The following is a 119029-nucleotide window of genomic DNA, read 5'->3' as shown; positions in this document are numbered from 1 at the left end:
CCCATTTCCACCTGTAATGCTGCTATAGGAGATGTTTTAAAGGCACCTGTACATATTCTTAAAGCCTGATATTGAATTGTAGATTTGTATCTGCAGCTGAATTATACACTATGCACCCATAATCCAACACTGACCTAATTAAACCTGTATAAATAGCTTTCAATGACCTTCTATCAGCCCCCCACTCAGTACCAACTAAACATCTCATTATATTCAAAACCTTCCTACATTTATCTATTATTTTCTTAATGTGTATACCCCAAGTCATTCTTTCATCCAACCATAACCCAAGAAATTTAAATTGCTTAACTCTTTCCAATTCCTGACCATATATTTTCAACTTAATTTCTCCATCCACTCTTTTCCTTGTAAAAAACATTATTTTAGTTTTTTCCACTGAAAACCTAAATCCCCATTTATATGACCAATTTTCCACCATTGAAATTGCTTCCTGTAGCTTCTTTACAATAAATTTTAAATTCCTTCCTCTTTTCCACATTGCTCCATCATCAGCAAAAAGTGAACAACCCATTCCACCTTCTGTTTCCTTAAACATATCATTGACTATCACAAAAAAATAATAATGGACTTACTATGCGTCCTTGTGGTGTCCCATTTTCTATGTTAAAATTTTCAGAATATTCCTTCCCTATTCTCACTTGTATTTTTCTTCCTTCTTAAAATGTTTTAATCCATTTAAACATGCAACCATTTATACCCATTCTTCTAATTTTAACTAATAACCCTTCCCTCCACATCATATCATACGCTCTTTCAATATAAAAAAATACTGCTACAACACTCTCTTTATTTACTTGAGCCTTCCTAATTTCATGCTTTAGACATATTACTGGATCCATTGTACTCCTCCCTTTTCTAAATCCACTTTGAAATTTTGAGTCCTTTACTTTCTATATAATATAACAATCTTTCATTTATCATTCTCTCCATTATTTTACATATATTGGATGTTAAAGCTATTGGTCTATAATTTTCTGGTTTTGATCCATCTTTCCCTGGCTTTCTAATTGGTATAATCACAGCTTCTTTCCAACTTTTTGGTAATTCTCCCTCCTCCCAAATTCGATTATACATCCATCCATCCATCCATCCATCCATCCATCCATCCATTATCTATACCGCTGAATCCGTCGATCGGGTCGCGGGTGGGCTGGAGCCTATCCCAGCAGTCAATGGGCGAGAGGCGGGGTACACCCTGAACAGGCCGCCAGTCCATCGCAGGGCCACATAGAGACAAACGGGACAAACAACCATGCACGCTCACACTCACTCCTAAGGACAATTTAGAGATGCCAATCAACCTAACATGCATGATTTTTGGACAGTGGGAGGAAGCCGGAGTACCCGGAGAGATTCGATTATACAATTCCAATAAAATGTTTTTAGAAAATTCACTTAAATTACTTACCATTACATAACAAATCTGATCTTTCCCTGGTGCTGATAATCTATATTTTTTAAGTGCCATATTTAATTCCATTATTGTAAATGACATATTCAATACATCATCCGATTCAACCATTGTTTCCAATAGCTCCTTATTTTCCAGAATTGTTTTTTCTCGCCCTTTTTTCCCTTCTACACTGATATTTTCAGAACTATGAATTTTAACAAACACTTTTGCTAACATCTCTGCCTTATCTTTATCTGTCACTGCTGCTACTTCTCCATTATTTAATACTGGATATCCATTCACTCTTTTAATCCCTTTCATTCTTTTGATCATTGTCCATACCTTAGATATTTCTGTCTCCCTCCCTATTGAGTTACAAAAACTCCTCCAATAATCTCTTTTTACATTTTTAACAGTTCTTCTTACCATCGCCTGTAATTTCTTGTATTCATTCAAATTCTGAGGGTTGTGATTTTTTTTTAATACTTTAAACGCTTTATTTCATTTCTTAATAGCTGCAGTACATTCTATTCTCCCCCATGGTACCAACTTCCTTTCCTTTTTCCCGCCTTTTATCCTTATAGTTTGATGAGACGCTTCTACTATAGCATTACATATATAAAGATCCAAATCCTCAATACTACTATTTAAATCCACTTTTCATATTTTTAATTCACTATTATTCCTAAAAATTTTCCAATCTGCAGATCTAAAACACCATTTTTCCATCTCATTTATATAATATTTCTCTATATGCATTTTAACTTCTATCATAATAGGGTAGTGTTCACTTCCTATAGTTGTTTTATTAAGTACTTTCCATAAACTATTACCTGCTAAAGAATTTGAAACTACTGTTAAATCAATGGCTGACTCTGTATTATCTCTAAAATTAATTCTTGTTCCACTCCCATCATTTAATACTACCAAATTTTTAACATTCATTATTTCTTCAATTACTTCCCCATTATGATCATTATGACTGCCCCATAATGAGTTATGCCCATTAAAGTGCATAACTTCCCAAAATCCTCCATTAACTCTAAAGATAGTTTTTTACATGGATTATAAAAATTTATTATTTTAATGTTCCCATTTATTGTCCAAATTTCAATAATAATACATTCTAATTCTTTTCCTTTAGCTATTACTCTAAATTGAACTCCCTTTTTTATAAATATTATACATCCTCCTCCAGACCCTCCCTCTCTATCTCTTCTAACACTTTCATATCCTTTAATGACTAAATCTAAACTAGGTTTAAGCCAAGTTTCCTGAATACATATAATATCCAAGTCTTTTTTAAATTCTTTAATAAATCCTTTAAACTCCTGTCCATTTGCAATTAAACTCCTGGCATTCCACTGCAGGATGATCATTATGTTCTGTCTTCCTGTCTTCCCTTCTCCCCCCAACTTTTTATTTATGTGCTCCCAAGATATGTCCTTTATCCCAAAGAATTTCTCTGCTCCTTTCACTATTATTTTGATTTTTTCTGTTTTATATTTTACTTGCTCTGTACAGTTAATGACATATGCAATGAACAACATAATCTTCTCAGCTGTCAACACTGTATCTGTTCTTATCTGTCTTTGTTCTGATGTTGTATTTATTTGAGTTTCCCCTGACACATCTCTTGGCTTCTTCATTCTCTTTGCCGCTTCTGCATAGCTTATATTTTGAGTAACTTTAACTTGTTCTATTTCCACTGCTTTTCTTCTAACTTCGCATCCTCCATAAGTCACCCTGTGTTGCCCTCCACAGTTACAGCAAATATCCTTTTCATTTTTACACTCTTCATATCCATGCTCCCCTCCACACTTTGGACATCTTTGTTTCCCCTTGCATGCTGCTGCTATATGTCCATATCTCTGACATTTATAACATCTTAGCGGAGGAGAATTGTATGGCCTAACAGGAAAGACCATACATCCAACTCTTATCTTTTCCGGAAGAACTTCTCCTTGAAATTCCAATTTCACTGAAAGGCTTTCCACTCTCTTTCCTTCCAGTGTTCTCATTAATTTTTTAATTTTGCCTACCTCATTTCCACTAATACTACGTCTGAACTTTTCTAGATCTTCTTCCACCGGTATTCTATAAATTACTCCTCTAGCTATTTTAGCTTCTCCCAAAATCTTTGTCTCATTCACCCTTTTTTTGCAAATGTTCTGAATATTCAACACTTTGTTTTTCTGCTCTTCACTCCCAACTATAATCAAAAGATTCCCATCTATCAGAATCTTAGCCAGAATCAACTCTCCAAACTTCTTTTTTAGTTCCCTCGATAAAACTAATGGACTTAGTTGAATACCCTCATCTTCTTTCCTGAATTTTATAATTATTTTGGTTTCCTCCCTGACAACCTTCTTACACACTATATTATTTTCGTCTGAGCTATTTCCTTCTAGACTTCGCTTACTACTTTGCGTTCCCCTCATATATCTTCCTTTGTCCTTCTTTCTTTTCCTGACCTACCACTACCACATACATGATTCCAATCTCCATTATCCATTTCATCATCTCCCTCATCTTCACCCTGAGACGCCATACAACCCAGTCACAAACCAGTTTATGCCAACCGCCCTAACGCCACGTCACTCCAACCTCCAACTCCTCCGAACTACGATTTCAAATCCACTCCACATCACGTTCGTCGACACACCCTCTCGCTAGCTAGCATCAAAACCCACACCAGTCTGCGAGATAGCTAACCGAGGCCCCGCTCCCAGTTGAGACGCTACCCTGTCACCAATCCGTCTTCTTCCTAGCCATGCCTCAGTTTCCCTGCACTCTGTTTATTAGTTCACTCACTTCACCTGTGTTTTTTCCCTCAGCTGCACTCACTCCCCAATCACTCTCACTCCCTATTTAGTCTCCAGTCTCCCCTCTCTGTTTGCTGGATCTTTATTTGCTCTCCATACCAAGAAACCTTGTTTGTTCCATGTTCCTCGTCCCTTCCCAAGATAAGTATTTATTTATTGCTATACCAAGAGTTTTTGTTTGCTTTTTCCACAGTCAAGTTTTTGAATCCAGCTCTGCCGCGCCTTTTGTTTGTACTTTGTTTTTGTGAATAAACCTCGTTTTCTATTTTGAAGTCCGCATCCGTGTCCTTCCCTTCACACCACCCTGACACCACCTTTATCTAAATGACACCTTGGAGCAGATTCAGCACAATAAACCATCCTGACCCAACTATTTTTCTTTAACTCATTCATTAACAAAGAGGCAACACTTTTTGCATGTATTTGTCCATTACCTGTTATGTTAAACTCTTGACTTGTGGCTACAGGTTTTCCCATTTTGTCAACACAGCATGAGTTCACTTTTCTGTCCGAGGCTCAGAGATGGTCGGCTGTGATAAGTTGTCCCGACTCTTCACAGAATTTGTTGTGAGGCAGATTTCTGCAGCTAACCTCTTACATAACTATGACTATATAATTGTGCTTGTTCAAAACGTTTTATTACGCAACATTATTTTAGATATTGGTGTTCTCAGGGGAGAGAGCTGGAAGGGAAAATTAATCCTTATATTGTATAGAGTGTATAACCTCCTGCAAAGACACCAACCCGTTTTTCTCTCTTCCCTTCATGAGGGCATTGTGTGCTCATGATATGATAAAAACAACTTTAAGGAGGACAGTACGGAAGATGGAACGGTGTCAAGGTAGCCTTGGCTGTAGGTAGGGAGGGAAAGTAGATAAAAACACTCAACTATAATCTTTCAGTGGTCAGAGCAGCTCTGTATTTCGTACTGTGCTGTTCTCTCTTGCGAGACATTATCAGAGGCATCTTATCTCCTCAGTATATAACTGACTCCGTGCCTTACTAAAATTTCCACCACAGAGCGTACCTGTTTAAACTGGCAAGGCATTCTTGCCGGAGGACTGTGTGCGGTGGCGTGTATCTGCCTGCGCCCGATCACCTGATAAAGTGCTCTGTTTCCTAACTGTCCAACGGTGTCATTTCTTAATCTGTGTGGAGGAAAACATGTGTCTCATCTTTTTCACACAGCAGTGGTGGAAGAAGCACGCAGATAGTTTCCTTTATAATTGCTTTGACTTATAATGCAGAAATACAGATGTTTTCAGACGTTTACCAAAAGTGATTAAACTGATTATGCAGTATGTCTAGTTTAAAAACATTCTTTTAAAAACACTTTTTTTTTTTTTCCAAGTCTCGGTTGGGATTTTGGTGTGGCTCATGTCATCAGTTCCCACCACAGATTCTGGATAGGATTAAAGTCTGGACTCTGGCCTGCTCTGAAATGTTAATGTTGTTGTCGGAGGGTCTGATGCTTCCTGGTGGCTTGTTTTTCTGCAGGTTGATCTTTGATCACCAATTTGGTCCTGGTATGTCTGAGTCGTTTGGAAGCTCTGTGGTCTGATGAGATGAAAATGGACCTGTTCGGACTCTGGGATGTGGCTAGATTCAGAGAATATAAAGCCAGCAGAGCTCTTAGATCCAAGGACGCAGGTCAGCTGGTCCAGTCCAGAGTCCAGACTAAACATGGAGAAGCAGCATTTAGCTGTTATGCTGCAAACAAGTGGAACAAACTGCCAGTGGAGATTAAACTTTCACCAAATGTAGACATCTTTAAATCCAGGTTAAAAATATTTCTTTTCTCATGTGTCTATGCATGAAATCTGCACGATATCTTTGAACTTATCTGGACTGTTGCTTGTTTTTAAATTCATTTAAATTATTTTATTTGTATATTCTTTTATGTATTTTTAATGTTTCTTCCACTCCCTGCTGCAGTGCTTTTATTTTATGTGAAGCACTTTGAATTGTTTTGTACATGAAATGTGCTTTACAAATAAATTTGATTTGATTTGATATTGTTTGATAAAAGACAGGATTCCATTGCACATAGGTCAATAAAAGGTGATGGGAATTCAATTCTTTGGTCTTTTTTTCTATTCTATTCAGTCATACAACCATGAAAAAAGGTTTTTCAGTCATTTCAGATAAATTCAATGTGACGCTGTTCTAAAAAATAAATGAATTAACTGTGCAGCACCACTTGTCGGTGAAATAAAACAATTTTATGCCTCTCAAATTGTGTTTTTCAGAGATGCAACTAAAAACATGGGTAAGAACTGTGTGTCTTTGCAACAGGCCGCGAGCAACAAAGTGCAAAAATTGGTTCTCTGCCAAGTTTTTCTGTAACGTCTAGACAACACTGATTCATTGCTTGAATAAGGTTTTTTTTTGAATGCTTGAATGACTCACAAACAAACAAAATAAAATGAAAACACACGGTCTGGTGCGTCCACTCGACTGGCAGCGAGTGAAAAAGCAGCCAAAGTCCACAGAAAAGATGTGAAAGACCCCCAGAAAAAGCCTGGAGAACAATCGCTCAAGGCCATCTTAAAAGATGAAAACAACTGCTTCGTCTCAATATTTAAGAACCTAACACTCGTGTGATATTCTATTTATTCTGTATTCCTAGAAATAGCAATGCTCTTCTTGAAATCCCCATAACTGCCCACACTCCCCCTGCAGCGATCACAGCTGACTCAGCCTTTTTTCTACCTGTGAGCTGTTACTTGTTTTTACTTGCCCTCATAAGCAATGCAAGTTTGGTGTTACAGCCAAGCACCTAAAGCCCTCCTAAAAGTTCCCAGAGCAACATGTTTTTGTAATCGTTTGTTTTGGCTTTGAATTACTGATCGCATGTCTCTCCTCTCAATGTGCTCAGTGGATTTCTTACATCATCATTCAGGTGTGGAAGGAATAGTGTGAAAGGCACACTGGAAAAAATGCCCCTCCAAAAATAAGTAAGAAAAACAACAAATAAAAGACGTTTTTGCTTGAAACAAGCAAAAAAAATCAGCTAGTGGAACTAGTGAAAATCGTCAAGATTTCTTGAAATAAGATGTGATATTTAGGACTTTTGAGATAAAAGTGATCTTGAAATTAGCTTAAAAACCTCTTCAAATGTCAAAAAAAGCCTGCTTCAAATTAAATCCGACTCAAAACAATTTGTTTTCAAGACTTTTTCATTTAACAAGATATTCCAGATGTATTGTCTTCAAACAAGTTTGACTAGAAATGAGACAAATATACTTGGTAAGCCTTTGATTTTTTTCCAGTGCATTCAAAGGGGGCTTTGCTCCCAATTTAGAAAGCCATCTGTCCACCTGAATCCAGGATATGGAGAAACAGTCTGGTGAGCTGAAGTGGTCGTGTTGGCCACAGAGCAGCAGGCCTGAGTGAAAGTCATACTGAGTCTACTGAGCTAAGTCCCACTGCATGGTCTTCATCTGCAAAGACTTCATCCTGGACCTGTTTTCTGGTGCTTTTAATCATCTGAAGATGAAGTAAACACACTCCTCAGCTGCACTCTTCCAGTTTGCAGCACTGATCAACTACTGCTGTGACATTGTGGTCGATCAGCTACAGAAATAGCCAGTTATTGAGAGCAAAATGACAAAAACTGACGCAAAGGACACTGTAAGCTGCTGAAAAGTTGCTTTTTGAACTCATGTCGGTGAGTATAAAGTCAATTTGAGCCATTTGAAGAGAGTTTTTACAGAATTAAAGCAGGAAAAAAGCGGTTCACCTCAGCACACAATGAAGCATCATTAGGAACCCGATCTGCAAGTACATTTGTGTTGTCTCTGTGTTTTACTGTCACAACTGCTGACGGACAGATTTGATTCTGTGGTCTCTGCCACAGAAAGCACTGGAGGGCAGCCACTGCCTTGTTTATCACTTTGGGTTGGACTGAATTGTGCCCTGGCAAGGCCAAAGAGGCTGTGGAGCTGTACATGTGTTCGCCTGCAGCTTCACGTGTTTGAACCCAGCCCAGCTCCGTGGGTTTGTGAGGGCGGGGGGGAGGTTTACTCCCACTCTCTGCTGTATAAAAGGGCCATGGGGCAGAAGATCCGACAACAGGCATCCAGATCATCACCAACGCTCCCATCACCGACTCAGGCTGACTCAGCTCTTCTGTAGCTATGACTTCGCTGCTCACCCTGCTGGGAGCTGTGCTCTGCTCCCTGACAGTTTCCTCTGAAGTCCTACCTCAGGCAGACTTCAACCTGCAGCTGGTAAGAAACACGAGTGGGGGAAGTGTCACCTATCATTTTCTTTACCTCTCATGCCTGCTGTTATTTTATCTAGTTTCTTAGATCAGGTGCAGCTTGACCGTCTGGTTTAAGGAGGAGACATGAGATTATTTCAGTTGTCTGATGGTGTAAATGAGTGCATTTTGTCTTATGAGAACGTGCATAGAATTTTAAAAAAATGCATCTGGTATTGGTGTTTTTACCTCTTATAGTTCATCATGAGCCCTCAGATGTAAAATTCTAAACCTAAGACATTAGATGGTAAAAAGAAACACGTGAGAATACGTGTATTCCAGCAATAATCTGGCACGGAGAGAAGCTCCAATAGCTTTGTCTCAGTATTAATCATTCCCATTCATGGCCACACTGAAATAACCTTTTTCACAAAGAGTTCATTTAATATCCTTGGAAGTTCAATCATTGCAAACTACGGTCATTTCGTGTCATTTTAGAGCCGAATTACCATTGTAAAACAACATAATTATATCATCAAACAGCAAAATGAACGATATAACTGTATTAGTTAACAAACGATTAACTTTACTACAGCACTGAACTGATTTAGTGTTTGTGCCTCATTTCCGTTGTGTTTTCCCCGTTGTTTTCACCACAGATGGCAGGGAAGTGGTACCTGACTGGATTTGCCACTAATGCCGAGTGGTTCGTCCGCCGCAAAGGCTCCATGAAGACTGGCACCGGCATGTTCAAACCAACTGCAGATGGGGACCTGGACATGTCATACGCCAGTCTCAAGTGAGTGTGAGGACAGACAGGAAGACTGGATATTTAAAAAGACAAAAAAAAAATAGACACCACCCATGAAATGTCCATGTTTTTGTTTTTTTTCGTTTAGCTCGGATGGATCTTGCTGGAGAATGAACAATCTGGCCAAAAAGAGCGACATGCCAGGGAAGTTCACCTACACCAGTCAGCGTAAGTACACGCACACACATCGAACACGGCACACAAACGGACACAGACCCATCCATTTTGCTCTCCTCCCTTTGTCAGGTTGGGGGAACGTGAACGACATGCGTGTGATCGAGGTGAAGTACGACGAGTACGCCCTGATTTACACCGTCAAAACAAAGGGGCAGGAAGCCTCCGTCGTCACCAAACTATACGGTAAAGCCATCACGAGTTAAGAATTTACACCCACCCTGGAGCTGGGTGCAGCTGCTCACTGTGGTACGTTTATATGTGGCTTCACAGGACGTGCAGAGGACCTCGGTGCTGATGTGATGGAGAAGTTCAAGCAGGTGTCGTTGGATGCAGGGATCCTGCCTGAAAACATCGTTTTCCTCCCCAAGAATGGTAGTTTAATGTTTTAAGAGTTGACATAAGCCTCAGTTAATAGTGATAAAAAAGCACTAATGATCCGAGTTTGTCTTGCTTTCCTCAGACGAGTGCCCACCTGCTTAATTTTCTGTCCCATCAACACATCAGTGATGCAGGCAGAGAACAACCTCGCCACCTATCAAGGCCTCTGCCACCAACTGGGACATCCTCCAGCTCACTTCCCAGCCTGGTTTAAATAAACTCCTTTTTTGCTTTCATCTGCCCAAGAACCGTCTCTGCAGACCTGCCGGCAAATAAAAAATGACAAACATCTAAAATACTTTGCTTTATTATCATTTTTTAACAAATACGCTGACATACATCCATAACAACACAGTCCAGGATTTCCTTTTTATCAAGTGTTTACATCTACACGCTTTGTACAGATCTGTATACAAAACAATAATTTACGTCCCATAGAAGTCTAGTTACACTTAACTATACAACAAGTTGTAAATGAAATAAATATAAAAACAGAAATGATCACATGTCAAAAAAAAAAAAAAAAAAAAAAAAGGAGGAAATGAGAAGTAAAAAGCCTAAATACACGTACACCACCAGTTTTCTGAAGTTGCATCTAAAAAGATATACATTTTCCCTTTCTACTGGCAAAAGTACATCTGTGATGGTGACCACCAAGTTCAGTCCACGGTTTCACACCCGCAGCACCACACATATACTGTATGATTCCCATTTAAACCAAACATTTATATATCGGGACGCTGATGAGAACTGTTGTTTCAACCCAGCCTAATATTGGTAAACTGATGCCTGTGGTTCATGCTTCAGCCGGGAGTTACCAGGTATGGTTGAAAAGAGAAAAATTAATGGGATCTCACTCCCCAGTTGGCATTAATGGATTAAAAAAAAAAAAAAAAAACACAACAGTCATTCGGGCTTCGTCTCCACTGCTTTGGGTACTCGCTCCAAACAACTTGCATTTACTGACGTGTTTGTGAGTGCAGCACGATTCGTGCGCACGTGGGAGCTTTTATTCACTGCCGTTTTTCAGTGTATTCTGTTTAAATTCATTATCACAGACAAAAGAAGCTCAGAATGATTGCTTCTTTTTCTCTGCGCACACCCAGCCTTGTTTTTGTCAACACAACAAAACGCGTTATGTTGCGGGGTGACGGGGGTCGGAGCACCAGGAAGCAAAACAAAGGCGTTTTCTTTGTCCCTCTCACACTCTCTTTCTCTCCCTCACGCACGCACACACAATCAAACAATTTACAAGTGCTACTGGAAACAGGTTGCTAATACATACCTCTGCATTAAGTACATTTGGACAAACATTTTAAAAGTTACACTTCAGTTTTCAGACAAATAATCAGGACTATTGTGATTGAAAACTGATTGCTACCTGCAAAATCAAAAGTGTGTATCTACAAAAAGGGACACTTGCACAATCTGCCATGCACACTGTCACCAGCAAGGGACATGCAGTAAAGAGTGCAAGTCTATGAAGGGGGGGCTCGGTTGCTAACTCTGACAGAGCGTTAACTTTATGTACATGTGTTTACATTTGTGAACAAACATTAGGCTGAGGATCAAAAAAGAGCGAAAACAACAGAGTGGACTTAAGTGCAGCACACACACGCAGTTTCAGCCCGACCGGTGTTGCGCTGAGGGTGCAGTGATTAGGGTGTGATGGATGCTTCATTGTCCTTGATGTGGCACAGTATTCGACCCGACTGGAGTCCCTAGGCCTGCACCACGTCCTTGTGGTGGCGCATGATATGCTGGTTCTTCTCCGAGGGCCGTCGGAAGCCTTTTGAACAGATCTCGCAGCGGTGTGGATAGTCTTTCGTGTGAATGGAAATCACGTGTCTCTTGAAACCCGAAGCGTCCCCGGTGCTATAGTCGCAGTACTGGCACTGGTAAATTCTCCTCTCTTTCTGTCCTTTGTCGATAACTACAGTCACACTGCTGGCTAAGCTGGCTGCGCTGACTCGAGCGGGTGGGCCGGCAGCGCTCGACCCGCTCGGCGCGGACTTTTTGGCCGTCGCGACGGGAGTGTGTGTTTCTGTCCTTTTGGCCTCACTCTTTTCAGGTGAGGCCTGCTGCTCTTTCGTGTGGACAGACAAGATGTGGCGACTGAGAACAAAGGGGTCTGCAATTTTGAAGTTGCAGTGCCGGCACTGGTGGAGTTTCTTGGTACGGTGGGATACCGAGTGCTTCTTCAGTTCAGACGGCCGGTGAAAGCCTTTCCCACACACGGCACATTTGTGTGGGTAGTCCTTGGTATGAACAGATATGATATGGCGTTTCAGGTCACTGGAGTTGGAACTTTTGTGATCACAGTGGGCACAATGGTGGGTCTTATTCTCCTCGTGAGTTAGTCCGTGCTGGATTAACTCCTCCTCCTCGGCAAAGGTCTGGAAACAGCGCTCACATTTGTACGGCATCTCCTTGCTATGCTTCGTCTTGATGTGCGTTTTCAGATTAGAGGAATCGGCAGACTTGTAGTCGCAGTACGGGCAGGAATAAGGCTTCTCGCCAGTGTGCGTGCGCATGTGTTTCTTCAACTCCGAAGGATGTCGAAAACCCTTCCCACACTCCACACAAATGTGGGGGAAACTTTTGCTGTGAACGGCCAACAAGTGTCGATTGAGCAGGCCTTGCTCGGCAGTTTCATAGTCACAGAACTTGCATTTGTGCATTTTCGTGGGCGTAGGAGGCGGCTGGCTTTTGGGCTCCCGGTGGTGGTGCTGCAGTCTGTGGGAGAACAGCGCCCCCTGCTGGTGGAACTCTTTGCCGCACATTTCACACTCGAAGGGGGCTTTGCTGCTCAGAGCGTGGACCTCCATGTGGTTGTGGAGGCTGGCTTTCTTGTTGGTGGTGAAGTCACAGTCTGTGCATTGATACTTTTTCCTGGTCAGAACGTCCTGGTGATGATTCTTTGTGTGTCGTTTCAGGAAACCTCGCGACTTGAACTTTTTGCCACAAAGCATACAGGGGTAAACCGTCAGCGGCTGACCATATGGACCGATGATGATGGCTGCAGAGAAGCAGGGCGAGAAGGAGAAGAAAATGAGCACATGACATCTCTAACATCTCAGGTTAACATCTTCTGAAATAACAGTTTACCTAAAAGGGTATAAAGTAAATTACATTGAATTTATAAGCGTACAGATTAATACCATCTCAAATCGGTAAATACAATCATAAAACACAATTACAAGCACGTTTACTGAGAGTACAGTAGCACAGGACTGTGAAATATGGAGCTCCACAATCATGGAAGCAGAGCAAATGTCTTTTACTACACAACGAGCCCCACAGCTGACAAAAAAAACACCATCTCTGAGGTACAAGACCATCGCTATTGAAGAGACCTGCTTCCCGATTGGTCAGAACAACCGCACTGATGCGCTTCCTTATGATGACGACAGCTGATTGCTAACTTTCATCTAGGTGATTGGGGTTCAAATCCTGACCCCAACGCACGACAGGTAATACCTCCAGCAGGGTCCTTAAGGAAGAAGAGCCCTTTACGCTGCCTGCCTACCTGGGATATGAGTGTAAGTCGCTTTGATAAAAGCTTCAGCCAAATCCATAAACATAAACAAATTATGAAGCCTAAAAAGACTAAAGCTTCTACTTATAATGTGATGCTAGATTGCACATTATTGCTAACAGGGTGGTCCACAGATCCTGGACTAAAACAATGCAAACCCAGCAAAATAACAGCATCAAGCTCAGCATCTGTGGTGCATTATATTCAGAGTCATATAGACATTTATACTAAGTGGTTACCGCTTAAAACAAAAGATGTCAGTTCATGTGAAAAGCTAAGTGCAGTGAGCGATAGAGTCCAGTCAAAACAGGCGTTAGGTTGGCACATTACGCAGCTGAATGTGCAATAATCCAACAGAATTATGCCTGAATCAGAACCAGGAGAGCTGCGACTGGATGTGACACACACGGCTCATCGATAAAGTTTCATCTCATTCGTGTTGCTCTTGCCTGTCTGTACTTGTCGAGGCTCCGATCGTCTCCTGCTCTTGTTGCGCTGTCTGTTGATTTCGTCGACCCCATCCGACTCGTCGATGTGCAGCAGCGCGCTGGCCGCGCCGTTCCGGTTCTCGCAGCTCTCGCTGTCTTCTGCACCTGCGTGGGAACAGAAGCACGCGTTCAGCACGAAAACACACACGACCAGCAGGTGTACAGCTCAAACCAAGACACTGAGACGTGGCTGAGGCACAGGCTTCCTGTGTTGTTTTATGAGCGATTTAATAGACAAGGGTGCTGACCATAAGCAGCTGCCCAGGCCACAGGCATGAAGTCCTTGCTTAGAGACACGCTGTCATACGAGCGGTCGTGAGTTACTGGCTCTTCGCCTCCTACCACCACCTCCATATAAACCTCATCAGTCACCTTGGACCCACCTGTAGATGAGCCCAACATGTACAAATCCAAAAACTAATCATCAGTTTCATGACAGCTGTCCCCGCTCTTTGGAGGCCAAAGACTCACCGTGGTTTCCCTGATTGCGGTGAGAATCCCCAACAGACTTGTAAACCATCTTCTCTCGGAGCGTCTGCCCTGAAGACTCCGTCAGCACCATGCTCTCCGTGTCTCCGTCACTGATGTCAACAGATTCTCCTGAAGAGACAAAATGGAGACCAAACACCTTCAACTCTCTTCCCTGCAGGGTTTGAAAGGTTCAACTCAATGAGGTCCATGGAGGTAAATAACTGCCTCTCACCCATGTCATCCTCTCCAGAGTCAGCCTTGATGATGTACACTTTTATCACCTCCTGACCATCTTCATCCTTTTCCACTTCCTGGTCCTCCACAGCTCCTTCGACGGTGACCTCCGTTCCATCCTCAGACACCATTTTACCGGCTTCGTCCACTAACGAGGGACGCACAGAACATTTGATCAAAGACGGCGTAAATTCTGTCACGCAATAAAACGCCTCAGTTGGTTCTCCTTTTTATTCCCCAGAAGCTTTTCTTAACGTTAAAATTTCAGCCCGTTAATTCCTAACACAGGTTAGATCTTTATATAGTCCATCTTCCTTTTTTTTCTTTTCTTCAAACTTTCTTTTTCTAGCTTCAGTGACCAAAAACAACCTGTAAGCGCCCAAATGTGCACCCATCTGCACAACCGCTTGATTCAGAAAAGCAATGTCCAACTTTGTGTCTCTAAGACGGAGATGCTGCACTTGCTTGTACTAAATAAGTAATGTTTGCAACGGACGACTGCAGCCCAGCAGACGTACTGTGTCAGTGTCTGGAGGAAGTAAACACCTGGATGAGAGAGAATTTTCTACAATTAAATGAAGACAAAACTGAGATCATTCTGTTTGGTAGCAAAGAGAAGAGGGTCAGCGTTGGGAAATATGTTGAGACTCGGGACCTTACAATCACTGACCAAGTTGGTAACCTCGGAGTGTTGATAGACTCAGATCTGACTTTCAGCAGCCACATCAAAGCTGTCACCAAGGCAGCTTTTTACCACCTCAGAAACATCAACAGAATTAAAGGTTTCCTCTCCCAGAAAGACCAGGAGAAACTCATCCATGCATTCATCTCCAGCAGACTCCATCACTGTAATGCTCTTTTAACTGGACTTCCCAAAAAGAGCATTAAACATCTGCAGCTCATCCAGAACGCTGCTGCTGGAGTTTTAACCCGGACTAAGAGATCTGAACACATCACACCAGTTTTAAAATCTTTACTCTGGCTTCCAGTCAGTCACAGAATAGATTTTAAAAGCCTGCTGATGGTTTACAATCTGTGATCTGTTCAGAGAATATAAACTCCAGGTTAAAAACATTTCTTTTCTCATGTGTCTATGCATGAAATCTGCACGATTTTTTTAAATTCATCTAGACTGTTGCTTGTTTATAAATTCATTGATATTATTTTATTTGTTTCTCTTTATATTCTTTTATGTATTTTTAATGCTTCTTCCACTCCCTGCTGCAATGCTTTTATTTTATGTGAAGCACTTTGAATTGTTTTGTACATGAAATGTGCTATACAAATAAATTTGATTTGATTTTGATTTGATTTTTAGAACTCAACAGCAGCCTCTTTTTGTGTGAAACAGCTTAAAAGTGTGCAGCAGCACAGAAGCACCTGCAGCAGCCTAAGGATGGAACCTGGACAGAAGTGGAACCTCTCACTGAAAAAGTTTTAACCAACAGATTTCAGTTGTCCAAGATGCTGACTAATCAGGGCAGATGGCGACGCGCTCTTCGGTGTTGTGCCCGAACATATGATGAAAAATGTTCATTTTGAAGACTAGGTGCAGTTCTTTTTCTCAGAGCTTTATTGTGCTGGTGCGATGCCAGATCTGTCCCTGCTGGTTCTCGGTGTTTGGCGTTTTCATTTAGCGCAGGTTTTAGGTGTTTCCCTGCTTCAACCTGATTCAGATCAATGCATCATTAGCAGGCTTGAGAACATTTATATATTTTTCAGGTTAGTTTCTGTAAGAAAACCATCAAGAGCCAAAGGTTTATCCCCCCCCCTCTCCCAATGTTTTATATTTTATAGAGTTTCTTTGTGGGGGATTTAACTTCAGAACCACTAATATAAACTTCACTTTTATCCACATTTAATGCATAAAGTGCCTCATCTGGATCAAATCCAAGATAAATAATCTGAAAGCCATTCAGAGGAAGTAAGTACTGAAACACAAGAAGAGTAATTTATAAAGAAATCAATCAAATCTTGAAAGATTCTGAATTGATTCACAAGGAAGCTTAAAAGAAGCCCCCAGGCAGTCTACAGCATGAACAAGATGGCACTCAGATATTCCCGTGCTGAAAAACCAGCTGCGGAAGAATAAAAAAAAAAAAAACGTGTTTTTGGGTGTAGTCGCTGCCAACCAGAGGACGTCAACAGCAAGTGGTGTCAACAATTCATCCAACTCAGAAAGAGCGAAGCAAACTACAAACTCCATCCATACTTTTCCTGCCAGTGATGCACATCTGGCTGGAGCCTTAAGGCTCTAGCATGGTTGCTGCGTCCGCTCGCGCGAGCGGTGTTGATGACGTCACGAGTTCGTGCCCGCCATAGGACCCTATATAGTGGCGCAAGTCGTTGCGCGCCAGTAGTTGCAATTTTCTCCGTCACAGAGGTGGCGCTGCTACGTGAAGGTTACCTCTACACTCCAACCACGAAAGTGGAGAAGAAAACAATGCTGCTGTCAAGAGCAAGAATACTGTAATTAATGATACTGCTGCAGTTTTCGGATCATTTTAATTTTTTAATTCAGTTAAAAGAGGTGAAGGTTTGAAGCCCCCGGCATCAACAGAGTCTCTGCCCTCTTCTTTGCCTTCACATATCTGTCCCGTAGCTTCTTCCACACATTCTTACAGAACTCTCCCTCTTTCCCCAAAGTTCTGCCCATCTCTGTGCACCAGTTTTGGGAGTTTACGTGCTCCCTGTGCTGTTTCACTGCAGTTTCGTACAGCTGCCTGTACAAACGCACCTCCTCACTGAGCCTGCTCTCACATCGGTCCATCTGGTTCGTTGTGGTCGGCGCCGCCAAGTTACAAAAATCGACTGGTGCACGACAACGCGCTGCGCCGTCTTTTCAAGGGAAGCGCCAGGCCTGAAACGTCATTTTGACGTCACGGTCCACCACCGCCGTGACAGACGCGGCAACCATGCTACCGTCTTTAGAAGTAGGGCTGTCACATGACATTTATCTTGTAGCTATATGGACCACGATGCCCTCTACAACAGACTGAGACCTCAGTCAAAGACATTTTAAAAAGGCTAACATGTAACGCACGCCATAATGTGGCCATAACAGGACGTGATCCAGAGGATGCTGACATCTGGATTACAGCATTCAGTGCTGCGAAACAGGTTGGAAATGTATCCTTCCAGTTAACTGGCCTCATGTATTCTATTCATTTCATCCATTAAAAAATATTGGAAGTTAAATATCTATCAAACCATCTGGTTTAACCACATCTCGCCTCAACTATGCACCAACTTTGCACAGCGGTAAACTTACAGGATATCATCAGATAATCTCCACAGCCATCTTGGTCGTCATCTTGCTGCTCTGAGTCCATCCCATCTTCCGTGATGTCTCCCATGGCAACACCTTCCTCCTCGCCTTCCAGAGCCATCACGCAGGTTTCTACAGCAACATCTTCGTCTTCGTCGCAGTGCACATATTCAGAAACCACATCTTCAACAGCGTCCTGGATGACCAGCTCGTCTGGGGCGAACCTGTGGACTGCCATGCTTTCGCCCTCTCCTTCCGACACCAACACGGTCTCTTGAAGCTCCACGACAAACTCCTGCCCGCCGGCACCACCGTCATCTGGAAGAAGTAGGATCACGAGTCAACCAGGTAATTCTCACGAGCAATGATGTTTATAATATAAAATTAACTTTGCAACTGTGGAATCAAGTTGTCACAGAGCATAATCCTGCTTATTTAGCAAAACCTTTCACATATAATTATACTTTGTGTAATAAGAAAACCAATCATTATAAGCATGGCTTATTACCCGATCCGTGTAGTATTATTTTGGGCTCTTCAGAATGTATTGCAAGCCTGGTGACATCCTCATCCATTGTCCTTGCACTGCATTTGTTACTGGAGAGCTGAAACCAAATCATAAAGAGCTTAGAGCAAAGACGATGGAAGACAAGAATAATGCATGTCCCTAAATAACTGATTAGTAATAATCCATCATGTTGTTATACCCCAAATGTGCCCCTCACTACATCCTCATAAAGCTGGATTTACAATTGACGCGTCGCTCACGGCGCAGCCGACCCGTGACGTCAAAATGATCGTCAGGCCTGGCGCTCGCCTTGAAAAGACGGCGCAGCGCCGAGAACGACAAACCGGATGGACTGATGTGAGACCAGGCTCAGTCAGGAGGTGCGTTTGTACAGGCACCTGTCCGAAACTGCTTTGAGAAAAAAAAAAACATAATTTTTTTCTTTAAGACTAATTATGAGCTTAATAACCACAGAAGTGCTTTATTGGTAGTCGCAGTGACAGACCTTTCTAATTCATGTCAGACTAATTTTGTGGCTGTATTAGAAAACAACCAATGTACCATAATCCATGTGTCACTAATGATCATCTTCACACGGACTGCACAGGCTGTGCATCCATCTCTAGCAGATAAAACAGGAGTTTTCAGTCCTCCGCAGCAATCCTGATGCCATGTTTGAGCTGATGTGTGTATTTTGTTCCTTTCCAACTCTGCAGGGTGCTTGCTCTGACCTAATAGAGCCGATTGCTTTTTTACGTTTCTTTCTTTTTTTAGCTGTTTTTGTTCTGCTCATAACAAGAAGTGAAATTTCTAAATAAAACCGATTTCCTTTTTCCTTCATCTTAACTGAGAAGTGTCTCAGTTTCGTGTTTGGGAAACCTTTGCTTCTCCTGTAGCTTTGTTTCACTGTCACGCCTCTTATTGTACAAATTAGGGGAGCGTCTGCGTCCCTAAATAAAAGGGGAGTAAAAATCAAGTTTTACAATGAGAGACATTTATAAAACAGGACGAATCATTGATACAGCTTTTTTAAATCTGGCTAAAATAATGTGTGCGCACATATAGTAAAAGTCATGAATCTAGTTTTATGCATCTGACCCTTGGTTGTAGTTGCTGTAGACCACTGAGCAAGCAACTCTGAAACTATCACAGCTTTAAATGTCAAGAATTAACTTGTGGGCAATTTGGAGAGCAACACAGCGAGAGATACGTTTAAGATTCGTTTTAAGGAGCGATGCCCATATTCAACAAAAGCTCATTATTTAAGAAATAATCATGTGACGAGTGCCACATTACCACAGAATTTTATGTCACCGCAAAGCAATGAATGAGTAACTTTATTGCTCGTTGTACATAACAGGACAACGTTGGTTAGAACTGTTACTGACTGAGAAGATGCTGACGTCTGCATCAGTTTGCAACAATTATGCTTCTCCAGGCTCTTTGGGCCGGCTCAGTGGTTAGAGTGGGTGGTCCAACAATCAGAAGGTTGGGGGTTTGATTCCCACTCTCGCCACTCAGAAAAAGATTGAAACCGACAGCTGAGGTGTCACGGCTGAGGTGGCCTTGAGCAAGGCACTGTACCGGCGCTGTGAATGGCTGGCCACCACATCTATGAGTCAGTCAGTGGGGTCACATGGCACTGATATATCAGATAATTGGCTAAATTACAATAAGAATGAGTTGAGCAAGGGTAGTTATCCTTGGATATATGGCGGTGAATGAATCGAATCAAACTCAGGCATTGGAGAAAGATGGAGAACGAAGAGCAAGATTAAGCTACGTCGCTCTACATTTGGTCTGTGATGAGCTGCTTGTTGCACAAACGTGATGCACAACGGAGCATTCTCCATCGCGTTGTTTGCTTCTTTCTGACAGTGGCGACAACAGTAACATCGTCTCTTCCGACTTCCGGTTCACTGCCCCGGGAAAAAATCTCGAGCATGCGCAGAACACAAAGTCTAATTCACCACGTGCTTCACCGTCTGCAAAAAGGTTTAGAGTGACTTTCAACCGAGTTATCTCGGGGTCTTAATCCAATCCGACCCAATTTCTTGTCAGAATAAGGTGTCTACAAGAAGACTACTCAGTCTTATTGTAATTTAGCAAATAATCCGATCCTTTCAGTACCACCGAGTGTGTGACCCTGTGCATGTCAACAGGTGCCAACCTGGATGGGTTAAAAGCGGAGGACAATGACCAATAAATCTTTTTCTGCAGGTTATTTTTCAATATGTTCGCAAATGTAACCTTAAAGTGAACCTGCCACATCTCTATAATCTGTATTATTAACAAAAATAACAGAAGAAAATGAATTATGAACTGTAACAAATACTTTCATAGAAACAAGTAGAAACTAGAGGTGCACCGAAATGAAAATTTGTGGCCGAAACCGAATAATAATTAATCACTTGGCCGAATACCGAAACCGAAACCGAATATTACAGTTCAGTTAAGTTATCAAAAGTTAGATTTTTCACCATTTTTAAATATTGCTTAAATCTACGCCTTACAATAAATGTTTAGACATGTTTTTCAAAGAAAATAAATGTTTATTTGAAATCTTCAAAAGTTATTACAAATAACTATAACTAATAACTAGAGATAAGTTTCATTAATTCCCATTTTCAATTCATTCTGGGTTTTTTTTCATTCATTTCATACAACAAAAAATACAACATATTATAAAAGCGTTCCAACACAAAAATGTAAAAACATGCAATATAACAAATTATCTGAGTGTCCTTTTTGGCATAGAGTCTAGGTAGCCTGCTCCTTCAGGAACAGTGGCAGCATTTTTTGTAGTTTGTGTGTTTTGCCTTTAAGTGATATTTTAGACTGAAACTACTACGCTGAGAAGACAATTCAACTTGGCTGTAAATGCAGGAGTTTTAATTTATTTTGAAATACATGCTTTTACGTGGAAACAAGTAAAACAGGAAGTAGCGTCGGTTAGCTCCGTTAGCTTCACACAGAGACCGAGGAGCACCTGTAGCGTGATGTTACCTGCTAGTTTATTTTTATTTTATTCCTCCATGCTTCGTGGTGTTTGCTGTAACTGTGTGAATGTGATGCATAGGAGAAGTGAAAGTTAAAGAATCCTAGTTCTGACCGTGAAGATTGCCCCTGGGGAATGACTCTGCCGTTGGTTGAGAAGCAGCTAAAGTGGCCAGTATTACTTTGATTATTTATTGGTACCAGCGACAATGCTAAGAATGCTATTTCTTTAATGATTACAACAACTAATGTTGTATTTTATTTTGTTTACTTGAACATTTAGTTATACGGTGTTGATGTGGCGTTAATAAACATCTGTGAAAAGAACCGGAGTCTCGCATTGAATCAATGGGCGGCATATTGGCAGAGTTTACAGATGACTTTGGTTCTGTCGACTCCGCCGTCTGGAAGTGGATAATTTTGCGTCACCACTATTCGGCCTCCGATTCGGCCACTCATTTGGCTTTCGGCCGAAAGCCGAATGTGTTTTTTTTGCGTTTTCGGCCGAATATTTTCGGTTGCCGAATATTCGGTGCACCTCTAGTAGAAACACACTGAGAAAAAAACAAAAAAAGTCCTTTATAGCAGGGGTCTTCAACATTTTTCAGGCCAGGGACCCCAAACTGATGGAGAGTGGAGCAGGGACCTACTATTTATATGGCATACAATTGTGTTTTATATTTAACGGGGCCTAGTGCCGTGTATAAACATAGCTACTCTGTTATTGTACATTCAATACTAAGCTATTCAAATACTACACAGGTTAATATATTCATGTTTTTATTTTAAACATGTGCAAGGTACAGGGTGGTCGTATCACTGCCATTTATAAACAAACATCTTGCATACAACACTGAGCTATTCAAATAATCCACAGATTTTAACTTTAAACATGCATGTAGATGGGACAATGAATCCTCAAACCATCTGTGGATGGCACACGTTTGCACACAATTTGTGAGAAAAAACTGCTCGAAAAAAAAAAAAAAGTTAAAAATCGTCTAATCAACCAGAGATTTCGCGACCCCCCTGCAGTAGCTCCGCGGACCCCCTGTTGAAGACCTCTGCTTTATAGAATTAAAGATAGAAGAAGATACATAATACACAATAACGACAAGTGTAATAGTTGGCAACTCTCCTTAGTTAAATTACTCCACATATTTTTTTTTCTATCTGTTTGAGAAGCAGAAATTCTCATAAACGCTGAAACAATCATACAAGGACAGTAGAGGCCAATTTTAAATGGGTCCACGTTAAAATACAAGAGAAGAACACTGAGCGTTGCTAGTGATTCATTCTTGCAATGGTAAGACCAAAAGACAAATGAGTGTGTGTGGACAGAGAAAGAAGAGTTGTTGTTCGACATGATGTTGCAGTAAAAGACTATGAAAACCCAGGAAATAATCGGCTACACCGATATATAGGTGCCATTTTTGTTATGGCTTCCAGTATATGCGTATGTGGGGAGAAGGCTGAGATGCCCAAAAAAACTCACGTACACACAGATACACTGAAAACTAAGTTTTAAAGAAATATTCGTTATGGAAAGTGTTATTAAGACGTGCAAAAAGGAAAAGGTTTGTTTGCTGTGAGAGTGGACAAGAGCAAAAGCAACTCAACATGCATTCAAGCTAAAATCAAACACGTAAACAGCTGTGATGCCACATAATACAGATGTGATCAGGACGGTTGAAGCATTTTTCTTTCATAATGTAGGCTAACGTGGGAATGAGTTTATCAGAAACTTGTGCGAGATGTCAATCTAACAGCATCATGTTAGACCCCAGGTAAGGCATTTCACAACTACATATCAGCCTGTATTAACCCTGTAGGGATAAATGTTGCAGTTCAAACTACAAGTACAAGCAGGCCTTTCATAATTCAGGATGGCCACCTGATCACAGATGCTTTAACAAAACTAAATTAATCCTCTCTAAAAATATGGTATCATTTAAAGTGAATTCCACAACAGTTTAAACTCCTTTAAGGACTGGGGGGAAAAAATGCAATCACTATAATTGCATATATTGCATTTTAACAATCAATCACAATTCAAAATATGTGATCTCCTTATTGTAAATTACTGTTTATTTACACACTCAATAAAGTGTCATCTTCATCTCAAGTTCAGTGGAAATTGTAAAACACAAGTCCAATGCAAAATGGAAAGTAGTCACATCACAATAGAGAACTAGTTTTTTTTATGATTGACAGCTTCTGTGTGCTGCAAAGGACAGCTTGGGAAGTGACCAGTGGTTTCACAGCCATGTCTGCATACTAAAATTAAACCCATATTAACTCAATATATTCCCTCATAGCCCAACTAGTAATGCTTTCACCATGGGGATAAAGTGGGGAGTGAGATCATGTGCGCCAAAAATAAATGAATGAAAACCTCCCTGTCACAAAAGCAGGGAGTGCAGAGATGTAAACACAAAACGATGCAGCCGAGGTGCCATTTACTAGATGTACCATCCCCCACCTCCAGGTGAAAAAAAAGAGAGATAACGGTGTGTGGAGAAGTGGTGAACAACAGTGTACCTGTGTGTTCAAAGACGACAACTATTCGATAAAACATATTCGACTGATTTAACGAGGTTTGCTAGTTCTACGTTCGCGTCTACATAACACAAACCCGATTAGATGATTAACGGTAATGTCTCCGCCTGACCACTGGAGTAACGTTGGTACTGATTTAACATGCAAAGTCAAAACTGTCACAGAAAGAAAAAAAAAATCTTATTTAGGAAAAGCTGGTTATACTGATAGATGAGCAATATGACAAAACAGCAAAGAAAAAGCGAGGTTATATCTGGTGTGTACAGATGTAGCTATGTTGTGGAAGCTAGCAGGAGGAGGGCTAAACACACACCTTTTATACGGACCAATTTTCATCACACCAGCGTCCGCCATTTTGTTAGCTTCGTGCCTAGAAGAATGCTAATTTTAGCGTTAATTAAAAACGCTCTTTGGCGATGTGGGAATATTGATTATGATTCAATTCAAGTCTATACTGCACATTAGCAGTTGTAATCTATAAAAAACAATGATAACTGACTAGAAATTGCGATTACACACACGCGTTACTCTCGGCAGGCTGGCTAGCTAGCCATACAGGCCTAACGTACCGATCACGGCCTCATAGAGGCCGGGGCCTGAGAAGAAAAGGCCCAACCCTATGCGGCCTTTCTTTGACAATAAAGAATTAAATTAAAATACCATATGCATGCACAATAAAACAGCCACGGGCACAAACACATGCAAACACAGTTGTAACAACGAGTGCTCCAAGAGCGCAGATAACCCGCGTACCAGATTTAGGCTGCAGGGATGGCCTCTGTCCGCTCCACGGCTTCCCAGGCCGCCTGGTTCCCCCAGACTCGGGCAGGATTCAGTCGGGAATTTTGTGTTATTTGGGCGGGCCGGAGAGGAGTAGAGAAGGAGGGGTTAGGGGGTTGTTTTTGGAGCACCGCTGTAAACGAAGCAGGACGTCTGGAGCCAGATCTTGTCATGCTACAGCCCCCTGCTTCTCCAGCTCCGAGGCCGCCGTCAGCACGACACGTCACAGCCCTAGAGCGGCAGGAAAATGCGGAAGAGTTGCGGTGGAAATCACCCGAAAGGCACCAAACAGGCCATAATCTGAAGACTCCTGCTCAATCGGGTTATGTCGAAACGTGTATTGTAGAATTGATTTTTAATACGCTCGAACTCAGAAAGCATGTGTAACTAGTTGATAGCTACCCCAGTTCCTCAAAAACAGCCGACTGGCGAACAAAGGCACGAGTTCCAAAGAGAAAACATTCATTTTAACAAAGAGTGACAGCTTTTAATCGTAGTGCACCCCCCGCACTGTAGCAGGTTCATTCTACGGGTATGCAGCTATGTCCCCACAAGTCTGTAGTTTAGGTTCTCTTCATGCCTTCTTGTAAAAAAAATAAAACACCTAACTAAACATGAGGTGGAGATAAAGGCAGTGAGGTAGTAGTAGATATATCAAACACTGTATGTTTGTATAACTCCAGAGTCAATTATAATGAATTATTTAGATATAACAACACAAGTGGCATTCTGCTGCATAATACACTAATGTCATTGAGGTCTTGAAATAATTTTGCCCATTATATTTTATTAACATTTTCAATAAAAGGTTATATACATTTTTTTCTATATCATATTGTGGTCCATGTATGTTTATACCATTAAGGGGTTTGAAAACTTACACTAATTACTTCAAAAGTAACTTAAGCATAGTGATTAACTATGCCATAGTTACTACATTACTACATACTATACCATGTAACTTGGTAAGACTTCAGTCAAGGGTTCATGTATGCTTAAGCTTTTAGTCCGAGGTGATTAATAAATGTAACGATTTATTGAATGTCATTTAAAAATATGAAACCACAAATGCAAAAAACACAAACCTATCTTCTGCAAACAGTCGTTCAGCTAGGAAATCAATACCCAACCAATACTTTTTACATTACAAAAAGGAAAAAAAATGATGATAAATCCTAGATTATAATAATTATTTGAGATTAAACGTGTTTTTTTCTCATCACAGTCCTTTAAAATATCTCAGAAAGAAACCATATCTGACATAATTACAGCCATTATTCTGATTTCTCAAAGCAGACAAACTATTTGGCGCCAAAGCACCAAACTATTTGGCGGTCATCTTCAGCAGCCCCTCTTTTTCAATCTCAAAAAGACGCCAGCCCTCCTCCGAGGAGAGATCAGCTGCACCTCTTCTCTTATAGAACTCAATAGACTCCGTGTTGCTTTCTGCCACGATGAAATGTATACCGCTGCAGCGAGTCTTCACTGCCGTCTAGGATAAAGAGCAAGAAAAAGAAGATAAGACACGAGGAAATATGTAGAAAACACCTGAATTAAGGTGACTCTGTCACCAGAAAAGCTTTGTTTGCACACATGCAGCCATACCTCACTCAGCATCTTCAGAATCTGTGAACCGATTCCAAGACCTGGTGAAAGATTAAACATTAAACAGGAAATTAGGTCTGTTCATGTCAATGTTGCAAAACCTTTGCTAATCATTAACGTTTAACACCACAATTTAACTTGCATTCAGCCTTACCTCGAAACTCCTGCATGACGAAGAAGTCTTCAAGGTAGAGAAGCTTTCCAATCCAAGGATCATAAGTGAAGTAGTACATCGCAAAGCCAATCACTGTGTAACCTTGAAGACAACACAGAGACGTAGAAGTTTGATGCATTAAATATGTAAAAGTTGTTTTTTGTGGGAGGCAGGTTTTTACCTTCCGGGCTCTGCTCCTTGGGGACTTCAGCAACCAAACAGTGGTAGAATGGATGATCACCAAAACCGTCCTCAAGCAGATCTAAATTAAAGTGAACACTAACTTTAAAAAGACTCTGTAAAGGTCTAAAACATCATTTTTTAAAGGAGGTAAACAACGTAGCTCAGCGTAAAGGAGCTCCACTACTGCACCTTTCTCAGTGAGTATCACCTTCTCCTCCATCTCCTCAAATTTAGCAAGTTCCTAAAAGGCAAAAAGTAAGAAACTCCATGAGTTGTGTTTCTAACTGGAAGCACAACAGCGGTAAAAGATTTGTTGAATGAGCGAGTGATGTGCTCGCTGTTAAATATCAGACTTTACCTTTATGAGTCGCAGGATGTCGGGCACATCTTTTGGTTCAGCTGGCCGTAATATAAACTTGGCCATTTTCTCTTTTTCCCCTTTTTCCCTTTGCTAACTAGTCCTCTGAAAGTAAACAAAAGCAAAAATTGTTTCTTCATCCGCTCTTTAGGAGTTGACCCCCCGACAAAGAATTAAGAAAACCAGCATAAACAGAGCTGCATCAACCCGTCACAAAGTGGTGCCGTGGCTTCGGAGAGCTTGCTTTTATGTGTCCCCACCACAGACACACCTGTTCTCAAATCCATATATAGACATCCATCCTGCTTCTGTTTCGTTCTTTGGATGCTTATCTTTGTGCTCAACGCACGATCAACGCACGTAATGTTAATGTTGATTAGAAGGACAAAGGTTCATATAGGGGGAGGCTGAGTGGAGAGTAACCCACATTTGGATATGAGTGTGAATCATTGACTTTTTGTGCAAACATACCCTTCAACAATATGTTGATTGTTTCTCAAGTTGTGTCTCTGCTCTGCACAAATTTAAAGAGGCAGTGATTTGTTTATTTATTGATTGCTCCTTTAATATGGGAACAAACTGAAATATCAAAGGTTATCAATAGCTGTGAATGAGCAGTTGATAGATTGATTACCTGGTGTCATATCTTGGTTTATGGATTTGAGTTTGATATGTTCAAAAGCTACATTTTCTGCAGCCAGAATCGAAACCACAAACCGCCCTTAGATACGACATCCCTGCTTTTGCATGGATTTGACTGCCATTTGCAAGACTCAGTAAAGCAAGGCTGTGCTGCACGAGGTAGATGGAACTGAAAGAAAAACTCTGTTTAGAAAGAAAAGGTCTCACAGAAAGACGCTTCTGCCATTCAGTTTGCAAGCTGTTCAGAAAATCTGTGCACTTAATCAAAGTGCCGTGTTTCCTTCTGCAAACTACTCGTTGCACGGGTCTCTTGTCTGATGTATTCACCTCACTTAAGTTTTTAAACTGCACATTTGTTTTCCTGACTGAAATAACCAAGGCGATGTGATGCATCATTTTACCACAATTAGTCTGAACTCAGTGTTACCTCTTTTCAATCTTTGGCTGTTACCCGACACGATGTGCAAAGCCTGTAGCTCGTTTTGCTCATAAAATGTATAACATTTTCTGTGCTCATCATTTATGTTCTAGCAAATTGAAAGGAGACACGAGGAAGAGAACAGCGTCACATATCCAAGGTAATTACACATCACATATCTTTCTTGATCTTTGGAATCTGTTGCTGCTGAAGAGCATCACACCGTCACTGGGTGAGTTCACGTTAATGACAGCGGTTTGTTTTCGGGCTGATGCAACGTCTGCGTTTAAGAAAACAAGCAGATCTGCCATTTAGTGATGCTGTCAAACAGATTTAAAAGACCAGGCGGGACACAGTTTAGGAAAAACATTTTATTTGAGCTGGCTGGAATTCACAGACTGGGGAAAACGGTTCAGTTCAGTTTATCAAAATACTTCAGCTTGCCTGAAGGGTCGGGGATGATCTGTGGGGAAGAATGGAGGAAGTTAGCGGAAACACACAAGATGGCGAACCTCCAGAGTGCTGAAGCTGAACCATTTTTAAACACTTCAGGTAAGTCCAGTAACTAATTTTTCTCATCCATTTCTTTCCGTCAGAGACAGATGGACTGATATGCAAATGGTAAAAGTAAGTGGATCCGAGATCTACTACCAGTTAATGACCACTTACCGTGTCGCTGCCTGGTTTCCATCCTGCTGGACACACTGTGTGAAAAAAGAAGGAGATTAAATTCAAGTCAAGACTATAAGAAGAGCAGCTCAGAATGTATTGAACCAACTATCCATTCCTGTGCTGTAAACAAGGCAAAAAAAAAGAAGCTGTGATAATAATAAAAAAAGAAAACCTTCTCCATGTTTGTCTGTGTACTGGAAGGCCTGGACCAGCCGCAGAGTCTCGTCCACTGATCTGCCCACGGGGAGATCATTCATGGTGATCTGCCTCAGGATGCCTTTGTTATCGATAATGAAGAGACCCCTAACAGAGACGGGACATAAATGACTGTTTTTTTTCCTGTTAAGATTGGCCTGGTTGTTAAAATAAAGAGTTGGGTAGAACTCATAGAATCGTTAATTACATTTGTCAACACCGTAGAAGTATAAAATTGTAAAATTATAAAATTTGTGCAACTACACACCCTGAACTGCACTTTAAATTGGTTCGTTTAGTCCTACAGCAAAGTCCCAACAGAGTGTTACATAACAAGACATCTTCCTTGAATATGAGATCCCCATAAAAGCTAAATGATGGTCATAAATGTAAAGGTGAAAGCTCACCTCAGAGTGTGTCCCTGGTCCTCCAGGTAGACTCCGTAGTCTTTTGAAATCTGGTGGGTGAGGTCAGACAGCAGAGGGATTTTCATTTGTCCAAGTCCACCTTGCTTCCTGGGGGTATTGATCCTGTTAAAAAGAGAAAATGTGAGTAAAACAACTCGTTTGGAACTCATTTAGCCACTCAGAAGTTCAAGTAAAGCTGTGGAGAACAAAGTATTAAAACAGAAAGCTCTGGATGTCATTTATTTGTGTTGTGGTACTCATACCATGCCAAGTGGGTGAACTGAGAGTCCACCGAGCAGGCGACCACCTCTGTGTTGATGGCCTGAAACTCGTGTACGCGGTCGCTGAATGCAATGATCTCAGTGGGGCAGACGAATGTGCTGCGAAGAGAAGCAACAAACAAGACAATAACAGAAATATACTCTGCTGTCAAATCAACACATACAAAGTGGCTCTGTAACGTGAGCCTCGGGTGGTACTTACAAGTCCAAGGGATAGAAGAAAAAGACAAGGTATTTGCCTTTGTAGTCCGATAGCTTCATCTCTTTGAATTCCCCATTGATGACAGCTGTTCCCTCCCAGTGTGGTGCAGGCTTTGAAACTAAAGTGAGAAATACATGCACAGATGAAACAACTTTTTTTTCTTTTTGGAAGCATATATATACTACTCTGTTTTGCAGAGGGAAGGTGCCTATTTTTGTTTAAGGATCAAGCCGTAGTGGTCTGCTAGTCCTTAACTGGGGCTTTATGGTCCATGTGAAAGGCGAGACCTTGATCCCTAAAAGAAAATGTGCATCTTAACTCTGCAAATGTTGGTTTATAAAACTTCAAATGGTTTGGGGCCGCAGTACATCCCAGATCTTCTGGTACTTTTGAAGCTTTTGGGACATCTTAGATCACTGGGGACGGGATTGCTCTCAGTCTCCAGAGTTAGAAGCTGCTTTCAGTTTTTATGCACCATCACTGTGGAACAAACTCCCAGATAACTGCAGGCCTGCGTCAAGTGGGAATGTGACAGATGTGAAAGAATGTTACATTTAGGTTGCTATGCCCTTCTGTTGGTGCTTATTGGGCTTGGGTTTACCCTATTCAACGCTAAAGAATGCTCTGGACAGTATTAGTGAGTGATCGTTGCAAAAATAAATGTAACGTGCTTTTGCATGCAGCAAGCAGATTTGTCTGCTCATATGTTGAGGAGTATGAAAAACTATCCCTTTAAGGTGCATTTAAAAGTGTGATTACTTTGCGATTAATCTCGAGTTAACTGTGGACAAACGTGCGATTAATTGCACAAGAAACAATTATTTTAACATCTCAATATACTCGTTGTAGAGCAATGAATGCGTTTTTATAAGTGACACGTCCCACAATCAATGTATCACAGTGTCAGTAGGACTGGGAACATTCAGTCTGTAATTACAAGAGTCAGTGTCACAGCAACTTTACAGATACTGCAGCATGGGTTAAAGTCTGAAATCTCATCCTGCCATATGGCAGACAAACAACTGCATTCTGGGATTAGAGGCCACACTGTCACCGCCACAAAGGCTGCATCCTCAACAACTTCATGCAGGACCATGTGAGTTTAACTGTTGCACATATTTGTTTTGAAGTGCCTCATTTTGTTAAGAAAAAGAAGTGTGTGCGCGGGTTTGTATTAACTGTTGGAGTCATGTGTCTGAGGGGCGGAGAGAGACGCACTTTCCGATGCATTTCAAAGAGTGACGTGTCCTACAAAAAACCACATCAAATTCAAAGTTAGGCCCGACATGTAAGTGGAAATAACCTTTTTAAACTGAATGTAAATTAAATTAAAGTGGCACAATCCTAATCTTTAGGCGTTATCTTTCACTGTTCTTTTATTGTTTTTACTTATTCTTCTCATTATTTATTACCTGCTGTAAAGCACTTTGGTACATCGTAATGTTTGTTTGTAAAGGGCTGTATAAATAAAATACATTTACATTTATCAGTGCGCATCTGTTGTCCTGACAGCCGCAGCTGCGGCAGCGCGCACCGGGAACACGGACCACCGAACTAAAACCACTCAGCACTTATATGCACAATATGCAAATATTAATTTGCAATCTGTGATGTGAAGCGCGGCGGGGACTCACTCTTGGCTTTGCTGAGGTGCAGGGAATGGTCAGAGACGGGAACGCGGAAAGCCTCCCCGGGATAGACGTGTCCTCCCGCGTAGTTGTGACACTGGGAGTTCTTCCCCTGCGCGCCCTCCTCTGCAGATGTGCTGCAGAGGAGCAGAGCGGCGCAAAGAGCGCAGAAAAGCTCCTTCTTTGCACTGCTGTGGAAACTGGACTCCATTGTGCCGTCACACTGAGAGCACGTAGCAACTGACTGGAAATGCAGACTTTTGGCAGGAATGAAGCCTGCTTCCTTATCTTCTTCTTCTTCTTCATTCGGATGCCCAGCAGCAGGCATCCCTATTTCTGCAGCACTGCCATCTCCTGGAGTTAATTAGCTTGCGGACGTTTCTCCAGATTTTCTCATTAGTTTTGTCTCAAATCTTCACTTGTTCTTCTTTTATTTTGTTTCTGGTTCTGTAAAAGTGTCTCAGACTATTTCCTAGGGCTGCCCTCTTTTGGCTGCGGAGAAGTTAAACAAAACTCCACAAGTCAGATGTTTGTTTCCTCGATTTAAAGTTTCTTGTCATCCATACAAATAAGGAATGAAAACATTCTCTATTACAGAAAAACAAATTGTAATGGCAGGATTAACAACATGGATTTAGCAAACTACCCGTTAAACCAATCAGAGAGCAGGACAGTGCTAATTGGTTCTAATTAAGTCTACCAAGTTAAAATGTTGTCATACAGTTTAGATATATGCAATACTGCATAAAACACATACATATAACTAACATTTGTGCTTTTTGTACATGGTTCTAACACATTCTTTCATTGCTTGAGGCACCACGTGCAAAATGATCCACTGAATTATCAGAATTCCACAAATTTATTCTGGAGTTTTTGTGATTTTATTTAGTAAAAAATGCTAAATAAATAATGAAAACCTATTAAGATTTGGTTTCTGTATCAGAACAGGCCCCTTTTTGTAAAATAAGTTACAATTTAAAGGCATCTGATCAGTTTCCTTCTTGCATTATTGAATTACTTTTAACAACCCACTACGATTTATCTCATAAAAGCATCCAAACTTAAGCTTAAAGGGTGCAGCCTTGAATACTATAAGATGTGAAGTTTAAAGGCAAGCAGGTTGCATTTCACTGGGAAAGTTCTCCACTTTAACTCAACATCTATTTATACAGACAAATTACACAAACACATTAAAGTCTTGACTTTTTTATTGCAGGTACTTGCAAATAAATCCATTTTTTTTTCCTTTGAGCAGAGCCTTCCTGAAAGTAACAGTTTGCCAATACCAGTATATACCCTGCAGCTACTCCAAGCTGCAGTAAGACATGTATAATAATAATAATTTGTAGTTATTTATTCGGTACAACACAATTTACAAAGAGAGAGAGAGGGGGGTGGGGGTTGTTTCCTGTTATCCTCTAAAAGTGTTGCTTTCTGGAAGCAATGCATGCCAATATGCCGCCTGTTGGCACATTATTCCCAACACAAAGTAAAATGGTCGTGTATGAGCCACTTAAGGGCTTTAAATAAACCTTCTCAGTGTAGCATATAAGTCACACAATGCTGCTCAACTAATAATACTAAACCCAACATATCTCTCAGTTTTATAGAGAACCTTTGCATATGAATGTACTTAAAGTACAATTAATATTTACGTTCCCCGCTGTTATATTTACTGAACTTTCGAGTGTGACTTTCAGGGCTATAAATATCCTACATCAAAGACTGAAGAAGCTTTTCCACATTACCGAAAAAGAGATCTAAGTATCTGCAAAAATATAAACAGAAATGGAAACACCCTGGAGTGTGACAAAGATGATAAACAACACGAGATCTGTCAGGCACATGTTTGGTTTGGCATTCAGATTTAGATATTTCGAAGCTCTTCCCTCTTTGCTCTCTCCTGATCGTACAGTATTTTTCTGTCTATCTGTTTGTAACAGGGAGGTAAAACTGGAAAAAAACAAAAAAAACAGAAGGACTGGTTAACTCGAATGGAATTATTTATCATGTACACTTATTTATAAAGAGTACAAAGTCATGTTTACAAGTCAGTCTGTTTTTTAGATGGAGAGCGGCAGACATTTTGTTTTATTGCACCTCAAAAATGGATCGAGCTCAACATCAGACAAGCAAATAAAGGATCTACTACACGTTCTCCAAAGGGCCAGATTTAGAAAAAAAACTCTTTATGTTGAAGAACGTTAAGTGCTTCATGTTAGAAAAGTGAAATAAACTTTAAATACAGAAGTTTATGAAGACTGTTGAGCTTCACAGGATATTTACGGTCAACTGTGTCTCTGCTGCAGAGTAAATACAGACAGAGGTCGAAAACATTTAGTGTTTTTGTCAATGTTTGTTTTAACTGGAACATTTTTACAAATATGGCCCCTGCTGCTGGAGAGTAAATCACTTGCTGATGGTTACAGCTCTGGGTGCACGTGTGAGGGACAGGGAGGGGGAACATGTCACTGGGCTGATGGAGCCACCGAAGGAAGCGTTGGAGCATCTTCAGCTGAGAGACTTCAGCTTGACCCACGGGTTTGTGCCGCGCACCTCCAGCGGTTCGCTGTTGCAATAGATGTGACTGCACAAGTCTTCCAGAGGTGGTTCAGGATCTGTGGTGGCAAACTGAGCAGCTTCTTCGATTTCCTTCCTCACCGCCACGTCGATCTCCTGCGGACGCAGCACGGGTGAGATGAAAATGATGTTTAGTTGATGTCCAGCATGAGCAGAGTATCTGCACACCCCAGAAAACAGTGGAGTGTCCTACCCTGTGCTCAATAAAACAATATTTCTAACATTAAAGAGGACCTACGGTAGAATTAGAAAACGATACAGGCTTCACTATTTGAAGGGAAAGACAACGGCTGCCATTCAACTGAACATGTAAAACAAATGCATTTCTAGGAGCTGTAAACAACCATCTTTCCACTTTCCTCTTACCCAAAGGATGCAGTTCACTTGCTCACATTATGTTTTTATTCTCTAGAATAATGCCTAACAGGTAGATGTTGTAGCCATGACAACCTTTCTGTAAAATGTTTTTCTTTAATTATTCAAAATTAAAAGATCCACCTGATCCTGCAGAGCCTCTTGGGTAAAAAAAAAAAAAAAAACGGTTTAGAAAAGTACATTAAAATCATTGTTTTAAGTGGGCTACTTCCCCCTTTACAGGCTGGAAGTATTTGCTACCTTGAGCTCCTCCACGCTGGCCATGTTGTTGCTGAGAAGGCGGTCCTTCAGCATGGAGATGGGGTCACTCTTACTGCGGACCTCCTGGATCTCCTCACGTGTGCGGTAGCTGAAAGAGCACAGATTGGTGCAGGGATGTTGTAGGGATGCACTAAGATAATCATCTGAAAATCACGATTCCCAGCACTGCGTTCCTTTCAGCTTCATCATATTAGTGAAATGATTTGGGCTCATTGTGCAATAATCACAGTGCTGTTAGAGTGACCTGAAATAATTAAATTGAATCTGCTTTGCAGATCCACATTTCTTCCATCATTAAACACAGGCGTTAATGTACTACAGCCAATACCAATATTAATGGTGTGCTCAGTTCAACCAGAGCCTGTGGTTGCCAGGAGGGAAGGAAAGTGCCTAAAGACTACAGCAGTGGCAGAAGCAGGGGGCAGCAGCACAGAGAGGATAGCATTCATATGTTATGTTTTATTCACACATGTGTCAACAAACTCACTGAGCAGGTACTGTGATCGTTTACCTGACACCAGGATCACTCATGCTGTGTCCGTGATAGCGGTAGGTTTGGAGTTCCATGAGAATAGGACCCTGACGGACGGTTGGAAAAAAAAAAAGCAGTTTAAAAGAAAGAAACGATGACCGTTGTTCCTGCTTTGTGTGATTCTGTCTTTGAACTCACCTTCCCAGAGCGGCAGTGATCAGCTGCAAATCTGGTTGCTTCCCGAACACACAGAATATCCATTCCATCCACCTGGGGAAGCACAAAAAGATTCATACGGGCGGCCACACCTCCTCACAGTGTCATGTAGCAACAAGCAGTCAGTGGTGGAAGAAGTGAAGGAATGACTCACTCCTAAGTTTAAAGCTGAATAATATAGCAATAACTGCACTTTCTACAGATCTTTGGATGGTATGAGGTACATATTATGTAATAATAATACATCCGTCAATTAACTCCTCTCCAGCTAAAGATAAGACGTTCATGTGCACTTTGATTAAATGTGTTCAATTTCATTATTTCTAGTAACTCAACTTTGCCCATTTTTTGTTTATGTATAGGAATTTATCTTTAATTTGTGTTTTTAGCTATTTGATCACATTGTTCCTCTTATTTAGTCCAAATGTTTTCTTTTGGATTAAGACCAAACATCCAAACTTTTAGCATGCCTTATTGTGACCGCTTTGATGTGTGTTTAGGATCATTCTCCTAGTCAAAGACTCATCGTGTCCAAGCTGAACCCTAAAACACGACACTGCCTCCCTTGTACTGAACAAGTGGGATGTTGTTATGAATTATAAGACCCAACCTTCTTCCCCCATGACATTAATCATGATTTTTGGGTTCTGGTTGTGAAGGAGTAGATTTCTGTTTGGGGGAACAGCCTTTTTGAACTGGCCAACTCCAAAATCTTTACCAGTTTATTGACTTTTATCCCAAAATATTTTCTTTTCTGGGAGTCAGCACATCTCCCTTCTCTTACAATTTGACGGATGTGTGATGGAACGTGGATCTTCTACTTTTTCTCCTAAAGAGAAACTGGACTTGTGGAAGTCTGATCTTTTACAGCCGACTCCCCGTATCTGATCTATCCATCTTAAGTATTCGCATCAAGTTCAAGAGGCTTCTAAACCTTTTAAAGAGAGAAGTATTTAACTTTCAACAGTCTGATAATTTGATCAAATGATTAAAGCTGTGATGCAGAAACAAAGCTACTAACATTCTGACATTTTACATAATAATTAGATTTGTAAGAAACTAACTGAACCTTTGATGTGTGTAGCCAGAGTTCCTACAAACATTCAACTTTAAGTGTGATGAAAATCACAAATATCTTATTAAATGAATCCCTATGACTCCTGCCTGAAAAAAGGTGGAAAGATTGAAGTCGGAACTGTACCCTGAGACCAGGAACGAACTCTCCCCTCTTGAAGTAGTCTGTGCTGGCTGCAGCTCGCTCCACCGACGTGCCCATACCGTATCTGTTGTTCTCACAGATGAAGATTATGGGCAACTTCCAAAGGGCTGCCATGTTGTAGGTTTCAAAAATCTGACCCTGGAAAATACACAATGGGTTTCAATACAATAAAAAAGAACCGAGCACACTTATCACTTTTTTTTCTCTCATGTGTCTACGCATGAAATATCTTTTAACTTTCTAGACTGTTGCTTGTTTTTAAATTCATTTAAATTATTTTATTTGTTTCTATTTATATTATTTGATGCATTTTTAATGCTTCTTCCACTCCCTGCACGCTTAATGCACCCTCAGCATTCCTGGAGAAAAATAAGCTCAGCTCATTCTGCAGGGATTTCTCTTACCTGGTTAGCAGCACCGTCACCATAAAGACAGACGCACAGCTGATTGTTGCCCTGATATTTGCAGGCCAGTGCCACTCCAGCACCCAGTGGAACCTGTGGAGAATAATAGAATCACCACATCAAACCTTTTCAGTAGGTTCATTAGCCCAGAGAATGCAAACATTCCTTAAAGTCCAAGAATGCCTGATGTGGAGTGTGTCACATCACAGTAAAATGTTTTATTAGCTTCTCAAACAAATTTGGATGAAAATTAAGTTTAAAAATCATACGATAATGAGCAGTGCTCCCAGATCTCACATCAGCTGAAATAAACGAATGGGATAAATGGAGCTTGGTTGAGAGCCCGAGATGTCAGAACAAGCTGGAGGGAGTTTGAGCGAATCAGTCGGACTCTGATAATCTGTGGCAGTTAATTCCAGCTGTTTCCAGTGAGAATTTATAAAACGAACAGGAGACAAATGAGGTATTTCAGTTATCCTCAGCTCTCAAACTCGGTTGCTTTCCATGAAATTAAAACCCCGAGCGTCCACAAACCTCCACGTGTACATCCAGCCCTACAAAACCCACAGTACAAATATAAATGTGTCCTTCACTGCAGCAAGATTAGATAAGAATTACTGAGCTGGTTGCAACCCCGCCAACATCTGAGGTGCCACGCTTCATTCTTCACCAAATTATTCCAGCTCTACTCAACTCTGGATTTTAGTATGCAGCTCAGTTCAGATGCACTTCTCTGATGAAGGCAGAACAGTTAGCTAGACTGTTGTCATGTACACAGCTGGCTCACCTGAGTACACTGTAGGATACCAATTTATTTATTATTAGGTCTGGGCGAGTTAACTCGTTATTATCGTGTTAACTCGTTAACACATTGACTCCCAAGTCACGTAAAACTACGTTTTTACTGCCCATGCGTTGGCTCCCAAATGGTAAAAATACGTTTTTACGGTTTTTTTATGGATTCTGAATCTATACATTCTAATGCACATTCTGTGTGATTTTTGTAATTATGTGATGAACAGAACTGACATAGATGGCAGTCAAAAACTGGTGTCATCATCTGGACATTTTGATAATTACGCCAATGGCTTTGCGTCAACTCAAGAACAATTTTGATAACGCTGCATTGATTGTTGTGCATTTCCGCATTTTGTCCAATCGCACGTGTCGGTTTCCAGAGGGTGACGGTAAAGTAACATAAACAAACAACAAGAAGGAGAAGAAGACACGCGACAAGTCTAAGGAGGCGGTCTTATGAACAGGTTAGCTTTGCAACATGCGACACGACGCAAATCCTCTGACCCGGATATGTATCTAAAGTGCGACAGGCTGAAAGAGCGCACGTTTCACAAAAGCCCCGATATCTCAGTTTGTTGTTGATTTTGGTGGATACCCGCCTTGGTTTAGCTAAGGATAGCTCGCTAATGGCGGCACCTAGAGACACGCAGTTTTGACCCACAAAGAGTTTAAAGTCTCAGCTTTCAAACGAGCCATAACATGCTTCAGTGGCCCTATCACATAATATGCTGTGACTGTACAAAAAACGTCAAAAAAATGGTTTAGAACGCTGGGAGTCTACGACATAATTCCGGAAATACCGCCGGTATTCAATGTGTTAATTATTTAACGTCGATAAATATTTTATTGCAAATATGAATGTTTTATTATTTTTTTTAAGGGATAGGAAAGTTCAGAGAGACAGGAAGCAGGGGGCAGAGAGAGAAGGAACAACACGCAGCACAGGGCCGTCCGATATGGGACTCGAACCGGGGCCAGCTGCAGCGAGGACTATAGCCTCTTGTACATGGGGCGCCTGCTCAACCCACTACACCACGGACCACCCCTGTTTTATTATTCATTTTATTATTGTAAAAGTCTGTTGCTCACAGGCTTTTATTTTGTAAAAGTCTGTTGCTGTCTGCTGCGGAACCGGAAAAGAAAGTAATCGGCGGATCCACCAAACATGGAGAAGGGTACGGAACTTTTACTCGGCCATTTTCATTTGAAAGTTCTTCCAGACGGCGGAGTCGACAGAACCAAAGTCATCTGCAAACACTGCCAAGTTGAATTGTCTTCTCACTGTAGTAGTTCTAAAATATCACTTAAAGGCAAAACACACAACTGATAGCAGCAAGTCATTCAAGGAAACAGACAGTGGAGCGAGGCTTCTACATAAAAACTACAGAAAGATGCTGATGTTAAAAGTGTGTTTGCACAACAAATGTTATGGCACTTTCATTCATATGGCAGCACATTTAAAATAAAACTAAATGCTAAAAGCTATACACTACTTTTGAATTCATTTTTGGATTTTGCGTACAAATGCGATTAATCGTGATTAATCAGGGAAATCATGTGATTAATTAGATTAAACATTTTAATCGTTGCCCAGCCCTATTTATTATTCATGGTGCTAAGGAGTCCCCATTTAAGACTTGCCTCCTGCATTCAGCGCTTGCAACACTTATAATAACACCACACTGGCAACATGCTGTCAGTATAACCCGTTGGTGGATTTATGTTGTGCTAACTGATTAATCATTAATACCATGTAAATCTGGTCTTTTCATGCCAATTATAACCGACCTATGAAATGGCTTAACAAGATAAAATAATCACAAATTTAGAGAGCACAAGGAGCCATAAAAAGCATTCAGAACAGGCTCCAAACACCTCGTTAGCACACTTTGTGACGTACCTGAGCGCCAACAATTCCATTTCCTCCATAGAAGTTTTTACAGTACATGTGCATGGAGCCTCCTTTGCCCTTTGCAATACCTCCTCTTCTGCCTGCACAACAACAACAAATAAAACATGTGGTAATCAGCTGATATGAAAGATAGACGAGGAACTTTTGGCCTCTCAAAATCAAGCTTAGTCACTCACAGCATTCTCTTTTAAATAAAAATGGAAGGTCAAACCAGGACAACATGCATTTTCACATCCAAACAGTGTAGCTCTCCGACACAGTCTGTGTTTTTTCCTGTGCTTTGTGCATGTATTTCAGTATCTGAGTAACTCACAACTAAAAGAAAAAAAAAGTTTGGTGCCACATATCTGAAAAATATGTCATTCAGTGAGAGACTGGACGTGGAAGCTTATGTCATTTTGAATGTTCCACACCTACATAGTGTCTTTTTAACCTTCTACAAACCCTTCAGTGTATATGTATGAATGTACTTCTCAATAATCACACACTGATTAACTAATTGTGGACATGTGGACACGGTGGGGATCGGACCTTGTGGGTAAAAGACAACCATCGCTTCATTAGCTGCACCCTGGAAGTTGGTAGTTTAAACCCATTTGTTCTTGCTTTCTGCTCTGCTGTTAAACGGTTCACTTACCACCAGAAATAAATGAGCTAATAATGTTCTATCAGTACTTTAATGTTTTTGGTTTTTTTATCCCGACAAGGAAATCTGATTTCATATTGTTATTTTAACCAGTCAGAGGTTAAATGCTCCATCAGGACAGCACCAGTAATGGCCTTTAAAGAAAATACAGGAAACAGATCTTCACGTTAGCCGCAAAACACAAAAATGCTCAGTAGCATAACAGATGTTCGTTTTTCAACTACAGACAGGGTAAATGGAAATATTTTAGAATAAAATTGCCAGTGAAGTTTATACTTTTATACTGTTATAACAAGCTCTAAAGATGATTGAGTACGACAGATTTTAGACCCAGAGGAAGAGACGAACTGCAGGTAAGCGAGTCTGTACACCCTAAAATAAAAACTGTAAATGTGTAAATAAGAGGGAAAAAAGGAGCCCATGTAGTGTCTCTGTGTTACTTTGATCAAAGCTTGTCACAGACTTTTAATTTTGACTTAAAAAAAAAGAAAAAACAGAGCATGAAATGTCTTCTTTCAGCTCTGACTAGTTTTGTAGACTCATCCTGCATGTCTGTCTAATGTGATTAATGCTCCGCCTCTGTTGCAGTTTGCTCTGTCAGACCCTTATTTTGCCAATTCATGTTTTCAGTTGTGCCGGACGCGGGTTAAGTTACCGCTATCAGCTGCTCTGCTTTGTAAAGCTCCTATTTTCAAACTATAATGCGTTTTTCAAAGTAAACACAGCCGCACCAGAGGCTCAGATACGCTACTTTACCTTCAATGTGGTGCAGTAGAGAAACACTTGTAGAACCCCCCCCCCAACAAGTGTCTTTGGACAGCAGACTCACCAGCAATGTTCCCTCTAAGCTGCTCGCACATTCTCAGCGCACAAGTAAATATATGCAGCGCATAAAATAAAATTCACCATAAACGTATTAATTAATATCTAATATTAGGTCTAATCTAATTAATTCGACCAATAATGTGTTTTTCTGTACCATTTTTCAATGTAACGCAGTGAGTGACAGGTGTTCAGCCAATGATACGATACGGTTTACTTACGCAATGCAGCCAATCATAGCATTGATAGTGCTTACATATGTGCCCTGCCCATACGCGCCGTGCAGGTTAGCTAGCTAACAACAGTGGAGTTAAGAGATGCTTATCATGGCGAAACGAACGGGCAGCGCCAGCGACACAAGCCAAAGTAAAAAAGAAATGCGGTTCTTTTATGATGTCTGTCTGAGTATGTGCAAATAGAAGAACAAGCGGTGAAACTGAGTGAGATTGTACAACCATTAGAGAAGTGAGAAGGACAAACGTAAAAAATAAGGTAAAATTAAAGTCACATTTGTGCATATTCTAGTGACATTTATTAATATTTTTTTATTTATGGATATTAATCATTAAATGCTGTTACTACTAGATATTTTATGGATAGTAGAAATGCTAATAAAAAAAACTGTGTAATTAGGTATTTTACAGACAAAGAGTTACAGGAGTTTACACTGTATCACAAGCTACAGCACCATGTCATTGAGCAAAATGTGAATGTTTTAATGTGAACAAAATGTTATGTCTGAAAGGTGTATATGTCTCATTTCTTCCAGAACAGGACCCTCAGCCAGGCCACAACTGGACCACACCCAAGACCAAAGCATGACTCTCACATATAACATACTACACATCTCATGAACAACAAGATTTTTGTCTGTTTCATTTTAAGTGGACCAAATCACTTATATTAAAAATAAACTAATGAAAATTGCTGCTGTGATTTGATTATTTGAATAAGCCATGCAACTTGCTATGATCCAAGGTTTTGAACAGGTGTGATACTGGTGTGTGGCCACAGCGTGCACATCTGATGTTGCTCACAGTGGTCCTCAGTGTGCTCAGGGAGCTTGTGTGTATGTCCAGACACATGAAAAATTAGAGGGAACATTGCTCACCAGTGAGTTCAGCCATGATCTGCTTCACAGTCCCTCCCCTGGTCAGAGTGTAGCCATGGGCGCGGTAGGCAGTGATCAGGTGGTCATTCAGATTTATGCCTCCTTCAATACCAACAGCACAAGCTTCCTATGAGGAGGAAAAAAGATGTGCCGATATATACTTAATATATAGGTTTCAGACACTCTTTTCTTGTTGGAATCTCAACATTTTAATGTAGCAAACAGACCAAATAAACTAAACAATTAGTCGATTGTGGATAAAAACACGAGGATAAAAACTCTCGAGAGGTTTACATTATGTAGATAGGAGACAAATAGAATTAGTTAACCTGGCCATCATATAAGTGGCAGAACCCTCTGATGATCTTCTGTTTATACAGCTGATCTGCCTTCAGCTCCATACGCCTCATGGTCTGCATGGTGAGGTAGTACTGCAGACCTTCATCACGAGTCATAACCACCTGGGTGGCAGGGCCCTCATCCAGCCTGTGGAGATCGCATTTCTTGAGGGAAGAAAACACCCTTAGTAACTCCCGAACAAATACTCAACAGATGAAGACATAACACAGGGAAATGTTTGAATTTCACCTTTATTTCAAAGGTAGCGCTGGTTGTGAAGTCAGCGTAAGTGCGAGCTGACACAACGGCGGCTGCCTGTCGCGGGAGAGAAGGACACAATGAAAATATAAAAATATATTTTCAAAATATACTCAAAATATACGTTTTAGTATTTAGCATCAATACCAAGATGTTACTTTGTTTTACTACAAAATTCTATATATTCAAATTAAAAAATGGATCATATATGACATGTTTGTAAACACAAGATATATTGTGCCATAAAATGTGGCTAAATTAAACAAAAGTATTTTTGAAAATCAGGAATCCTCTTAGAATTAATACTGTAAATAATTCAGAGTGTAAGACCCCAAACTTCGTGACATATCAGGAGTTTATGGAAACATTCTCGTTGTATTTAACATATCAACTGAGCATAATGGTCTTCTGTGGTATAAATGGTTATTCTGTCTTATAACTCCGTTATATGCCATTTTCTTTTCTTTCTTTTTTTTTCACTCCTAGACAGGATGAACGAACATTGTTTTGAAACAAGTCAGGCGAGCTGTCAGTTTTCATAACACCTCAGCCACAGTTTAACAGCCTCTAACGAGTGGAACACAAAGCGTTAAACCATGGAAACTCAAACAAATTAGTCTTTATTCACCTAAAACACTGACTCAAACTGAAAAAAGTAGTTTTATGTGAAAATATTAGCTCAGTTAGCCAAACCTGCTATCATCCGGCCTTACAAGGTCAGAATAGCGAAAACAGTCTTGTTTGAAGTAAATCCCGGATGTTTTCATATGGGCTGTAATACGGTACGTAGCTAAGGAAGTCTATGGTGTAAAATGTATATGTACTTACATTTCTCTGAGCGCAAGCTCTCAGCACATTGGAGATATTGGTCAGCATGTTTCCCACCGCAGTTCCTACACGGCACAGATCCGTCCTTCTGCAAAGCTCTGTCCTTCCGGCTCCGCTTGCTCCGCCTCTTCTTCTTCTTCTTTGTCTTCAATAACGGCAGCAAATGCACCGCTACCACCCCTTCTTCTACGGTCTTTGTGTAAGTAGGCCCCTATACAATAATAATCACTTTTTAAAATCAAATACATACTGTCAAACAACTACAATAATATAATATAATATAATATAATATAATATAATATAATATAATATAATATAATATAATATAATATAATATAATATAATTTTTATACTTTGTTTATACCCAGTAAGCTAATAAAAGACTTCACTTTATTACATTATTAACCATATTATTATAAACAATATTAATGTTAATGTTTTTTTTGTCTCTATATGGTACCTTCCTCCTTTTTTCTTGTACGAATGGGTATCAGATGTCGGTTCCCACATATAATTGCAGTATGAAGTGATTTCAGAGGTTTGAGAATTGGTCTGGATTGCAATTAGATTAATGGTTATGTTTAGGGTAAGGGAGAGGCTTTGGCATTTAGCTGTGATGAACAGTGTTAGGTTAAGGGACAAGGGAATTAATCAATGCAGAATCCCCACTTTGAATATAAAAACAAATGCATGTATGTGTGTTTAGTGGTGGCAAACATGAGGTGGCTTGGTCATCTGAGGGTCTAAAAATCACGGGCATCTGATATTGATCTTTTTTGGACTAGTCCTGTGTGAACAAGGATGTCTCCAGATTCTTTTGATCACATTATGTACCTTATGAAATACTCAGGACCATAAACCTATCTTTAATCTTGAGAGATTATCTCTCAAAGGTGTTCTTATATTCTCAATCATGTTACTGAACTGTGGTAAATTAACCTTGTTAGTTGAAACATGTTCCCTCCCTCTGTTTTTAGTACTTCCCCGCCTTTTGTTGACCCTGTTCGAACTTTTTTTGTGATGTGTTGCTGCCACCAAGCTGAGGACGAGCAAACATTTTTTTGTTAAATATGAAAACGTCTCACTTTCAACATTTAATATGTTTTCTACTGTGAGATGTGTAAATCAATACATTCATTTTCTATTGACCTTTTACACAGCGTCCCAACATTTTTGGAATCGTGGTTGTAAATGTTGATCTTTGAAGGGGATATTTGTGGATAACTTATATAGTGTCATGATTCCCAAACATTGAAAACAGCCACATTTTTGGTTCGGACCCCTTTTATGATCCGTGTGCTGTGAGGAAATCTCCATCTGTGTGTGTGAACAGCCCGTTATCGAGGCGCGCTCACGCTGCCACGCACGGTTCGGTAGTCGGATGTTGACTCGCGCTCCGTCATCTGCGCCTCAGTCGTAGCAGCATCGATCTCCTCCATCCACATCGTCAGCACAGCCATTATCATGACCCTCAGCCTCCGTCGCTGAATGATATCCGGTTGTTTTGTCCGCCGTGGCTGCCGCTGCTCTGCTGAGGAGGAAAACGGATCCTACCTGTGCTGCATCAGCATCACTGCGCACCGATTTGGGTGACCGAGCGGTCATCGGTTTGTTTGCACGCTGATTTTGTGATGCAGGATGACCGCGATGGCGAAAACAATCACATCATCCAGCGCAGTTGCAGGTAAGCTTGATTTTAACGCTTGTTTGTCCGGTTAAAACCCGCGTTTGTTGTGTTTGAGCCGGGATTTAAAGCAGACTCATGGTGACGCAACTGATTTTCACCGCTTTATGTGCACGCTGCTGGCTGCCCCACCGTTTTGTTTATCCGCTCCTATGAAAACGGGCCCTTTATCGTTTTAATACGGTTCACCAGGCCGTGTATTTTTGTATTTTTAACATCTCGAGTGAAAGTGGGCAAAAGAAAAAATAAAGTGACATCTCTTTGTTTGTTTCTGCCTGCATTTTCATTGTGTTGCTCACGAGGACAGGTTATCATCATTTGAGCTTTCATACTCTTCATAAGGACTTACTCAGGTTATGTTGCTGATAACTGACTGATACATACTCGATACAGTCCATTGAAACGGCTCAAAAGGACGAAGAAAGGAAGAGACAGATGCCTGGAACACAGGGCATCCTCATTCCACATTTTATAAGCATCAAACTGTTGTGTGATGACTTGGTGGGTTTAAGATTTTGGATCTCTATCAAGCAGGATGAAGAATGCTTTAACTTTGTTAGTTAGTTTTCACCCTCCACGCCCTGTAAGAGGGGAAATCTATGCGGGCTCATAATCGAGTTTTATATAATCAGAAGGACGATCAATTGGATTCTGTCACTGAGAATGTACTGGAAAAGATGCAGTTGATACAGCCATGATGGACATTATTCCGTTAATCTGTAAATGTCAACAAGATGAATATTTGTTGCTTTTATCGCTGTGCTGTGCCTGCAATGTCTTCACATCATTTAGTGTCCTCAGCTTTGTGTTTGGTTTTATATAAAGAAAGAATGTTTGATTCATTCTGGACATTTAAACCATGTTTAAGAGCCTCTAAGCCACTTTAAAAACATTAAACTAATACAAGGAAGACCAACATTGTGTCAACTGAAAAAAAAAGTGGGATTTCATGGAATGGGATGAATGTGACAATTAGGCATAATGGATATGTTTAATCAAGTCAGTCGAGCATTAAAGTTTCGGTCTCCTGTTTGGACGGAGCCAAACTAAAAGAGTAGGTCAGCGCTGTGTGCCAGGTTTCAGTGCACAATAAAACCTCCAACTGAAAACAGAATAATTCACTGGATCGAGTGAGGCGTCTGACTGTGTGCTGACAGTTTAGCCTGCGATGCACATATCGATTCAGTGAATTTGTGGAATTAAATTGTAGCCTGCTCTGCTTTTGAGATGGATAGTCAAAGACAAGATTCAAATCTCTGTGTCGAGATACAGATAGACTTGTTTTATGTTCTATTCTTGTGTTTATTCATAGGATTTATTTCTGCTATAACGCTTGAAAAGAATTTTGTTTAACAATGATTTTACATTTTTAATAATTACTCTCAATTCTGCATCTATTTGTCTTTCACAGCCTTGTTACCATACAGCCAACCGAGTTTCTCTCATCTGTGAGCTGTGAACGTTTGCTCGCACTCATCTTCCACACTTACAGCTCGACACTTTAGGTCTTCTGCTGTATACCAGCAATTTACACTGATTTGGGGTATTGGTGTGAGAATATGAGGCTTTTCATTTGGATCAACACACTCTTCTTGTTTTGTGCATTAGGTGAAAAGATGGCCCCACCATCCATCACTCTACTTCCTGACAAGAAATCTCCGACAAACAGCTCTCCCTCTCGGACAGGAAAAACTAGTGAGTAATCCTCTCCGGCTCCTCTTATATAAATCCTACTTCCGCGTGGTTTCATCTGGATGAAAGTCACTTACTGCATATGATTGGACTACTGGTTAGTTTCTAGAAAGTCCAGATTGCATGTGTGGGTCTACATACACTCGTACAGGCTGATGGTTTCCCTGTTATCAGTGCACAGCTGAGCTGGTTACAACTCAGCAGTAGTAAGCAAAAGTGACAGTCAGCATGTGTGAAATGACAGCCATATCAAGGACAGTTTCCTCCCCTCTACCGCATGGTGTTGCAGTTTATCCTTGGCTTGGGACATTTTGCAGCACAATGCATTTTACACAAAGCTGAGTATATGTTGCCCCCTGCTGGTAAGAAAGCGGCACTGCAGCTCAGCTCTGGGCACTGATGTCATACTTCTTCGGACAAAGCTGAGTGCGCTTTCTTTGCCCCATTATTGTTGTGATTTCAGCTCCATCCAGCGTGGAGAAAAAGCCCCACATGAACGGACATCCGTCTCCTTCACATCTGGCAGCTAACGCCAGTAACAGCCATGGAGGTAAACAAAGTGAGTGCTTCTCCGTAAATGTGTTTTCTTCTTTGGTTTGGCTACAGTTACGCTGCCTTTATTCACTCTCTGACATCTTCACTTGTCCTTCAGGTCTGGAGGGTTACATGAAGACAGATGACAGGATGCGTTTAGCCAAAGAAAGGCGTGAGGAGAGGGAGAGAAGCCTGGGTAGGATATGTCCTGCTTTCGTGTGACAAATGTAAAACCTCCAGGTTCCTTGTTCTCTGAAGTTTTTTTTCTTTCTTTTGATACAAACTGCTTCTGTCTGCAGCTTAATTTGCTGTGGACGGGCTTTGCTTGCCTGTAGAAGATTCATTTTGAGTTCACTGGGCTTTTGATATGATGGGCTGTGCCACTGCGGGGACAGTGACAGTAACATAGAATAGTCCACAAAAGTAGGTCTCGTCCTTAGAGATAATCCAGCAGCTCCAGCAGTTGCCCCAAGATGACAAGGATTTCTATCTGCATGACTTAGTATTGAGTGTGTGTTGACAGAGGAAATCAAAGTCGCTGTAACAAACAAGTTCAAGTAAAGATAACAATTTGTCCAACTTAAATGTGTACATTTCTGATTATTTGAACTACCTTGTGGAGTTCTGCTTCTACAAAGACAATAAAACTGGGTCCCACAGTTATTTTTTTGCGTGGAACCTCTGTCTCTTCCAGTGGCCAGGGAGCAGCTGATCAGGGAGAAGGAGCGCAGGGCTCAGCTACAGTATGAACGCACAGTGGAGGAGCGCTGGAGGCGGCTGGAGGAGCACAGGCAGAAAGAAGAGCTCCGTAGAGCCGCAGTGGAGGAGAAGAGGAGGCATCAGCTCGAGGAGGAGAGGGTCAGCTCATTAAAACGTTTCCCCGCTTGTGTGTCGAACATTGCAGTGGTCAGCGATAGTGTCAGACCTTGACTTTGTGCACTATAAACCTTTGAAAACCCACTGTTTTGATTTTCTAAATCTTAATATTAGATGCCTTATTCCTCATAACCTCCATCAGACCAGCACAGTCAGATTGAAAGGGGCTGCCTTTGTGTTAAAGGCACCTGTTCTGTGTCGCATTCAGGAGCGGCTCGAGGCCCTGATGAAACGCTCTCTGGAGCGAAGCCTTCAGCTGGAGCAGAGAGCAAAACGCTGGGGCAGGGGCTGCCCGCCCGGGGCAGGTAAGGACACAGCTTGTAAACGTCAATACAGATAACTGGGGGAAAAAAAGAAGCATGGCAGGCACAGAAGAGGCAGTCGACTGGTTTGAAATAGCAGGATACTGAAGAAAAATTGCTGTTTTCTTCGCAGGCATTACATTTTGCTGTATTTCTTTGAGATAACATTATACAAAGAAAGCGTGTGTGTGTGTGTCTGCGTGAAGAAGAGCTCTCTCTCTCTCGGCCGGACCATTGCTGGCGGCCTGGCTGCTGAAGTGTGCATGAGCAGAAATTTATGCCTTTCCCTATTTTCCTAGAAAGACTGGCTGGAATTACATGTCTGCACGGGTGTTTCCTGCATAAAGAGCTACGACCTGTGGAGGATTCAAACAATGGCCACATCAGAATAACCTGGGGATTTTCCAACTTTGCCCTGTCACCACAATTTGAGAAAATACACAAAGTTGCCTTAAATCAGACCAAAAAAAAGGGCTTTTAATTACATTAGATCACAACATCCCTGCTGGTATGTTCAGTCCCACCCAGTCTCCACAGCCGGATGAGAAATTGCTCAGAGAAACTGTTCATAACGCTCTGCTCTGCTCCTCTCTGCTCCGCCCGCTGCCTATAGGTGACTGTGAGAATGCCCCACTCCCTTTCTCTGCTGCCTCCGCCTTTTCCCATGGCATTGCCTCCCCCCTTCCTGCTGTCAGCGAATCTGGTAAAGTTAAGCCCCCTTGCCCTCCCAAATGCCTCCCAGTTCATCCAACAGTTGCCATGTCTGTGTTGCCATGTCTGTGTTTTTGGCTGAAACACCGACTAGAAAACAGAACGTGTTCTTCCTGTGATGTGCGCCTGTTAAAAGCTTTGATTTGTTTTCTCTTCATGCATATATCTGTGCAAAGTAAACTGCATGTACGACAGGCTTCATTATGTTTTGCTGTGTTTCTGCAAAGGCTTTTATCGTTGAGTTCGGACAATTTGAAAGCATAACGCTGTGAAAAAAGCCTTAGGGATTCAATTGAACCGGGCAGATGCTACAACAGGATCCTATACTGACGTATATAGAAAGATTTACTCTAAAACACTCGTTTTAATGTAAGCTAACCTTGTATACATGCAAACCAGTCCAAATTTAAATTAGCTTCTCTCTTGTAGAGGTAACAAACAAGTGGAAAAATAAGAAAATACATCAGCTAGTTCAATATAACTGGAAGAAACAGGTTTCCCTGCATTAATCCATCACTTAGATCTCTTTGCTTTGGTAAACATAAGCTCTCAATGACAGAAGCTCTCTTTCCTCAGAGGTCGACCCCTGGATTAGAACCCCTAGCTTAGTAACCTCTCAGTAATTACAAACAGGCCAAAGAGCACTGGATCACGATGACTTGGAGATCTCATTGATCAGACACACTCAAGGTATTATTTTCACAGTCTGCAGAGGAGTTATGAGTTTTTTTTTCTTTCTTTTTTAGTTATAAAAGCTTGGGATTTGGGCTTCAAAATGACAGCAGCTAAGTGGTGCTGACTCTGGCTCCCTTCAGCAGACAGGGTTGGAAATAAATTGCACATGACCTAGAATAGAAATGCGTGCACTAAAATAGCCACTAATACAGTTAGCCTACTGATATAACCGCATTCCTCAGAGGCTGCTTTAATGATGAGTGAGTGATGCACGAGGAGTTCAAACGGACATCACAAAGCCTATTTCTAGTGTTCAAAGGTCTGTATGTGTTTTCATTTGCTGTCATTGAGGAAAATTCTGGGAGTAAAGTTATGGATTGTAGCTTATTGACATCACGCTGGCATGTGTCTGCTTTTATTATTTTGTAAGAAATTGTAAACACTCATTTATCATTATTATTTTCTGACTGAACAGAACAATTAACACATTCTGTGGATCTGTTAGATGAATATTTTCTACATTTGAGCTTTATTAAGGTTTAACTTCAAACCAAAAGCTTATTCTTTGCACCTTTAACTGCATTTCGCTGTGAAACACAGATGCCAAAGGATATTCCAGGCTCGTTGTTTTTGTTTGTGTTAAGGTTCCCTTAACCTTTACACTACAATTAATCTTTGAAAACCGCACGACAACATTACAGTTAGCTTTTCTAAACATTAGGATTTTTCATGTTGTCATCAAAACTGCTCAGAGCCCGAATTTTATTGTCACTGAAGAATAAAAAGAAAAACAAGGTTAAAAAAGTTTGTTTACGAAATTAATATCTCAAAGAAACAAATGAAGTCTCTGTATATAATCTTAGAAACTAACCCAAATATCCAATAATAACAAAACATGTCATTATTCATTAAATATATTAGACTTAGAGGTAAGTTAAAGACGCAACTGTCTCAGATATTATGGAGGCTGGAAGGGTTTTCTAATGCTATTTATTTTGGGGAACCACAACACGCAGTCAGAATCTTCTGTCAGAAAACCTGACCTCGTGAAGCATACAGCGGTCAAAATGGGAAACTTTCTCTCAATGGAAAAAAAACAACATTCCTGGAACATTTTGGCCTCTTATCGTTGGACTCACATGCGGCAGGAAACCTGTATTTCCACAAAGTATTGTGGAAATATTTACCACACTCTGTGACCGAAGTCTTAAGAAAGGATGATGAAATGCTTTAACCTCTAAATAATGACAGTTTTATGTTTTAATTGGACTGGTCCCAAACACTTAAAAGAACCCTCAACTCGCATACTTTCTAGGAACGGTTTCTTATTGTTTTATTCAGAAAAAGCTAAATACGAACAATTGGGAACATTGCGTAAAGAGTGCGATTCAACTCTAAGAGAATGTTAAAGTTTATAGTTTCCCAAATGTTAAGGAAACGGTTTGCTATTGCATAACTCTGTTCTTGTGTTCATGGTTCTTGTCAGTCTCACCTTTGGAGAACAATAGGCTAATGCTAGCTAAAGTTCTGTGCTTGCTGGGTACACCCTGAATGTATTTACACCTAAAACTGAAAATTGTTTTTAATGCGGAGCCTCGCATTCTTTTACGTTGCAGTCTGTAAGCTGTCTGTAAAAGTCCAACCAAAGCCCAACCCTCCCTATGAAACTGTATTTCGATTCCTCTGTCAGTTTTAATTTGCCATTATTTGATTTGAGCATGTTTGCCATTGTGCAGCACCCTGCAGCCCTCACAGGTCACCTTTCTGCAGCTCACTCAGCCCTGCAGATCACAACAGAGCTGGACTCCAGGGAGGCTCTCAGTCCACTCCCAACACTCCTAAGGTCAGACCTTGCACAAATGTTCTATGCTTTGATAAATCTACACAGCATCTGTTAGATTAAACAGTATTGGTCACGAGCCATCTCTTCAAAGTATCTAACACTGACTGCAGAAAGAGAGGCTGCGCAGACACAGAAGAACTGCATCCCCTGGTTGTGGATCCCCTGTGAGAAGATCTGAATCCCCTGCAAGCGTCACTAAGCACTTGGCTTCCCCTACAACCTCCAAGTAAGAATATTTGTTGTTAAAATGAAAGGTGGGCAAGTCAGTCTTTCAGTTCCTAAGCCAGACCTTCCCTATCTGTGTGCAGGCTGGTGTCTAAGATGCGGGCCCAGTCTCCCTGCAATTCCCACCAGTATCATCAATCTCCCACAAGACATCGTCCAAACCTGTCAAGCGACGACAGGAAAGCAGAAGACAAGAAGATCGAGAAAAAGTGTGGACAATCCAAAACTGAGCCTGCTGTGAAAAACAGTCCTGACATCAACAGCTCAAATCCATCTTCACAAGCTGAAAAGAACATGCTCAATGTTGAAATCACAAAGTCCAAGTCCTGCAAAGGGGATCAATGTGACAAGAGCCTCAACAGAGACACGTCTGGAAAAGGTCAGTCCCCTGACAGAAGGAGCAAAGGTTCCCCCAAAGCGGATGCTTCAGAGAAGAAGACGCAGAGCAACGCACAGGGTGGAGACCAGAGCAAAGGTTTGGCTTTTTTTCATCATCTACATCAGTGATGCTCACTATTTTTTTCACAAGAGCCACATTGGCAGAGCAAAATCAAGGGAAGAGCCACTTTTACGACAACATACTAAGTCCCCTTTTGCAAATATGCATTTCTACATATAAAACATCCCACAAAAAAGAAACAACACAGCCAATACATTTTCAATTAAGACCACATTTACCTTAATACTGGGATGGGTGGAAGCTGGCATGCATGTCCTTGACTTTCTTCATGTTGTATTTGTAGTTTGTTGTTGTAATCATAGTGAGACATTCAAGATGGGCATGGTTTTTGTGCTGGTTTTTGCCCTTTTTTAATTAAAAACCGATCCATTGTTTAATTAAAAACCGATCAAAGGAGTTAGCGTGCTCTGAGGTAGGTGTGACGGTGGTTTAAGCGGGCTGCGTTGCCAGGTTTAACAGAGCCCCCTTACTTAATACTTAAAGGGACACTATGTAATTTCTTCCCCCATCTAGTGGTGCAATTTTATTTTGCAAAGTCGAATGAATTTGCTCTCTAGCGCCTCACGTTTTCAAATGTGCGCTGCAACTTCTTGAACTACGGCAAGCGGAATGTGTCAAGATTCAAGAAGCTATAGCTTCAGACTCAAGGTCCATACAAACAAAAAGAAATCAAGACACACAGTACAAAGGATTACATAACACACATACAACAACACTACGAATACAGATGACAGATAACATGTCAGATAACATAACATCTCCTTTGGTGTGCAAGCAATGCAATTAGTCATATTCCGGGAGTTACCGGAAGTGACGTCGACGCAGCGTTAGCATTAGCCTGCGTTAGCAATAGAAGCATTAGCAGCGGTAAATAAACTCCTGGTAAACTTACAAACTTTCTAATGCCTCGTTTTGTGAGTTAAGAGCCTATGTGTACTACGGCAGAAGTTTGGTAACAATCAATGCATTATTAGTGGGATAATTTACGAGATAAAAACTATTTAGCATTTTTTTTAAATTTTTTTTAAAGTTTATTAGTAAATCAACAAAATAACAGTTTACAAATGTGAGCATAACGCCAAAAAGAAGATATCCAGGGGGAGCATAGGAATAATAATAAAAAGAAGAAGATGATGCACTTACAAAAAGAAAGCTAATGAACACAAAGACATATGTGCCAAGGAATAAAATCTATTTAGCATTAGCGGCTGTAAGCCATTTGGCGGAAATGACGTCACAATGACGTCATTTCTGCTTGTAGGCCTGGTGGGGAAATCGCGATTCGAAGTGCTTTATGTCCCTCTCGGAACTTCGTCATTTTCCATAGACCGGAACGACATGGCAGCCTCCATAGAGCTTACCTGCTCTATGTAGATACAGACAAGTTATTCTTCACTCAGGAGGATAAGTGAGATTTTTGACAGAGATCATTTTACACCAATGAGGACTAACTTATGAATGAATATGTTGATTTGAGCTAATAAATGACTTAATTTATTACATAGTGTCCCTTTAATACTACAAAAACGCAAACTTAATATTGTGCAGTATTCGCTGTATGTTATTTGAAAAAATGTCTTGTTATTGTTACCATATTGTTATGAGCTATTATGCAAGTGCGAGCCACCAATTAAAGCTTGAGGAGCCACGCAATGAGTATCTCTGATCTACATTCTGGTTTGGTGCATTTAGATTTAGATTTAGATTTTTACTACATGTTTACTCCATGCTTCTGTGTGCCAGAATCAGCACCCATGTCCGCGGGGAAGCCGGCTGCTGGCACGACAGATGCAGAGGAGGCTACCAGGCTCATGGCAGAGCGCAGGCGTCAGGCTCGAGCCCAGAAAGAACTGGAGGAGAAAAAACGGGAAAAAGAGGAAGAAGAAAGGTGAGGTTGACGACAGAGGTGGAAAGAGTACTGAAAAATTGTAATTAAGTAAAAGTATCTTTACTTTGCCTAAATTCTACTCAGAGTAAAAGTAAAATTACCCATCTCAAAATTTACTTGAGTAAAAGTACAAAATTACTTCATTTAAAATGTAATTTGAGTAAAAGTTACTTAATTACTTTCAGTTTCTTAATGCAAAAAAAGGACGAGTTATGAATCCAATTCAGTACAAGTTGTTTTAATCGATTTCGAGGTGTATTAAAGTGCACATCCACACTTGCAAAAGATAAACTGGGCTCAGGAACATACTTCCTCACAAGGACAGTCACAACTTGTACCATAATTATGGACAACCCTGAACATCCTCTCCATGAGACTGTTATTGGAAAACAGAGTCTCTTCAGTCAAAGGCTTCTTCAGTTTGGATGCAAAACGGACCGCTACAGGAAATCTTTCCTGCCCACAGCCATCAGCATCTATAATAACTCTTTGATTTAATTGAGCTACATCAACATTTAATTTCCCTCTGGGATAAATAAAGTATTTTTGAACTGAATTGAATAAAGTGCAAAGAATTTTCAGTCCTATTGTCCAATGGACAACACTATGATAAGAATAAAGAAATTTAAACTACAATCAAAGTATTAAAAAAACAAAATGCACACAAAATTAACTGCCCACAGGATACCACAAATCAAACTAAAATGCTACAGGATCCCACTATACAAAATACAGTGCCCACAGGGTCCCACAAATCTGCCTATAATCTACAACTTTAGACCGGAAAAGCTCTTGTTCAATTTCAGCAGCAGCAGATTTTTGAAGTTTTTTGCTGTAAGTCTTGCTCTCTTTGCTGTGAAGAGCAACCCGGCTGAACTAAAAAGTACTCGATAGTAACCCTTTCCCTTCTCTCGGTTAGACCGATTGCAACATCCAAAAACGGCACAAAACTGAGGCATTTGGGGCAAAAAAGTGGCAGACAAAACACAGTGTTTTCAATGGGACCCAGCTCCAGTTGCCCACCACTTAGGTTCGCGCGCTTAGAAAATACAGAAGTGACGTCAAGTGAAACCCAGCTATTGACTTTCAGTTCCGGGACAGCTGTTTAAATTTCCGCCCGCATTTAATTTTTCACCATAAATATTTGTTTTACTCAGTAACGTGAGGGGTTTCAAATGTAGCGAAGTAAAAGTACTTGGGTCAAAATGTACTCGAGTAAAAGTAAAAATTACACATTTCAAAAACTCAGAAAATTACAAATTACTCATAAAAACTACTCAATTACAGTAACGTGAGTAAATGTTATTCGTTACTTTCCACCCCTGGTCGACGGATAGTTTACAGCTAGGTTTAAATGCAAATGGGTTTAAGAAAAGAATGTGTGTAATCCTGTTAAACTCTGATCAGACTGAGGGAAGAGAAGCAAAATAAGCAGCTCGCTGAGGAGCAGCAACGGCAGCAGGCCAAGGCTCAGCAAGAGGAGGACAGAGGGAACAATGTGCAGGACGTTCCCAGGCTGAACCAAGAGGAAGACAAAAGAAAGAGAGAACAGCAGGAGAGAGAGATGCAGATCCAGATGGAAACTGAGGTAATGGATTAGGATGTTCTGAGGTTTCCTGTCTTGCTGATATGATTTTAACCTTTTTGGGATCTAAATAAACTATCATGTTACCTGCATACAAGTGCGATTTTTCTTGTTTCAAACAGAAAGAAAAAACCAGAGTCCAGGCTCAAGAAGATGCGGAACGTCAGCGGCAAGACAGAGAACTGCAGAAACAACAAGAAGAGGAAGAGAGGCAGCTCAGGAAAAAGGTTCGCTTCAACACAGTTACCCAGAAAGGACACGAGCGAACTTCCAAATTTAAGCTCGTAAAGTTGATATGTGTCGCTTTACTCTCGCAGAGAATCGAGGAGATCATGAAGAGAACAAGGAAGGGTGAAGCTGACATGAAGGTACTGTAAGAGACGCCTTCTGTTCTCATACAGTAGACCTGCTGCCTTTAACACCTGCTGATTACGTGATCAAGATGTCTTTTTTCATATTTCATTTATAAAAACCTTGACTTTACGTTGTTAACTTATTAAATTCTATCATTGGTGATACTTTGGTTATGTGTCCTGATGTTTTCTGTTCTGCGTTAAATCAGAAGGACGAACAGGTGGAGACGAAGTCTGTCTCACCACCAGGTCAGTGTGTGTTCTGTTAACCCTGCAGACACTTTGAGTTTGCTTGCTGTCCATGCTTATTTTGCTCCTGGCTGTATGCCTTGCTGCTGTAAAAATGCAAACGGGGCATGTGTGGTTTATTATTTCAAATTATAAGCATGTGCAACAGTAATCTAGATTTCTATGAGTTGGCTTGTCTCAAATATTCAGAAGAATGTGCAACAAAAACCCTACAATCAAGCCACAGCATTGAATATTTCGATGCAGTTTGTACTCCGCATGCACATTAAGCTAAATGCATTTACCCTGGATTTATTTTTATTGTGCACAGTTGCCGACAACTATTGGCGAGCAGAGTCATAAAATTATTTTCTAATTTTAGAGTAAACAGTACAGACAAGTACCACTAAATGACTTTTTATTGTGACCACTACAGCCTCCCTCATTCTAATTAACCACCATTGTCGTTCCATTCATGAAGTTGATCCGTTTGTGATCAACTTTTTGTTCAAACAGTACCTCCCAAATGCTGCTTAAAGAAGTGTTTTCCTTTCCCTCTTTCTAAGTCTCTGGATTGAAATAAGATTTAATTCCAACGAGGACTCAAGTCAACTTTGAGGCCTTTGCTGTATAGCAGTGTGTACCTCTGAAGCTTTAGCAGCTTCTGGAAGGCAGCAGATTTGGGAGTTGATTTTCAGTGTGTCCTCAACTTGAAATGACCCATCCAACACATGCTTGCACCACTACCCCTGCTCCACCTTGCTATGACGTGACTTTTTATGATGCCCTGAGTCCATTTGCACCCCAGAGGCAGATTTATCCAGCAGCTTGATCAAATTATAATGCCTAAGATAGTTTAGTAAATAGGCTATAATAGGCAGAATAGGATATTGTCTCGCGTTTTTCACATGCCATGGAACCAGACACTGTTTCAGCCTAAATGCAAACGTTGTGCATTTGGCGTAAGAAATGGCAGTGTAGGTAGGCGTGGACGTCGACACAACAGAGAAAAGAAATCTCTCACCTCCCTCCACTTTATGCTCAGTTCTCCTTGTTGCTTCTGACTCTCCTCTGTGACAATTTCCTTATGTTCATGACCACGATGACGGTGATCCATCAATGTGTAGTGGTTCATCTACCCTACTACGTTTCCGTTGGCAAAATGTGTGGCTACTATCCGCTGATAAATATGACGTAAATAGGATCTTGCCTTCCAACTCTGATTTTGTGCGTTACGCGTCACACACGGTCAATTCGCTGAGAGTAGAAAGTAGGTTACGTGGTTGAAAGAGGGAAAATCGTGCCTATGTTATTCTTCCTTAGCACATCAGTCGTAGCGTAGTCTGAAGGATGTATATGCACTGAAAAAAACAACTCATAAGATTTACTTAAAAAACCCTTTGTAAGTATTTGGACTCAAATGATTTAAGTAATATTTAATGCTGCAATATCAAGTAACACTCACTTGCCAGTATCAAGTAAATTTTACTTACCATAAAACATAACAGTTGTGAAGATATTAAGTAACACTTACTTAATTACATCTAAGTTTTAAGTTATATTTATTTAAACAAATTAAGTAAAGTCTACTTGTTTTTCATAGGCAGGAACATAATTTTACTCAAAATTTTAAGTAAATTTTATATTTCTGTAGTATTTGCTGTTATGAAGTAACTTAGTAGATTTTAACGATACACTTTCAGAGTAAAGTTTATGTAGTATTTCTAGGTTTATGTACATACAACTATTAAACATTTGAATTGTATGAGGAAACCTAAGTAAAACTTACTCTTCCCCCATAATTCATGTATTACGTTAATAAAATGTTTAATTTTACTTAAGAAGATCTAGTTCTTACTGAATCTTAAAAATACAAGGTAGAAATTATGACAGTTACTCTAATAGAGTTTACTTCACCAAAAAGTCACTTTTTTCAGTGTAGGAATTTTTACAGGGGCACAACGCATGTTTACAGGGGCACGTGCCCCGGTAAAAAGTGTCTGGTGACGTGCCTGCGTCCTCCTAAAGTGAAATAAGATATCTGTGCTGGTACCTGGACGGTCCAAATAAAGCGAAGCCTCCTGTGATGTTTTCTGTTCTCCACAGGGGATGTAAAGACTAATGTTGAGGTGATCGAGCAGGCGAGTCAGAAGGTTGAGTCTCAGGTTAAAAAGCAGGTCACCTTGCAGGTTGAAACAAAGGAATGTTTCATCTTGAAGAAAGAAGAAGCAGCGACACAAATGAACAGTCAGAGGAGTAAGCACTCTCAAAACAACCTGCAGCCTGTGAAACAAAGACAGAGCGTCTTTGACAAGCATCAAACCAGTGAGCAGGAGCATGGCAGCCAGGTTAGCACAGAAGCAAAGGCCTGTGCTTTTAAGCAACGGGGGAAAGAGGTGGAACTGAATGCAAACAAGCAGCAAAGAGCAAAGTCGACAGCGGATAACGTAGCGAACCAAAGAGAGGGCGGCATGATGAATGGAGCAGTGAAGGGTGAAGGAAGTGCCTTGGTGAGCAGCCAACAAACTACTGAAGGAAGCAAACAGCAAAACCCAAATATGGCAACTTCAGCTGAGGGAAAAGCTGAAGCGGGGCCCCAGAAGCAGGTTGTTAGACCTACTGTGACGCCGCTGCCGGTGGGACACCTGTCACCACCCGTCATCAAGCTGGAACCGCTAGATGTGAAGCGTACGGGGTCATGTGATGAGGTGCAGTCGATGGAGGTCAGGTGAGTCATCAGATGAGATATCATTATCAAAGTGCTGTCTGAGTGAAATTATATGATGAACTTAGTAGTACAGTATGTGATTTCACCACAGAGGACTCTGGGTAATCAAGTAAAAAGCCTTTAAGTGTAAGTGTATGGAAGTTTTTCTGTGCCATCAGAGTTTGAATACGAATTTCTAATATTGCATTTTTACAGCAACAAAATCAGACTTTGAATTTGAAAAACCAACAGTGTAAAAAAAAAATCAATTTCTAAAAACAAAAATCAGTGTAAAAAAAATTCAACATCTAAAAAACAATTCAGTGGAAAAAACTTCAACTTTAAAAAAATTATTTTTCCACTGAATTTTTTAAGTTGAATTTTTTTAGGTTGAATTCTTTTTTAGATATTGAATTTTTTTACACTGATTTTTGTTTTTAGAAATTGATTTTTTTTTTTTACAAAGGCCTGTGCTTTTTGTTGTTTTTTTGTTGGTTTTTCAAATTCAAAGTCTGATTTTGATGCTGTAAAAATTCAATATTAGAAATTCATATCAAACTCTGATGGCACAGAAAAACTTCCATATAAGTGTAATTTCTATTCTAATAACTATATTTCAGTCCGGCTTCAAAGGAAGAACTGATCTCCATCCCAGAGTTCTCGCCCATCACTGAAATCCAACAGGGCAGCATGAGCAACAACCAAGCTCTGGAGGATCTGATGGACCTGACAGGAAGTGTCACGTATCCCAAACTGTCCTCTGAAAACAGCACGGGCGACTGTAACAAGAACATGATTGAGGGCGTTGTTAGTCCCATGTCAGACTCAAAGCTCATAGGGATGTCGGCTCCATCCTCAAATAAACTTAGCATCCAGTAGTCCATTAGTTTCTTCCTCTCCCTGCTCTGCTTGCTCTATCTCTTCTATCTTTCTGTCACACATAGAGACGCACGGGATATCTTATTCTGAGTATGTACTCTTTTGTCATTACAGTTATGGGAATAGAGCCATAGAGATTTTCCTAAAAATGCAAACTGTGTCTTACAATATACACAAAACACATCTTAGATACTAATGATATAGCAAGTAGAATTATGTGTGAAAGATTTTATTATTGTTTTCAGGAGCACATGTGTGGAAAACAGTCATGAAAAGTGGGAGTGGGTCAATGAAGAATATGAGAAAATTACACCCACAACAAAAAGAGACAAACATCAGGGATTTGAGCCTCATAGAAAATTAGGAAACACTTCTACTAACTTGCATCGGCTTGTTAGGAACGTCACAGATTCCTCTCTAGGTCAGCTCCATTATAAGAATGACAAAGCCTGCTCTGAGCATCAGTGACCATTTTTGCACCCCTGCCTTTCTATATTCCCTTCAAAACCCTAAAATCAACTTTGAGTGTTAGTTCAGTGTGTAACCATGAAAGGAAAGGCACTTTGGTCTAAATGATGGCCTAATTTGTGATACTTCTGCTGTACATTTCTAGACAGGTAACGTTATTCATGCATGTGTGGGTAGGACAGTGATGAAATCATCAGGTCAGAGTATCAGAACCCCTCCAATGCTTTACTCTTTCTAACCCAGTCTAGTCTGATCATGGAGGATTGCTCACATTTTAAAATGATTCCCTTCATTCTTTTTCGATGGGACTTCCTGAGTGCATGCGGGCGTGAAAAATCTGCCCATAGCTGTCGACTTGAATCTTATCGCACTTTAAAAACAATCAAAGAATGGTAACGGTGCATTAACAGATGCTTGTGGAGGAGTGAATTCTGCTGCAATAACTGAGCTGCGCACCCTTTCTTCAAGAGCCCTCAGAGAAAAAAAAAAAAAGGGTTTCCGATATAAAAGCTGACAACTGAGCAACTTCATTTCAGTTTAAACGTTTTCTGTAGTAGTGCCTTGCTTTCAGACACAGTTTCAGGAGATCTGGCAGACATAATAAGTATCTGTTGTTGCATAAGAATGTAGTCCACTGCGGCAGGAATGTTTGCTTAACAATCACCTTGTAAATGTGCTCTGTAGCGATAACGATGTTTGCAGTTGGTCTCCTTCAACAAAGACTTCTGTCAGCAAGTCACAAACTGTTAAAATGCTATTATGACATGAGGGAGTTTTCAGTCACTTTCATTTCTAAGCTTATCCCAGTTTTTTCTTCTTTATTTAGCCATTGGGATAGTTGTGCTCTTGACCTATGATACTTGAATCTTTGGTTTAAAATGCTTTGTTGTCTCTCTCCACCATAATGCAGACAGTTATTCCAACAGCTTGTACACAACATGCTGCGACTATTAAAGTGACATTTAGACGTGTTCCTTAGATGGCACATGGCCGAACAAGTCAGACTTTTTAGTGGAATTAAGCAAAGTAGCAGAGTAGAAACTTAACAAGTATTTGTAAGTTAGGATTTGTTTTGCATTTCAAATAGCAGTTCTGCATTTATTGAATGTGTTTTTCTCTTTTTCTTTGGAAGGAGAAGTGATTTTAGGTTTAAAAAAAAAAGAATGCAAAGAAAGGATATATACAACCACTTCTAAACGTATGGCGGTCGGGTCCTTCCATACAGAAAGACACAATCATAGTCAGTCAGCTTCACTCTTTCAGTTATGCAAATACTGTAGACTTTGTGCATGGTTAGCATGATCATAACAATGTTATCTTAAACAATAAAGAGTTAAACTGTGAAAAACTGGGTTTTTGTTGGTGTGTCAATGTATGTGTGTTTTTTTTTTTAACCTGGAAAAGCAAGGCAAGTTTATTTGTAGAGCACAATTCAAAGTGCTTGAAATAAAATCACAAGAAGGCAAATAAAATCATTCCATAAAACGTAAGTATAACATTAATTAATTAAATTAAAAGCGAAGAGTGCAGATAAAATACTTTCAGGTGTCATATGCACAGCTAAATAGACTGTTTTCAAGACCATGAAGAGACTTGTACACAAGCAGAGCTGTTTTAAAGTCTATTCTCTGAGCGACAGGAAGCCAGTGCAGAGACCTGAGCGCTGGACTAATATGGTAGTAGACAAACGCATGGATCAGTCTCTCTAAGTCTGGTTTAGACACTATTCCTTTGGTTCTAGCAATGATTTTTAGATGGTAAAAAGCTGCTGATGTTACTGATTTAATGTGGCTGTTAAAGTTCAGGTCTGAGTCCAATATTACCCTGAGATTTCTAACCTGATTAATTGGTTTTAGAGAGAGAGTCTGATGGAAAATTGATTAATAAACTATAATCAGGTGGCCGTGGATCAGTGGGTCGTCCAATAACCTGAAGGTTGGCGGTTCGATTCCCACTCTCGCCACTCAAAAAGATTGGTGAAACTGACAGCTGAAGGGGTGGCAGTCCACTTCCTTGCCACGGCCGAGGTGCCCTTGAGCAAGGCACCGTACCCCCATGCTCCCCGGGGAGCTGTGAATGGCTCCAGTGAACATGGCATCTGTCTCCATGAGTGTGTGACGCTGTGCATGTGTGTGTTCAGCAGGTTCCAACCTGGATGGGCTAAATGTGGAGGAGTAATTTTGTGTTTTTCATGTATCTATATGACAATAAAGTCTTAATCTTAATCTTGATAATACACAATGGAATAAAATCCCATTTGCTAGTATGATGACAAACTGCAGGTCAGCGCTGTAAGCCCTGAAATGTCTAATGTAGTAACTGATGATGATTCCACTTAATGGACATTTAGTCCTAATTGTGAGTAGTGCTGTATCATGATGGACTATATCAAGTCTATACTCACTGATAAAATGATAGTGGACCAAATGTAACCCGATTTAGTTCAATTCAATTATATTTTATCAATCCCTGAGGGGAAATATGTTGCTGCATTATCATTTATTGTTAAAGAGATCATTTTGTTGGTGATAGACAACAAAATAAATACAAATAAAAATTAGTTTACAAGCATTTAGAAAATTGAATTGTAACAGCAAGAAGAGGGGTGGTGGAAATCTTCAGGGATCACCATGAATGGATTGGATGAATCAGTGAAGTAAGCAAATGAACATGCCCTCCTCAGCATCTAAAACATATCATAGAGGACCTCTAATAAGAAAAATTGTGAAGTGTACTCATAGGGGGAAGTCTTTTTTTCTTAAATTTGGATAAATTGAAAGAAAATGTAACAATTTAGTTCATAAGTTTATCAGTTAATTAGTGGGTATGTGTTATGTGGCACATAATCTGTTAAAATATGTGAACATTGAAAGAGGTTATTTCCCCTAAACAGAAAACTTTAACTGAACTGTACTCCATTAGTCCCTAGAAGAAGATTGTACTATGGCAGTGGACAACAAGGACAGAAACTCACAGCAAGCATTTCAGCATCCAGGGTGCAGAGATGCTCATTTAAGATAACATATTCAAGATTACCCCATTAGTTATCGAGCACTGCACCACCAGCTCCATTACTGCTACCCCCTGTCTGCAGACTCTGTCTGCCCATATAGTCTGACGACTAACAAGAGAGGCGTTTGAGTGAAATATGCAACCGTGCCATCATGAAACACATTATATTGTATTTCCATTATTCTCGTTGTGTCCTCGACTGTTCTCTAAGTTCAGCCATTTTATCTGGCAGTAATCCCACAATGATGATGAGGGGAGGAATTGGTTTGAACTTTCTCCTCCTTGTTCTCCACTTGCCCCGACCAAACATCAGGGATGTTTCTCCTGCAACATGTCAAGATTTGGGGTCCTATTTCAAGCATTTTTTAAACATTTTTTTTTTTTACATTGGAAAGCTCAACGAGGGGCTCCAGTATGTAAACAAACCAGTTACGCATCAACAAACTTTTTAAAAAGTCTGAATTTCCACAGACGTCATTCCGACAGCACAGCATCCATGACAGTGTAGACTGAATGTTGTTGTTTTTTAAAGTCACTGTTTTCACAGTAAAAAGCTCATTAGAGCTTAACTTCCAAGAGATACTGTGTTTTCTATCTTATTGTTGTGTTTTTTGTCCTTACTTTTCTTTTAAAAGTGTATTTTAGTTATGCTTTTGACTGCTGCACTGGACCCAGGAGAAAAATGGAGATTATTTGACCTTCCAAAGGTCCCCGTGAACGTGTAGTTCACCCTCCCAGGCAGCAGGGGGCGCTTACACTTACTTCTCACGGCTGAGGGGGGCGGTGTGAGCAGGAAGAGTGCAAGAGTTGTCTTAAGCCTGTGTGTGTCGCACATAGCTTTTAACCTTAATCGAAGCTTGTTCTTTGGTAAGTAGATTGTCTTGTAATCGACCTCACTGATATGTAGCAAGCTTAAATCAAACTTTTTGTTGATTATTTCGTCTAACGTGTCGCTTAACTGCTCGGATGATTTACGTGAAAGATGTGTGTGCCATTTTGTAAGAGCTGCGTCGAGTTGGCTAGCTCCACTTAGCTAAACTAGCAACAAGATAAGGTTACTAGTATTACGTTAGCTCGGCCTGCGTTACCATGTTTGTGTCGAAAATGTCAGGCCAAATCGAAAGATTAAGACGATACACTCGCCACTAAAGTGTTAGGATTGCCCCCCTTTTAAAAAAATGTTAATTCATTGTTGTTATATCCAGCCAACGCTGACTGGAGGTAAAGCTATAAATGGAAGGGCGATGTGCTCCTTTTCTAGCCCACATAGACCAGAACTGAAACCGAAGAGGTGACGACCATAGTAAACACGTCGTACACACGCTGCTGCCACGCAAACATTATTTGGTGATATTTAGTTTTTGTCAGTGGAATTAATTAAATTAGCTACCTCTTAAAATTAAATAGGGTCCACTGAACTTATTGGGACGTTAACCGAGGAGCTCCGACTGTTTCGTTTCCGGTAATTCTTGATTTTACAAACAAGAGGTAAAGAAAGCCAAAATGTTAAGTTTTAATTAGAGATTTGCACTGTAACAACCAATCATTATCATTTGTTTTGAGCCTGTTCAAAAGTAAATATCTTACGAATTATACGGAATTAGTGACTATATTAGACTACATTATATTATAAGTATATATTCAACGATGAATATGTTATTTTGGACCACACTCTATTATTTTTTGAATGCAAGATTGTAGCTGAGAACTGCTGTATTATTAATGAAGTAAATGCTCTGTTTTTGCATTTTATAATTTTTATGCATTTCATAAATTACTAAAAAAAAAAAAGGAATTGTGCAACACTGAAGGTGACTTTGCTTCTAGTTTGTTTGCTTGTTGCCTCAACAATGAAAGTTTAAAGTAAATTAAATTTAAGGTGCCGATAATAATAAGATAATATCGTCTCTATGAGCATTATGAAGCATTATGAATGCAAGTTTGATTCAAATATTTAAGAGAAGGCTCTTGGAATACAGTGTAATTTCCTGATGATGCTGATTGCTAATACTTTCAGCAGGACTGAGTGAACCTTGACCTTTCGTGGTTTACATATCACAGTGACATGAGACTCTTGTATGAGCACCTCTTCGCAGATTGTACCCTTTTTACAGAATGATAGCTGTAAAAGCTGGTCAAATTGAACAATTTCGGGGTTGGTTTGAACATTTTACACGCCTTAGAAAACAAAACGCTCCCTGTTTCATTTTCTCCACCTGGACCTGCTCCTGCATCCTGCGACACGTTGCATCTTGCCACCAGGACACGGTGTGGGAATGCAGTTGCGTTTGGTTAGATAAGTTTCCACGGCCAGCCTGGAATTTGCATCACAACTTTAGCCTAGAGCTTTGTCTGTGTGATGATTATAAAGAGTGTATCCACACTTTGACCACCTTTGACTCAGTTCTTAGATACCTGAAAGAGCTCAGAACTTGTTCCTACACAGCATCACAGAGTTCATTGATACTTTTGTCTGAACCTTGCATTGATAAGGTGTCTTTATTTGATCTAACTCTGCTTTTGTTTCACACACTGCATGGCTCAAATACACTGAAGTCCTTCATCAAACTATCAACGTGATGGCATTCAGTCTTTCACACATTACTCACTTTTCTGTCGTTGTGCATTCAGAAATGCCTGTTGGTAATGGAAAGAGTTGACTTTGCAGTAAATCAAATGAGATATATGATAAACCGGTTCTCAGTCATGCTTTTCTGACATCATTTAGTCGATGTGCCCAGTTCAGATATATGATCAGAGGGCAGAAGCTTCAGCTATATTAGAAATGCTTGTAAACGGTTGTATCCTACTTATTTGGTCAGATGCTGCAGGGAAAAAATGACTCTGTGCTGTATTTAAACTACAAAGGTAAAACCATGACGGAGGCAAGTTTGAACAGTGTTGTTTATTTAATGATGTGCTATGATTGAAGCCAGCTTTGCCCACTGCAATGCGTGTTTATCCTTTAACGTGACTGCAGCAGTTCAGACATGGTCTGACGTCGTCTTATTCATTCAAACGTGATATAAACGTGTCCAGCCACCACCAGTTAAATGCAAAGTATTGCATGTCTGATAGGGTGAGACAGTGAGATGAAGAATGTGACGTGAGATCGTGTTTGGCTCTGAAAGAATCTAGCATTATGATTCATATTTTATTTACTTTATTTTTCACCCCATAGGTCATACGCTCACTTCCAAAGATGGTTCGCACACATTTTGGACCTCCACGTTTAAAGCCCAGGTAATCTCTTTCAGCTGTGTTCTTTTTGATTATGTTTGATTGTTGAATATGTAGTTTTGAGTTCTAAAATGTGAGTGATTCAAAATGAATGTCGACCGCGGATTTGACTTATTAATTTTAAAGGAAAACACCGGAAAGTTTCAAATTGACTATTTTCCCTGGTACATGTTCCCCAAAATCGATTTCTCACCGTGTTTACATTTGTCAGCCCGAGAGAGTAACATTCGCGAATGTTTGAAATTCAAGTTATACCGCTCTGGCTCTCCCTCCCTAGCGCCGCCATGTTCACTCAACATGACGTCAGAAATGCAAACATTTTTTCTACAGCAATGGAAGACACTTACGAACTGTCTTCAGAGAGTCTCTATTATGAGGGCTGTGCTGTCTTGGTCTGACTCGGACCTGGAGATAGAATGCGAAGTTTCGCCTGAGTCCGAGTCAGATCATGATCAGCCTCTCGATCCAAGTTATGTTAGCTTATAGCCATCAGCCGAGATGGTCGGATAAGGCTAAAAATAAGGATGGACAAGTGGCTGTCGCAGCAACCGCGACACCGCCGCCAAATGCTAACGACTCACCGGTTGTATCCACGAGCCGTGAGGCGTTTCCGGACCCCATGCCCAACCTTGTGTACTGTTTCCAGGCCTACCGGCAGGTGACCTACTTTCTCCATGGGAGACTTGGGAAGCGCTTCCGAAGAGTGATTCCCTCCTGTGCGGTGTGGGCGATCAGGGATAAATATGAGTCGCAGGACGGGACCTACAAGGGTTTCCTTCACGCCGACAAGGCAGTTGTAGACTATCACTACAGATATATGTGAACATACATGTTGAAATAAAAATAATTTCTAATTCTACTATATACAGGTAGTATTCAATCATTGTGTATTTCCAAGTTACACTCTACACTTTGTTAGAGCACACTCCCGCCACACAAGTAGAATTTTATTTCCGCTGCACAAGTAGAATTGCATTTCTGACGTAAAATATGCCCGGATGTGGCTGAACATGGCTGCGCCCATGGCCAGAAGTGAAAAAATCTGGGAGCGCAAGGTTATGGGTTGAATAATGTAAAACAGTGTGAGAAATCGATTTTGGGGGACAGGTGTCAGGGAAAATAGGAAAATTGAAATTTTCCGACGTTTTCCTTTAACTGGCAGTATGTGTCGTAATCCACCAACTGTTGGTGTTTTTCTTGTCTCCTGTTAGACCGTACGAAGATGGTCGTGGGCCCAGTGAAGGAAACTTCAACTCCAACTCCAAAAGTCGAAGAGATGTCCAGGGCTTCCCGGTTAGGCCTCCTTTTCACTGGAGAGAATCCAGAGGGAGAGGTAGAGGGAGAGATCGGCCGCCAGTTGCCAGAAGAGTTTCTCAAATGGGAGAGCAAAGGGAGCCCCGTTTCAATCACTGGAGGTCTCAGAATCAGGATTCCTTCCAAGCATACCCTCCTAAAATGGAACCACACCACAGCCAGCGGCGGCAGTCTCCATCTAGGCCCCACCGCCCCCCTCATGTTCATCATCGTTCGTCATCTAACGGTCCTACACAAGGACATCCGAGTCAAAGGGGCCCAACTTTCCATGGCAATCCCTCAGGTTATAGGTCACCTTCCCCAAGACAGTTTCGTAACCACCCAGCGGACAGGAGGCCGGGCTCTGCACCAGCCTTCCGGGGATCTTTCAGGGGCCACAAAAGGCAGCCAGGTTTCTCCCATCAGGAGCAGCGAAATCGAGACCCTCGTCCAAGGGGAAGGCCCTATGAACACTCAGGGCATGGCATGAAGCGTTGGAATGAGCCTGGATCGTTCTTTCACCCACACAATGGAGAGCACCGGTCCTCCGGCTCACAGAGAAGCCCCAGAGAGATGCATGGGAGTGGCTCGTGTACAGAGAGGTACAGGAGTGAAGCAATGATCCCAGCTGGGTAGAATTATTACAGAGGAGGTCAGAAGCTGGCCCGTCCTCCCAGTCTGAGGTTGTAATGAGCACCTCTACTCTGCCCCAGCTCGTATGTGTTAAAGGGGATTAAAGTGGGTCTGATGTAAATGTGCCATTAAGAGGAGTGTTACATCTGTAATTGCTCTTTGAAAGTTTACCCCCCGTACCTGTTTGATTCTGTCATGGCTTGTGAAGGGGCTGCATTTAAGTTAATGGTTAAAAGTTCCGCCTCCCCCTTGAAATGGCAATGGATCTGTCATTGTAATGATTTTTCTATTGTTTGATGGATATGCAGGTGGTCATCTCAACAAGACTCCAGGCGGCAGCGCGGTCCTGCAGAGAGGCAGGGCAGCAGATCCCACAGTAGAGAGCGGGCACAAGATGTGCCTCACATGCCCCCTCACAGATCCCCTTCATGGAAAGGAGGTCCTCCATCGGAGTCATCCTCCTACCACAGGAGCCCCGAGGAGAGACAAGTGGCAGGACCCCGCAAGAGGAGGATATCAAACGTCAACATGCACCCTTCAGCCCCTCCACCCGAGCATAGCAGTGCAAAGTACCCCAGGACGGAGAGACCTCAGCTGCTAAGTATTCCCAGGCCTTTTGGTGGTAAACCTTTGTCTCTTAGGGATAAGAGTTTCATAGTTAAGAGCCAACAAATCAGAGCGCAGTCTCTCATGCGGCTCAGAATACCTCCAATTATGAAACCCAGGCCTCATCTGGGCGACCAACCCGCACGGCTAAGCACCAGCTCCATTCTTGCCATCAGGAAGAAACGTTTCCAGCAAAATGCACTTCCTCTGAACAAGCTGGAACCAAGAAGACCAAAACCACAACAGTCCCCATCATCGGACGAAGGCAATGCCAGCAGCTCTTCAAGAGACTCTGGAAAAGAACAGGTGGAGTCTCGTCGGTCCTTGAACACACACAGGTACGGTATTATCCTTGTAGCACTGTTCGCAGGGGCTTGATGGTGATTAGGAGGTCAAGAAAGAATGTGTGAAAGTGGTGCCAGCTGTGGAAAATGGAGATGTCATGATGAGCTAAATGTGCTACAGTGATTCAGTTGATGCAAAGCCACAAACGTTGTCAGATCCCTCCATATCTGCGTGCTTCATATATGTCAGAATACCTGACCACGCCAGCTGAAAGAAGAGGTTTATGCTCCAGTTACAAAACCCAGTGTTAAAGTCGGCCTGTTGTAAACCCTGAAAAAATGTTGAGTTGCCGTGATGAGCTGTACTCTGAAGGATTCCTGCGTGAGACGCAATTAAAAAAACCACAAATTTACAACATCTGTAGTGAAAAATGCATCCGTTTGAGAAGAAGACCCCCGACGGACACGAAGAGGACCCCCCCCCCCCCCCCGCCTAACGAGACCCCCACAGAAATGACCGTGCTGCAGCTTTTTAATTACTTGAGAAATGCGTGGACACTGCATGTCCGTTACCACCTGTGACCACGTAAAGGGACACGAATCGAACAAGCAAGCGGCGCAATGAGTCGAGGAATCCCCAAGAACACGAGCAGATCTGCAGTTATCTAAAAGTCAAGGTGAAGGATGGCGGTGATGGTAAAAAGATAACAAAAAGCCATGAATCGGACCAAGTTTTCCACGAGAAGACTCAGTGGACAGAGTACACGTGCATGCGTTCTGATAAACCAAGTGAATCCAGTTTGTACTCTTGAAGTCTTAAAGTGGCCAAGACACAAAAAACGGCATGTTTTTAAATATTTGGTTTGATTTAGATCAAATAATTAAATACAGTCAGGTATTATCTACATGCTGTTGTCACATATGAAAGGAGACTGAATCAGAAGTGAAGTGAATCCTAATCTAAGTCTCTGAAGAGGAGCAAACGCACAGTGTTGACTTCTACCTCTGCAGTCTGAAGAGCTCCAGGAAGATCTGCCACTGCTCCCCTGTTTTCAGATGTTAGCCACGTCAGAGCTGGCAGACTCGGCGGGAAATGTTTCACCGAAGTCACATCTGCACCTACGGAGCGTCATGTTGGACACAGCTGCTCCAAACACAACAGCACTTACTGCTGTGAAGTGCATTAAATAGCTGGAAAAGGATCTACAGCACAAAGATTCTCTGAAGGATTACTCCCCAAGTGTTGAGAAAAGATGGATCTGTGAACATGGACTTCAGATGAATGTGAACCAAACAGAAATGCGTATTACATCTCTGCTGCATGGGGACGGTTTTACCACAACACGATGTTAGAGTTTTATCTGTGAGATTCGGTGTGTCCCCCTAACTTCCTGTTCCGTATCCGATGTGACCCAAATCTATTCAGAAGTGAGCACCATTCAGCCATTAACCAGCCTTTTCAAAATGGCACTAAGTCTCAAAGCCCAGCCTGCACAGCTGCTGCCCCGTGAGGGTGAAGCAGAGAGGATGTTGTAGTTTAAAGTTGCTGCCAAAGAGGAACACGGAGCACCCTGCTAATCTGACTGCACAAGCTGGTCCCGACCTTTCAAATCATCCCCAGCGCCCTAAATTTAAAGAAGCGTATGATATCAAATGGGATGGATGTGTCCTCTGGAGACGTTGCAAAGCCTTCCAGAAAGCTGGACCGGAAGCGTGTGTGAAAACCAGCTGTTTAGGAGAGGCTGCTGAGGTGACCCAATCACTGGTCTGGATGCGTTCTTACATTTTCTTCAGAACTACAGAAATCTTCCCGCCTTGAATCTTAAGAGTCAAAATGTCCGTCTTGTGCGAAACCCCTGAAACGATCAAGATGACTGAAGAAAACCTGAGAGAAACGAGGAAAGGCTTAAACCGACTGAAAACAAGATGCAACCCTCCTGTGCTTCTCAGAGGGAAGATGGAAGACTTGCTGTGATCTAGGCCAGTGTCTTAAAGTCCTCCCAAGATTTGGCCACTAACAGTCGCTCAGTAAATGGAGAGAGCTCACATTGATTCAGGGTACAAAATAGGAGTAAAGAAGCATGGACATTCCATGGTTTTTGTAAGTACCCCAGTGATGCGTGGCTTTATAGCTTGTTTGCCTGTAAAACTATTGATTACTGCTGCTAGTCATTACTGGTTTACATTGCAGTACCTTTAAGAGCTGACAGGTTAAGGTTATTTTTTTTTCTTTTAAGTGCATTTCTTTAAATACTAATAATGCAAAAGCTGTGTTGTTGCTCGGATCGATGGACCGTGACCTGAACCCGGGCTTTGACACTCTCCACAGATCTTCTCCCATAGAGAAACGGGACCTTGTTGTTTTGTCGCACTGGCCACCCGGACCGAGCTCCTCCTCCAAAGACTCGTCACCTCCAAAGGGTCTGAGCCCAAAGTCGAAGTCCGGTAAGTCTACCTCTGTTGTTGAAGTGTAAAGGTTTTATTTAATGTGAAGCCTAAACCTGTTCTTTTTTTAGACCACAGTTCAGATGAAGACGCCTCACCTCACCGGCGCCAGTCCAAAAGCAACGATTCCAGGTCGCCTGTAGTCAGAAAAGCAGGATATTTGGACAGCCGGGTGTTTAGGTACTCCTTCTTTTCCCTTTGAGGGTTCTGATTTATAGTTTTAAAACACGAGGACTTTCAACTTAACCCAGTTTGTGATCTTTTATTGATGAATCTGCAGAACGTCGGGCATGATGCAGGACAGCAGACCTGAGAAGCCCTTCAGGAGACCAGGTCCAGGGCCCGGACCCATGCATGTACGCCAATCATTCGTTTCATTATGATCATTTTATGAACAAGGACATACTTTCACTTTTTAATTTGGAGCCATTTTGAAATATCTTTATTGATTTTTATTATTATTATGTTTTTAATTATTATTTATTTATTTTTTTTTAAACCTTTACATGTGACATAGAGATATGTGATGATGACATTTAAGAATTCTTTAGTAAAAGTGATCTCATAGAGGCATGAATGATGATATTAAATAATTTCTGCCTCCTTATTTGTGGGAAATCTTCTTAATGATTGAAAGGTCTTTGGATTTTACACTTCGATATTCGGTAAATCTGCGGTGTCGTGTTCTTTTTAGCGTACTCAGCTTTCACCATTTTGTTCAACAGAGGCCAAAGTTTCCTGGTGGCCCAAGACGGGCGGCACCGGAACTCTCCGGAAATGTTCGAAGGCCACTCATGGTACGCGTTAGTCTTCAGGGATCTCTTGCTGGTTTCTAAGTTACTTTCTAAGGAACTAATCCTTGAATCCTTTGTGTTTTTTAAGGAGACTTTAGTTCCACGTCCCTTTCCGCATCAGAAGCCAGTGTTCAGAAAAAGCTACAGTATCATGTCCAAATACCGCAACATGAGAGTGATGCGTCAGCGTGCGCCGTACAGCCGAGGGCCCAACCAACAGCGCTGGTGAAAACCTCACCGGTGCTGTGCTCAGATAGGTTTTCTTGTGGGAATTCTGAGAAGGCGTCACTGGAAAATGCTGAACATTATCACCCAGATGTTCTCTGTTGGACGGACTCCGGCCCAGAGTCTGACTGCAGTCCCAATCTGCTTGTGTATCGTGGAAGTGTTGTCGCTTACATTTGGTCTCTGGTACTCTGCTGTACTTTGTTTTAGAATATTTGTACCATAGTGTTTTTGTTTTGACCTTTTTTTTTTTTTTTTTTCTTATGATTTTTGGGAGTTGCTTCTTTAAACGATCTTGAAGTCCTCATTTTACTCGAATAACACTAGCGTATTTTGTTTACAAAGAAGACTCGAGCGTTTACTTTGATATGTAACCTGTAAACCTTGTAATCACATGTTGAGTTTGACTCTTTGAATAAATTCAGATTTAACACACGGCAGTGAGATTTTGTATGTTTCTTATAACTTCATTATTAGGATTGTTATCATACATGTGGATGCACATCTGTATGGTGTTTTTCATACATGTACAACTTGGTTTTGGCTAGTTTAGGACAACTGATCCGACAACAAAAAAGGCCCCAATTTATGGTTTCGGCACCTCGTCTTTGCCTGAGTGACAGTTCTTTATGTCAAACTAGTGTTTGAAAAGATTAAGACTTTATTTAACGCATTTTAACCCATCCAGGTTGGCACCTTTTGATCTCACACACTCATGGAGACAGATGCCATATGCACTGGAGCGGTGGGCAGCCAATCATATCGCCCGGGGAGCGTAGGGGTACGGTGCACTGCCACCGCTCCAGCTGTCAGTTTAATCATTGAGCGGTGAGAGTGGGGATCGAACCACCAACCTTCAGGTTATAGGACGGCTGTGACTGGTGAGAGTGGGTCGGCATTTATTGTAGGGAAATATTATAAACAATAATTGCTTTATTCTTTTAGGATATACGTATGTGTGTGTGTTTGATTTTAGGTGTTTTATTACGATTATCTAACATAAATGGAGAAAAAATGAAATATTTCAGAAATGTGTGAATGTTTCAACAGCTGCCATCTACTTTTGCTTTTTCTTTAAGTTCTTGGTTTAACTCTGAATTAGTGAGTCCTTCCTGTTACTCAACTGTTTAAAATCACAGGAGTATCATGTACGAAGGTTATATCACTTTTTTTTATTTTTTTTTATTAAGAAAAGCATGATATATACCATTTAAATGTCTTTAAACTGTACAGCCGTGTTAGTTTCCTCCATCTTAACTCAACTTTGACGATCTCCCTCTAACAAGGTTGCCTTTGTTTGCCTCTTTTTGACAGGCTTAACGTTGCTTCTATGGAAGTAAGGAAGCACAATCTAAAGTGTGAAGCAGCCAACCTCTACAGTATATGAGGGATGAAAGGAAGGACATTAGTTTTCAGTCTGCGTTCTCCTCGTTTCTTAAGATTTGAGTTCAGAGTTCGTTGTCAGCTCAGCTCTGGAGGATATTAAATCTGGGGCTCCCAAACTTTACAGTAAACGCTCTCGGTGTTATTTGCAAGCAGAGCGGCACTCCTCTCTGCCCGGCTCTAAACTTAGCCCTGACAGTACCATTCCTCATCACAACATGCACACCACAGTAGATTACAAGAGATGGTGTCCGGTTACCACAGATGTTGCTGTATTTCATGGCTGACGCTAGTGAAAACAAGGTGAGCGTACGCGCCGGATTCTTCCAACGCACAGTAATCTTGTAATTGGTTTAGTATGTTCACTAATGGCTGTGTAATCCGCTGCCGGGCTCCTTTCTGCGTCGGGATCAGGGTGTGAGGCACATTTGTTCACTGCTGTGGCATGAGGGGAAACAGCTGCTTCTGCTCTAACGGTGACGTTTAGTTTCTCCTCGTCTGATGAAGAACCGTTTGCGTAAACCTGAGTCATTTCACTATGTAGAGCAGGGGTAAGGAATTCTGATTCTCTGAAAGAAAAAGGCATGTTAACAGACTGCGCTGAGCCTGTCACGGTTCTGTTGAGCTCTGCTCTGCTGACTTGCTCCCGTCTGTCGTTTGTAGACGTAGATTTCAAGGTTCTGCAGGTTTGTCTGTCTTTCACTCTCTGTCACGATGGGCAGCTATAACTCAACCCTCAGTCCTGGTAAGCCTTGCAGCCATTGTTTGTACACTTTTCGATGTACTGCCACGCTTGAATGTTGCTTGTTCAAGGCTGAATGTTAATCCAGGCTTTGGAATCACAAGAACATGTATGAGTGTGAAAATGACACACACTTGAATTAATTGGCGTCCCTGCAAGGTGTTTTTATTTTTTTAACATCCGTTCTTCTTTTCTCTCTAAGACACAGAAGAGTTTGATTCAATTGTGCCTGTGGTGGAGAACCTGGGCGAGCAGGTAGCTCAAGCTGCAGACGAGAGGTTACGGTCAGAACTTCAGACTCTGGGAAGTATAAAATTGAGCCAAGCCGTTACACTGCGTTGCATTGAAGCACCACTGTCATAACTTGGCACTGTCTTTTAAAAGAGTGTGTTCTGTCAGTGCCCCCTCTGTCCTTGGGATAAATTTAACTTTTCTGAGCCGCCTCATACAAACACAGACACGTACTGCAGCGGAAGATTCCTTCTTTGGCTTCTTAGAGACGAGTTCAAAAGGTACTTGTCCGGTAACAGATGTCAGCTTTATTTTCTGACATTTTACAAAGAGGTCCATCGTTGATGGTTTGTTATCGACCGCGTTGAAAACCTTCAGGGACTCGGGCACTAAAAACTGGAACGATGTTTCAGACTTTTTCCCTGTCAGACATCTCAAACTAGACTCGACTTACAGGTAACAATAATGATGGAAGAGGAAAGGACCGAAAACCAGAGTGAAGCCATCAATTCTTCATCACACCAAGAAAACACTCCAGGAACAAGTCAGAACAGTTCCGCCCTGCAAGTGAGTCGTGAAAAGATGCAGATGGTGCACCCATGAAAGACTGTTTTAGCACATGTTTACATTCTGTTTTTATCTTTATTTTTCCTCAGGGTGTGCCTGCGCAGTCGTTTTCCTCTCTGCTGCCAAAGGCTCTCTCTGCTGCATTGCATCCAGTCGTGCCCCCGGGCCTCAACTCGGACCCCCGTCCCTGCAGAACCCCAGAGAAAAACACCAAACCAAACCTGGAGCAACTTCAGACGGAGCTGAGAGACCTGAGGGACCAGCTGGAACAGATGAAGAGTCAGCACAAGTATGGCTCTTCTTCTGTAATCACACTTCAGAGGATTATTAGCTCCGAGTTAACAGCCAACAAGTATCCACACAGTCTTACTTTCCTCTGCTGGTTGGATTCTTTACTTTTAACTGCTCGGCCTTTGAATGGACGCCGCGTGTCTCAATCAGTGTTTCCTGCTCTAATTCAACATTTTGTGTTCCAGCAAAGAAATCAAACTGCTGATGAATGAACTTGATGAGGAGAAAAGAATTCGCTTAACTTTACAGGTAAAGAAACAAAGGATAGCCGGATTCTTGTGACGTATTTGCCCTTTTTTTTTTTTTTTAATAAACAGGAAGGCCTATCTTTAAAGTAATAAAGTTAGAGCTGATGTTCGCTGTTCTGTTTTGCTCCGTCTTAGATGGAAATCCAACGGATGAAGAAGCACATGTCAAAATGAGCAGACTGGACCATACCAAAGGCGAGAGGTTGAAGCTACGGAGGCCACTTTGTAAACTTACCAGATGAATGTTCTCGTGTGAGTTAAAGAACATATTCTCACTCCTTCCTGATGGAGAGTGTTCAGATTATTAAAGAAACTGTGGAGTGGTACACTTATGGACTTTGTTGGACTGCTGGGTGAGCTAACCGAGCGGTCTCTGTTTCTACTGAGACGTTGCTGAAAGTGTAGAGATGTGGCTTGGTGGGAGCAGACTGCAACGCGTTCGTTTCTCTCGGGATATGAGCACCGATTGGCTCTTCAAAACACCTAACTTGACATTTTTCTTTTCCTTTTTCCATTTTTTTTTTCCTTGAAATTAGTCCATTTATCGGTTGCTTATGTGAATGAGCATCGTGCAACACAGATGTCGGCCACTGTTTCCTCGAGCTTTTATTAACAATCAAGGATGAATCCATTTATATACGAATGAATATAAAAAAATGAATATGTATCACAAGAAAGGCTGGCTCTATATAGAAAGGAGGCAGGAATTAAAAATCGCTAACTTTAGCCTGGAACATGTTTGTCTGATCTCAAGAAAATCAAGAAGAAAAATAAAAGAAAGAAAATTTATCCTGAGTGTCTAAAGTCCTTTACAGGTAAAAGTTAAATAAAGCCCTGCTTAGGGTCTATTTTAAAACGTATATACATATTTATATAATATCTATATATATATGTACACAGCATATTTACAATAAACTCACTCATATAGTTTGTAACGTGTAAAAATCAGATAATAAAGGCAGTTATCATGTGTGCTGCTGTTAGATTAGTAATTCTGTGTTCCCTGCTGTGCAATCCCAGATGAACTGTTGAATCAGCTTAGTGGCTCCTGGTGAAGTTTGTAATACGGGGTTCGATTCAGTCTCAGAAGTTGGAGTCCTCACATGGTATAGGCCTGAAGGTGACCTCTTTGTTCTCCTCGAGAAGAACGTCGTATCGACACAGCGGGCTGCAGGCGACAAGTGCTGCTTTAGAGCTCGAGATTGAACCTCTTAGACAACATCGGGCATCAAACTGGGATTTCTCTTACCTCTGTTGCCTTTCCAGATGTGTGAAGCGGACTCGGAGTATTCTGAGCTTCCGGTTGGGCTTGAACACATTCCTAGTGGAGAATGTTAGAGAGATCTTTTTCACCGTCTGAATATCTTGATCGAACTGAACAAACAGATTGGTCTTCGTGAACTTCTTGAACTGCGTTGCTCGGCTGGGATGAAAAACAGAGGGATGGGAATAAGTAACTGTGGAATACCGACGCTTTGAACAGAGAGCTCTTGATGAACGAACGGAGGACTTACTGCTCTATGGTCGCCACCGCTTCCTTATTGTCGTCGTGGAGTTTAACGGTCATGTATCCCCACCGTGTCTCCTTGTTCCAGATCATCACTTCCATTTTGTAGTTTGTCACTGAACGAGAGGTCAAAACATTTCTTATTAAAGAACATGTTTGCTGTCACATTAATCTTTTGTTGTTTGCGCTCTATTCAAATGCTCCAATGAATAAGAGTTTTCACCGATGTGATGTTAATTCTATGTAGGCCTAAATGTAAATGTTTATACGTACAGCCCTTTACAGACAATACTTACGGTGTACCAAAGTGCTTTACAGCAGGTAATAAATAAAGAGAAGAATAAGTAAAAACAATAAAAGAACAGTGAAAGCAATAAAATACAACAAAATCGAATAAGATAAAAGTGTCATCATACTACTGGGTATTAAAAGCCATCCTAAATAAGTAGGTTTTTAGCCTAGATGTGAAGAGGCCCAGGTCAGAAATAAGACGCAGCTGGACGGGGAGCTTATTCCAGAGCCTGGGGGCAGCTTTGGGAAAAGGCTCGGTCACCCCAGGGTTTGTATTCTGACCTGGGCACTTCCAGAAGAAACTGATCTGTTGACCTCAGAGCTCTACCAGGACTGTTAAAAGCTCAGATAAATACGATGGGGCGAGGCCGTTAAGAGCTTTAAAAACAAACATTAAAAGTTTAAAATCAGTTCTACAAAGGACAGGAAGCCAATGGAGGGAGTTAAGAACAGGAGTGATGTGCACACGTCTGTTGGTGTTGGTTAAAAGACGGGCAGCAGCGTTCTGCACCAGCTGAAGGCGGCTGAGAGAAGACTGGGAGACGCCGACACAAAGTGCATTGCAATAGTCTAACCTTGAACTTATCAGGGCATGGATGGCTTTCTCAAGGTCATGACGACTTAAAAACATTTTAACTTTGGCCAGGAGACGCTGCTGGAATAAACTAGTCCGTTCGACATTGTTAATTTGTTTGTCCAACCTAAGATCAAAGGTCAAAGGTCACTCCCAGATTTCTGACGGTTGAACTAAGCTTTGAAGACAAGGTGCCAAAGCCAGCCGTCACAGTATCCCCAAACACAATGCATTCAGTTTTATCATCATTTAAATGAAGAAAATTTTGAGCCAACCACTGCTTAATATCAGCTATGTCAGGTGACTTTATTTCATTTGCTTTTTAGTTGCATGATGCACCAGGTGGTACATCCTAATGCAGTGATGCATGTCTTATTGTGCCTGTTTATTATTTTCATGTCGCTGCCTCTGGGGTTAAGAAAAGAATTGGACTATACATGAACACTTCTGTCACAGTTTAAACTCTCCACAGAGAGGATGCACAAATGTATTCCTGGAAATTAATTTGCATTCATCACTGTGTGTTTGCGAGTATGTGGTACAACACAACCGTGTGAAACAAACATGAAGGCACCAGAAGATGGAGCCAGAATCATTAAATTAGGATTGTTCGATTACTGAAACTGATACAAACTTTTCTCTGTTGTGTTTGTACTTACTGCAGAATGGAGACTGTGCATTTGTTGTGAAGTAAGCTTTTGTTTGCCTCTGCAGGACATCTTTCCACCGTTTTGCATCATAACCTGGATTTAAGTGAAACGGTCACAGAACATTTCATTTGAAATCATTCAAGCTAACGGTGACTAAAACAAAATAAAAAGAAACAGTTTGTAGCGTTCTTCATCACCAACCGAAGTGAGGACATCCAGCATCTCCAAATTGTTCACAGTTTAAGCATTTGCCATCCAGAAAGTCTTCATAGGATGAGCAGGGGAAGGTCATGCTGGCGCATGTTCCCTTCACAGTGTCGAGAAAAAGCATCACAGATCTCTGGTGGTCACATTTAAAGTAAGATCCTCCTGATCAGAGGTGAAAAAGAGGATCGTTAGCAAGAAAAAGATTTAAATTCTTCATCTGTCCACATCTTATCGACCTTACCAGAGAGGATAGTCCTTGGGCAGCCGGGCTGATCTGTTCCTCCATTAGCATAGAAGTCAATGTGACCCAGAGGTTCCCTGAAGCCCAGCACTGAAAACACACACATAATGTAAGAAAGTAACTGCACACACACACACACACACACACAAACTGTGCACACTTTTATATATCAAGCTTAATCAAAGATAATAAAATGCTGCATTAACTGACAGTCTATGTCGGTGTGCAGCGCGTCAACAAACACGGCGTCTGTGGGGTCCAGTCGCTTCTCTGCAGGTTGACCAGTGAACAGCGGCCCGGCAGGATCCAGAGCTGCAAACATCATCAGCATCAGCAGGGCCGGTTTACGAGATCATTTCCAAACCCAGCATGAACTGAAAGCACTGACGCTACATTTATAATGTGCAAGAGCATGTTTGTACAGCAACAAAATAATTCAGACTGTGTGTATGCTCTGGCCTGCATGAACAATGCTATTAGATTTCTATTCCTCCTCAGGAATTAAAAGAAAAACTACTTTTTTTCATGGGGACTCCTGCACAAATCAGCTGGTTTTACGAACTTTAGAGCATGTATCAAGCCTTCTGTTAGCAAGGACTTTGCATCTCTGTGTTAAAAGTTCTTCATCGAGAAATTAAAGCTCACACAGGTGTGTTGAATGATGGCCGCAGGAAACACTGAAGAGGTGCTCAAAGATCATGTAGTTTGAAGTTTTGGCCTTCTCTGACTTCAAGAGATTGAGATTTTGGCGTGTTTTTGCTCGTTGCTGTGTGGTTCGGAATCACAAAGTCAAAGTGATGTGAAATTATGTCCCAACTCGTGTGACTCACCTGTGATTCTGCCAATTGTCCCATTCAAGTTAGCACCCACAAAGCCTGAGATATGAGCTCCAAGACTGACCCCGATCAAATGGACGGAGCCCAGAGAGAAGCCGTGATCCTGAAAAGATCAGGAGTTAGTGATGTTTGTAGGACTTTGCTATCTTGGCTCGGCAGCGGCAGACACGGTGCCAGAAGCAGCTCTCACCTGCATCATTTTAATGAAAGCTGTGAGGTTGTCAGCTGCTTTGTGAGTGTTCTCCACTGCCTTTAAATAATTCACATTGGCAGCTCCCTTGTTCCAGTCAACTACTACAACATTGATGTCCTCTCTGTCCAGCAGCAGCTCTGGGAACTGGTGAATCCACACAGGAGGAGAACCGGTGGGCCGGTACCCGTGAATGATGAATGCCGTAGGTCGGGATGAGCTAAACTGGGGATGGTCCGTCAGGTTGTTGTGAGATAAGAGAGCCCCGCAGGTTGCATTACTTCTGGTGTACAGTAACAGCCTAAGTTTGAGGGTGGTGCCAATGATTGAGTGACCAAGCTCCAGATCTGTAAACTCATCACATCTCTGAGCTGGGGAAGAAACAGAAAAAACAACTTTAATTTGGTTCGATTAGAAGTTGTGGCATCATCATGTTAAAGGGATAGTTCGCCTCTTTTGACATGAAGCTGTATGACATCCCATATTAGCAATATCATTTATGAACATTGACTGACCCCCTGCTGCGTCCTGTGAGCCGAGTTCCAGCCTCGTTTTGGCATCACAAAATCGTTCTCCAGAAAAAAGTCAGACCTCACAGTCGCTTGGCTCTATTTTCTCTCCCTTCGTATCACTGCGTGCTGTGTAGACCATGCAGACCGAAGTGCAGACCGAGCAGTCCCCTGCTTCCGAGCAGCAAACACCGTAACAGGCGCGGCTGTTGGCAGGCGGCAGCACGCAGTGATACGAAGGGAGAGAAAATAGGGCCAAGCGATTGTGAGGTCTGACTTTTTCCTGGAGAACGATTTTGTGATGCAAATGTATTACTCTTTTGAACGCATATTGTTTTGAGAAGCAAAAAGCTTTATTTTTTAAACCCCAGCCAACTAGCCGGACTACCTTCATCAACGCCAAAACGAGGCTGGAACTCGGCTCACAGGACGCAGCAGGGGGTAAGAAAATGTTGATAAATGATATTGCTAATATGGGCTGTCATACAGCTCCATGTCAAAAGAGGCGAACTATCCCTTTAAGGTTAACAAAATCTATTGATGAAAAGTTGCATCAGTCCAGCGTATATGACTCAGAGTGGGTGCAGATGTTGACAATGAAATGTGCAATCAGAGGATAGAAACAGCTACAACAAAACATAAAGGCACCTGTGCCACAGGGATGCATTTGTTGTCATCTACAATGATCCAACCAAAACCCACAGGTGCAAGAGGAGGACCAGGGCGTGCATTGCTTTAATCTGCAGCCTTGAACAGTCTAATAATTAAACGCTAAGGTAGTGTAAATATTCAAACACTGACCAAGGATTTTCTAATAACAGCTCTCAGAGGATTATTCCCTGAAACAGAAAACGCCATCAGTTGCTGCTTCCCTTGCACAGCTGCAGTGATACTCCAGTTAGTTCCCCACAGATGCAGATATGTCACATCACCTAAGGGTTTTGGAGTTTTTTTTCTTAAGAAATTTCAGTTCCATAATTGTGGTTGAACTGTGCTAAGACTTGTGAAACACGTAGTGTCTCTCGTCCCCGTGCTTATGTGTAAGTACCATAAATGCACAAAGATACGACGTAAAGCGACACGTTTAACAGCGTTGTTTTCTGGGACCCACCTTTGCATATCTGAACTATTATCAGCAGGATGGCTGTCAGATACTGCCACAGGAACATACTTTATACCAGCAACGTGCCAGGCAGCTGTGAACAGAGTTTATAAAATAAAGATTAAATAAAACAGCATGTCATACATTTCATATGCCTTAGTTTTGTTGTCTTAAACTTCATATGGTCAAAGTAAAGGCAGGACAAGTTACTGATCTACTTACCCTCTGATGTAATGAAACCACGTTTACGCATGAGTAGAAAAAAGTCATTCCCATTTACACTGCAGATTAGATCATTTACAAGCTGAATGGCATTTCTATTTACTGTCTCCACCTACTATTATCAACATAACAAGTGGCCACTGATCATCAGTGAAACCGAACACTGTAGCCTTTGGAACTTGAACTTCTTGGTCTATCTAAGATTGTTTTCCTCTGCTACACTAGACGTCTTGTGGTTGCAGGGTGCTCAATGTCTATTTGAGAATCATTTCTGAGGAGGAATTATTATCAGTCTTACCTTTGATGTAGAATAATGTTCCCTGGACTGGCGTGTCAAAGGTCCAGAAAGTTACTCTGTTTGTATCTTCACATATTTGGGGAGCCTTCAGTTCAGGAAGTGAGAGGAGGAACGGTAGAGCAATACTCCCGCCCAGCATGCTCTGACATGGATAACCACACCCCTCATCCCAGGTCACCGTGGCTACAGGTGAAACTATGAAGTCAGTCTCGCCTGCTGGGTTCTCAAACCGGTTATGTGACAGTTTCTTGTTTTTTAATGTGACTGTAATGTCCAAAAAAAACAGCCTCACCTTTATTATTATTCAGGGAATAATGGAAGTGAAATTGTTGGAGGCTTTTCTCAGAAATCTGTCACTTCAACAGAAAGAAAAAGTTTAACAGAGCCCCCTGATTAACTGCTGTTTGAAAGAATCAGATCTTATCTTCCCGCATTGTACTGAGCTGCTGTTTTTTGGGTACATCCTGTAAGCTATACCACAGCTTTGGGAGAGGACTTGAGTGGGAGTTTACAGTCAAACCTGTGGTTCTGGAAATTTCTGCTGCGTTTCAGTTGTTGTGGCTGTTTCAGGGTGAATCATTCGTAAATCACCTTTATTTTCTTCCGAAATCAACCAAAAATAATCATGAATCCTTTCTGTAATTCCCCTAAATTTCCCAGTGCTGGATCACACCTTCTGTTTCTGTTAAATAATGGGTAGCCCACAGACTATATTTGGATTGGAAAGACTTCTAAAACACAGCTTAAATGGACCATTGACATCTAGGCTAAATTTTTTTGGATTTGTTAGTTGTATTTTAGGAGTCATATCTGCTATCTCTACAGATTGGCACTTATCAGAATTCACTGAGCTAAGGATAAGATCATTTAATGATATCCTGGGAGCATTGTTAACAGCCTTTACAGTTCCTTAATTATAGTCGATATGAAAGATTAAATGCATTTAAATTTCATCTTTGTGAAGACCACATATCTCCATGTTTATAATGTCTCTCTTTTACAGGTTTTCTGCGATTTTAATATGAATTACAGACTAGTTGCACATCTTTTACAAATATTTGGGTTATTTATCAGTTCAGTAATGATGACAAAAATATTTGAACTAAAAGGGATCCAAATTTAGCTGGGGATACTAATGTTAACGGGTTACGACTAGAGGCTTGAAAACACAGAGTGCTCACTGAGAGGCTTACAGTTAAAAAAAAAAAGGTTCCTTTGATTTTCCAAAAGACAGACCTTAAATTCACATTAAGATTTTAAAGCAATGCATCTGTAACAGCGTGTGTAAAAAAGGAAATTCACTCAGAACGAGGACCAGATTGGTCTAAAGCTAAGGTGTTATTCTAATATGCTCAGGCCTGGTCATGCTTAAAGCTAAGCGCTTTAACTTGGCTTTACTAAATCTATAGATTGATACATATAGTCAACACAGTCCTATGTTAGATGTGTTCAACTTAAATCTCAAGTTACATTAAAAGTAGTTGGTTTTTCAGTTGTTTCCCCAAACTTTTCTAATACGTGGATGAGCAGCAGGTTTAGAAATGAAAGAAGCCCTGAAATAATCAAAGTTAAGGGACAGGTTAAGTTTTTGTTTGTTCATCATAAATGACCTTGATCGGTTGATTGAACACAAACCAAAACAACAGATAGCTGCTGAAACACCTTATATGTAGCATCTAGTAGCAAGTTGCCATAGTCCACTATGTGAAAAGGAGGGCCCAAACACAGGGCTAAACAGCAGCTGGCAGGCAGATGCTGGAAGTAAAAAACCTTCATTATGTAGCAAGGTGGCATAGACGCTCCTTTTCCATCATGTTACGTGTATCATCACGTCACACTGACCCATCAGCGATCCCACAGCTGATATCATTTAAGCTGAGAAGCCGGCTTTTGCGTCATCACGTCACACTGACCCATCAGCGATCCCACAGCTGATATCATTTAAACTGAGATGCCGGCTTTTGCGTCATCACGTCACACTGACCCATCAGCGATCCCACAGCTGATATCATTCAAGCTGAGATGCCAGCTTTTGCGAGCTAGGAGGAAGAACCGACGGTCAACGTGCCTTTCCTCATTCATCCATGCATGCACTTTGGTCTGCTTTTTGCACTGCAATTTGTTGCGAAGCTCAACTTGGCGTGCTGCCGCTCCCCGCCTCGTACAGGTGTAGCTACTGGCTCGGTGCCATCATTTGTTTGTCGGCTGCCCTGTCAGCTGCCGGGGTTCCGAGCCTCTCTCCTTCTGGCTCAGGTAGGCCACCCTCGTGACGCTAACCACCTGTTAGGCGTTTGACTGTTGACTCGGTTTTAAACGAGGTTTTATTTTTGTAGCTGGGGTTTATGAATTTCCCTCTGCTCGTCGGCCTGTATTGTCCCCCTCCTCTCCTCCTGCTGCTTTGGGAACGTGAGTATAACATTTCAACTTTCCATCACGCCGTTAGAACTAGTACAATGGCCCAGTTGCATCACATTATGCTCTGTATTTGTAGGCGCCTGGGTGTAGCTGCTGATTCCAAGTTCTCTCGGGATTGTTGCTGTTTTGTCCCACCCGGGCAATTGCTTCGACTTCACGTGACGCGGTGCCGGTCACCCGTTATCACTCTGAGGCGGCTGCGGCCCATTGTGGGGCTAGTTCTAGCCTCAACCTGCGCTAGTGGTGTTCGACTGTGGCCGAGTTCAATGTGTGTGTGGATGAATGCTAACTATTAGTCTGTGCAAGTGAGTGTCCTGGCATATAATGGTGAGAGCATGAGTCATTTGTTTATTTTGTATATTTCTTTGTGGGATGTTCTTTCCTTGTTTTGATATTTTCTTTTGAGTATTTTAATTTGTCTTATTTTCCTTTTGTTTGTAACTTCCCTGTGGGTGTGTAGACCTCACACACCAGTGTCCCTGGCTTGCTGCTGTTGCTACTGTTCACCAGTGTGGCTTTTGCCTATAGCAACTTCGCATGGCCAGTGGTGGTTGCAAGTATTTTGTGTTGATGCCGCAATTGTCTCTTTATTGATTTTGTTTGTCTTTATTTGTTCAAGTGGCAGGCCTTTTATTTCTTTCATTTACCCTTGTTCTTTTGTTAACAGGTGCAGGTAATCCCGGAGGGAGGTCCTCTTAGCTCCTGGTGGTGGGTCCGGTCACGTGGTGTGCAGTGAATTGCAGTGTTACCTTCGTGTGAGTGTTCCAGCAGTGAGTGCCATAATTCACCTTCACTTAGTGTGTGCATGAGCACGCGTGTTTGTGTGTACTTACCCAAGGCCTGTACAGGGGGCTTAGTATAACCCCCCCCCCCTCCCGGGTGCACCTGCCCTGTGTCGAGGACCCTTACCCGTCTACAGATTTGTGTGTGCAGTGGTTGGGAAACATTTTAAAGTGTCTATTTTAATATTTAAATGTGCATATTGTTAATAAAAAGTCATTTTGTTACGGTATCCATGTTTCCTGTTTAATGCAGTAGAACATGTGTGGGGGTCAAATAAGGGGTTCTTGTACAGCCCCTGGGCTGTAGTTCCAATCTTATCCCAGGGTGGCGTTGTCTTGTTCGAAGCAAGAAGAATGTTGAAAGCTAAAGTTTAAAACTTTTCTGGTCCTTACCACTCCGTTACAATTATAAACTAAAGTGCTGCAAGGCAAGAAATCCAAGGAACTTAAATCAAAACAACACCGACCTGACCAACTTACAAGCGGTGTTATGATTAGGATCTGGCAAATTGTAGCGATAAGCAAGGAGCATACTGGCAGGGGAGATTAGCAAAGTAGATGCAGGTGAGTTACGAGTAATCAGGGTAACTGAAGACATCTATGGAAAATGACAGAAAACCAAACTCTGAAACAGACTGAAACCAAGGACTTAAAAACTGAACAGAATAAATCAGAAATAAGACTCACACAGACACATCCCTGCACCATGACGCCTAAATCATAGGTTGTATAGTTGAAAGAAGAAAAGATGTGAGCTCTGGATTCCTGCATTGATCAGTCATGAAACCCAATCTGACAAACTCATAATCCACAAACAGAGTTACTTTCATTTTCTTTTTTGAAAACAAAGTAGAAGTGTAACCTGTTTAAGCCCCTGTGCAGACACACATTCTCCGAAAGCTACTTGCAGTCAGCTGTACCAGCTGGGAGCCTGTCGCCGCAGTTAAAGGCACACAAAGTTTGGCCGCAGAGAAACAAAATATGCCACAGCCACAATGGCTTTTGTAGGAAACTCTCTGACGAAACCTGTACACTGCTGGGAGAGGCTCCAAAAACATTTAGAGTGGTTATAAGGAAATCCAAGACTATTTTTACACTCCCCAGGACTGAGTGACCCACAAAGAGCACACACACACTGATCTGATATCCAGAAAGAGTTGGAAAAGGACCTTGTTGACTTCAATATGTTGACTATCCCCATCAAGCTGATCTCTGACACGTGCAGCCGTCGGGCCTCGGTGCAGATACAAGAGGATTGTGGCGTGTGCTGCTGTAACCTGTAGCCATGAACAGTCTTATAGTTTAGCATAAGTATGGACACTTTGACAAAGTATTTTCTAATAACAGCTCACAGAGTAACATGTCTGGGATTATTTACTGAGACAGGACAGCTGTAGCTTTAGAAAATTCAATTCAGTTTTATATATATAGCGCCAAATACAACAAATGTCATCTCAAGGCACTAAAATAATAAAGTTCAATTCATTGTAATCATTAATTTCAAAATAATCCAGTTCATTCATATAGAGCCAATTCAAAAACACTTTCCTAGCTAAGGAAACCAACAGATTGCACCGAAACTTGTCTTCAGTCCAATCTCCGGTCCTGAGCGTGCCTGAGGCGACTGTGGAGAGGAACGACTCCCTTTGAACAGGAAGAAACCTCTGGCAGAACCAGAACCAGGAAGGGTGGCCATCCGCCTCCACCAGCTGGGGTTTGAGAGGACAGAAAAGAGGGGAAAAACCCACTGTAACACAATTCAAAGGATACCTGTTGGAACAGGGAAACAAGTTAATGACCACAATAATGTCACATGTACATAATATCATTTGAGAAAGTAAACGCGGGGGGAAAAAGAGAGTAAAGTGAGGAAAGGTGTGACAGATGAGGCCCCCCAGCAGTCTGGGCCTATAGCAGCTTAACTATGGGATGTTTCAGGATCACCTGAGCCATCCCTAACTATAAGCTTTATCAAAAAGGAAAGTTTTAAGCCTGGTCTTAAAAGTGGAAAGGGTGTCTGCTTCCCGGACATTTACTGGCAGCTTATTCCACAGATAGGGGCCTGATAACTGAAGGCTCTGCCTCCCATTCTGCTTTTAGAAACTCTGGGAACCTCAAGTAAACCTGCAGTTTGCGAGCGAAGTGCTCTGTTAGGAAAATATCTTAGAATGAGATCTTTAAGATATGATGGAGCTCGGTCATTAAGAGCTTTGTATGTGAGGAGAAGAATCTTAAATTCTATTCTGAATTTAACAGTGAGTCAATAAAGAGAAGCTAAAACTGGAGAAATAAAATGCCTTCAGTTGCTGTTCCCCTTGCACAATAGCAGTGATACTCCAGTCATGAACTTCCCCACCGATGCATTTACTGTACATCATATCAGCTGCTGGAACCACAGTGATGGTCATTTGCTCAAATGAGTTGATTTTCTTAAGAAATTTCAGGTCTGCAATTGTGGTTGAACTGTAGCGAGACTACACTTGTGACACACTTGTGAAAAAATGTGCCTCAACCACGATGACGTTTGCAAGACCTGTGATGAAAGGCTCCAAAAGCATTAAGCTCATCCAGAACGCTGCTGCTGGAGGTTTAACCCGGACTAAGAGATCTGAACACATCACACCAGTTTTAAAATCTTTACTCTGGCTTCCAGTCAGTCACAGAATAGATGTTAAAAGCCTGCTGATGGTTTACAATCTGTGATGTGTTCAGAGAATATAAAGCCAGCAGCGCTCTTAGATCCAAGGACTCAGGTCAGCTGGTCCAGTCCAGAGTCCAGACTAAACATGGAGAAGCAGCATTTAGCTGTTATGCTGCAAACAAGTGGAACAAACTGCCAGTGGAGATTAAACTTTCACCAAATGGAGACATTTTTAAATCCAGGTTAAAAACATTTCTTTTCTCATGTGTCTATGCATGAAATCTGCACGATATCTTTGAACTTATCTGGACTGTTGCTTGTTTTTAAATTCATTTAAATTATTTTATTTGTTTCTCTTTATATTCTTTTATGTATTTTTAATGCTTCTTCCACTCCCTGCTGCAATGCTTTTATTTTATGCAAAGCATTTTGAATTGTTTTGTACATGAAATGTGCTTTACTAATAAATTTGACTTTGACTTATAAAGAAAATCAAGACTGTTTTCACACTCATCAGGACTGTGTCCCACAAAGATCTCACCCAGAGTACCTGCCACCCAGAAAAAGGACCTTGTTATCATTACATTAAATTAATTTTGTCGTGTATGTGCATATAAGTGCCTCAGTGGCTAGAGGGGGTCGAAGGTCAGCGGTTCAATTCTCAAAAAGATTGCTGGACTGATAGCTGGACTACTGCCCCCCCTCCGGCAGTCAATCTCTGCCAGATGAGGCTCTTCCAGTTGCTAAATTCAGGAGCTCTCTTGTGTTTTCTTGCAGTCCTGTGAGTGATTATCAGCGTATTAAATGAAGCCTTTTTTTGGTCGTGATTTCAACGTTGCTTCCACTCATAATGTCCTCATTTATCTATGAAAATCTTTGGTTAGATTCAGATCATTTTCAGCCCACACAGCAGTCCGTATCATCTTATCTACTGAATATTATGACAGCAGTCAACAGCTATAAGCTGAATATACACAACCGAAATCACACCACCACCCAGATGAAAAATAAAAATGAAAAATATTTGTAAAGTTGTGACAGTGTTTGGCTGCCAGTGTAACAGCTCCACATATCTACACGAAGCTTATCTCAGCATGTTGCTGTACTTGCAGCCTCTGTTCTCTGAGTGTTACAGTCAGGAACAAAAAGAGATATCTTTCAAAGCACACTTTTTTAAAAAAGAGTCCAAAAGAGTTACTCTGTACACACTATCCTGGGAAAGAAAGGGAAAGTCTTAAGAAGCTCAGTATAGACTGCAAGCACAATCTACTTTTTTGTGTTCCTTTATCAGAGTGGCATGAACTTTGCTCACTCAGCTCACCCGTCATCAGGGTCATAAAGGCTCACGGGATGTAAGACCGAAAGCTCGGTAATCGCCCGTGTTCACTAGTTTGGCCGGCTGAGAGGAGCAGCAGGTTGGCTCAGTGCTTTTCTAAGTTGACACAGCAGCAGAACAGCCAGGATGGCCAGAAGGAGACGAGGCCGAGGCAGCAACGCACAGCAGCAGCAGCAGAGCCCGCAGAACAGAAGAGGAGGCCCTCGCAAGGTAGGTCTGTTTCAGTCATTATGACCCGTGGCCCCCGCACGCTGCGCTTTAAATAACGATCACACCAGAAGGGCATAGGAAATGAGAATGTGAACGTGACAAAGAGAGAGAACACCTGACAAACGGATGGCTTTTTATGTGGGACACACTTTAAATATCACAAAATGCCTATCAAAAATGCTCTAATGTGGTATTTCTTCTGTCATTCTACCCTTATCAAATAGATTTGTCTTATTAATGCTTCACTAGGAGGAAAACTTAGTCATATTCAAATGGTCTATTAAGACCTATTATCATCCAAGTTAAATAATAGACCTAAAATTACAAAAAATAAAAATTATTATAGCTAAAATTACCTGATTGATGTTCTGTATCTGTATTTCTGTGTTTGATTTTTTGATGTTTTTATTTCTGTATTTCTGTACCTGATTGTTGTTTCTGTGTTGTAAAGCACTTTGGATCGCCTTGTTGCTGAAAAGTGCTATATAAATAAATTTCACTTCACTTCACAAACTTTTATTCTTTGGTGTGTTGACTTGGGAAATTTAGCAGGATGGAGAAATGCAGCCATAACTGTTTTTTATGTTCTGCCATTGTACAATAATGCATGAATAATTTCAAGTGATGTTCAATGTTTTTTTGCTTTAAATGAAAGAATAAATGAAGTCATCATCAAGTAAATCATCTTATAACCACTGGACATCACTGTATGTCAGAACAGCTGTATTTCCAGCAGGTGTATGTTTATACTGACTTCTTACTCAAGACATCAAATAGACTTGAAGCAGAGCAAAAGTTCAAAGTCTCTTACAACACAGCAGATAAAGGTGCATTTATGCACTGGCTCACAAAACAAAGTCCATGCAAAGAGTGCTGGGATTGTTCAGTTCTGTCTTTAGAAACGCTTGACTTGTTTTGGTAATACACATTTTAACTTTGGAGGAGTTTAAATGTGCAATTTTAAAACACTTGATGATTTAGTTAGACAGTATTCTTACTACTGCAGCTCTGCAAAAACACTGTGAACACAGCTTTCCTACAGTCTTCTAGTTTTTTTAATCATAGTTCTCAAATATAGCAAAACTTCTCCTTCTTTCACACGTACCACAGGCACGTATGCAAGTGAGGTAAACTGGAAACTTTACAAGTGAGTTTGGATGTGAGGTAACCAGCTATTAAGTCCATTTATGGTAACGAAACTTCACCTGACTTTATGTTCCCTGTCTGTCTCTGTTTCTGTCTCTTCCTCGTGTTTAGGCTCAGCGAGAGCCTGCGGAGTTTGCCAAGCCAACGGGTTATGAGTCGGAGATCCCTCATGAAAAATTGACAATCGCTCAAGCGAAGAAGGGCACACCAGGTTACACTTCCAAATATACTCATTTTCATTATCAATCAATGTCAAGCACCAACAAGTCCGATATCAGATCCTGCCAGCACCAGCTGGTGAGAGCATGGAGTCAGGGAAGAGAACAAGATCAAGATGTTTGAGTCCGTTGGTATCAGCTGATATCAGCCACATGACTAGTTACAAGTCAGCAGTGCTTAAATCTCCATGTTTGGATGAGAGTGCCTTATCCTCGTGTTCCCATATTGGTTGTTTTGTAGCTCATCGTCCAGTTCGAGTCTACGCTGATGGAATCTTTGACCTTTTCCACTCGGGACATGCCCGAGCCCTGATGCAGGCCAAAAATGTGTTCCCCAACACTCACCTGATAGTGGGAGGTGAAGTATGAATCTCATTCTCAGTCTTGACAGAATAAGACTGTTTTGTGCACAAGGCACAGCCGGAGCTGTTAGCTGAATATAAATCTTCAAATCAAAATCTTAATTTTCCATTTTAACTCCAGATTGTCTTTATTGTTTTCAGTATAATGCAATAAAAGAAAGTTTCTGCGTCACTAGTGTGCAGCGATGAACTCACTCACAAGTTTAAGGGCTACACGGTGATGACGGAGGACGAACGCTATGAAGCCCTGAGGCACTGCCGCTATGTGGACGAGGTGGTGCGGGACGCTCCCTGGACCCTCACGCCTGAGTTCCTAAAGAAACACAAGGTCAAAGATCACTCCTTCACTGGGCATATCGCTTCTTATTGTGTCAAAACAAAAGAATGTGCTGGGTTCTCAGTCTGATCAGTCTCAGGTTATGTTCACAGATTGACTTTGTGGCTCATGATGATATCCCGTACACATCTGCTGGATCAGAGGATGTTTATAAGGACATCAAGGAAGCAGGTGGGGATTCACATAAACCCTTGAAGCTATGCTATTTCTTTTATCACTGGAATTATTTACATGATATGTGTGTTTACGTCAGGAATGTTTGTGGCTACTCAGAGGACGGATGGCATCTCCACATCTGATTTGATCACTCGTATAGTCCGTGACTATGACATCTATGTTCGACGCAACTTGCAAAGAGGCTACACAGCCCGTGAACTAAACGTTGGATTCATAAAGGTGATTCATTTTTCCATATTCACTGAAAGGGAAATGTATTAATAGAGAAGTAAACCCGCATTGCTGCGTCTACCCTGACAGGAGAAGAAGTATCGACTGCAGGACCAGGTGGACAAGATGAAAGAGACGGTTCGAACAGTGGAGGAAAAGTCCAAACACTTTGTCTACAGGGTGGAGGAGAAGAGCCAGGATCTCATCCACAAGTGGGAGGAGAAGTCACGAGAATTCATCAGCAACTTCCTGGAGCTTTTTGGACCAGATGGAGCATGGGCACGTTTACTTTCATATTGAAATACAGAACAGACCAAGTTGAGCTTATCTTAAAACGAAAGCATTGAAAGTAGATTTAATGGATGTGGTCTTAGCTGGAAAAGGTTGTTTTATTCATTTTGCAGAGCTTCTTTAAGCTTATAAGTCAGAATAGTTACATGCCACAAGAAACAATACAAATGATTGTGTGACTCCTGGCCACACATACTGTTCTTAGTATCAAGTGATACCTCCACGCATGCAAATCCGGAAGAAAGGTTAGTTGTATATTCTGGTATCAACACAGTTTTGCACATGATCAGTACAATCAGGATTAGCTAATAGGATGAATTATCCTGAGGCAAGAAAACACGCAGGACCACCACTGGCTTACAAAGTCCATCACAGCAGATAATGAAAACAAATCCTCATAACCTGTAACATTTGGGGCCACTCTGGGTAAATAAGGGACCTCTGAGGACTAAAGCAGATCACGTAAAGTTCCTGCAGCAAAACAACAACATTGCACATGAGTAAAATTGTTCTGTCTCTGTTTGTCTTCAGCATGCAATTCAGGAGAGAAGTGGACGGATGCTTCAGGCCCTCTCGCCCTACTCTTCACCCCGTGGCTCCCCCAGCAGCAGCCCTACCAGAAGACGCTCGGTTTCTCCCGACTCGCTCCCCTTCTCGGCTTCCAGTGGGAGAGGCACCACTTCTGCTCCGTCATCCCCATCCTCATCCAAAAAGGGGAGACGTTCCTCTCACAAAGCAGCCTCTACTAACAATGGACATGTGTAATGAGCTTCTCATGCTTTGCTCGTCTTTATTTTTCTCTTCTTAAGACTATAGGCTGTTAACCTGCTGCATAACTATGCCTAACATGACTACAAGTTAGATTTATCCTGTACAAATTAAGTTCTTTAATTTATTATTGGTATCTTTAAGTGCTGGTGAGATATCATGATGTACATAATGTGTCTTGCTAAAAATAATAAAGACATTTATCTTCTGCCATATGCCTATTATATATGAACATAATGATGACATATAAGCTAAAATCACATGTGAAACTACTTTAAACAGCTACTGGAAGTTTAAGCTGCTCTAACATTTTTCTAATTTATTAAACTCTTTAGGGTTAGGGTTAGGGCATTTGATCAAGATGCCTTTGTGACCTATCCCAGAGGAGCAGTTCTGGAGAAAGTTCTGGGAAAAGCTGGAAGAGGTGGCAGAGGAGAGTGAGGTCTGGGGCTTCCTTCGTGACCCAATCCTGGAAAAACAACCAGAAAATGGATGGAGTGATGAACTTTTTTAAATCTATGTTAGCTTTGTGTCTTATTCTTTCTGGTTTGGTTTTGTAAATTGAAAAATTAGCTAATGTCAACAACAGTGGGCAGCTATTTCTAGAAAAAGAAGGGATTTGTCAGCGATGGGTATAGGCTCAACACTCTGACCATCGCCTCATTGCTTTTTATCTTTCTTTTTTTTTTTTAAATACACACACATATACTCACATATATTTTGGGGACTTGTCAGTCACTTGGTAGCAAGAGTATATCCAGCTGTTTCTAATCTCAATGGAACCATCCTTTTCATTTTGAAATTGATGCTGTAAAACAGAAATTAAGCAACCGAATTAACTAAATGAGAAATTTAATGTTTACTGAGGTAATAAATCAAGTTAAAAGCAGCTCCTTTGCAGCTTTTTGCAGCAAAGGAGCGCTCCCTGCTGGTCATCAGATAGAATACAGGTGCAGTGTTCAACTTTGGCTTCACTTTTCTCTCTTATGTCGTCTAAGTACCAAACAAAGGGCAGACAAGCAAATAGATGGTAAAAGAATCCAGGAACTTAAATATTCCGGATGTTTTCATTCGACAGCAAAAATGTATCACGGAAAACATAACTTCAGATGAATGCAAACCAGATTCCTTCTGCCCCCAAAAGGACAAAAAGAACGACTGCAGCTTTAAACGGAACTCTATTTGATTAAAATGTTTTTCATGTGAAATAAAACTGCTGCAATTGTATATCAATTCCATCATGACGAAACTTCACTGAAAAATTATTTGTGAAGCCACAAACTGGTGAAGTGCAGGATTTAACTGAGAAAGAGTACTCAACATTACACTGATTTGATTTGACACACTGAATATATAAAGAAAACCGAATTCTTCACAACAGCTGAAACATCTGCGCATGCGCCGGGATGCCGTCTGCGATGGGGGGGACCATCTTGGTCCTGTTGTATCTTCGGCTGAAGCCTTTTAAAACCGGAGATGTGACGTCACCGCCAGCTAATGTCCAACACGGATTAAAGATGGCGCCCTCTCACGCGCTGAGGTGCTGTAAACGGGTCCTGAACTGGATACCTGTTCTGTTTATTAACCTGGTCGTCGGCTGGTCCTACTACGCGTACGTCGTGGAGCTCTGCGTGTGTAAGTACCCCCGATTCTGTGGACATTCAGCCCACTGCTCGCGCTGACACTTCCTGGGTTGTCAACTTTGATAAGCTGGTTGAAGTGAGATTTAAAATCTGGCTGCATACTCCGCTTCATTGAGCGCGTTAATAAGTAACAAGTTATTGCAACACTGCCAGCTGACCCCTCTCTGTCTGAATGTTTCACCGCTCACGTTTATCAGGACAACAGCATGCTGGGAAACATCTGGACAACCGGCAACTTTGAGCCCATCTTTCAATAATTTGTATTAAAAAGAAACTGAACTTTCTCAGTTTTTTTATGTTGTAAGTTATGACAGTGTTCTGTATTGTGTTGGATATTTAATGCAGGTTGTTTAAATAGTTTTATTTCCATTTCTTAAAGTGTTCCATGTTGTTTCGTAATGTTTTCTCTCGGGACTTAATATTTCCACGTAGATCCGGTGTAAACACGTCCCTAAAGTATTTTATTATTCTGACTATTATTTATTTAAACTGTCTCAATTTACCAAAGAGGATCCTGACTATAGAAACATCTCGTGTCTCTGACAGATGTTATTCATCACATCTGTGGCAGGATGCGATAAAGATAAAGACCAAAATGATGAAACCGATTGAAAAGGATGATGATGTTTTATGCAATGCAACAAAATGACACGCCTCCAGAACCTATAGTATAAATATCCTCCAGAAAATGGAGGATATTTGAGTTTATACGGATCTGACAGAGGTTCACTATATATTTTAGAGTATTTTAGTTGATTTAAGCTCTCCTTCCACACCAGTTTTTTACAGTTTTTTCTCAGGATTGAATGGATGTTCAGATGCATCTTCACTGGAGTTAGAACAGGGACATCCCTGCTGCTTAAACAAAGCTCTCTGTCATGGGTGGGCCACCACTGGCCGTGCCAGGCTGCTGCCACATTGTGCCACACAGAGAGAGGGGGTGGGGGTTGTATTCATGCATTCTGATGACATTCATTCACAGTCACTAATCTATATGTGCTTTCTGCCTCGTAGATACAATCCCAAATAATGCAGAACGAAGTAAGTGATGCCTGTGTACACATCTGTCCATTGTTCAGTTTCTCATTGGAAGGATTCTGTCACAGACCCCCAACTCAAACCTGTTTTCATTCCCTCAACAGTCAGTTATTTGGTCATCTTTCACCTTTTCTTCGGCATGTTTATATGGTCATACTGGAAAACCATCTGGTCCAAACCAGCCACGCCCTCGGTAGCGGTAAGCTAACATCTAGTGTTTCTAAAAGGGGAAAAAAAAAAAGAAACATTTTGGTAATATGCGACTTCCTCTGACCCCCGGTCTTCTCTCCCCGGTCAGTTCGCTCTGCCCAGAGCAGAGAAGGAACAGTTCGAGAAGGAGCAGCGGGCTGAGGCGCAACAAGAGGTTCTGAAGAAGGTGGCCAGGAATTTACCCGTGTACACGCGCACAGCTGGAGGAGGTCAGGCTCTCGCCACGGTTATGTTTTCACGCTCCCTGTAGGGTTTTATGGCAGATCTGAGGTAAACCCTGTCAGCTAACCACTGTAAATAGAGGAAGGAAGCAGAGACGCTGTTCTCGTCACATATGCAGTTGTTGCTACATTCTCGTCTTCCTCTTTTGGACGAGTGTCGGTGACAGATGTTGTTTCTCTGTTAACAAACATCGTCCTGATTTGGTTTTGGAAAAGTGTTCCAAAAAGTGTTCCTGTGTTCTCAGTTGGCTTTCTCTCAAACAGTCCACGAATCACCCATCCTAGCGTGACGTGTTCATTGTTATTAGATAACACGGTGTGGCCTTTCTAAGTAACCTTTATTAGATTAGGAGTTAATAAAAGATTTAAATGGTCAACTTGTGGTTTGAACATTGAAACAGTAGCTCTGTTCATCTTATTAGAAATGATTATTTAGCTTAACTATCAGCTGCCTCGCACACTAACATATGGCGGTGCCTCTCCTGCTTTCATCACAGCCATCCGATACTGCGACTACTGTCAAGTGATCAAACCCGACCGCTGCCATCACTGCTCCACCTGTGAAATGTAAGTGCTTTCTAATCGGATACGTTTAAACTGAATATCTCCGTTTCTACCTCCCTTAGAACAGAAATAAAAAGGATGATGAGTTTAAACCGCATGTTATCTCGGTAGCCCATGCTTTAGTTTGACATTTACCATAAAGATGTACAATAGAAACTACAGACTGGGCTCGTTGTCATTGTCTAGGTGTGTGCTGAAGATGGACCATCACTGTCCCTGGTGAGTTTGACCCGTTTAATGAAGCTTCTAAACGGCTCTTTATTTAGTTCTTTAAGATATCAACCATCACTGAACCATTAACCACTGCAGGACATGTTGTTTCTTTGCTGTAAAATGATCAGTTTGAAATGAAAGTTTATTTAAATTTAAAGGTATATGTGCTCATTTGTCTTGTCTTTCGTTAGGGTGAATAACTGTGTGGGATTCTCCAACTACAAGTTCTTTGTCCTGTTCTTGGCCTACGCCACGCTCTATTGTGTCGTTATTTGTTCAACAGTCATCCGATATTTCATCCAGTTCTGGACGGTAAGTATTTATTTTAGGTTTTCACACAGGCTGTGGCTGCTCTTCTGTAAGTTCTATCTTCTGATAACCGTTCGTTTAGCAGAGTGTTTCTGTGGTGCACGAGTGTGTCAAGTGACCCTCTTCAGCCCCGTACTTTGCACAGCACAATAGTTCCTGTCATGCAGCCCAACAGTGAAGTAGTATGATGTGCTTTAACAGGACGGATGTTTCTACGTGACTCAGACGTTGTGCTGAGGCAACAAAGTGGAAGGAAGATTATTAGAAAAGGGGTCAACATGTATATTCTGACAGCTCTTTTTTTTTTTGGTCTCCCCTTTTAAGAAACAACTGCCCGACACGCACGCCAAATTCCACATATTGTTCCTGTTTTTCGTGGCGGCCCTGTTCTTCATCAGCATCGTGTCGCTGCTCAGCTACCATCTGTGGCTTGTGGGAAAGAACAGGACCACTATAGGTAAATGCGGAACAGTATGTACTTAAACTGTCCCTTTATTGAAATTTGCCTCTAAATCCTTTTTCCATTTCTCTCCAGAGGCTTTTCGAGCTCCCATCTTTGCAAACGGTGCCGACAAAAACGGGTTTTCTCTCGGCTTTAGCCGAAACGTGGTGGAGGTGTTCGGGGACCAAGCGAAGTACTGGATTTTTCCTGTTTTCTCAGGGTGAGCCTAATTTGTTGTGTTGTGACTGCAGCCAAATGACATTACTGGCTGTGCTGCTGCATCTCTGAACAGAATCTCAGGCAGATTAGCTCACTTAGATGAACACTTATGGACTCCACATGTCGTTAAAGTAACCTTAAAGCTAACTAATGCTAACTTCTTTTTGTTTTGTTTTTTCCAGTCAGGGAGATGGACATTCCTTTATCACCAGACTGGTTCACATAGATCCTGAACAAGCAAACAGTGTCCTCCAGCAGAATGGCAAAATGCAAGTGTTTTCTCTTCATAAAAAAAAAAAAAGAAGAAGAATATCCAGTATTGATCTTTGTTTTGTTTCCTGTGTGCTAACCATCGTTACTTTAACTACAGCCCTGTCGATGGAGAGGCTCTCGGTAGCGTAATGCAAGGCTCAGAGGACAACAGCAAAGACAAAGCTGGTTTGTTTCTGAGGCCTTTTTTTTTTCTTTCTACGCTTTACATAACATTTTTCTCCTGAAAGGTTAACAGGACACAGTTGATCTTCTTCTTCTTCTTGTTCCTTTCAGATGGAGGCCAGTTAGTCGCTGTGACAGTGGACAGTGAACCCTAGAGGGTACGTGGATGCTGTTTTTGAGTTTAGCCGGCGCGTCCTCCTCCCGTGTTCACATGTGCTCTGTCTCCCGTCGCCGCAGGTCACGTGCGCGTCTGCAAAGATCTTTACTACGACGCCTTAAACCAGGAGCGTCGGCACCTCCACAAGAGCCGTCCTCTGCCCTCACTTCGAGTTTCAGCGCAGCCTCAAACCACATGCTTTTTATGCAGGTATTTTATGCAAGATAAAAGGACCATCCTAAGCATCACCACAGTACTGTTGTCATGACAACGGAGACACTACAGCCACCTCGTAGACTGCACCAGTCTGGAGCAGAGGTGACTTAGGATTTAGTCTTTGTTAATAGCCAAAGACGTTTGAATAATATTTATTATCGATGCATCTGAAAATCTCTGGGAGCGTGTGTCTGTGTCTGTTTTCTGTTTGTCGACACAATTTTATCATCACTTTACACATTTCAACTATAAATTTGTACTTTTGTCAGTGTTAATCAAGCTTTTAATAACTAAACGTTGAATCTGATCATGTTTGTATAGCCACCAAAGCAATATTTATACAATAAGACAGCGAATATTAACACGCAACGGGAAAATATCAAACTGCCTCAAAATTCAGTTTACATTTCTATCTTTTGAAAATATTTAAAGACTCTTTCTGTTTACATTTTTTCAGATTCCAGTGATTTTTATTTGTATTTTTGCATTTTCTGTGATGGATAAACATACAGACGAAATAAGCTTAAACTGTGAGGACCAAAGCTGGTTGAAATGGTTTAATATTCTAAATATGATTAAGAAAAACAACCAGCCGAGCATCCGTGATGCAAAGATGGGATCAATGAAATTTCTTTTTTTCTGTACTATAAACGTTGTCATTTGATTTGAATATTTTATATCGTCAGAATTATTTGTTTGAATTAAAGAAGAAAGCACATTTAAAACGGTTTAAAGATGAAGTCAAAAAGGTCAGTGGCGTTTGTTTTACCCTTAACTGGGATAGATAAGGAGAGATTTATATTCCAGAGTGTCATTTTTCATTATTTTACACTCCTTTTCGTGGACATTATGCACAGCGTGGTGTACAGCTATATGAAGACTGGTGTGAATGTACTTCGCAGTGATTTAGTAACTAACTGCACTGACTGAGCCTGGCTTAATGCACAACCAGGCAGCTTGAGCTGCTAATGTAGTAGAGACTGTAAATAACTGCTTTTTTTATTGAGAAAACTGTATATGAAGGGTGATCCTGATTGGTCTATAACAATAAATGTCATGTAAGAAACTATCAGGTATGTTTGTTTGTTTTTTGTTTGTTTTTTTTCCTCCTAAAACACTGGTGTGATGTGCTTTGAGAGGATTACATGTTTATTATACACATAACTTGAGAGAAATGACATTGTTTCAGTATGTATTACTGAAGAAAAAAACACATTTTAATGAGATTTAACATCCGTTGGAAAACTGTTGGACGTGAAGCAGAGGGGGAGCTGTGGTTGGCATCTCCAGAGATCGCCATGGATGCATCGGAGTGGTTGTTTTTGTTTGTAGCCTGGCAACAACTGAACCAATGATGTCACATTCAGTGTCGGCAGGTAACAGGAACTCTCTCAGTAGACAAAATGGACAGAAACTCACAGCCAAGACTTCAATATCCAGGGTGCACAGACTCCCTTTCTCTGTAACATAAAGGTTCACATTCAGTCTATTCTCTTCTCCTTCTGCCACTCAGTGTGCTGTCTCTGTCTCCCCTGATTGTCCGAAAACTGGGTAATAAGATGTTTGAGTCTGTAATATGTTGAAGAATACCTTGATATTGTCCTTATTGTATAGTTTTATATTCAATGACTATTTTTCTTATCTAAATGAAGTCTTTTATATATCTTTCTTGCAACAAACTTAGCTCTTATATCACATTTAGACATAAAGCTGTAGTATTACAGTCTGTGGTTTTACTTCATGTGTGTATTTGTACAATGGTAACAGTATGTTACCTGCACTCATTGGGTATTAATTAGGATAATCTATTAAAGTGGATGCATCTTTTAAAGCCTTTCTACCAATGGATAGTGTAGAGGTAAGATTGCCTCCTTTCATGTTGCTAACCTGGGTTCAAATCCCATCTGTACAAGAAACTATTTACATTACTTTACTCACTCATCCATCCGTACGTAAATAAATAAGGTTTTTGATATTTTTGAAAATCTAACTCATACATACATACATACGTAAATATATAAAAGTTTTGATCATTTTGATTTTGAAAATGTTTGAAAATTTCACTCATACATACGTGCATTCACACACACTTTTTTTTAGCACGATACATACATACACACACTGATGAATACATACATACATACATACGTGAATAATTACATTTTTTTAATCTTTTTTATTTTTTTAAATTTTTGAAATCGTCACTCGTAGATAAATACATACACGTGGACTTATCTACCAATGGATAGTGTAGAGGTAAGATTGCCACCTTTCATGTAGGTAACCTGGGTTCAAATCCTATTCATACAAGAACACTGTCTCCAGTAGAGGTCCTGAAGTAAAGACCTTCTTACCCTACCAGTGTAAGTGTGTTTTGACAAAAGTGTCTACCAAATGCATGACTATAGTCTTATTATCGTTGTAAATATCTAATATTTTTGATTTTTTTTAAATTTCACTCATACAAACACACATGCATACATCCACCGTTACATATGTACATTCATACATACATACATACATACATACATACATACATACATACATACATCCACTGATACAGACATACATGCACTGATGCATAAATACATACATACGTAAATATCAAGATTTTTGAATTCTTTTAAAAATTTCACTCATGCATGCATACAGACATACACCGATACATACAGGCATGCATAGATACATGCAAGCATACATACATACATACATGCATACATCGATGCATCCATACATACATAAATACATACATATATCCACCGATACAGACATACATACATACACTGATGCATGCATACATACAGACATACATACATTTGTAAATATCTAACATTTCTGATCATTTTGATTTTGAAAATTTTTGAAAATTTCACTCATACATACATACATTCACGATACAGACATACATACACACATACATACATCTACCGATACAGACATACATACATACACTGATGCATAAATACATACATACGTAAATATCTGATTGATTTTGGACATTTTTGAGAATTTCACTCATAGTGTAGAGGTAAGATTGTCACCTTTCATGTGGGTAACCAGGGTTCTAATCCCATACATCCATACAATACATCCACTGATATAGACACTTATACATACATTCACTGATGCATGCATAGATACATTAGTATCCAAAATGATTTTAGATTTTTGAATTCTTTTAAAAATTTTGCTCATGCAGAAATACATTCATACATACGTGAATATCTAACACTTTTGATATTTTTATTTTTGAAAATTTCACTCATACATACATATGCATACATACATACATAATTTTTCTAATTTTTTTTATATTTTTTATTCTATAAATTTTTTGAGTGAAAATTTCACTCATACATACATACATACATACATACATACATACAGACATACACCGATACATACAGGCTTGCATACATACATGCAAGCATACATACATACATTCATACATACATCGTTGCATCCATAAATACATCCATATATCCACCGATACAGACATACATACGTTCATACATGCATACACTGATGCATGCATACATACATACATGCATTCGTAAATATCTAAAATTTCTGATCATTTTGATTTTGAAAATTTCACTCATACATACATGCATACATGCATACATACATACATACATACATTCATACATTCATACATACATACATACATGCATACATACATACATACATACATACATACATACATACATACATACATACATACATACATACATACATTCATACATACAGGTTGTCTTGACCACCTCTACATACCTAAATGCATTGAGTTGCAGCTATTTGTGTTAACAAGCAATTGAACAGGTGTTTCTACCTGTTAGTAAAGTAAAGCATCAATTGTAATTTTAGAATTCCTTGATTTTTTTGCATTTAGTACCATCATCTTTGCTGTATAGCCAGTTTGGCATCAGTATTAAATTCACAGCACAGCGGCATATAGTGTTAGTACAGGGACAAAAGAACTATAAGGATGTGGTGGACTCTAAAGAATCTAAAGAGGTGAAGCCGTACGCGCCCTGAGAAAAACGCATCACGCTGTAGGTGACTTTTATGGTTTAATTAAGTGGACATGACAGCCTAAAAAAGAAAGGATTTAACTAGAGTCTATCATCATGCAGTATTTTCAGGGTTCATGGAAGACATGAGCTGAGCTGAATTTCTGTGATAAAGCAAAAATAACGAGCTGAGAACGGGATTAGAGTTTTAATAGCCGGGGAAGTTGAATGACCTCTGTGCCGTTCACTGCAATTGTCTTTACAATAATGCAACAGATAAAGATGTAGGAGTCACAATATCATCCGTGTACCCTTTGAACCCATTACAGTTTATGGATCCCTTACAAAGAATTATCCTGAAAGGATGACTTTATCCAGGAGACATTTACTTTCTTTGCAAGATCTATGTTAACTGTGTAAAAGTCATTGTATTTGCTGTCATATAAGAGAGTTTGAAGGACTTCTTTGATTAGAAACTTGATACATCACTTTGTCATCCTACCAATTATGTTTTGTACAAGATACATAAGAACGATGCTGACGTCACACTTCTTTGGAACAAAATAATGTAATTTCATGAATTTGTGCACCCACAATCATCAGCAAAGAAATTGACTTATTGAGTTACTTATTGTAACTTATTGTAAGTCGCCCACCAGCTGAGTGTAAAGTAAAGAAACTGAGAGATAGAAACATATCTCCCAGCTCAAGCCTGGAGGTATTTCCTTTATCTTTTTATACCCTCTTATATTTATAGGAAACGAAACAACACACCCTGTCAAAGTTCACCTCTCTGACACAAACTCCATGTTACCCCTTCAGCTAAAACTCTGACCTTGGTGTTTCTTTAATTACCTTGACTTAAGTCTGTGAATGAATGAGCAACAGTTAGTGATGTGCTCTCGTAAACTTGAAGGCTGTAGGCCATCTGTCATCCCGCCTTCATTCCATTAAAGTCGCCTCAAGTGTAAAGTGCACTCGCGCTTGGATCTGCCACTTGAATCCACAGGGAGACACCGCAGTGTTAAAAGGTAGGAGGTGTATTCAGCAGAGTTTTATACCTACAGCCTGCGGACAAGTTGTTTTTAAACCGTAGTTTATTAGTGAATTTTACAAGTGGAAGACCTGCTCGTCATGGAGGAACAATACAACAGCACCATCGATCCGGCTTGTTTACAAGAGCCTCCGCTGGCTCTCGATGTGATAAAGCGTAAGTGACCCCACTACTTACTGATAAAGTTTCCTTATCAGCCAGTTTCAGCTAATAATATGAACAGTTTGCTTGAGTCTGAGAGTCTGTTGTTCTACAAACTGAACTCTGTTTCCACTCTTCTGTTATCAGAGCTGGATGTGTTTGGAATTATCCTCTATGCCATGCTCACCTCCATGTCCTGTATATCCCTGCTGCTGTACCTGGAGCAGTGCGTCTTCATTTATAAAAAACTGCCCTGCCCCAAGAAGACCACCATCATCTGGATAAGTGGTGCCGCACCAGTAAGCATTCGGGCGATGTTGTGAATCACTGCTGATAGTAAAATAGAGATAAATAACCTGGCCAGGCAAATCATTGAAAAAGAAGTACCTCTAAAACCAAAGCTATGTTTACTAAATATTCACCCGGACAACTTTGTGACCTCCAGAAATGAAATATCCTTACTCAATATTTGTTTTCTGGAAGCTAAAAGATGTATAGCCTGTTCATGGAAAAGGGATAAACCTTGTACTACTTTGCAATGGTTAACAGGGATGTCTTTTTACTTGGCTTTAGAAAAGATAAGCTACACCACGAAAAATAAGCTTGACAAGTTTTGGAAAATCTGGAAGGTTTTCTGTAATTTCCTTGAGAAAAATGATGTTGAAGTCAATGACTGGAAACTGAAAGAAGAGCTGAACTGAAGATTTATCCATCTTTTCATACTATCTTGATTTAGTATACACATTTAGACCTTTACATAAATGTATGTGTGTGTGTATATGTCGATATATGCATTTATCTATTCACATTTTTGATTTACTTATCTCTCTACCACCATGATTCTTACACAAGCAATGATATTTTGTTTTGTGGTTAAAAATGTCCCCTTTTCTTTTTCTTCCAGTTATTTATTAATTTTATTTTAATAATTATTATTGCTATTATTATCGGGTTTTTTTTCCTTGTATGTACCTTCTTGTTCTATGTTGTTCACCATTTGTAAATTAACAAATTGTGCAATAAACATATGTTTAAAAAAATAAAAAATAAAAATAGAGATAAATCCTCACTGACAGCCTGACAGAATAAAACGTAACATTAAAAACTGCTAAATACTAAAGGGATGCTGATTTTGCAGCTAAACATTTTGTGCACAAACTGTATTCCTCTGTTTCAGGTAATTGCCACCATGGCTTGCTTTGGCATGTGGATTCCCCGGGCTGTCATAATCACAGACATGACATCTAACTGGTGTGTTTTTTTTTTATGCTACACCTGAATTAATGCACAAACAAAGTATCTTCTTTTACTTATACTAAATCAGCTAAATGATGGCAGAGCAATAAGCATAAAAAGCATGAAAAACATGTGGGACTTACTTTACAATGAAGGTTATGCTATAGTTTACCTACTCGACGAATCATTACACACAATAGAGAGCTTCTTTCTAACTTATCAATATTTATCCTGTTTATATTAATAATAATAGTATAAAGTTGATCTGTGGAAGTTATGAATGCATTCTAAGCTTTTTATTATCACCTTGTTGAAACACTACTTTTCCAAACATAACTCCTACAGCTGCACAGTATTCAAGGTATTTCTCACATGTACTGCTTCATATTTTTAATGAAATATATCTTAATATTTCAACATTTTGTACTTTGCTGCTTCGTAATCCCCCATTTCTTCTTTTTGGGTCACATAGGGGATTTGCTGAGGATTGTTTCTCTGTAAACTTGTATGTTGTATTTTTGGTCTTCTGCTTTTTTTCAATCATTCCTGGAACCTCTGATACTGATTTTAAGGATTTGAGTGGATAAAGTCTGGGTGTACTTACTTTTTTAATGCATTCAAATTAGAGAACTAGAAGCACCTAATCCTCAATTTGTTTATTTTTTTTAATAAATATTAAATATTATTTCACAATAGGAACAGTTTCATTTTAAGTGTTTATCCAAATGTGTCCAAAAACAAACAAAAATGTGAATTTTTCCTTTTCTTTTTCTTGTTTGATGTGATATTTCTGATGCATTCATTCATTCATTGCGTCACATTTTTATCAGCTTGATCAAATATTAATGTTTTCAGCTCATCCTCAGATATCAGGAGCTGGTGTGTCTCTTGCTGGTAAAACCTAAATATTGCCTGCGATTGCTTTGATGACTATCCAGCATTAGCTGTAAATGACCTCTCTTTCTCTCTGCAGTTACTTTGCAGTTGTGGTGTACAAGGTGTTGGTTCTGCTGGTGGAGGAGTTGGGAGGCTCCAGTGCCTTTCTGGAACGGTTTACTGGTAAAAGCTTTAAGATCAGCACAGGACCCTGCTGCTGCTGCTGCCCTTGTTTACCCCGGGTGCCCATGTCACGGTACACTTTCCCACTTTCTTTCAAGTTGATTAGATCTCTTCTGACTGTATACACTTATGTTGTGTTTCTCTGCTCTGTAATTATTCAGATTCATGCTATTCCTGCTGAAGTTAGGTGCTCTGCAGTACGCCATCCTAAAAACGTTCCTCTCTGTTCTTTCAATAATACTCTGGACAAACGGCAACTATGATCCCGCTGATGTAAGTGTTTAAAATGCCCTCGTCCACATCTGATTGTACGAAAGATTAAAACGAGCATAACAAAAATGTGTTTTCTGCTCTTTTATAGGTAGAGATAACTGGTGCAGCCATTTGGATCAACCCATTCATCGGTGTTCTCACAATCCTCTCCCTTTGGCCTGTCGCCATCGTTTTCATGAACATCAACAGCTTGCTGCGCAGCCTTAGCATTATACCAAAGTATGCCATGTACCAGGTGAGTCAACACCTCCAATACCTAATACCTAATACGCTACAGGCTGGTTTCTACCAACTGGGGAAAAAACACTCGCCTGAGAGGTGGAGTGTTAGTGTAGGGAATAGTGTTTTTTATCTTCATTTTAAATAGGGCTGGGCAACGATTACAATTTTTAATCTAATTGATCACATGATTTCCCTGATTAATCACGATTAATCGCATTTGTACGCAAAATCCAAAAATGAATTCTAAAGTAGTGCATAGCCTTTAGCATTTAGTTTTATTTTAAATGTGCTGCCATATGAATGAAAGTGCCATAACATTTGTTGTGCAAACACACTTTTAACATCAGCATCTTTCTGTAGTTTTTATGTAGAATCCTCACTCCACTGTCTGTTTCCTTGAATGACTTGCTGCTATCAGTTGTGTGTTTTGCCTTTAAGTGATATTTTAGACTGGAACTACTACGCTGAGAAGACAATTCAACTTGGCAGTGTTTACAGATGACTTTGGTTCTGTCGACTCCGCCGTCTGGAAGAACTTTAAAATGAAAATGGCCGAGTAAACGTTCCGTACCCTTCTCCATGTTTGGTGGATCCGCCAATTACTTTCTTTTCCGGTTCCGCAGCAGACAGCAACAGACTTTTACAAAATAAAAGCCTGTGAGCAACAGACTTTTACAAAATAAAATAAATAATAAAACCTGCGTTAATGTGCGATAAAATATTTATCGGCATTAAATAATTAACGAGTTAACGAGATAATAACGAGTTAACTCGCCCAGCCCTAATATTAAGTAAAGTAAAAGCTCAAATTATACAGTGGTAACATTGTGAACATTTAACTGCATGTGGCCTTTAAACAACCCTGTGTGAAGTGTGAATAAAAACAGAATCCAATGATCTGCAACCGAGATTTTCAGACCACTGCATTCTGTTTTTATTCCCATTTCACAACTTTTTTTGGAATTTTTCTGCAACTGATCAATTGCTCGTTTTTTTTGTCTTTAGTTAATACTTGTACTGAGCCAGCTGCAGACATCGATCATTAACATCCTGGCTTTAGACGGAACCATAGCCTGTTCCCCTCCCTTCTCCTCTCAAGCTCGTGGATCCAGTAAGAAACATCTCCGAGTGTCTAAGCCTACGCTGATGTGTGAGCTGAAATGATTAACCATGGCATTTTTGTCCCTGTGTCTCTGTCCCGCAGTGTTAAGTCAGCAGATAATGATTATGGAGATGTTCCTCATTAGTCTGTACACTCGGTTTTTGTACCGTCGCACGTATGACCCACTTCCCACTGAGGCGCGTGACAATGAGAAGAACAACAAGGCTGCCCTGGAGGCTGCTCACCTCGAGCACGATATCTAAGGAAAGAAGACGGAGGACACCAAAGCTGTGCTGTAACGCATGTTTAAGATGGGTTCATCAGAAGAGTCCATCAAATAATCAAACTTTAGGATCTTTCAGTATCTTATAATACGTTACCTCATTTTGTCATTTAAGTGTGAAGGCAGGGAACATCATTTCCTATTTATCTGAGTACTACTTGGGTAACTTGTTTTTGTACATTTCACACTACATTTGCTTTTATTTGTCAATATTGGTACGCTTAAGCTTAATCAAAATTGCAATTTTATGCCAAAAAATAAGCCCCTCTGATGATTGTCAACAGTGAGGTTTGTGGGTTATTCGGGGCAGAATTCTTGAAACAGATGTTTACATGTTTTTAAACCATTAAAATGTCATTCTGTTGTACTGGAGTAGAAATGTTAGCAACAGATATCTCTAAATTAGTCCACTAAGCAAAGGGATGTTTTCTTTCTTTCTTTTTCCACATATGCAGTAAGTATTGAGCCACTACTGGTTAAGACAGCTGGGCACAAACACAGGAAACTGCTTGTTTGGCCAAAAAAAAAACTGCTTTTTTGTGAGTACTCAGCAGTACAAAAAGAACTTCATGTACAGAACGTAATCTTGAACGAGCCAGTCAGTAAAACTATTTAATGCAACGCACAGCAATTAAATACTGACAGTTTATTTAGTTTGTTAGTATTGCATTTATTATTTACAGTTAGGGTTGCCAACCTTCCCTTGAAAAACGGAATGTCCCGTATTAAAGGGATAGTTCGCCTCTTTTGACATGAAGCTGTATGACATCCCATATTAGCAATATCATTTATGAACATTTTCTTACCCCCTGCTGCGTCCTGTGAGCCGAGTTCCAGCTGAGTTTTGGCGTTGACGAAAGTAGTCCGGCTAGTTGGCTGGGATTAAAAAAAGTAAAGCGTTTTGCTTCTCAAAACAATGCGTTCAAAAGAGTAACACATTTGCATCAAAAAATCGCTCTCCAGGAAAAAGTCAGACCTCACAATCGCTTGGCTCTATTTTCTCTCCCTTCGTATCACTGCCTGCTGTGTAGACCGAGCAGTCCCCTGCTTCCGAGCAGCAAACACCGTAACAGGTGCGGCTGTCGGCAGCACGCAGTGATACGAAGGGAGAGAAAATAGCACCAAGCGATTGTGAGGTCTGACTTTTTCCTGCACAACGATTTTGTGATGCAAATGTATTACTCTTTTGAACGCATATTGTTTTGAGAAGCAAAACGCTTTATTTTTTAAACCCCAGCCAACTAGCCGGGCTACCTTCATCAACACCAAAACGAGGCTGGAACTCGGCTCACAGGATGCAGCAGGAAGTAAGAAAATGTTCATAAATGATATTGCTAATATGGGATGTCATACAGCTTCATGTCAAAAGAGGCGAACTATCCCTTTAAGCACGGTGCTTTTGTTTCTAAATACGGGACTATTCCGTTTTTTACAGTACAAAGGTCACATCAATGGACCTTCTGTGTTGTTAAGATCTAAGAGTATCTTTTCTCTCTACTGTATTACTTCATACTTACAACAAATCACTTTAGCCCATCCCTGCGGCTGCTACAATAGCTCCCTATAAAATCAGAGCAATGCTTTCCTGGACCATTTTGAGCCTCTGTAACTCCATTAAAGATGCTGCTGTGTCTCAGCAATGCTTTTTTCAAGGGCTGCTGACCCACTTACACAGACTTATTAGGGCTAGGCATTACATGTGGATGAGACAGCAGCTTTATTTTGAGACTCTGCATCCTTTCTTGCAGAGCTGCGCCACATGCTTTTCTTAACACAGCCACAGGAGGGCGCAGTGATTCCGTCTCATCTGACAATTGGTAGTTTGGGGGGAAGAAAAAACAAACAAAACAAGTTGCTCCCTCTCAATTCACATGATCAATAAATCATATTAGAAAAGGAAAGAAATACCGTCATTTCATTCAATGAAACATGACGGGTATTAAATAATAATTATAAAGAAATATGCCCTCTATTGACAGGAGTTCAGCTTTGCTGTACTTCAACTCTACAGAGAAATTTGTTCATTTATTTACAATTATGTGATTATTATCTGTGGTTAGCGATGTTAAAGGTCACAACAAGCAGAACTGCTTCAAAGTAGATTTTTTCATTAAGAACATCAACAATTACTCTTCACATCGGCTTTTTGTCTTTAAATAAATTATGCTTTTCGAAGAAATATGGATAAAAGTGGATGTATTATGAAAAAGTTAGGGAAAATACTGCACATACAGATAAAATCTGTAGTTCAATATGCACATCTCCACATTTTATTGTAATTGGTGTTGCTCTTCATGGAAATTACTACAAACTGCAATTTTATTCCAGCAGAGCGGAATGAGTAAACGTATGATGCATGATGCTGTAATACATCGGATGTCAGTGGGACGTTGAGCTAAACCTGCATTAATCTGGATGAGATGTTTATGAAAAGCCAGATCAGTCAGAATTCAAATTTTGAACATATTAATGGAGCATTTGTCTTTGCTGTTTATGTAAACACAGTCATCAGACAGAGAAGAAGAGAAAGCTGTGGTCAGGGTGGCTGGATGACAGCCCCTGGCTCTGCAAAGCTGCTTAGCTCCTCAGTTGCTATGGCAACCAGGGAGCGCAGCCAGACAAAAAAAAAAAAAAAAGAAAGAGGCAAAGGGGAGGGGCTTCCATGGGAGACATAGAGGAGAAAGGGCTGGATGTGAAAGATAGAGAGAGGGAGGGATACAGGGAACCGATAAAGAAACCCACCAAGAGCAGAGGAGGCAGAACTCGACTACAAGCGAAGATAAAGCTTTGGATATAAATGGTCCATCCACGGGCTTGGGAATAATAACTGCAGCAAGAGACAAAAGGATACAGAGAAAGGGAGAATCAGAGAAAAGATGGATGTACAAACGGAAAACATGGACCCCCCACCAAATGAATCCCAGCCAAGTGGAAAAATCAGAAAAGGATTCAAGCTGTTTGGCAAGCGCAAGCCAGGTAACATTTTTTCTATTAGAAACAAAGGAGATGGAAGCATCAAGTCACCTGTTACCAAAAGCAAAACCTTGGATGGATTATCTGAGACTCCTGCAGCAGATTCTGAGCAGGAGGCGGAAAAGGAAAAGGGACGGGAGGCGAGTCGAGGAGAGGCGGCGCAGGCAGAGGACGAGACGCTCGGCGAAGATGGTGTTCTGGCAGCCGCCCCTGCTCGCATGTCCATCTCCTCAGTGAGCTCAGCTAAGTCCCTCAGCTTCCTCTCACTGCTGCGGGGTGGCCGAAAGGGAGTGGGGGACCGCCGGGTCCAAACTGTGTCTCAGCCGGTGGGTCGCCAGCGCCGCGGGCTGAAAGGCCTGTTTGGCAACGTCAAGCTCCGATCAAAAGATAAAGACGACAAAGAGGAAGCCCCTCCGAGCCCACTTCTCATGTCGTCCCGAGCCAACAGTGTGGAAATCATAAAAGAGGACCTCACCCTCACGCCTAAATGCCAGCCCCGCTCACTGGATAGTCTTGAGACAGAGAGCCGTGAGCCGGTCAAGAGTTCCACAACTCACGACAGTGCATCCACGTCCCCGTCAGAGACAGAATTCCTCCAAGTGACAACGGCCAACGTGAGTACAACTAATGAGCATGTGCCTCCTTTGCCCACCCCTGAACCGCCACTGGTACCCGGTGATAAAAGCCTGAGCTCCTTGCTGGCAGACATCTCCTCTCTCCTGACCTTTGACTCAATTTCAGGGGGTGGAGACATCATGGCTGATGTGGAAGCAGAGTGGGGAAAAGCCAGCAGTGTTATCAGTCCTGCAGTAACTGACGTGACACCATCTTTCAGTTCTCTTTTCTCCAAATCCGCCATCTCCTCTCCACCAATCTCCGCAGCTGTCAGCACAGCTGCGATAGCAAAACCCTCCTCTGTAGCTGTCCCTGCTTCTGACATCACCAAGCCAAGCGCCCCCCTCACATCATTCACCAAGTCTTACACTTTGACTTCTCACTCAGCCAAACTGAGTTCAGACTCTCCTCAAACTTCTGTCACTTCAACCAGCATTAAAGTTAATCTAACTCCTGCTCCCACTGCAGCAAAGCCCCCAAATTACCCTGTGACATTAACTAGCTTTTCACCTCTAGTAATGTCCGCTGTTTCAAAGACAGTTCAGTCCACACCGAGCTCCACCTCCACTGCTATCACTGCTCCTCCGGACACACCGTCCACTTTGGTCAAGGATCCTTCAGCCCGCCCAACTCTTACCTCTTCAGCTAGCAAACTGGCTTCTCTACCAGTGACCCATAGCCCTATCATCCCAGCTACCCAACCTCCCGTTAAACTGGATCCAATTATTGATTTCAATCAGCCAAAATCTACTTCCTACAAATCTCCTCAAAGCTTATCTACTGAGGAATCTAAGGCCCCTGAATCAGTGTCAACAACCAGTGCAATTACAGCTAAGTCCTCCGTTCTTGCACCGGTTATTTCCTCCAAGACGACAACAGTGTCCCCGTCAGTTACAACCCCAGGCACGGTACCTTTGGCCCTATCCACGCCTGCCATCACCCCTTCCCCTTCCCCGCTGAGCCTGAACAAAACCCCTCTCTCACTTATAACCGTTTCAGATCCTGACCCTTCTTCAAACAAAACCCAACCTGTCCCACCTTCATTTTCAGCGTCTTTAGATAAGATTCCTCCCATGACTAAACCCATTACAGCACCAATCTCTTTCGATAAGATGCCACCTGCTATCACTTTGCTTACAGGCGCCACGACTCATTCTGTTTCTGCAGCATCCCCAACACCACCTGCTCCAGCTCAGATCACAGTCTCTCAATCTAAAGACCCTCCTGCCTCCACTCAAATGGAAGTTTTTCAGTCTAAAGCCACTCCCACCCCTGCTCAGGTTCCAGTTCCTATAGCTAAAGATCCTGTTAAAATGCAAGCTACTCACGCTAAAGACTCTCATGTCCCTGCTCCAATCTCAGTATCAGCATCAAAAACCCCGGCTGTTCCTGCTCAGATGCCAGTATCAGCATCTGTGGATCCTCCTACCCCTGTTTCTATCCCCGTTTCTGTATCCAAAGCTTCTCCTGCCCCTGTTTCTATCCCCGTTTCTGTATCCAAAGCTTCTCCTGCCCCTGTTTCTATCCCCGTTTCTGTATCCAAAGCTTCTCCTGCCCCTGTTTCTATCCCCGTTTCGGAATCCAAAGCTTCTCCTGCCCCTGTTTCTATCCCTGTTTCTGTATCCAAAGCTTCTCCCGCCCCTGTTTCTATCCCTGTTTCTGTATCCAAAGCTTCTCCCGCCCCTGTTTCTATCCCCGTTTCTGAATCTAAAGCGTCTCCCGCCCCTGTTTCTATCCCCGTTTCTGAATCTAAAGCTTCTCCTGCCCCTGTTTCTATCCCCGTTTCTGTATCCAAAGCTTCTCCTGCCCCTGTTTCTATCCCCGTTTCTGAATCTAAAGCTTCTCCTGCCCCTGTTTCTATCCCCGTTTCTGTATCCAAAGCTTCTCCTGCCCCTGCTCACATCCAGATCTCTCAGCCTAAAACCTCTCCTGCACCTACCACTGCCCCTTTCCCTGCCACTTCTCCTCCCTCTCCCTCTGCCCCCTGGCCAGATGAGGCTCAATCCTCTGTTAAGATGAGGGGTCAGACAATAGTGGACCATCGGTTTCCTGGACCAGATGGCACAGGTGTACATGGAAATCAAGCTTTGTCGTTCAAAACAAAAGAACTATATAATGAGTCCCAAACAAGCCTCCAGGAGCCCTCCAAAGAAAAGAGGCCACCGCAGGTGAAAGCGTCAGGGCTCAGCAAAATACCTGTAGTTGGAGGAGGACGAGTGGGCAAGTTACCTGTCCGGGACGGCCAAAATGTTAATGATGAACCACGCAGGGACCCGCCTACGCCTGTACAAGAAGAGAGGCCCCATTTCTCCTCACATGATGCAGGGAGCAGAGATAAAATCAGCGCCGTTGAGGCAAATGTGCCCACCTCGAAACACGCCCAGGAGGAGAGTCAGCAGCCTCAACCACCAAAGGTTCTCACCAGTTCAGCGCGTGACTCAAAGATCCCCGTGAAGCACGGCACACAGCCTCACACCGCCTCCCACGTCTCTCAGACTAAAGAACCCCCCCGCACCAAGATCCCTGTGTCCAAGGTCCCCGTCCGCAGGGCTGGAAATAAAGCTGCTGCTACAGGTGGCAGCACCCAGATAAAGAAATAAAGCGACGGACCGACTCGGTTCATGACGCAAATCAAGGCTCTGACTGCAACGTTTCTTTTTCCAACACCATGCGTTTTTTAATTGAAATTTCTAGATTGTAATTCTCTCATCTCTTGGCTTCACTGCAACATCAGCAAAGAGTGGAGACAGCTGACAGCACTCAAGCACAAAACATCTCCACGGGGAGCCGGAGCGGCAGCCCGGCTCTTTGGTGCTGAGCCAAACTGGACACACGCACTCAGGAAAGGTTGGAAGGTCACACCTGAACACCCAGCAGCATCGGTAACAAAGGATAGGCAAGTTGAAAGGACACCTGGGAGCACCGTCATACACATACACAACAGGGGCGAGTGCCTTTTTAAGGGTGCTTTTCCTACAGACTCAGAATTTATTCAGTCTTTTCTACAGTACTTTTAACTTTTGTTACTCCCACTTTTTCCAGGTACGCTAAAGTCTTTTTGTCTTTCTTCCCAGCAAGTCTCTTGATAAAAAAAAACAGTCTCTTTACCTTTTATTTATATCAGGAAATGTACCGCAGGAGCGCTATAAATCAATGCAACAACCAAATTTACATTCCACACCTATCTCCGGATCTATGTAGCAGATAATGTGCCGTTAATTTTTTGCACAAGTTAATGGACTGTACAGCGCCTTCTCCTATGTAACATCATCACATCTCACTGCATGGTCGGACGGACTGTTGTTTGGAGGGTGGAGTGGAAATGAACTGGACAGTAGCCATTGTGAATGGCATCGTGGACATTGGAATAGAACCGAGAGGGTGGTGAGATCAGATCTCCAGCTCGTACACTGGCACATCTTTATCCTAATCTCAGTTATACTCAGATGAGAATAATATCTCTGTGTAGAGACTCATCTATGTTGTCCTGTTTCTTATGTAATCAATAAAACAACACGAGTACTTAGCAAGATGATATCTGTTTAAGTATGCATTGTTTTCTATATTGCTTCAGTTTACAGAGACATATGAGCGCTTATTAATGAGTCACTGGCTCTGTGTTACTCACCATCTTACTACTCTGCAGGCTCAGACTGCCCTCACAGGAGCATCGTTCCAGCATCATCCACACTCCAAGCTCACTGACCTGAATAGTAAGCACATGAATGTTAGCAGAGTCCAGCCAATCAGCTGCAAGGGAAATGCTTAACATGCATACCTTATTATCAGCAAAAGGGTTCAGGAATGTGTGCCATTGCTATTCTTGGTGTCAAATGGAACTACCGAATCACTCCTCAAAGACTGAGGGATCATTTGCTCTGGAAAAGTATTTAATATCACTTCAGATAAGTATTTCAACAGAAACTAATCTCATCTGATTCGCAATGCTTGCACACTAATAAAGCTAAAACACTAAATAGAAATGAAACAAACAAGATAAAGTTAGGGATGAGAAACTGATCTGAGTCCCAAGGTGATATTAAGAGAGCAATAAAAAGTAAAAGGACAGAGGGTGAATGTCTCTTTGAGGACTGCAGAGGTGACACAAGAAGACTTCTGTTTGCTTCATGAAGCCCGAGGCTGCGAGCTGAGAATAAGACCATCGTTTGCCTGAGAACAACACGAGGATTTCACCCCGTCAGGTGCTGAGACGTGCTACATGAGGGCTAAACCAACTTCCTGAGAAGAGAACAGTTTACCCCTCAGGCCCTGTCACAACACATGTTTGCATCCCGGTAACACCTGCGTTCTGGGTTTACAGCGTTCAAACAATGGGCGTAAACAGATTGTAGATGTGTAATAATGCCCTATAGAGCAGGGATCAAGCTCCTAATAAGAACTTGTATTGTGCCACAGTGTGATAACTGACATTATGCTCTCCATTTCAGAAAATTGCTGGTGTGAATATGAATTCTCTAGTTATTACAGAGGAAGCTGAAAGAGATTCAGTGAATGCGGCCTGTTGTCAGCGTGTATTCACATGATTACTGAGCAACGTGGCCTTCATGCCTATAAGTGTTAATGTAACAACCTTAAGAGCAGCACAGCCACATGCTGGAATAAACTTTCAACCTATTCAGCGGAAGTTGCAGCTTTTGTTTATGGGTCATGTGTGTGTCTCACCATGGTTAAGGCCGATCCCCCTTTTGCCCCAATTATGTTAAACAAATTAAAGCACCGAGAATGCACTGAGGGCACCCCGGCTTCCTATGCTTGTATCTGTTTGTGTCTGTTTCTGCCTCTGGAGAGATGATGTGCTTCTTTAGAACCTAATTTAGCATGCTTCATTCTGCGTTTCCATGCCAACCCCACTAGGTCAACCAATGAGAGACTGAATGTGTGAGGAGGGGGAGGAGTTTAAACCATGAGGGCCTTTATGAGCACACATACAAGCGTGTACACCCAGCTTTTCTTTTTGTTTAATGGAATCATTGTGATATCTGATGTTTCAACTGCAGCCTATTTTACAGAATATCTAGTTTTTTTTTTTCCAAAAATACCCCAGCGATAGTAATAATTATCAATAAAGACTACACTAACATTAAAATAAACTCTTTAAAGGGAAAACTGGCTGAACAAACCATCGATTCCCACTACATCAGATCAAAATACGGAGCTCTCTTTAACAATTAACGAGTGCACCTAACCACCGTGGCACAGCTTTTTGTAAACCTGTGAAAACCCGTGTTCGTGTTGACAAAATAAGCAATCATATCATTTTAAAAGACAGAATTCAAAATCACAATTATTTATTCATGACACAAATGGAGTATAAAAACCTGAAGCATAAATTTGCAATATGTTTATATACAAAATATAAAGCATTAAATGCATTAGAAATATCTAAAAGCTGTGATTAGATTAATTGCAAAGGTTTACCTGACAAACACGTCTCTCTGAAGGCAACAACTCATCTGTAACACTGTCAGCTGTGCAGCCTGATCTGTTAACCAACACTCAACCTCCAGCTCTGCAGTCTGTGAACCAGCACCGTGCTGTTAAAGCGATTCGTCTTTATCAAAAACAGTCGGACTGTTGCAGACAGTCAGAGAATATACAAATCAGATAAATGCATTAAAAAAAACAAAGTTTAAAAAACTGATTTGCTTCCGAATAGCAAATCTAAAGCTTGATATACATGTGCTTATAACTGCACATATCTAACATCTGATAGCATAAAGAATATGGATTATGGAGGTTCTTTTCCTTCAGAAAGTGCACATTTATATAAATGAGTCAGGGCATTACGTCATCCTCGTGCAATGACTCTACACTGAGGACCTCTGCTGGTGAAACATAATGAAACGCTTCAGTGTGAAGAACACGTGGGTGACACAGTACATGCAATGTCACTGCTGCACAACATGGCCTCATCATATCAGGCCTTCAGCCCCCTCTGCAGACAGAGGGAGCCAGCTGCACAGGTGTGCAACACAGTGCATCTGTGAGTGTGACGTGGGTCAACAATTTAAAATAAAAAAGGCTTAATAAGTCCCAACAATCATCTTTCCTTCAATAATTACATTTCTGTAAGAAAGAGAAATTCATTTCTTTGTCATGAAAGT

The 119029-nt window shown here is 41.2% G+C and overlaps 13 protein-coding genes and 1 long non-coding RNA gene across 28 annotated transcripts in view; 8 read left to right on the top strand and 6 right to left on the bottom strand.

The window, feature by feature from the left end:
- The first annotated feature begins 8302 nt into the window (after positions 1 to 8302).
- Positions 8303 to 10106, top strand: LOC142402191 (lipocalin). The gene is made up of 6 exons (XM_075487742.1): positions 8303 to 8472; positions 9104 to 9243; positions 9344 to 9423; positions 9502 to 9615; positions 9703 to 9804; positions 9893 to 10106. Exons 1-6 carry the CDS (start codon positions 8380 to 8382, stop codon positions 9910 to 9912), a joined length of 549 nt encoding a protein of 182 aa, XP_075343857.1. The 5' UTR covers positions 8303 to 8379; the 3' UTR covers positions 9913 to 10106.
- Positions 10086 to 25105, bottom strand: LOC142402190 (zinc finger Y-chromosomal protein 1). Of its 2 annotated transcripts, XM_075487740.1 has the most exons (8): positions 24627 to 25105; positions 18318 to 18414; positions 17813 to 18127; positions 14540 to 14689; positions 14308 to 14436; positions 14085 to 14219; positions 13798 to 13941; positions 10086 to 12829 (listed from the first exon to the last, which is right to left on the bottom strand). In XM_075487740.1, the coding sequence occupies exons 2-8, from the start codon at positions 18382 to 18384 to the stop codon at positions 11532 to 11534; spliced, it is 2238 nt and encodes a 745-aa protein (XP_075343855.1). In that variant the 5' UTR covers positions 18385 to 18414; positions 24627 to 25105; the 3' UTR covers positions 10086 to 11531. The 2 variants fall into 2 exon arrangements, with proteins under 2 accessions (XP_075343855.1, XP_075343856.1); XM_075487741.1 differs by lacking the exon at positions 14085 to 14219 and having other exon boundaries at positions 24627 to 25102.
- A 328-nt stretch (positions 25106 to 25433) lies between these two features.
- Positions 25434 to 27565, bottom strand: LOC142401687 (diamine acetyltransferase 1-like). Its single transcript, XM_075487152.1, has 6 exons — positions 26954 to 27565; positions 26785 to 26836; positions 26594 to 26674; positions 26413 to 26514; positions 26259 to 26299; positions 25434 to 26145 (listed from the first exon to the last, which is right to left on the bottom strand). Exons 1-6 carry the CDS (start codon positions 27017 to 27019, stop codon positions 25978 to 25980), a joined length of 510 nt encoding a protein of 169 aa, XP_075343267.1. The 5' UTR covers positions 27020 to 27565; the 3' UTR covers positions 25434 to 25977.
- Positions 27566 to 28369: 804 nt separating this feature from the next.
- On the bottom strand, positions 28370 to 31765 carry prdx4 (peroxiredoxin 4). The gene is made up of 7 exons (XM_075487738.1): positions 31405 to 31765; positions 29771 to 29888; positions 29551 to 29667; positions 29288 to 29410; positions 28858 to 28988; positions 28683 to 28717; positions 28370 to 28476 (listed from the first exon to the last, which is right to left on the bottom strand). The coding sequence occupies exons 1-7, from the start codon at positions 31724 to 31726 to the stop codon at positions 28426 to 28428; spliced, it is 897 nt and encodes a 298-aa protein (XP_075343853.1). The 5' UTR covers positions 31727 to 31765; the 3' UTR covers positions 28370 to 28425.
- Positions 31766 to 32591: 826 nt separating this feature from the next.
- Positions 32592 to 43766, bottom strand: pdha1a (pyruvate dehydrogenase E1 subunit alpha 1a). The gene is made up of 11 exons (XM_075487739.1): positions 43643 to 43766; positions 42806 to 42871; positions 42547 to 42720; positions 42218 to 42344; positions 39627 to 39718; positions 36929 to 37021; positions 36507 to 36662; positions 35288 to 35359; positions 35129 to 35196; positions 34597 to 34705; positions 32592 to 34077 (listed from the first exon to the last, which is right to left on the bottom strand). The coding sequence occupies exons 1-11, from the start codon at positions 43688 to 43690 to the stop codon at positions 33913 to 33915; spliced, it is 1170 nt and encodes a 389-aa protein (XP_075343854.1). The 5' UTR covers positions 43691 to 43766; the 3' UTR covers positions 32592 to 33912.
- Positions 43767 to 44996: 1230 nt separating this feature from the next.
- On the top strand, positions 44997 to 62086 carry map7d2a (MAP7 domain containing 2a). Of its 4 annotated transcripts, none has more exons than XM_075487736.1 (17): positions 44997 to 45326; positions 46935 to 47021; positions 47482 to 47568; positions 47671 to 47748; positions 48247 to 48410; positions 48637 to 48733; positions 49344 to 49433; positions 51853 to 51959; positions 52070 to 52185; positions 52268 to 52659; positions 54388 to 54532; positions 55940 to 56120; positions 56240 to 56344; positions 56435 to 56485; positions 56680 to 56719; positions 58805 to 59426; positions 60026 to 62086. In XM_075487736.1, exons 1-17 carry the CDS (start codon positions 45281 to 45283, stop codon positions 60282 to 60284), a joined length of 2667 nt encoding a protein of 888 aa, XP_075343851.1. In that variant the 5' UTR covers positions 44997 to 45280; the 3' UTR covers positions 60285 to 62086. The 4 variants fall into 4 exon arrangements, with proteins under 4 accessions (XP_075343851.1, XP_075343850.1, XP_075343849.1 ...); XM_075487735.1 differs by having other exon boundaries at positions 44998 to 45326; positions 47482 to 47577; positions 56683 to 56719; positions 60026 to 62085; XM_075487734.1 differs by having other exon boundaries at positions 44998 to 45326; positions 47482 to 47577; positions 60026 to 62085.
- A 2452-nt stretch (positions 62087 to 64538) lies between these two features.
- Positions 64539 to 73720, top strand: LOC142402185 (uncharacterized). Its single transcript, XM_075487733.1, has 9 exons — positions 64539 to 64631; positions 66946 to 67007; positions 68216 to 68899; positions 69239 to 69874; positions 72150 to 72265; positions 72337 to 72445; positions 72546 to 72621; positions 72991 to 73062; positions 73148 to 73720. Exons 2-9 carry the CDS (start codon positions 66967 to 66969, stop codon positions 73286 to 73288), a joined length of 1875 nt encoding a protein of 624 aa, XP_075343848.1. The 5' UTR covers positions 64539 to 64631; positions 66946 to 66966; the 3' UTR covers positions 73289 to 73720.
- Positions 73721 to 74100: 380 nt separating this feature from the next.
- On the top strand, positions 74101 to 77535 carry LOC142402182 (SH3 domain-containing kinase-binding protein 1). Of its 3 annotated transcripts, XM_075487730.1 has the most exons (9): positions 74101 to 74165; positions 74599 to 74970; positions 75082 to 75218; positions 75331 to 75412; positions 75612 to 75713; positions 76098 to 76207; positions 76297 to 76496; positions 76684 to 76747; positions 76882 to 77535. In XM_075487730.1, exons 4-9 carry the CDS (start codon positions 75382 to 75384, stop codon positions 76918 to 76920), a joined length of 546 nt encoding a protein of 181 aa, XP_075343845.1. In that variant the 5' UTR covers positions 74101 to 74165; positions 74599 to 74970; positions 75082 to 75218; positions 75331 to 75381; the 3' UTR covers positions 76921 to 77535. The 3 variants fall into 3 exon arrangements, with proteins under 3 accessions (XP_075343845.1, XP_075343847.1, XP_075343846.1); XM_075487731.1 differs by lacking the exons at positions 74101 to 74165; positions 74599 to 74970 and having other exon boundaries at positions 74994 to 75218; XM_075487732.1 differs by lacking the exons at positions 75082 to 75218; positions 75331 to 75412; positions 75612 to 75713 and having other exon boundaries at positions 74105 to 74165; positions 76097 to 76207.
- On the bottom strand, positions 77335 to 83501 carry lipia (lipase, member Ia). Of its 2 annotated transcripts, none has more exons than XM_075487729.1 (11): positions 83374 to 83501; positions 82863 to 82947; positions 81243 to 81613; positions 81047 to 81155; positions 80427 to 80528; positions 80217 to 80306; positions 79970 to 80137; positions 79778 to 79861; positions 78261 to 78369; positions 77996 to 78067; positions 77335 to 77914 (listed from the first exon to the last, which is right to left on the bottom strand). In XM_075487729.1, exons 2-11 carry the CDS (start codon positions 82918 to 82920, stop codon positions 77830 to 77832), a joined length of 1248 nt encoding a protein of 415 aa, XP_075343844.1. In that variant the 5' UTR covers positions 82921 to 82947; positions 83374 to 83501; the 3' UTR covers positions 77335 to 77829. The 2 variants fall into 2 exon arrangements, with proteins under 2 accessions (XP_075343844.1, XP_075343843.1); XM_075487728.1 differs by having other exon boundaries at positions 77996 to 78169; positions 83374 to 83498.
- A 1553-nt stretch (positions 83502 to 85054) lies between these two features.
- Positions 85055 to 86787, top strand: LOC142402184 (uncharacterized). Its single transcript, XR_012773308.1, has 3 exons — positions 85055 to 85626; positions 85707 to 85779; positions 85865 to 86787. It is a non-coding gene; the product is annotated as an uncharacterized LOC142402184 (long non-coding RNA).
- A 3886-nt stretch (positions 86788 to 90673) lies between these two features.
- LOC142401924 (choline-phosphate cytidylyltransferase B-like) lies at positions 90674 to 94263 on the top strand. The gene is made up of 8 exons (XM_075487376.1): positions 90674 to 90757; positions 92015 to 92114; positions 92363 to 92479; positions 92660 to 92811; positions 92913 to 92991; positions 93074 to 93216; positions 93298 to 93486; positions 94030 to 94263. The coding sequence occupies exons 1-8, from the start codon at positions 90674 to 90676 to the stop codon at positions 94261 to 94263; spliced, it is 1098 nt and encodes a 365-aa protein (XP_075343491.1).
- Positions 94264 to 95754: 1491 nt separating this feature from the next.
- On the top strand, positions 95755 to 101002 carry LOC142401686 (palmitoyltransferase ZDHHC20-A-like). 2 transcript variants are annotated; one of them, XM_075487150.1, is made up of 13 exons: positions 95777 to 95901; positions 96924 to 96950; positions 97052 to 97146; positions 97246 to 97366; positions 97876 to 97945; positions 98129 to 98161; positions 98347 to 98467; positions 98789 to 98921; positions 99000 to 99126; positions 99308 to 99394; positions 99496 to 99563; positions 99672 to 99718; positions 99798 to 101002. In XM_075487150.1, the coding sequence occupies exons 1-12, from the start codon at positions 95784 to 95786 to the stop codon at positions 99713 to 99715; spliced, it is 1044 nt and encodes a 347-aa protein (XP_075343265.1). In that variant the 5' UTR covers positions 95777 to 95783; the 3' UTR covers positions 99716 to 99718; positions 99798 to 101002. The 2 variants fall into 2 exon arrangements, with proteins under 2 accessions (XP_075343266.1, XP_075343265.1); XM_075487151.1 differs by having other exon boundaries at positions 95755 to 95901; positions 99672 to 101002.
- Positions 101003 to 105080: 4078 nt separating this feature from the next.
- On the top strand, positions 105081 to 109296 carry LOC142401692 (organic solute transporter subunit alpha-like). Its single transcript, XM_075487156.1, has 8 exons — positions 105081 to 105156; positions 105289 to 105440; positions 106319 to 106392; positions 107351 to 107509; positions 107598 to 107709; positions 107798 to 107944; positions 108937 to 109042; positions 109136 to 109296. Exons 1-8 carry the CDS (start codon positions 105081 to 105083, stop codon positions 109294 to 109296), a joined length of 987 nt encoding a protein of 328 aa, XP_075343271.1.
- An 8900-nt stretch (positions 109297 to 118196) lies between these two features.
- phldb2a (pleckstrin homology-like domain, family B, member 2a) overlaps positions 118197 to 119029 on the bottom strand; it is a 19093-nt gene continuing 18260 nt past the window's right edge. For all 7 annotated transcript variants that reach the window (XM_075487721.1, XM_075487723.1, XM_075487724.1 and 4 more), the window contains one exon: positions 118197 to 119029. This exon is cut by the window's right edge and continues 803 nt beyond it. The gene's annotated coding sequence lies outside the window, so the exon portion shown is untranslated.

Source organism: Odontesthes bonariensis, chromosome 16 (assembly GCF_027942865.1).
Source record: "Odontesthes bonariensis isolate fOdoBon6 chromosome 16, fOdoBon6.hap1, whole genome shotgun sequence".
NCBI classification, from domain to species: Eukaryota; Metazoa; Chordata; class Actinopteri; order Atheriniformes; family Atherinopsidae; genus Odontesthes; species Odontesthes bonariensis.
This window is presented reverse-complemented; position numbering and strand designations above follow the sequence as displayed.

Bases quoted from the DNA above. Each gene is read 5' to 3' on its own strand.
- LOC142402191 (XM_075487742.1), top strand. From the start codon at position 8,380: ATGACTTCGCTGCTCACCCTGCTGGGAGCTGTGCTCTGCTCCCTGACA. The intron at 9,616-9,702 runs GTAAAGCCATCA...GTGGCTTCACAG, and splicing joins CGTCGTCACCAAACTATACG to GACGTGCAGAGGACCTCGGT. The intron at 9,805-9,892 runs GTAGTTTAATGT...TGCTTTCCTCAG, and splicing joins CGTTTTCCTCCCCAAGAATG to ACGAGTGCCCACCTGCTTAA.
- LOC142402190 (XM_075487740.1), bottom strand. From the start codon at position 18,384: ATGGATGAGGATGTCACCAGGCTTGCAATACATTCTGAAGAGCCCAAA. The intron at 14,690-17,812 runs GTAAGTTTACCG...GTCCCTCGTTAG, and splicing joins AGATTATCTGATGATATCCT to TGGACGAAGCCGGTAAAATG. The intron at 13,942-14,084 runs GTCAGCACCCTT...GTTCCCACGCAG, and splicing joins GGCCTGGGCAGCTGCTTATG to GTGCAGAAGACAGCGAGAGC.
- LOC142401687 (XM_075487152.1), bottom strand. From the start codon at position 27,019: ATGGCCAAGTTTATATTACGGCCAGCTGAACCAAAAGATGTGCCCGAC. The intron at 26,837-26,953 runs GTAAAGTCTGAT...TTTGCCTTTTAG, and splicing joins ACATCCTGCGACTCATAAAG to GAACTTGCTAAATTTGAGGA. The intron at 26,515-26,593 runs GTAAAAACCTGC...GTTGTCTTCAAG, and splicing joins CAAGGAGCAGAGCCCGGAAG to GTTACACAGTGATTGGCTTT.
- prdx4 (XM_075487738.1), bottom strand. From the start codon at position 31,726: ATGCCTGCTGCTGGGCATCCGAATGAAGAAGAAGAAGAAGATAAGGAA. The intron at 28,718-28,857 runs GTTTTCTTTTTT...TTTTTCACACAG, and splicing joins CACAGACAAACATGGAGAAG to TGTGTCCAGCAGGATGGAAA. The intron at 28,477-28,682 runs GTAAGTGGTCAT...TCTTCCCCACAG, and splicing joins GGAAACCAGGCAGCGACACG to ATCATCCCCGACCCTTCAGG.
- pdha1a (XM_075487739.1), bottom strand. From the start codon at position 43,690: ATGCTGACCAATATCTCCAATGTGCTGAGAGCTTGCGCTCAGAGAAAT. The intron at 42,345-42,546 runs GTTAACTAATTC...TCCTCCTCATAG, and splicing joins GCCACTTATATGATGGCCAG to GAAGCTTGTGCTGTTGGTAT. The intron at 39,719-42,217 runs GTGAGCAATGTT...GTTGTTGTGCAG, and splicing joins GATCATGGCTGAACTCACTG to GCAGAAGAGGAGGTATTGCA.
- map7d2a (XM_075487734.1), top strand. From the start codon at position 45,281: ATGACCGCGATGGCGAAAACAATCACATCATCCAGCGCAGTTGCAG. The intron at 51,960-52,069 runs GTCAGACCTTGC...CACTGACTGCAG, and splicing joins CCACTCCCAACACTCCTAAG to AAAGAGAGGCTGCGCAGACA. The intron at 54,533-55,939 runs GTGAGGTTGACG...AACTCTGATCAG, and splicing joins GAAAAAGAGGAAGAAGAAAG to ACTGAGGGAAGAGAAGCAAA.
- LOC142402185 (XM_075487733.1), top strand. From the start codon at position 66,967: ATGGTTCGCACACATTTTGGACCTCCACGTTTAAAGCCCAG. The intron at 72,266-72,336 runs GTAAGTCTACCT...TTCTTTTTTTAG, and splicing joins GAGCCCAAAGTCGAAGTCCG to ACCACAGTTCAGATGAAGAC. The intron at 72,446-72,545 runs GTACTCCTTCTT...ATGAATCTGCAG, and splicing joins TTGGACAGCCGGGTGTTTAG to AACGTCGGGCATGATGCAGG.
- LOC142402182 (XM_075487730.1), top strand. From the start codon at position 75,382: ATGGGCAGCTATAACTCAACCCTCAGTCCTG. The intron at 75,413-75,611 runs GTAAGCCTTGCA...TTTCTCTCTAAG, and splicing joins TAACTCAACCCTCAGTCCTG to ACACAGAAGAGTTTGATTCA. The intron at 76,748-76,881 runs GTAAAGAAACAA...GCTCCGTCTTAG, and splicing joins GAATTCGCTTAACTTTACAG to ATGGAAATCCAACGGATGAA.
- lipia (XM_075487728.1), bottom strand. From the start codon at position 82,920: ATGTTCCTGTGGCAGTATCTGACAGCCATCCTGCTGATAATAGTTCAG. The intron at 80,138-80,216 runs GTAAGGTCGATA...ACCTCTGATCAG, and splicing joins CCCAAGGACTATCCTCTCTG to GAGGATCTTACTTTAAATGT. The intron at 77,915-77,995 runs GTAAGAGAAATC...TGTCGCCTGCAG, and splicing joins CATCTGGAAAGGCAACAGAG to CCCGCTGTGTCGATACGACG.
- LOC142401924 (XM_075487376.1), top strand. From the start codon at position 90,674: ATGGCCAGAAGGAGACGAGGCCGAGGCAGCAACGCACAGCAGCAGCAG. The intron at 92,115-92,362 runs GTTACACTTCCA...GTTGTTTTGTAG, and splicing joins AGCGAAGAAGGGCACACCAG to CTCATCGTCCAGTTCGAGTC. The intron at 92,480-92,659 runs GTGAAGTATGAA...CTGCGTCACTAG, and splicing joins CACTCACCTGATAGTGGGAG to TGTGCAGCGATGAACTCACT.
- LOC142401686 (XM_075487151.1), top strand. From the start codon at position 95,784: ATGGCGCCCTCTCACGCGCTGAGGTGCTGTAAACGGGTCCTGAACTGG. The intron at 96,951-97,051 runs GTAAGTGATGCC...TTCCCTCAACAG, and splicing joins CCCAAATAATGCAGAACGAA to TCAGTTATTTGGTCATCTTT. The intron at 98,162-98,346 runs GTGAGTTTGACC...GTCTTTCGTTAG, and splicing joins ATGGACCATCACTGTCCCTG to GGTGAATAACTGTGTGGGAT.
- LOC142401692 (XM_075487156.1), top strand. From the start codon at position 105,081: ATGGAGGAACAATACAACAGCACCATCGATCCGGCTTGTTTACAAGAG. The intron at 105,441-106,318 runs GTAAGCATTCGG...CCTCTGTTTCAG, and splicing joins GGATAAGTGGTGCCGCACCA to GTAATTGCCACCATGGCTTG. The intron at 109,043-109,135 runs GTAAGAAACATC...TCTGTCCCGCAG, and splicing joins CTCTCAAGCTCGTGGATCCA to TGTTAAGTCAGCAGATAATG.